At 41.5% G+C, this 144,179-nt stretch overlaps 3 protein-coding genes across 4 annotated transcripts; 2 read left to right on the plus strand and 1 right to left on the minus strand.

Annotated features, from left to right (window-relative positions):
* The first annotated feature begins 17,277 nt into the window (after positions 1–17,277).
* Positions 17,278–72,800, plus strand: opn7b (opsin 7, group member b). The gene is made up of 6 exons (XM_070968735.1): positions 17,278–17,740; positions 61,802–61,889; positions 61,995–62,157; positions 63,675–63,802; positions 71,698–72,032; positions 72,127–72,800. Exons 2-6 carry the CDS (start codon positions 61,802–61,804, stop codon positions 72,616–72,618), a joined length of 1,206 nt encoding a protein of 401 aa, XP_070824836.1. The 5' UTR covers positions 17,278–17,740; the 3' UTR covers positions 72,619–72,800.
* Positions 72,801–110,909: 38,109 nt separating this feature from the next.
* On the minus strand, positions 110,910–118,759 carry spata2 (spermatogenesis associated 2). The gene is made up of 3 exons (XM_070967961.1): positions 118,624–118,759; positions 116,773–117,609; positions 110,910–116,163 (listed from the first exon to the last, which is right to left on the minus strand). Exons 2-3 carry the CDS (start codon positions 117,115–117,117, stop codon positions 114,814–114,816), a joined length of 1,695 nt encoding a protein of 564 aa, XP_070824062.1. The 5' UTR covers positions 117,118–117,609; positions 118,624–118,759; the 3' UTR covers positions 110,910–114,813.
* On the plus strand, positions 118,722–124,663 carry rnf114 (ring finger protein 114). 2 transcript variants are annotated; one of them, XM_070967963.1, is made up of 7 exons: positions 118,722–118,811; positions 119,083–119,314; positions 120,073–120,223; positions 120,493–120,599; positions 121,409–121,523; positions 121,645–121,752; positions 121,855–124,663. In XM_070967963.1, the coding sequence occupies exons 2-7, from the start codon at positions 119,178–119,180 to the stop codon at positions 121,918–121,920; spliced, it is 684 nt and encodes a 227-aa protein (XP_070824064.1). In that variant the 5' UTR covers positions 118,722–118,811; positions 119,083–119,177; the 3' UTR covers positions 121,921–124,663. The 2 variants fall into 2 exon arrangements, with proteins under 2 accessions (XP_070824064.1, XP_070824065.1); XM_070967964.1 differs by having other exon boundaries at positions 118,736–118,817.
* Positions 124,664–144,179: the final 19,516 nt, after the last annotated feature.

Consider the following 144,179-nt stretch of genomic DNA (forward strand, 5'->3'; position numbering starts at 1 on the left):
TGAGGGGACTCAAAGATGACCACAGAGGCATTTGACCCAAAGCCAGCTGTTCATTTGTGAATAGAAACAGCTAATCAGAGGCTCGACCAGGAACTGGGAGGTGTATCTCCATCATCTACCATGCAGGAAGCGGAAGAAGAGGACAGTGAGGAAGATTGTGTTTATTAAGACCATGCTATGTATGGGATAAGTACACTGTGCTGAAAACCCTGATTTAAGTGTTGTTATTTATTACCTTTAAAGAGGCACACAAACTGTAAAACTGTTTATAGATCTTTAGAAAGCTTTACTTTTTAAATGTTTATTATTTAGTATCTTAGGCGTTACAAATGCTTTAGTGCTTACAAATGAAACTGAACTGCTTTTGCCAAATGACAGCTTTCTTTCTTTGAGCCATTGCTCCTTGCTCATTTTATTGGACAGACCACACACAAATCATCGTATTCTATTGATACAGAGGAATCCTAAATACATCAATAAATGATCCTTGCAGCAAGTGTGAGTGGGCAGCAATGTCTTGGTTGTCCCTGGGGGTTGCATGCTTGTCCAGTGACCTTTCATTGGCTGGGAAGGCCGGAGAGTTGAGGAACACATTCATCAAACATCTCACCATGACCCCTGGTCAGCTGGCTCACAGCTGCACTGCTCACTTCTGCTCATTTATACTTTTCTGCCTCACACACTCACGCACTCCTAAACGTGAACCCACATAATGGTATGGCACGGCCAGCCAAGTACATCTGGAACAGCACTCAAGTAACGATCCATCAGTGAGCCTTTCAGAGAGGAGAAGGGAGGGCTAGCACGAGTGAAAAGAGAGAGAGGCTGAAAATAATGTAAGACGGTTCACCTGATGTTAACCCATGCACATCCAGATGAAAAACTTCAGAACCCCTGAACCATGAACCATTGGTGATATGCCCATTTTTGTTGTCCTAATCAAGATGTAAATTACTGTTACAACGGACGCCTTGAACATTTTAACATTAAAACACTCCCTCTCCGTCTCTCTCTGGTCTTATACAGACAGTTAACAGCACCACGTCAAAAACACAGCTTCATTAATTACCTCAGTGTCATCACTGCATTGGTGCTGCGATGTGCAGCGTGCAGAGGTCTCTGGCCAAATAATGCAAGGTACTTTTGCCCCAAGGCAGTATTATTTGACAGTGCACTGCATTTACCAACCAAATATGCGCAAGCCCACATTCCTGTAGTCCTGTGGTTTACCTTGCAATTGTGGTGCGAAGGAAAATATAATTATCGTTGCCATGATAATTCTGCTGTGTACTGTTATAACTACTGTGCAGCATTTTGGTGTTTGACAAGCCATCATACTGGTATTACTCAAAATTGACATCCTACATTGTTTGATTTAATACAGTGCTATTTTTAGCTTCTCGATTATAGCCTGAAATGCGTTCAGCGCGAAAGGATGATAAAGATGTGGTCTCCAGTGCTGTTATATCTCCTGTGTGACTCATCAAGGAATATAAGTAATATATATGTTAATATTAAAATGTGAGCAGCGGTAATGCAACTCGCACCAAACATTAGATAACCAGTTCCATCATATGCACAGTGATGAAGCAGCCCCACAAGACTCACAACCATCGATCAGCAAGCAGTCCTTCTCCTGTCACAGTCCTGTCTGAGTTTTTGTTGTCTGTTTGCACTGTTTCCCCTTTGTGTTCTGCCTGCCCTGAATCAGCCTCATTAGCCCTGTCCTGCTCCCAGTGTTTTCCTCAGCCAATCAGCTCCTTTCCCATTCTCCTGTTTCATTAACTCATTCTCCCCACCTGAGCTTCTCCACCCATCTCTGCATCTCATTCCCTCATAAATTTAGTTTGTATTTCAGTCCAGTTTTCAGTTTAGTCTTTGTCTGCGTTTACCTGTTCCTGTGTCTTAGCTTTTATTTTCAATAAATAGTTCTGCTTTTGATCCTGTCTGCCTGCCGTTTCCATTTGGCTCTCTGTGCAGCAGTTGCTCATCACATCAAAACTGACTCCCAGCGTGAAGTGAAAAGAAAGCTATGACAAAAAGTTCTCAAAAACTCTCCAGCTCTTCACTGACCATCTAACAACCCGCTGTTGAAACTGCTGTTAATATGTCCCTATTATAACCTGTAAAGTCTATGACGTGTTGGTTTCAAATGGCACATGTCGTTGTGTGTCGGCTGAAGAAAATGACCCCACATATATGTCCTTCATGGAATGGAAATGACCATGATTTTATTGTGGCTAACGCATGCTGATCCTATGAACCGGCTGCTAACTCCACTTAGGTATGATGATTAAGGCAGTGGAGGAGGCGGAATTGATTAACCTTTCCTCAAATATGTGGGATTGCTAAGATGTGGTGGTCATGTAACAAGGAAGACAGCAGCGCAGTACGCATGCATTGACGTGTGGCCTGGGGCCAAGGCCATGAAGAGTTGCTTGGAAAGCAACTTTCTCTCCAGAGAGGTAGCGCTTACAGACTACATGCAGTGGCCATAACATTCTCGTCCTTCTGATAGTCAAGGCTCAGAGGTAACCCACAACAGGGAACAATGCCACGGGGAGACACGATTGGAAGAAAAATAGCTGAGAGAAATCACCTTTTTAGACCACTAGAGCAGGTATTGTTTTCAGGAGGCAAGTATAATTTGTTATTCCTATTAATTAACATTTTATCCCTTTGACAAGGTGTGTTTCAATCTGCTCTCCGTTCTAGCTCATAAGGCTGAGAGCAGGAAAAAGTGGCAGTACATGGGCTTGGTTCTCTTTGATTTGATTTGAAGTCCTCCAAAATTCAATGAAAAAATACATTTTTTGGTTGTTGTCCTCTACAATGACACATGCTTCTTCTGATCTAGCACTGTTATTGACAGGAGGACATCACTGTTTCAAAAAGGCTACGATTAAGTGGTTAAAAAATGGTTATGTTTAGACAAAAAAAAAAAAGGTTAAGGTTAGGGAAATATCAAGGTTTTGGTTAGAATAAATAACTGGTTGAGGTCAAGGAAATATCAGAAGTTCTTTTAAAAAATAGGTCTTATTACCTGTTGGTAACATGGGTTTTGAACTGCAGTATCTTATCAAGTTTTTGTGGAGGCGTCCACCCACTGCAACCTCTTCCCTCTGCAGACAGTCACTTTTTAATAACGTCACCTGACCTCCTCCTTTACTCCCAGCAGACAAGAGTTATAGCTACCGCTAACGACAGTTAGGTTGCAAAGCAGGCACTTGTTATGTCACCATGGTGAGGCTCACAATGCAACTCCCAACCTGTAAAGAGTTTGAACCCTCAATACTGAGACAACCAACTTCTTAAAATAAGCTATTATGTAAATAGCTTGCTCATATATGACTGAGAAGGGTTAATTTAACACATGAAAAAAAAATTGTCATTGTGAGAAGTTAGACAACAGAGCTGTGACAAAATGCTGTAGAATGGAAAAAAGAAAAAGCAACCTTGCACCGTATTTACTTTTATCCAAAATGGAGAAACAGCAACAGCAGAAACAACAGAAACAGCCCCACAAAATGCACTCTGCACCAACGTCCCGCCTGTGGCAAGAACTATCCATAGTGATAGAGGTACCATAGAGAATGAATGGAAAAATGAACAGAAAAAGCTAAGCAAGACAAGCTCGAATTTCGAATTTCCTACCATGGAAGAGGGCCCTTAACTGTTTCTGGGCCTGCTGTACGATCGATATCTATGCTGGTGGTGACCCATTTTTCAACTGTTCACACATACATATCATCTTTGCTCAAAGTGGGGCTGACAGAAAGGAAATAGTAGCTTGTCCTAAAACATGTCCACCACACAGAATGTGGAGAAAAGAGGCTGCACAGCTTCAGTGTTTCAGGATGATGCCACAGTAGAGAAGCAATGCGGGATCATCATCCTTCACCGTGGAAAGTAGGAATAACACCGACAGAGGGGGGCAGGAGGGTCGCTCAGTCGTAGAATGCAATCAATGAAGGTCAATGAAGAATAAAAGCCCTTTCCTTCCAATGAGATCAAGGCAAGAGCAAGGTCATCACAGAACAGGTGACCAGGCTATCCTGTCACCTGCTGTCACTGAAGAAGAATGGATTAGATACAGGATATAATCACTGCTCTCGGGTTAGTCCGTCATAGAGCTGAACAGGTTTGTGTCCTCTTTTCAGACTTTCAATGCACAAACCATTAAATAAAGATGAGGGTCAAAGCCTGCAGAGCCTAGCAGGTGATACTGGTGAGACTGCTGGAGACCTAGTTTAGATTTAGAGACAAAGAAAAGGTTGGGGTGAAAAGGAGAGAGAAGGGAGAGAGAGGAAAATGACCGTGAAGCCCAAAACATACCCAACACCCCATACAATGTATTCAAAGAATCGGTAGCAAGAGAGGGAGGTGGTTTGTCTAATGCAGTAAGGCACAAGAGGACAAGTTGAGGGTGTAGGACTAACAACACTTCCACTTCTTAGGTGTCTATGGTGTCATTTTGATTTCCCAGCACAGAAAATGTTTCTTTTTCCTCTCCTCTGTTTGTCGTAAGAAATTTCATGCTTGCCCATTCCTATCCAAGTCTGCATCCTGATCAGGAGGATGGTTGAAGCAACACTTTCTGAGCATATTTGTCTTCACAGTAGCACTTAGTAGCACTGTACTTTCCAGTGCCCCTAAGTAGCACTGAGACAGTATATTGAATATCTAACCGGTGCTGTAAATCCCAGATAATCTCTCTTTCACACATTATCCACAGGATCCGATTTTTTCCCTCTCTGGAGGTTTGGAGCTCAAAGGTTTAGGCAACCTTTGCAACTGCAAGGTAGGAAGAAGACATACTCCATAATATCTCAGAAACAAGCAAAGGAAAGGAAAGCAAGGAAAGAAAAGAAAAAAGCGTCTGGTCTGAGATTGTTCTTTCTAATCTTTGAGAGATCAGTCAAAAGATCTGGTCTTCTCAAGCACAATGAAAGGTGAAAATGATAACACACCGAACAGAACAAAAATGTTGAAAAAGTAAAACTGTATGACAAACATCCATTTGTCACAGGACACGGTACAAGTCCAAGACCTGTTATAACTACATGTGCCAGTTTGCACGATGATAAATCGATTTCATCTGGGGCATGACAAGTGTGAAATGCATCAGTGTTGGTCTTCCCCTTTTTCTTCTTCTTAGTATTATTATCAGCATCATCATTATTAATAGTTATTAAATTGTATTATCATTATTATTATTAGAGCTGACAATGAGTTGATTAATCCATTTGTCGATTTTTCAAGGAAAAATGCAAATATTTAATATGAATTTGTCACTTTTCTAGGTCTCACTTCATAGTAAATTAAACATTTTTAGGTGTTGGACTGTTGGCCGAACAAAGACCTTGGACGATGTCGCTTTGTGCTCTTGGATATTGTGATGACCATTTTCCGCTGTTTTCTGTTGTTTTATAGAGGAAATGATTAATCAGTTAATTGAGAAAATAATCAGCATATCAATGAATAATGAAAACAGTCATTAATTTGAGTGTTATTTTACTGCTGTGTGACTTTTATTGACCAAGAAAGAAGGACTGGGGTGATAGATAATGCCATTGCCAATACTGAATGTAATGCTTGCAGTAGGTTTAGTACGTGTTGACAAATAACTTATTTAAAGGTGAGTCATACTGGAAAAAGTTTGTTGATATTCAGTGAATTTGAAATTCAGAGAGCGTCTCCTCACAGTCCACTGACAGTCCGTTCTGTGTGTGCGCTGAAAGAAAATCTGTTTTTTACAGCTCTGGTTCTGTAAATGGGAAGTGAAAATAGTGGCTCAAATTGAACCACACAACACTTTTCCAGCCAATCAGCAACAGGTAGTGCTCATCCTCATGGGAGGGAGAGGGAAGGGAAATGTGGCATGCTAACATATAATCACACTGTGGAGAAGGAGAGACGGTAATATCAATAATCTTTCTCTAGACTGACTCAACAACCTGGGTTGATTAAATGTTCTGCTATCAACCATGGCGAAGACATAACGATGTTAAAGTAAAGTAATTCTGAGTAATATTATTCATATTCTATGGAAAAACTTGAACATCTTGACACATACAGTCCTTATTTGCACTACAGTACAAGGCTGCAGTTGCAAATTCATGTTGGGGGAGAAAGGGTAATATTCCACAGTAAAACTCACTTTCAACTTTTCTCTCTCCTTGCACAGTCACAACATAACATCCAAGTTACATAACAATGTTTACTCACCTGTCTGAGGGGCATTCAGGTTGCTTGAAGACATCATAAACAGTGCACTCCACTTCCTGCATCTTTCTTTGGTCCTAATGGGGAGAATAACTAATCCAGTCAGACTCCTTTGACTCATACAGTCCTGCTTTTGTGTCTATATTGAAAAGTTGCAACAACCAGACACTCTATGCTCACTACTGCGGCTCTACTTTTATACAGTAGCTTTCTGCACATGCATTAGACTAGATCAGGAGGTGCATGTCTGATGTCTATGCTGGTGGTAGCTGGAAGACATTCATGACAGCACAGAGCTATTGCACCACACAAAGAGAAAGTAAGTACGAAGTCATTCTGTGTCACCAGCACCTCCACATGTATCACTGTAGCATTGTGATGTTTCATGAGCAATTCAACCAGTGGTAACGCATGAGAGAAGGGAAATATAATATTATCATGTCATTCTCAAATAATACAGTATATTATATATGATCATATCTACTTTCTAGTCTTTCTACAAAGAGCACAGCTGTGGGGATCTCAAGTTTCCCTTCCTTTTTCCCTTTTGTGTCTTGTGTTTCCCCTCTCCCTCTGTCTCCTGTCCGTCACTCTTGTGTCTAGCTAGTGTGAGTGTGTTTCTCAGCAGGATGTGGCTGACAGGTTGAGCTTGGCCTCCTCCTCCCCTGAGCTCAGCTGCACTCAGTCATTCAATCAAGACTCACCTGCCGCCACAGTATGTAAGCGCTGGCTCTCCACTCGTGCTGCTGAGTGGTAATGACTGAGACCCCTGCAAATATGCCTAAGTATATATTTTTCTCCTTTTTTTATCGCATGCTTGCCTGATTCCTGACCCTTGTTTTTGTAGACGCTCACGTGCTTTGCACTCGCCTGTCTCCATCTATGCCCTGCCCGCGTCTTTGCAAAGGACTGGATCTACCTCAACCAAAAAAAGGCACAGACACATTAATGTGCTGCAACTTAAATAAAAGAGCGATTTAGGAGAGATAAGTGATGTAATGGTGTGTAATGGTGTGACATATAAATCTAAGAATTTACTTGATTTAATGTCCCTGTATGCAGGCTGAGCACGGGATTGTTCTGCATTCCTGGAGGCTCATCGAACAGCGACCTGGGAGGGACAAACAGTATTTACATTGTGTTGTCATGCAGGCGTGCCTTTACTATTGTTTGGATAGCACATCCTATTATCTATGCAAACACAATCCTCAAGGCAACAAAAGACACCAGAGAGCAGTGAAGACAAACACACAGCTACCGGTGGAGGAAGTACTGAGGTCCTTTACTCATGAGAAAGTCCCAATGCATTCATACAAAAATGTGTACTCCTACTTAAGTAAGAAATATTATTAGCAAAATGTACTGAAACTATCATTTGTAAAAGTACTGGCTTTGCAGAAAAATGGTCCCTGTACCTGATGTATTATTATATATGACAGACAAATTATAGTTGTGGCAGTACTAGTACATTATATCCAGTGAGCCAGTTGAGTTCAGTTCAGGAAACCCTTCTTTGGTTGAACTGTTCATAGACATCTAGTACGCGACAAGGTTCCCCAACCAGACACTGTTTGTTCTATGAGGGGTCGCAAGCCAAAATGGTTGGGAACCACAGGAATAATTTTTACCACTGGGTAAACATTTGGGTAAACAAAGCAATGCAAACTCTGAGCCCCATTTTAGGATATTGTACGTTTCTGTGGGTTCACTATAAATGGGATTCTTGGTCTTGGACTTTGAGTAATGCCAGCTCAGTAACAGATAATTATTACTGCCTCTATTTTTCTTCCTCCTGGCTTCTGTGCTTCACTAACTCTATCTTGAACTTTTCCAGTGTTGTTTATCCCTCATTTACCACAGGGCAAAACAATATTTATCTCTGTCCTTGTTCATTTTACCTTAATATTTAGGTTCAGAGTGAAAAAGATAGATGTGCAGAAATAGAGAGATGGGATTAAAAGGGCGGGTGAAACGAAAGAGGTTGAGCGAGCAAAAGCAAGGCAGCAAGAGGGCCAACTAACAATAACTGATGAGTTGAACCCTCAGTTGTGTGTTCCTCTCACTATGGGGTCACAGATACAGATAAATAGCGGGCTGTCACTCTGAGTAATCACTTGGGGGTGGCTCTGTTGTCCATCTGGAGCCTACTTGCTGAGCTACCAAACACTGAATGAGTATAGGACAAAAACAGCAACAAAGAAAAGAAGTCTGCTGCATACTGGAACTTGCAAGCTCCAAAAGTGTTTTTGCAAAACGTTACATTAATAAAAACTTGGAAACTTGCCAATTATAGAGTGCGGACAGCCTCTTGCTGTTCAAGAGTATTGACATTCACAGCAATACAGCTACAGTTTGTAGAATCTGGTGTTGGAGCTGAAATTTCACTACTTGCCAGATTGTCGCTGCTCTGTCAGTCTCACTGGAATCTAATCATTTTATTTAAGCTTGGCACAATCATTCGGCCAGTTAATTAATTAAAGGGTTTGAGCCAGAGCACGCCATTGCCACATTGGTCCCTTTATGACATCGGATGTCCTGTCACATCAACCTCCCTGTGTCCAGTCCACATTCTCTGTTATGCTTTTGTCTCATCAATATCTCAGTCACGCTTAGTTAGCGCAGCAGCCAAAATGAGACTGAGAGCTGTCAAAAGGATCAGTGTAGACAATATCTGAAGGTGTAGGATTTGACATGTAGGCTTGCCCAAATTTTTAATTGTCATGGTCATAAATCATCTGCCCCTCCACCACCCCACTCTCTTCTCGTACTATTTTCATATACATACTTGGCGATGGCATCTACCATTACACATTGACATGTGTCAATTGGGTTCTGCTCTATATAGCAGAGTTCTGTGCTGCTGCTGCTGCTGCTTGCATTCGCTGGGGAGTACAGACAGGAGTGGAGCCTATTCTGCCAATGTGTAACAATGTCTATAATAAATTGTTTTATATCATCTGACAAACAGTAAGTGTCGACAGACATGGAGAAGACTTAATATGCTCAATGGAAAGCAAGTATATTATATCAAAAGGTAGGGAAACTGATTAAATGTTGACGGTGTAGAGAGAGATATGTAGCTGCCAGAGGAGCAGCCGGCAGCAGCAGAAAGAGCAGTGCTGTGATGAGAAGGAGTGCCATACTGTTTAGAAATGATGAATTGACCCCTGGTAGGGCTAATCCATATCTCAGAGACCACAGACATGGAACTCATAGAAAAGATGAAGAGTGGAAAGAGATTCTGAGCCTACATGGACCTCAGATGTGTGGAAAGGCATAACGCTGGGTTATGTGGAATCCTTTATTACTCATTTTGTTGTCTGATTTGACTGAATCTCTAAACGTTATGGCTGGAAAAAATAGGATAAATTCATTCCTTTTTTCAATGAAATGATCTTTGTGTGTCACTGACCCACAGCATTTTCCACAGCACAGTGTCTATTCAAGGTTATTACTGAAGGATCAGTGAGTTCTAGACCAATCAATAACCCTAATCTGGGATGTAATCAAGTGAAAGTGTCCTCAAGAGTGAGGAAAAACTTAGCCTTAAGTTTCAAGCATTGCAATACAAGTTGACCATGAAATGAAGCAGGACAAATCAGCTGCCTCATCTATATCACAAGTAATAATGACTGAAATAGTGCAGGTCAAACTGAAGGGAATGACAGGCAGATACAGTAAGAGTTATGACCTTGCTGTCAACAGCAATTTTATGGAATTGCAAGATTGTAATACAGATAGCAACCAAACTGTCCAGAGACTCCGGAGTCAGGAGTCACAGACAAATACAAATGCACAGCATCGGGACCATCGAGGTGTTTGGGAAACCTGGCCACATCTCAGTCAACCTGGAAGAAAGCTAACAAGTTGGCAGTCAGGAAATTCTGCTAATTAATTCAGAATAAGAAAGACAGTTGGTCAAATTTAATCAAACAGGTAGAGAGAGAGAAATAATATATTTAGAGACAAAAAGAAAGCATTGTGGTTGATTAAAAAGAAAGGAACTGGGGAGGAAAGGCAGTAGACCAAGGTGGGCCAGACACATGGGCCAGAGACTGAAGGTGCTAGGGGACAGAGAAGGAAAGAGGCATCAAAGCAGACACTTAGCAAAGAGGCTGTGGAAGAGTCGCCTAATTAAGAGCTAGCAACATGAGGAATAAGAAACAGAGAGACTAGCTTGAGACACAGACAATCTGTGAGGCAGAGAAAAGGAACGAGAGAGTGACTGAGGAGCAGAGAGGTTACATAATGAGAAAACAGGGTGACAAACCAGCTGGGAAACGGAGTCCACTGGCTTGCTGACTGCAGAGGCTGCAGGGTGGGGGATTTAATGTGTGGCGGGGGGGCGACTTGTGGAGCTCTCAGTGGAAGAAGTTAATAGAAAGAGATGAAACGTGGTGGCAGAGGCATCACATCAAGGACAAAATAATATATGAAGTAAACATCAGATATTTCCATCATGTTTTCCACAAGGTTTTCAATTGTTTCAAATTTGACAGGGGCTCTTTTGGTTGCATCATCTCATTGCATGCTGTTCTCTGCAAGATTAGTGACACCTGACAAGAACTATACAGTTATGAATCGCTTGTCTCTCCTAATAGGCTCCTTAATTTATGTTTGGTTGGTTTGTGATAGGGTGGCACGGTGCACAGCAGGTTGTGCGCGTGCCTCACAGCAAGAAGGTCGCCGGTTTGATCCCCGGGTCGGGCAGGGCCTTTCATGTTCTTCCCGTGCTTGCGTTGGTTCTCTCCGGGCACTCCAGCTTCCTCCCACAAGACCAAAAACATGCTCATTAGATTAATTGGTGACTGTAAGATTGCCCTTAGGTGTGAGTGTGAGCGTGAATGTTTGTATGTCTATATATGTTGCCCTGCGATCGACCAGCGACCGGTCCAGGGTGTACCCCGCCTCTCGCCCGTTGACAGCTGGAATAGGCTCCAGCCCCCCCCCCCCCCCCCGCAACCCCGAAAGGGATAGTCGGGTATAGAAAATGGATGGATGGATGGTTTGTGATAGTGAAAAAGAATCGTAATCTCACACCTTTTTGCTTCTGCGACAGACCACCGGAGTGCAGATCATTTCTTATCATGTTGTTCCTGTAAAACTTGCTCCTGAGCACATGAAAGGACTGCAGCAGAGGGTCAAAGTCTCCACTTACCTTTAACTCGAGGTGGTCTCAGGCAAACCTCTGAGTCACACATGCAAAGCCTATTATGATCACCCCATCTCAGCAGCAAACACTATTTCATTTTATTGCTATCTGAAAATATGCTTACAGTCCATTATTTTCTCATCAATTGAACACATTGACCCATAAACATATTGACCCCCTCACAACACGCTGCTCTATAAGCCAGAACATTTGACTTTTGAGCTGTTTCCCTCTATGAAGAGCTCAATACGAGTGTTGCTCTTTTGCAGCACCTGCAGCTTTATTCACTGCCAAAGTTTCACTTCGGCTGGAACTTGATAACCTACACAACTGACAAAACTTTTAAGCTCCTAAATTGGAATTTTTAAAAAAAAAAACATGATTGCTGGAACATATCAAACCGCTGCAAGGTAGAAAAAAAGTTTGAATTCAAAAACGTCACCTGTAATTTTCCCTCTGAGAATTGCTCTGGTGGCTCATTGATAAACAGAAGTCTGGAGATGTGGTGCCTGTTGGAGTAAAGCTTAACAACTTGAGAAACCTCTCCAAACAAATATCCCAAGTGTCTTCAGTAACTTTTTATGATATACTCAGAAACACTGGAAGATGAAGAAGGGGGGTCATCTTGAATAAGTGAGGCTTGAAAGATGGTGTGAACATCAGCACAAATGAAGAAGACCCCGGCAGTTCGAACAAATGACATGAGATATGAGATGCTGCCAGGAGGGGCAGAGGAGGGAGGAGTAATAAGTAGAGCAAGCAAGCAGCAGAGGACGTAATGCAGTTTTCTCAGCCTGAGGGGCAAAAAAATTTCACGTGTGCAGCAGGCGTGAAAAATGAAACATGGTCAATAGAACAGGGTCCAATGAAATAAAGACAATAGGAGAAGATTAAAGGCAGCCAGCTGCAAAAGTGTGATTTATCGCCAACACATACAGTTCAAGATAGATGCACTTTCACAGAATATGTTCGGCACAAATAAAATACAAAACCATGTGAGTCTCTTTCTCACCGTTTACCTACAGTGGTGTAACCTGACCACCTTTCCATGTTAAAAGCTGTTAAACAATGGAGACAATGACAATGTAAACTTAATATGGCCTTAGGGCTTGCATGGATGATGGAATTTATGTGAGATGAGACAGCACATACTTCATGGGGTTGTCTTTCAGAGCTCATACCGCCAAGCAAGATATACAGTATGTGTGCATGGATTTAGTCGATAAGTATGAAGGACAATAATAACAAAATAATAAAAACAGGAACCTTCTCTGTTGTGTTCAGTGGTGCATGAATTAGTTGTTAGTGAGTGTATTTGTTCATACAAGAGCCTTTTCCCTTCACTGTACTCCGTGTTTACTGCAGCTCAAGGTCATTGTTATCGCTTTGTGAAGTTATAAAACTCAATTAGTCATTAATCACTTTGTTTCAGTTGGCTGAGCAGATAAGCCGCTTCTGTGGGATTTGACTCAAACTGACACTCAAACTCATCACTGTGTGTGTAATGCGTGGAGAAAATCAAATCTTGATTTCAAGTTGATGGGAAAGCTCAATTCTGTCATGCACAAAAGAGTTTTCAAGCATCTGATGGATGCAAGCCAGTCAATCTGTTTTATCACTGCAATGAAATCAAGTGTTCAGAACCTGTTCAGATCTTGCCGAGGCTTCCCTTTCAAATTTTAACACATCAGGGTCTGCGGTCATGCTAAATGCATGCAGATCCTTGGTGATGACTGGCTCGTGGTTCTGTGGGAACCTAAACGAATCACTTCATTTTCAGCCCACTTCCCAGACACACTGATTGAAAAGCAATGCACTACAGTGTCGGAGATGGCAACTCATGCATGAACGAGACCTTGCGCAAGTCGGTCATTCACACATAAAACTGTTGTGGACAGTGGGGACAGGAAAAGATTGCATGGGTCAACACGTGGGGCCAGCTGGAGCCGTTCCGTTCCTCTTGTTTGCCATTGTTTTAACGAAACTGCCTGTTAAAGCTGAATTAAAATCTGATCTTCTCTTGCTTTCACAGTCAGCTTGCTCTCCTGATAGTTTTCTGTCCTATTTTGTCCAGTTTTGCCCATTTTGCCTTAGCATCACAAAGTTTTATAGCATTCTGTTTCCCCGCTATTGCTTGTTACTTGTTAGAAATCAGTTTGCCTGTTGCCAACCTGTGTATAACCTGCTGCCAACCTCTTATGTCCTGCCTCAGGCCTTTGGATTAGTCTGCTTGCCTGTTGCCCACCGTTCCTATTTTTGTTTTTGTGACTATTGTTACAAGTACACTGCCTAAGCCTTCTTGCTGAGACGCGTGTCAGGCTCCTGCTGAGCTGTGGCAGTTCCTGCTGTCTGTTAGATGAAAGTAAGGAATTTAAGAGAGGATCAAAACATGCAGCAGGGACTCTACCACTGAAAGGTGAGCATAGTGAACTGGTTCATTTTGCAGCATGCACACTCTACTGTCTATGTTGAACTGCATAAAAGTACCTGAGTGACTGATGGCTGCATGAATAATGAAATGATAGAGGACACTTTTCCATATGCAGTACATACGTACATGGTCATTTTAAAAAGGATCCAAGTGTGACAATAAATGAAACAAGCTTAGATCCATCAGAATGTGCAGATATGTGCTCATTCCGTGTGGTCTCACATGTGTCAGTGTAAGAGCCATTTGTGGTGTCTGATAACCTCCTCTTGACAACATCATAGGAAGTGCACCTGTGTGTGTCTTATTTAATCCCTGCTGGACCAGCTACAAGAGAAACGACGAAGATTGATTAGTTACAGTCAAACGTGTACCGCAATGTGACTCTCCTCTCTTTTTTTCTCCTCAACAAAACAGTTCTGACTTCCTCTATTCCCGTGAGACTTTTCTTTTTTTCCCCAGGCTTTCATGAAATAAAACACACTGTCCTGGCCCACGTATCAAAAGGGCTGCTTTCCAAAACTCAAGAATAAGATAAAGAGAGACAGCGAGAGAGACAAAGAGAAAGACAGAATGAGGAATGTGATACATGCATGAGTGAGTTGATGATGAAGGTGGTGGTTATGCATTCTAACTATAGATCTCTGAATGCAGACAGAGCCCTTTATAGGCATCCTATAGGCTTTGTGGTTGATTGTACCCTGAGAGACTGAGATAACCATACAAGTCCTGGGTGTATGTACTGTACATTATTAGCTTAAATAGCTCATGATGTCATACAGTCAGAAATAACTGAAACTTTGAGGTATGCCACTCAGCTGCCATGTGTAAAATAAAGTGGTACCTACAGTATGGAACTAAACTAAATCAACAAAACTCCGGGAAGTGCAGATAGTGGTTGAGCGTTTATGTTAAAAGCAATTTTTAGGTTGTACTCCCTGTACACTCCCTGTCATCAACTTTGACAATAAGAAATATGAGTCCAAATCGTAGTTTTGATTCTGATGAACTTGAAAATACATATTCATGCGCACAGGATCGACCACAGTCTTAATTTTTGAGCTTACTGTTCATCGAAGAGACTAGGAACAGGCAAGAACAATGAGTTATTATGGCCTGGGTTATGCTTTGAAGAGAATCAGTCCTCTCTGTTCACCTGCACAGAAGCTAACTGTTCCTTTCACTTTCAGGAAAACCGTGGACTTGCAGGCAGGGTAGCCTGCACAAACTCTACAGTTTGCCCTGACAAAAAAGTCTGAAATGCAAAACTAAAGCAAAAAAGACTGACTTCAGTCTAATGTATGATGAATGTCAAGACCTACTACTACCTACTGTAGTACTGCACAATAGGTTGTGGAGAAACCTAGTGCCTTCTTGCATAATGCTTTTTCCGTGCATTGCTCAGATTCTTGCTTTTGGTCTGAATATCTGCTTATATGGTGTGCAAAACATTTGAATTCACAAAGTAACTCCTCTCTGTGTGTCCTCGTCACACCTAAGAAGTGCTTTCAGGAGTACTGTATCTTAAAATACGTGTGTGTCTGCATGTGTCATCATTTGTCCATTTGGTCTATGTGTGTTTACATACAGTTTGTGAAACGATCACTTCAAACTCACCACTGTGCTCACACAGAGCCATGAGACAGAGCAGAGATGCCCAGAGGGGAATGAGAGGATGGTGGATTCCTCTTCAATGTGCTAAAAGGCACACAACAATGTCAGAACTCCTGTTAAGTAGCATACATGATTTTCAGTGAACATCAAACTGTGCCAGTTTAAAGCAGCACATTAGAAGAAATTTAGGACTAAGTTGATGACTCCTCTTCAGTAGGTTTGAACAGAGCAAATTTAAGCTGATCAACTTAAAAGTTTTGATTGTGAAAAATAAGATGTGCCAAATTTACTAGGCAATCAACATTTGGGCAAAAATAAGGATCGGATCGGACTCAGAATTGGCTGATACCTGTATTTAAAGACCTGGATTGAAGTTGAGGCCACAGAAACTTATTCAAGACATTCCTAATAAATGACATGGGTGGCCGAAATGCAAATTTGCATTTTGCATTAAAAAATAGATGTAAATATAGCCAGATTAAACACTTCATATATCAAAATGTATTGGCAAGATTAGTCTATAAAAATGACCTTTGTGTCCCCATGTCAGTAAAGCATCAGACGGAATTATGCATTGTTCTTGTATCGTACTTTTTTTGTCCTTGAGCTGTCTTGCACATAGATTTGTATGAGATGCTGGAGCCAGGTGCTGAGCAGCTGTCTGTCCGTTCACCAAGTGCATTTACTCCTGTTTACTGCAGATTCAGGTACGCATCAAGGTATCCCGCCCAAGACTGAGCAGATGGTGCTGTGGAACAGAAAGGAGGGACACTAAGGCAGTGCAGAAAGACAGATGAATGGATGAATGGATGAATGAAATGGATCACGAGCTTTACAAAAATCCTCCATAAAATTCATTCATTTGCAAAAAAAGTAAACATCATTCTTGAAATGAATGAACTGGTTTGATTGATATGACCTTGTGTGAAAAAAGAAAAACATGATAAAAAAAAAAAGGAAATACAAAGACAGATTTTTTATTTTTTTTTGCAAATGAACCATTTTCCTTTGTCTGCACCTTTGGTCACAATGTAGATATATGTTCAGTTTTAATCTGCATATTTGTATTTATTGGAGTATAAAGTTTAAAACTACCCATACAGCATATATGAATTGCATTCTTTAAGGTCACATATGCATCCATTTCCTTTAGGAAATGAAGCCTGATGTGAAGTCTTTTGTTGCTGTTTTCTTTATGAATTATGCTTGCAGTGGATCATCCAGCATGTTGTGGAATTGCACTTGAACGGACTCGAGAGCGAGGGTACACACATTGTGTGCCTTTGCTGGTGGCAAAAAACTGCGCTCGCAAGCGAAGATTAACCATGACATTTTGCCTCCATTTGCACTTCAAAGCCATACTCGTGCCCCAGTCTCAACCCCACCCTGCAGAACTTTGTACATTCAGATATCCATTTTGTATCATGTCATTATCCCTTTGTCTATTGAATGTTATCTTTCTGTCTTGCTCTTTCCCGCTTCAGTGTTTCTATCTTTCTAGTGCAACAAAATGCTTATTGGGGGTCCACTGAGCATTTTAAAGCAACATGAAATACAGTTAAGACAATGCATGAGTTTGTGTCCAGGGATTGAGGTAAAAATGTGAGAATAAAAGCTCTGTCAAACAGGCAATTGAAAGATAAGTCTACAAGTCTACCAGTCGACTGGTTGAGATATTAAACCCCTTTGAAAGATGTTCTGCATGCAGGGAACTATAATGATAGCATGCTGTGTGAAGACAAAAAAAAAGAAAAAGAAAGAAAGCTGGCAGTGGTGTGTGTGCAAAAGAGTGTGTGAGGGGAGGGAGGGAGAGACACACACACAGAGAGAAAGAGAGAGAGAGAGAGAGAGAGAGAGAGAGAGAGAGAGAGAGAGAGAGAGAGAGAGAGAGAGAGAGAGAGCAGGAGAGAGAGAGATGCAGCGTGGAGAATGCATGTGTGTACAAGAAAGACATTTAAGTGGAGAGAGAGAGAGCAGAGCAACAGAGAGGGGACTGTGGGAGCTGCAGGCTGATAGAGAGAGAAGGAGAGAGCAGAGACCAGCAGCACGTCTGCCTCTATCTGTCGCCTCTCGGATCTCCCTGAGCACAGCTGTCGGGCTGCTTCCGACTGCGAGTGATTCCTCTCGCTCAGAGCCTGTGTGAGGGAGTGCCTGAGTGTGTCGCGCACACCAGAGTGTCCCAGTGGCTGCGCATAAGTGTGTGTGTTCAGCTGCTCTGGTTATGGTGCTGCAACGCATGAGTGAAGGTTTGACCGGCTTCGCTCTGGACTTGACTCAACACCCATGATCCACAGCCATCTCTGGCATACCCTCTCATTAAGGTAAGCAGAAAAAAGAGGTTAGGCTGACTGTGCTGTCCTGTGACTTGTGTTTTTACCCCCAGTGAAAGTTTTATCATGCAAGCATGTGTAGTTAATTGAGCAAAAGCTGGATGTAGAGCACAGTAGATCACATTGCATTTGTCCCAGGCTCTTGTTTCATTGTTTGTTGTGCCTGGTCTGACCTCGTTTATGTCCAAATAGACTTGCCTATATCAAGTGATGACCCCTATGCTATCTCTCCCTGGCTCTTGTGTCCATGTTACTTATTGCACATTATGCCTTTGCCTCAAAGTGATACAGCTGCAAAATGCAGTTGGCTGATTATTTTCATGTGGCTTCAACAGACTGTGGTTTTGAGTTTGTATTCGTCTGCAAGATGTTGACTGTGAGCCTGTAAGACTGTGTTGCACAGTTAAGTTTATTGAGTGAATGATACTTGGAATTTGTCATGTGGGCTGCATTAACCATGGCATAATGTTTTTATTCACAACAAAGACATTAGACAGGCATTCATTGTACGCTAAGTATATGTATAATATTACCTATAGATGTGGTGAGTCATCATAGAAAGTGCTGTTAAATCATGTACAATGTTTGAAATGTAATTTGCCGGCAACAAAGTGGTTCTCTGCCCCATGTGTGACTTGCTATTGCCTGTCATTCCTCCACTTAAAGGAGGGTGGAGGATGCATTGAATGTGCTTGTCTCATAAAACACAAATAGGGATAATCAAATGTTTCCTTCAGCCTCAGGCATTACTAAATACACTTCCCTTTGAAATGTGGACCATAACCATCTGAAGCGCTCTCTGCTGCTGTGTCTTTGCTGCACGCTCACACTCATTATACTGTATGTACGGTACATTCTTTACCATGGTAACTTGACATGCACATTGAGCTTCTTCATTGGCATTAACATGCTATTCAAATGGCATTTAACTGGAATTTAACAGCTTCTGAGCATTTGGGTGATTTTTCAGTCATTCTACGGATAATCATGTTACAAATACACTGATTGATTAGCTGACTGAATTGACACCTGACCTGAATAGATGTTAATTTGATTTAAGCATGGTATTTATTGCACAAACCACTGATTCAGATTTGATTGCCTTCAAGGCTCTAATTTAATCACATCCAGAATAAATATTTATACAACAAACGCAGCGCTCAAGCTTTAATGAAAACAAACAATTCAGGCTCACTAATCAAACCACTTGCTTGATTTTAATTTTGAGAGTTGCAGCATGAGTGACACAACTGGAGTTGCCTGAGGTGTTACACAAGACCATCTTTTGTCTTGACCCGTCTGTGCCACTGTTTTTTAGCCTTTTGTAATACTTGCTGGCTATATCTTATCTGATTCTTGTGGAGAGCGTGCAATTTACATGGCCCCACTAGGTTGAGGACCAGCTTTCAAACATCCTGTGATACTACACTTGTCATGCCAGCCCTAATAATAAGCAATCCACATCTAATATCCAAGATGAGAGACCGAGCTTTGTTAAACACTACCGCCAGCACTGCTGGAGGAAATCGGTAATGCCCGCTGCTCTCTGCCAAATTTACATGATGCTCAAGAGGACCACAGAAAGCCAATCAAAATCTGACCTCAGAACCCTGTAATCAAGTGAGTAAAGACTGCGCTGAGTAAAACAATGTTGTGAATCACAAAGCCATAAAAAATGTCACGTATTGTACAGTGCTCTTCTGTATGTTCTGTGCCTTTATTAGATTGTTTGCAGTAGAAAAAACAGAAATGTGGGATAAGAAATAGGGACTGACATGGAACCACAGTCCTTGCAAAGCTGAACTGGCCAAGAGGCAATTTTTCATATTTCTAGCTCAGGACTGGATTAAACAAATTGTGTTCTAGTCTAGAAAGTGTCAATGAATCAATGATCACTATTATTTTTATATTAAATAGGCCAAATTATTAATGAATTAATTGAGACAACATCAGGTTAATTGAAGTAATCATCACTTTGGGCTCTGGTCAATTGTGATTTTTTTTTTTTTTTGGATTGATGATTAGTTGTCCCCCTGCAGCATCATGAAAGTACACTTCCATGTGTCCTGTATATTTGGTGTATGAATGCATGTGGATGTCATATATCTGTCACACTGTGTGGAGGTGTTATTGTTAGCAGCAGTTTTTCTCATCAGTGTGGGAGGGACGGCATTTGGCAGTGTGTATGAAAGGCTGAGTCCACAATTAATAAGGTTTATGGAGCAGATGAAGGAGAACTCCCATGTATCTTTGAGTGAGGAAGGTGATGCTTTGTAAGACTCAGTTGTGCGTGGTCTTCGGTGGTTACATCATATCTGAGCTGTGCTGTTCCAGATAATACCAGTTTCCTTTCTTTGCTCCTCTCTAATGCTTGCTGTCATGTGTAATAAGGGGGCAAAAGGATAAACCACTGCATATTGTAGGGACAAATTAAGTCAATCTACATATGTGAGATATGCTACCACGCCAGAACAACAGTGACTGGTCATTGTTAAGAGGCCGAGCAGAGCATGCACTCTTAAGTGTGAAGATGCACTCAAACACACACTCGGAAAACGCCTTCTTACTGTCATCTTTCTACGCAGACATGAATGAGAGAGGTTGTTAACGTAGTGGGTAGGATTGTATAATGAGTGTTCATTATAGTTTCAGTGTGGGTAGATGTAGTCACACATGTTCTTGTCACCTCCATGAACAACTTGTTTTATAACACCACGCAGAGAGGGTTGTCCATCCGTTGACTTACGAAACAAACCACACCTCTGACTGCGAATCTGGGTCAGTTTACTCTCATTCATTTCATTCACTGTACCTGACATGATGTCCTTCACCTGAGTGCCAGCTTATCTCACTTTCTGTGAGACACCTGAAAGAGAGAGTGGAGGGAGGGGTAACTCTTCAACTTGACAAGAAACCAAAAAGCTTTTTTATTGAGACATCCACCTCACCAGCTACTTTTAGTTGCTAGATTTTGTGCGGTACAGTTTGATGTACGAGGAACGACAGAACATTTCTGTGACACTTGCTTTTGCTATTGTCATGCTCAAGAAATACAGAATTCAACCCAAACGCAGACAGTCGAGGCAGCAGGTTGATTTCAGCGGTTTAACGAAAAGCTCACAGGCAGGTACTGGAAGGCAGGCTGGTTGACAGGTAAATAGGTAGATGCAGGTGTGGGGAAACATTCAGGAAACAAAAGCACAATGCAACAAAAGAGACTAGAAGGAACTGACAGAGGAGCAAAGTATCTTGGCTGGTATATGCAGGGAGGGTTGACTTGACAACGAGGTGTAGGTGAGAAGCGGGCCTGGGGGAAACAAATGTGGTTGGAGAGGAGGGATAGGGAGACTGAGACACTTCTTTAGTACTTTGGCAAACAGATGCTGCTGTGTATTACTAAAGACTGACATATAAAACAATCAACAATCCAAGTGCAACAGTGGAAATTCTTGCATGGACAGCCTGAGTTAATGGCAGAGCAAACACGTCATGCTTGGACGTGAACAGAATTGCAGGACAATAATCGAAACCCTAATGATTTGATAAGACCCACATTTCCACATGGACCATAGTCACTTTACCTCACGGTAGAGCTGCAACTGAAATGCAGATCATTTTGACTCTGGATGGACTCTGATGGTTTGGCAGAAGCCAAGCTGTCCCCTAATTGTTGACTGGAAAGGCTTTTTTCCTTGAGATGTTTACAATGTTTTGTGCATCACTTTATATTGTGCATATGTGTGTGTGTTTCCACAAAAGTGTACTGCAACTTCAGCTGCACGGGTTCAGATCATGTTGCATGGCTTCAAGAGCTGTTAGGAGTTCAGCGTGAGATATGGTAGAACTGATCATTTGAAGAGAGAAACATTCTTGTTCCCAAGCAAAAGAGAATGTTAAATTAACGAGAAAACAAGTGAGAGCTCTTGTTTCGAGGACAGGAGCTTGTTATCTCTCTTCTGCCAAGTTGGAGCCAAATACTGCCTGTTCTTTGCAAAAACACTGTGCTATAAAAGTATCGTAATATGCAATGTGGAATGTGATAGCTGGTCCAGAATTGATGATATTTCCCTCAAGAAGATTATTATCTACCTATGAATTGTCTGAGATACAGCTGGATGTAGCGATATGTTTGGCTTTCAAATGCCTGGAGATATGCACATGCGTTTACAGGAATGCTTTTGCTCTTGTGGTTTGCACAAATAATTACAAGCACATTAAGCATCATGACTTTTTTGTGGTTCTGCTCTTATTTCTCTCTGACAATAGACAATTCAGTTTTTAAAATAAAACTAATTCACTTTATGCCAACCGTTTTTTGATTGTTGCATAATGGAACAAAGTCTGCCAGCAAGGAAACATTTCCTAGCTGTAATCTTTACTGCTTTGTACTATTAAATATAATTAAGAGCAGGGTAGAAAAATGCATACAGTGTAAGTGACAGAGGGCCAAAACACAGGCCAACTGAACTTTATATAACTTTATAAGTGCACACATTCAGACGAACAACTAATTACTGACTGCAGACACAGAATGGTGTTTTGATGATTGAGGAGATATATGCTCAAAATACCACAGCGATACAAGTGTGATGAAGCAACCGAGACGGTATCCGAGGACAAAACCTGAAAGCAGCACCTAAAAGAGGTAGAATTTATTTAATTATTGGTAAGAACTTAGAGGTGGCACTTGATAAGTTTAGCTCAGGTTGGTGGTGAGAAAAGCATTTCTCACATTCTCATGGAGATGGTTTCCTGGCAGTGGCGTCGGTGCAGAGTGGCGGCTTGGGGATTGCGGGAGATGGTGGCAGAGAAGCAGATGGAGAGATTGGAAAACTTTACACTGGTCCAACTCCAAGAGACTGTGAGAGTTTGGTGGTTTTAGAGCCATCACCTCTAATGGCAGAGTTGATTCAACTTTGTGATAAGTTTGGAGGCTGCAGTTTGTGTGTTTCTATTATTTATCTATGCCATTTATGTCAGCGAGGGTAGGCTAAAGAAGAAGAAGAAGAAGAAGAAGAAGAAGAAGAAATCCCTTTATTGTCACAGCACACAGAGTTACAGGAGACTGCACGCACCATGCAAGTGAAATTCGTTCTCTGCTTTTGACCCACCCTGGAATGTCGTTCCTCCGCGGCAGACCAGGAGCGGTGGGCTGCCAGCCGACCGGCGCCCGGGGACCCAGTTTCCTTCTGTCACCATTGGTCAGGTGGTGATCTTCTTGCATGTTTTTAGTGGGGGTATTTTTATGGAGGATACCCCAGGTGAACACGGGGAGAACATGCAAACTCCACACAGAAAGGCCCCTTTTGTCCTCAAGCAGCAGCCACCAAAGGCATGGTGGAGGACACGCCCCCAGCGCCCACAGTGGGATTTGAACCGGGACCTTCTAGCTGTGAGGCGACAGTGTTACCGCTTGTTCCACGGTGCCAAGAGAAAAACCTATATTACAATGCTGTCATACTATAATAAACTAGTTTTAGCCATGCCTACCTTATAGAACAGCAACTAATAGATTATATTTCTGCACTACGTGTGGTGTTTGGATTGCACACTTTGAGGAAAATGTGCACACTCAATGCTACTGTCACTAAAGTAGGTCCATTAAAAGTCTTTGCTGTCCTTGAAGTGTTATCAAAGGGCTTCTCTTGAGGTGTTCTCTCCTGCAGGGGGATTTAAAGCCTTTCACTGCTAAACCAGGACTCAGCGGCAGCGTGAACATCTTTAGGGAGAAGCAGGAGTTATCTGAGAGCTTGCATAACCCTTGTTACCTATGCAATGTGTTTTTCCGCTGTTTGCTCTTTATGGGTATCATTTTTTGCTCCTTGAGTTTATGCACAGTTTGGCAGGTGAATTATGCACACCAAAGGGTCACATGCAGTAAATATAGTCCTATTGCTAAGACGGCTGAATTGTGCTTTGGTGAGTCGGGTGGAAATTGATAAGAAAGAAATGGGGGTTTATTATGCAGATGTCAGGGTCAGGAGATGGCATTTCGTGATGTGGACAGGTGCTGTGATGGGAACCCACGGATTCAGCAGCTATCTCATTAATTTACAACCTTCTGCTCCCACAGGTGTGTTAGGTCCTCTAAAGACTGGCTCACTTTGCTGTGTATGAGATTGTTTTCTGTGATTTGTGAATTCAGAGGCTAGGATTGATTAAGCTGGAGATGCATATTCAGAATCAAGCCGGGTAAGTAACAGATCACATAAATTCAAAATAAAATTGCTAAATAAGGTTATAGATTGCATTAGTTAAGAGCAACTTAATCGTCCCCTGCACGAGGTTTTTTAGTTGGATTAAGATTTCATAAAGAGCACTTTTTAAAACGCTCTTTGTCTGTGATTGGGAGACCGTAGGTGTCCTCACATTTAAAGAGAGAAGTCATTATGGTTTCCTTTTTATCAGAAAGTTTTATCTCTAGTGTTCCAGGGTTGGCTGGTACCAAGCATCTTATACCTCTATAAATCAACAGGAGTCACAGGACAAGGCCTTGGGGGTACCTTGAAGTGCACAAAGCGTTCTTTATTAGTGAAGAATAATGTTTTAACTTCCAGTCTTCACTGTCTCTTTGATCATATAAAGCCATCTGACTGAAAGACAGCAAAGGATCTGTGTTTGACAAAGGAGCCTTTACGTTGGAAAATCAATTTGTCCTTTATGTGGAGAAGAAAGAAGTACTGTTTCATTCACAGTCTCGTCATTTCAAATCCTCAGGTATGCCTTGGCCATACCCCTACCCGTGCTCTTTTGCGTCTCATGAAAGGACATGAGAGCAAGCACACAAAGAAACCATTAATGATTTGTTTTCCTGCTCAGCCATCAGTCTGCGGTCAGGAGAGGACGGGTCAGAGGTTTTTCCCCTGCAGTGGCGTATCCTTTGTTATATATCATCTTACTCTGTGACTTCAGCAGCTTGATTATATGTTATTATGTTAATATTTGCTATTCTGCCTATACAGTTAGCACAAGTCAATTTTTAATAGCCCTTGATGTTTTCTGTACATAACCTGTATCTGGAGTTTGTTTGAATATTAAGTATAAATCAGGGTATTGGGCTGCACGGTGGCGCAGCAGGTAGTGCGCGTGCCTCACAGCAAGAAGGTTGCAGGTTCGATTCCCGGGTCGGGCCTTTCTGTGTGAAGCTTGCATGTTCTTCCCGTGCATGCGTGGGTTCTCTCCGGGTACTCCGGCTTCCTCCCACAGACCAAAAACATGCTGTGTGTGAATGGTTGTGTGTATGTGCCCTGCAATCGGCTGGCAACCGGTCCAGGGTGTACCCCGCCTCTCGCCCATCGACAGCAGAGATAGGCTCCGGCCCCCCCGCGACCTCAAAAGGGATAAGCGGCATAGAAAATGGATGGATGGATGGAATCAGGGTATTGTCCTGGAGGTTACTCTATAGATTTTCTGGAAAAATGGGGAGATGGGTTGGAAATTTCCATGGCTTTCACTCCATATAGAAGTTAATGCTCCATTTCACATATGTCACAAATCCCTCTAGATCGCTCTGCCATGCATTCATTCATTCACCCTGTTACAAACTCTCCTGTCATTGCAGACCCGGCCAGACCCTCCTACCCTCACTTAACCCCCGTAACCCCCCAGTTTCATCACCTCACCTGCTCCACTTCACTCACTCACCTGCTCCCCATTCCCTCTGATTACCTCAGTGGTATTAACTCTGTCCAGGCCCACTTGCACTGGTCCTCTGCCAGACTGCCTTTTTCATTTTTAGAAGCATTCCAGCTGTCAGTGTTTCCTGTTTGCCTGATCCTGATCCTGCCTGCCTGAACCCCGGACACTCGCCTAGCTACGTTCATTTACCTGGTTTTGACATTTTGACTGCTTGTTTTGGATTAAAGATTTTGTACTTTTCTGGTAACCTGTGCTGCTTTGTGTGGCGCTCGTGGGTTTCTGTTTGTTCTGAAACAACATTAGAGGTTAAAGACGCTCTCACAGCTGCTTAAGAAAAATCTGATTGCCATTCCTAAAAGACACACAGTCCAAACATGACTGTAAGTCACACAATGAACACAACAAATTTTACAACTATAGACTGTCGTCCACTTATCAGAAGGTTGGTGGTTCGATCCCTGGCCTCTGTAGTCTACATGCCAAAGTATCCTTGGGCAAGACACTGAACCTCAAATTGCTCCCGATGCTGTGCGATCATTATGTGTGTGAATGGATAATGATTGTAATGTCTGTGTGTGTGAATGGGTGAATGCAGGCTTGTGTTGTAAAAGCATTTTGAGTGGTCATCAGACTAGAAAAGCGCTTTATAAATACAGTCCAGTTCCCATTTAAGATTATGTCCTGATTAAATACCACATTTTACAGCCTTTTTATTTTTCTGGCACAATATGAGAGATCGACTAATTGAGAAGATAATTTCTGTGAAACAATGCAAATCTACAATTTGTGAAATTATTTTACACTGTTTATCTAAATCTTTTGCCGGCACAGCTGCAGTAATGCTGCTCACGCTCACTCTCTGTGTTTCGGTGGGTGTGAGGTTAATTTCCAGCCAGCTGACAGAGAGCTGAGATCACATTGTCAACAGCTGTGACCATAGCCATCGCCAGCACTAAATGGTCTGTGGAAGAAAAACAAAGAATAATTTCGCATTAATTTCGCCACCTGCTTTGTCTCCTAACTGCAAATTTACCTTATGTTGAATGAACTACTTACAGCCAGTTTCAGTGTTTCCATTAATGCCAGCATAGCAACTCATGGCAGCAATTTGCATGCTTCTTCAATTTCCCACATGCCGAATGGGGATGTGAGGATACCACATGCTCTCACTAAGGGCAAGGGCTAACAACTCTCTCCGATAAGGGCAATTGTATATTACCATAATCACCCACCACCTCACCCACTCCAATTACAGCTCTGACTCTCAGCCTAAAGCTCATGACTGGGCTCGCATTTGTCTTAATTCCTCAGGCTTCAATTTCAAGTCTCATTTGTATTTTCTTTCACCACCACACATCCAACCCCCTTTCCCTGCATGATATTTAGCAGCTTGTCATATGTCACGGTTGCATATAAAGCAAAATGGATGCAAAGTGAGTGTTGAAGTCTGATGCGTGCCGCAGTATTGACACTGTCAGCAGGGGCAGGATGTTTGTGTATTCTGCTAAATGTTGCAGTATGAAAATCTTGGTTTAGACTGAAGGTTTAAATCTGCATCCACATTACTAACACTAGTATGACATAATTAATTAGTCTTGGGTTCGTTAAATCCTGCCACGTTAAATCAGGTCTAATCAGATTCAAACTGAATTGACATCTTTGCAAATGCGTATGCAAACAAAACTCTAGCCTCCCCTCATCACCCCCCTCAACGCTCGCACAACAAATGTACACACAGCGAGAATGCTGTTATGTAATTAAAAGAGGTTCAGATGAACTCAAGGAAAAGCATAAGAGAATCCACATGGGCCTGAAAATCAGAAACCGGCAGTGTTCAAGCATCCCTTCAAATGCTTGTTGTGACAAGCTGATATTGGTTTCACTGAACAGCCTGTTTAAAAATAAAAGTGTGACTCCGACAGTAAGCCCCGGCCCAGCAGCTGCTTTCTTCATGACTCGCCGGAGTGTTACGTGTGTGTGTCTATGCGACGCTGTTTTCCTTTCAGTAGACGACGCAAATCTGTGTAATGGGCTGGTTGTGGCGTGGTCCTGCGAGTAATGTTGTCATGCTACCCTGGGTTCTGCCTAATTTTAGTCAACACACTAAGCTATCTGGGCTCCCATATCCACGCCTGCCTCATTGGAATGTCACGTTAAAAAACACCCTGAGATGTGTCTGTGAAAATAACACTTTAACAGCATGTAGTGAAACCTCTCTGAACCCATACTACGTTTAGAGTATACAGGGAATTGTATAATATGTTAGCAAATGGGAAGCTGAACAATTGTTTAATGATGTTACGCAGAGATTGGGTGATTTGCCTCAAAGCTGAATGGAGCCTTTGACTCTGACAGGGACATCTGCCATTTACATTACCCTGAAGGGAAATATGATTAGGCATCTGTACAGTATATGTGTGTGTATTAATACCCACGTGTGATCAACTGTGAGCATGGTCATTTCCCCAGGGTAGATATATCCTGAATGACAAGCAGCCAAATGTCAGCTATCCTTATCCTCATGTACTGTGTGCATTATGTATAAGGCTGTCACTCGCAGCTTAGACTGTAAGAACATCATGAACTCGCTCTTACACACTGGCACCACACAAATAGACACACAGACACACATCTACACACTAAATTCCACTGGCAAAGGCACAGCCATCAACTTCATACGTACAACTTCTTTAAATAAGAAGCGCCTCGGCACAGACCGTGCCATGTTAAGGCTTACCAAACTATTACTGTAAAAGTGTCATGTAGCTGTAAATGTGATTCTGTATTAATATTAAAATATGCTTACAATCTCCACAGGTGTGACTTGTCATCATTTAACCAGGCTTTGGCACTTATTCAGCACATGTGACAAAGTAATGCTGACTTGTCACCGATTGTGACCAATTATCACATCTTTCACAGCTGGAGCATGCAGAGTGTTGTCTCATGAACATTTTCCTACGTGTCATCTTACACATCTTGTTGTCTCCTCTCACTGTGCTATGAAGCACTTTAGGTCACCGGATATGTGTTTGAATTTTTTTTTTTTTTTTTCTGTCTGATGTGCACACATACAAACACACACTTACATAAATACACAGCATCTTCTACCAGGATGACATATCAAAATCCCTTTATGTGGAGTACATATTAAAAGAAAATCCCCAGTAGAAGTACTAAATAGAAGCTATGTAATGACTCTGCAGTCCTCCTCAGCTCCACAGAGCATTTTAACATCATTCAGCTCATTGTTTTGGTGTTGGTTCAGTCTCACTACTCTCATCAACCTTGTTTTCGGCTGCAGCAGGCAGCTGTTTCCACTTAACACTACCCCTGCAGGACCAAACAGCAGACAGACAAGGGCAGCGACAAGCAGGTGATCAGAGTCAAGTATTTAGCTGCTAAAAAGCCAAATATTTGCCCTAGGAGTTGGTGTAGACCAAAACAGAATTAAAAGACTGAATATTGGACTTTTATTTGTTAATTGGGTAGAGACAAGACTCCAAATGAATGCTAAAGTTGTTTACCACATCAATTATAAGGGGACAATATGTCAAAGTGCTTGCAGCCTGTTGTGCTGCTCTCAGAGTAGTGGAAAAAAAAACTGAAATAACACGGCCTTAAACACATTTTCATGACTTTGTTGAGGGTGAATTTTTGCATTTGGTATTTTTCCCCCCCTCATTTGTTCTTTGTCATTGCTGCAATCCTGTGCCACTGTGATGATTGTGTAACTGCTTCCCCATCAGCATTACAGCAGATGCTTTGCCATCATCAAAGTACAGTAACTCTAATTCAAAGTTGCATCAATGGCAACAAAGTCATTTAGTCAAGATCCATTCTCCTTCATAATCCTCCCCCGGTCCATTCAAGCATCACAGAGAGGCCATTAATGAAAACATATTTGGAAGATCAAACATACGTAACCAAGAATACCTTCGTCCATTCACACACATTTAAATGAAAACCGGATACGGCAAACTCCCACGCCATGTTTTATGCACACACAACCTCTGATCTCATTAACTTCGAAATGCCTCATTTAGACATCTCTGTGGATTTTGGTTTGAAGTCAGCAGAAAAGGCTGCATCACTTGCTGTCTCTTCTTCTCATATCTTACATGACTTTCTTTGTCTGGTGAAAAGATTACATCACAGCCTCTCTTTGAGTTACTCCCCCTCTGGCCCTCTGCCTCACATGTCTGTCTGACACAGTTCCTAAGCGTCACCCACCAGCCCCACCCTCACAACACCTACGATTATGCCATTTTTCCAGATCTGAGGATGTTACTGTCTAATGAGGGACTGTATCAAAGAAGTGCAGCAAAAAGGAGGCACATCAACTGTATTTTGAATCTGGAAAAGAGGAGAAGATGTGTCTGAAGGATGGAAAGCAAGATGAGTATTTCTGGCAGGAAAATGCAAGGAGATAAAGTGCCGGGAAAGAGTGCTCATGTTTGATGAAAGAAGAGTAGTTAAAAGCCTAAATGGCACATTGAAGGATTAAGCCACAGGTGCCTTCAGTATGGTGAGATCATACATCACCAACCAAGTTACAGTGAATTATTGTGAGGTCAGTTCTGAGGGCAACAGGAATGAATTTTAATGCTCAGGAAAGCACAATAAATGTCATTACTGAAAGCGCTTGCAGGAACCTATTAAAATGCAGAACTTTATGGAAGCACTAAAACCTACACAGAGAAGTTCAAACTCTGTTGTTCGCTGCTCACCACTCCCAATTCTAAAACAGGAAATAGAGCGTAAAAGTGTTGCAAGGCTATGCTAAAATAAACACAGTATTATGAGGAGTAGAGTGGTTGTTTATGTAGTCTCTTCACTTTTGACCCCACTTGTGAATATTATGAATATGAAGATATCTGTGGCCTGATGGTTACTCTGTCCTACTGTGCTGCTTGGAAACTGGTTTGTTTATGAAATCTCAAAATATGGGATAGCCTGGGCCTCTTTCATTTCCGTCTGTCATCACAGTCATGTAGAAAATACAGTGAGGGAGAAACAGTTCACTGCACACTGCTAGCATATACGAAAACATGTAACAAAGTAATAGGATACTGATTCTTTAGCCATGTTAACAGGTCTGTTGGTGGCACTGTTGGTATGTCCGTCCACCACTTTGGTTCAGACTGAAAAATTGCAATAATTATTAGATGGAGTGACATGAAAATTTTTCCACATATTGATGGTCACCAGAGGATGAACCTTCCTGACTTTGGTAACTTTTCCTCTTTAGCGCCACCATGAGGTTGACATTTGTGTATATGAACATAAAAACTCTTAACTTTAGATTATTTTAGGATGAATTACAATAACCTTGGTGATCCCCTGACTTTTCATTTAGTATCATTATCAATCCCCTTGTATCCAATATTTTCTCTTTGCAGCTAAAACTAACCACATTCCCACCAGCCTCAGCTGTACTTAATGTTTTGGGCACGACTGTAGCCTCTAAGTTACAGTTTGTGTACATGTTTGTCTATTGGTGTTTGGATTGAATACATTTTTCATTTTGTTCCTATGGTATTGTTGTGTTTTTTTGTATTGCTGTTGCAGTGGGATATACAGGGGAATAGAGGTCATCGCTTAGAACACCTAAAGTTCAGATTAAAATGGGATTGTAAATAAATGTTTAATGCAAAACAACAGTGTGGCTACTATTGAAAATAGACAGTACAGGTGGGGGTGAAAGTTGCAAGGGCAGATTCAAGAGGCATATGTTGATTAGATGCAGATGATGAATGAAGCACTGAAGAGGTGCAGAGGAGCTTGAGAGTGCAATAAGCAAAATAGAGACAAGGGACAGAGTGTCCTTCAGAAAATTGCCTGGTGAGTGAAGTGTCACAAAGTGACGAAGACAGATTGAGACAGCAGAGAGAAGAACGTAGACAGATTTGGTTACGAAACATAATTGCATAAGCAACAGATTGAAGTACAGAGTCTTAGTTTACATCGCATAGCACTATTATGTAAAGTGGCTGGGGGAGTGTATGTATTGAATGTAATAATTGTTTTTTTTTTCTCAAGGAGTATTGGTAGTACTCATTTACATTTAGAAAAAACTGCCTCTTAATATAGGAGGGAAAGGGAGGAAGAAAGGCTAAAAGATGAATGAAAATAGTCATCTATTTCAGACACACTCTTATATCAGTTATCATGTGAAAAGCTTGCAATTCCAGTTTGCTGAGGTTTAGGTTTGAACTAGCTGTCTGTGGTCGGAAAAAGAAAATTGATCACCCTGTGGCACTGGACAGATTATGAGATGATGGGTCCCTTAGCAGAGATGCCTTCAAGCCCTATTCAGCCTTCCATTACCTCCATCTCTGGCGCACAGGCACTTTTCTGATTTCCAGAACCCATACCGCATAGCATCAATACCAGCCCTTAAATGAATTTGTCCTAAACATCCCACATAAAACGTGGCAGGATAAACAATCCCTTCGAAGGAGTCATGATGGCTTCTTTCTTGTGACAACCTTAGAGTCCGTGTTTGAGCTATTCCTTTAGCTTTTCAGGCCTTCACACCCTTCTGTGAGCAGCATACCTCCAGCCTATTGGTCAGTCCGCCACTTTGGTCCAAACTGAAATATCTCAACAACTGCAGGATGGATAGCCATGAAAACTTAAACAAACACTCATGGTCCCCAGAGGACAAATACTGACTACTAACATTTAGCCCTTAGCACTGCTGTGTCTTAGTACAGTCTGACACAGCCGCTAGCATGGCAGTAGACTGTTAGTGTTGTTTAACGACCTGTGATGCTAATCTCTGTTATTGCACTCTGTTATCTGTGTATGTATTTTGAATCCTCTCCAGTCAATGAGTGTGAGGGGAGCACTTGGTTGGCGGTTTTTCTCTCATGATGGCAGACAGAAAAGTCCCTTCCCACACTTCTCTGAAGTGGAAATGCTTTGAAACTCTCCCTCAATAGAAAATAACAATTTCATTTAACACAACACCCTGATAGCATTCACATGCAATCTGCTGTTTGTGTCCAGCTCTGGTGCTACTGGTGACTCTAGTCTGTTTGTTGTCATCCAGTGGCTGCAGGGTGGTATGTGGCTGCATGGGACAATTATAGGCTGAAGGGAAAAATTGTTTCCTAAAGTGATTGTTCTTCAGTGACAGGATCAACACTGCTGTGCTAAAGCTAATTTTAGTACATGCAACTGCATGCCTAGGGGGGCGGAGTAATGCTTCATTTGGCCTAATTGATAAAAAAGTTGTCGTTGTCGTTGTCGTTGTCGTTGTTGTTGTTGTTGTTTTGCTGCAGTGCCATTTTCTTTAAAGGTTTCCCTTGCAGGGTCAAAAAAGACACTTAATGGTGGGCCATGGGCCAAAAGCACTTATTGTATTGTATTGTTAAGATGCTGGTACTAGGATCCCAAGTTCCCTTAATTCACTGACTTCCTGCACAAACAGTCACTCTGCCTGCCATGCTCAGATCGTGAAAAATAATTAATAATCAGGGAGCCTAAATATTTAAAGAGCATTTTCACCTCACAAAAATAAAATGGCATAAACTGCAACTTCTATTACAGTTGTGTTTCGCTCATAACATCTGGCAGGCCAAATCAAACCTCATGTTGAGAAACTTTTGCCTGCCATCCCACTTTGGACAACTGTCTATACTCTCTTTTCTAATGTGTTCCTTCCACCTTTCACAGTTAATTCAGTTACTGCTGTCAGTTTAAGAATTGATCCAGAACCCATCTGTCTATCAGCGCCAACCAGTACCAGCACAGAAAAGCCAATGAATGAACACTCGGGCTGATATCTTAAATGTAGTCTGGCTTGCAGAGAAATTGACACCCTGTTGAGAAAAGGCCCTTTCTCTTTATCAGGACCAGCCGACAGCTACAGATTGTGTGCTAGAAAACAGAAGACTGAAATTAAGAGTGGAACATCTGCAAACATTTTGTTAGAGTTGTTTCACCTCCATTCTGTTTGGATCTAAATTAAAATTAGTGGTCAAGTGAGTGAGCATTGGCATCCTGCCACCACTTTGTGGAATCTCTCCTGGAGGTTTTTAGCATGCACGTGTTTGTCTACTCACAATCCATCACAGCAGTCCATCGAACAGGCATCACAAATAAATTAGGTGTGGCCTGTTGTGGGGAAAAAAAAACCAATAATGATGAGCACAATGCAATCCTTTGTCTTTTTTCTGTGCACATCTGAGAAAATTAGGTTGGTGAATAACGTCACAAACATGTGTTTCGCTCTGCAGCACATGGATCATGTAGCTGTCCCATTCAATCTTATTCCAGACTCACCCACGCTCGAACTGCAGTGGCCAAACAATGACCTGCAATGCTGGGGACCACCCACTCGACAAACGCAGGATGATACTGGATGACACTGAGTTTCAGTTGCATACATGCCAATGTTATATTTCTTTAGGTCTAACACATGTATGGATTTTGTGTGTATATTGTGTTTACTAGGCGATTTGGCTGACTTGGGTGACATCAGATATAATAATATCCACATGTACTGTTCCAGCTACAGTGTGGATTAAAATTTAGCCGACAAAGACTACCAAGTTAAGTGCAAATAAACTAAAGCTAAGGTATGGTTAGGGTTAGGGATGCATCCAGCCAATTTTTCCTGTCCCAGTGTTGATTTTGACACCTTTACATTTCACAAAATGGGTGAATGATGATGAAGTTGTATTTGGTATGATGATCACATGTAATTTGGAAAAGATCTAAAATTGGTTCAACAACATATATTTTTAGAAAATTGGCCATATGTTCTTTTGCTTAGTCTGAGCCCAAAGCTCTCATTTTCATGCACAATTTCCTTTGAATTTCTGGTGATGCTAGCAGCGTGGCTCTGGGAATGGCAATGTTCTACTGTCAGTCAGAGTACCACTTGAGTCCAGAGTGCTAAAGTAACACGGTCAGCATTATACCATTAAAACATTAACATTGTCAGCGCATTGATATGAGCATTTAGCTCAAGTACAGCCACAAGCTTTACTGTAAATTCTGAAATCATTGTACTCAGGCACTTTATAGTTCTTTCACAGGATGTTGGACACTTCTCCAACCAAACCTTCAATTAGACACAAGTAAAAATATTACATCCTATAATCCTGGACATGTACTACAATCCAGTGCTCTTGCCACATCTTCCTTTCAATGAGAAATTGAGAATTAATGTAGATTAAAATAACAGAAGCATTCACACCATGTGACACAATACAGTTCATCAGACTCTTAACTGCAGACCTGAAATGATCTTGAGGAACACCACAGGGATAAACTCTAAGTAGTTTAGAGTTCTTGACCACATGCTCACTACAACAGCTGGGATATTTATTAAAATAGTCAGCCAACACAAAAGTAATAATTACAGTTAGCTTGTTTTTTGATCCAGAAGATTGAGCACAAGAGCTCATTAGCACACTCAAACATCTGAACTGAAAGGCGAAAAAGGCTCACGTAGCTCAATTACTTATTATTTTCTCCACATTATAGAGCTTGGTGCTGTCATAGACATGATCAGCATCAAGGAAAAATGTGAAGGGTGAAAAGAAAAAGTTATGGCAGTCTTAAACGTGAGGCCTTTTTTTTCACGGCCTTTATGACAGAATCAATAGAAGAAATAAAAGGTTATAGTTTAATTGAAAAGCTGTCCATGTAAACTTTATTTAAAAGTTTGTAGTTTCATTCTTTACAGAGCACAATGGCTGTCGTCAACATGTCATGGGACTTGAATTAATCCCATTTAGAATGGATTCCAATAGAAACCAGTTTACATAGAAACATACACATACATGTTACGCATACATCTTGTACCAACCCTGCAGTATAATCTGCTCCTCAGTTGTCCATCTATTCAGTTATTATTTTGCCAAAATATGGCTTAATATGCTACTTCCATCTATGCTACCATTTATGGTGGCTGCATGCATGCTGTGTGTGCAACAACAAGCAGCATTTGATGTATAACCTCAGGTACAGACATTCATGATTCCTAAAATATGTATTGGTATGTATTGGTCATCTTCTGACTTTTCTTCTGGCATCATCATCAGGCCAACTTAACTCCTCTTCTTAGTTACTTTTTATTTGTCAAATACATTGTTTTTTGCCCAAATACCTGCAAAACTAATGGAATTTGCAAAAGTCTCAGCTAAAGTTAGTGTCTTCTGTAGAAATCAAGTGAAAGCATACTGACATGATAAACTTAGATGATAGATGTATGCCTGTGAATATTCTCATTCATCCAGGTCATTGTAAGCTTCAGGGCATTCAATCGTTCGCAACTGGACTTTGTCAGTTTGTCTTAGAAGACGTTTCGCCTCTCATCCGAGCAGGCTTCATCGGTTCATGCGCACCAGACTAGATGATAGATGTAGTAAATCCTATTTACATCATCACTGTGAGCATGTTAGCTTTAATATCAGAGATAAAGAGATGATCATAGTCACTAGCATGGCCGTTAACTTTTTGTCTCCCTAACTAACATCTATGTTTTCACCTAAATTGGTACGATTTCAGCCCGAATTAAAGTGACTACTGCCCCGCCTATCATGATGAAACCCAATGTGCTTTTAGACTTCTTTTTACTGTCTGTTGCAACACCTTTCTGCAAACTAATTATCCATTAAGCATAATTGCAGTGTTCGACTGAAATCCTTAAGACTCAACAGGCTAGCAATAAATTAAATTATACATTAAAAAGTGCCAGTACATTCCAAAATAATAGCTGCCATGATTCTTTTTACCACATTTAAATAAAAAATATGAAGGTGCAATTAGTATGTAAAATTAGCATTATTGTGCCTGTGCAACTATTTCATAAGCATTAACACTGATATTTTAATTTAATGGTATCTGTAAATTGAGAGGGGATGAAAGCTTCTTGTGGAGAAAGCATCTTTGCATCCCAGGGTGGAACAGTAACAACTACTGAACTAAATGACAGGGTGGATCATCTGATTAAAATAGCAATAATAAAACAGAAAGAAGGGAAAGAACTTTTTTAATGTCCTCACTTTGTCATTAGCTGACTGAAATGTCATAGATGTTTTCAGTATTTTCCTTTGGCTGAACTCATTTGACACTCAATACAAAGCTGGTACTGTAACGTTAAGTTTATGTGTAAGAAAGGACTCACAGTGGAGTTGTATTCCATATTTCTAGGGCTTGTTTCAATTCCTAGATGGACTTTCTGCTTACAACGTATTTCTCTCTGTTTAACCCAGCCTCTTTTTTCTCATGTTTATATTTATTTGTGACTAAATGTTGTAGGAATAAGGTATTTCAGTATCATACTGAATACTGCACATCCTTAAATGGGCAGTGTTACGTTCAAGCAGGCCATTTCTTACATGTGTAAGTCTGACAAATCATCCTTAATGAGGAACAACAAGGTAGTAAACCACACTTAACTTGTGCTTATGTTACACTACATGGCTTTGATAACGCTTGGGGAAAGGTTATTTAAAACTGCAAAAGTTAAACACAAATAAGCAACATAAGCAAGACAACAAGCTGTCTCTTAATCATTTGCTTTGAACTGCCTAAACATAAACATAATAACATGAATCAGGCTTTAGTTCCCAAAAGTAGATATTATAGACTAAACAAATTAAATATGTATGTTGTCATAGTTCAACAATTTGGGAAATATGTTTATTTGCTTCCTTCCAAGAGTTAAAGGTGAAGATCAATACCACTCACTTATATATGGTCAGGTGGAGTCAGCTGCTAATTAGATTATCTTAGCATAAAGACTGAAGAGGGTGGGAAAACGGCTAGCCTGGCTCCAAGTAATGATAAATCTGCCCAACAGCAACTCTAAAAGTCACCAGTTAACACTTTATTTTAACTTGAAGTTTTCGAACTAGTTCTTTAATCAAAGAAATATGGGGATACTTGCAGCATCCAGGCCATAGCAAGATGTAATTAAACTGTTTAAAGCTGTACTAATGTCCTGCTGCTTCAGAAGGTTTAAATGGTTATGATGTGAGTCAAACAGCTTGTTTATGATGGTCAGACAAAAGTCTCATACAAGACTCTGCGTCTTATATGAAAGCATTTATGTGATGAGTTTGTTTTCTCCATGGCATTAATGGGTTCAGCAGTTCACAGTTAAAAGAGGAACAAAAGCCCCACTGTGTATTGTTTTTTATTCTATCTCGATGATATCCTCGTGCAGAGCAGCAGACTACACTACCTAAATACTTGATTCATTGTGCTCTCCATGAGCTTAGTAGATCTGAATTGTTTTATTTCTATCAAAAAAAACAGAGGAAAAGACCCCCGGCCTCGCTTGGGGTTGCAGTAGTAATGTTTACACTCTTTCACAGATTAATCAATTGTGTTGGTAACTCAGCTTTTGCTCATTTTCTGTTCATTCCTTTGAAACCATAAATGTCAAAGCCACAGTCACCACATTGAGAAAAAGAAGTCAAAGGAACCTTCAGTAGAAGATGCTGTATTTACAAAGGGGCATATTGTTGAGAGTAATAACAAATGGTCTACCACAAGTTGTACCCTCTTAGCAGGGACGTACTGACTATCTGGCATACCAGGCATTTGCCCGGTGGGCCGACGTGCTATTTGGGCCAACAGTCGGCCAGCCCAATCACATCGTTAAACACCCTTTCGCTTTGGCTCTGCGGTGTTATGCATTCGGCAAAAAAAAAAAAAGAAAAAGAAAAAGAAAGTCAGCGCAAGAGTTTGTTCGTAAACACCGACCGCCCCTCGACACACGCAGTTCTGCGGCCCATAGGTTATTTTCTTCACTGACACGAGACGGGGCTCATCTCGCCCAATCATATCATGAAACACTTGCCCTCTTTTACGTCGGTAACGTAATATGTAAGCTGGACTGCTTTCAGAACACTTGTAATGAGTAAAGCAACCCAACCCCTTGGTAAATCTAACAATGATAAAACGTCAATAACATATTTTTGGCTAATGTTCTATGGCCAGGTTAGTTTGTATTCTAGTTAGTTTGTAATACCTGTATAGTATACCTGCATACGTATAAGTATTTTTAAGACATTGTGTATATAGCCCTCTCCCTCATTCATGTGTCATCATCCCTCTTAAGTTTGCAGTTTCTACACTGCTATTTTTATCTTGAAGATTTGCCACTAATTAAATCTCTCTCTCTTTTTCTCTCTCAAACATACACACACAGAGTTCAGAGTTCATTCAGGAGTTCAGCTACATTCATCCTTTTGAACTGGGTCAGTTCACAATTTATTGAATACTACTCTTGGAAGAGTTAGCATCTGATCCATCATTTCTCATCTCTATTCTTTCTTTTTTCTTCGTCCCTGAAACACATAGGTACACCCGATAGGATGAATTCTGCTTAAAGATCCATCACTGTGATGCAGTGGTGGAGTGTACTTTTTTGTAGTGTTAATAAATTTGACTTTTTGGAAGTATTTAATGTGTCCACTGATTCCTGTTAACTCATTGCATGGTTTAAGGTACGTGGTTTTAAAGAGTTGCACAGTTGGTATACACATTCAAAAGACCGAAAAGGTGTGCGTTATCAAATGTGGTGGTCCAGTCTGGTCCAAAATGCCAGGGCAGATTTCTTGTCCAAGTCCACCCCGCCTCTTAGTTAGTTACACAGGTTGAGTGAATTTTGTTTTCGATGGTTTTTTGAGTGACATACTGAAAACTGCAAAACTTTCTTCTAGCATTTGCTTACTTCCTCAGACAAGTGGGAAAGCAGCAGCAGGAGTGGTGGGCTGCCAGCCGCCAGCCAACGCGGTGCCCACGCACAGACCCATCCTCTTTCGTCACCGTTGGTCAGGCGGTGATCTTCTTGCATGTTTTTAGTGGGGGTTATTTAAAGAGGAAACCCCGGGTAAACATGGGGAGAGCATGCAAACTCCACACAGAAAGGCCCCTTTTTTCCTCGAGCAGCAGGCACCGAAGACATGGAGGACACGCCACCAGCGCCCACAGCGGGATTCAAACCGGGGACCTTCTAGCTGTGAGGCATTAGGTTGGGTCCTTGATCAGTGGTAGCATATGTGGCTCCAGAGACAACAACCTTGAGAGCTAAGTGTGATTGAATGGGTAAGAGTGACATCAGCAGAGATTGAGCAATAGTCCTCTCAATGTGCCTCCTGGGACTTGTATTTTCTGTAACACAAAATACAGTTTCTGAGTGACTGACAGCTCGTCCTGATATAAAGGATTTTTTTCGTTTTATGAACACGGGTCACATGCTTTGACTGTAATGTGTGTGTGAGAGAGAGAGTGTGTATTGCAAATGCTCCATGTCTTGCTTCTTTATAGGTGGGTCTGAACAAATGCAATCTGAAAGCTTTCTTTATCTGAAGTGTACTGCTTGGTGATACGAGGTGCCTTTTGAGCAGAAAAAATGTTGGAGTGTGATTGTAAAGGACCAGTGTAGTGTGTTAAATAAAATTATAATATGAATCAATAATAACAGGCCACCACTCACTTAAACAATGATGCAGTCCCAGAAAGGGCTTTTTGCTTAAAATGCCAGTATTTAAGATACCATTTTACATTTATCAGGTGAACAGTGAAGGGTTGAATTCAAGCACTAACCCCCACAGCTAGCTGTTACCATGGCATATGAAGAAGGCACATTAGGGGCTGTGTCACATGAGGTTCATGACCTCAAGGCTTGCCAAAGAGATACGAGCAGAGAATTGGAAGATGCGTTTCCACATCTCTGAACACAAGATGGTGGGGAGCAGCGCTGAGTTGTACCACTGCTATCTGCATCTGTGTGTGAATGCCTGTAAAGGTGCGTGGATGTATGTGTGTGGGGGTTAGTAAAAGAGAGAGAGGGGGGGGGGGGGGGGGGTGCTCATAGCAAAGCAAAAAGGATCTTAACGGCAGCATAATGACACAATAACCGTCTTTTTATCATAAAGTAACCTGCCGTGTGAGCTCAGCTCAGGATTCATCAGCTGTAGCGCAGGTCTTTTAACTTAGCTCATCCTACCGCCTTTACCACAGTAGAAGAAAACACACTCTAACACAAAACAAAGCCCAACAGCAAAGGAAACACAATCAATGTCCAATGTTAAGCTCACCGAAGCAAGCAGCAAGTACAATGATTGCAGTATCTCAAACAGTAACAACAGGACTTTTAAAGTAACACACTATCATTAAACAAAAGCCTGTTACTTGAGATCACTTCAGGAGTGATTGACGTGTTTCAATCCAACTGGCATTTCTTCGAGCTCAGGCGATGGCAGGGCCGTTGTGTCACTTCTTGGGAGGTTCAGTGGCAGGCTGGTCATCGTAGGCAGCGGGGGAAACAGCTGAGAGTTAACTTAATTGGACGAAAATGGTTAATCCATGTCTTGTGAAGGTAAAGCGAAATGGCCAGATAGGCAAACAGCCAATCTATTTCACGATCAGAATGTGTTCAGTGAACACAAACAGTCTATTGTTCATCCAGCAAAAAGACTGTTGCCTAGGCTAGTTAAGACACAAATGCTTGATCAGGAACAATACACCTTTTGAGGTGGGGATTCCCGTCCCATGGCGATTCCACTGATTTCCCATCCAATGGGAAACCGGGATTTGGATTCAAGCCAAATCTGATATTCAGGTGTGATTTGCAAAGCCTGACTGGATTTTGGCATTATTTCTTTGTCATGAGTCCTTTATCAGGCGTAATTGTTGCATGTGGGCCTATGTTCAGGCTTTTGCTTTCACATGCAGGCCTCATCCATGTTCATCCGTGATTTGAAGTCCCAACAGTGGGCTCTGTGGAAGAAGACCTGCTCACTCTGTGCAGCTAATTCTCAGGTAATGACAATACTACAATTCTGATTTCCATGTACTTATATACTAATGAAAACATACTGAGGAATATTACAAATATTATTAGAAATATTTCTATCATTTTCTGCCATATTATTAAAGGATTCCCTAAGTCTTACACATTGGTCCTTTAAGACAAGAAATTCTGCACATAGTCTACCCAGATGAGGAGCATAATAACTTTAATTTAATGCATTTGATGAGTTCAACTGTAACAAGCCGCTTACTCCAAATGCTCAAGGTCCTTATTAGGACCTATTAAATTAACCAGATTATTGTATGAATCGAAGTGTAACTGGAAGATTCTTAATATACTGACCGAAGGTAGTCAGCTAGATCATTTCTCTAAAGAGGAGTCAGCACCACTCAGCTAAATGATCTTTGGCTAAATACAGACAACAGCTACAGATTAACTAGAGAACTGCCAAACTGTGACACCCTTGCCATTTATTAGCTACAGGTGACCTAAACTGCCACTGGTGATGTCATTTTAACTAGCGAAAGTTAACAGTTTAAAAAAATGTCAAAAAAAAAAAAACATATACTATACAACCAGTGGAGTTGCCCAATGCTGGCCATTAGAGAGAATGCAGGTTTAACCACACTTCACTTTTCAGAGCCAGAGACTACGTCCACCTCTTTTATACTGTACAGTGTATGTACATTAAAATTAAAATAGAAAGTTTTTTTGCTTGCATAAAGGACTGAAGAGAGATAAAAGAAAGAGTTTGATAAGAAATGTATTAGTGTCAGAGGTTATGGGCATTTTGCCAACCTTTCAAATGCATCCAGAAGGGGATTGGCTATCAGGACTCATCATCAGGAATCATCCACTTCCGATTCATTCAACAGTAAATCGAGTCATGAAGCTTTGAAGTGATGGTGACCAGGGACAGTCTGACATAATCTGTTCTATGTGCTGGCAGCAGGCGACACACCCAGACAAAAACGCATACGCAGCCCCGAAAACTGAACCATCACCGATGGTTAGAATCACACCTCTATCATCCCCATGTTGTGTGTTGATGCTCTCCCTCCTTCACACACTCCGTTCAATTGCTCTGAATAAAACATTACCTGAGACTTCTTTCAACCTCAGTTGCCACTGCTTGTTTTCCTTCCATGCAACGGCTTCATGGCAGAGATCTGAAATCCTGAATCCCAAAACCCCTTCAACAAAGCAAAGCACGAAAGCACAGGCATATGCAACATCTCAGCACACATAGATAGATAGATAGATAGATAGATAGATAGATAGATAGATAGATAGATAGATAGATAGATAGATAGATAGATAGATAGATAGATAGATAGATAGATAGATAGATAGATAGATAGCAGTGTATGTAACAAAGTATGATGATGATAATCATCGAAAACTATTTCACATCGAGAGCAAAGATAGATGTTTTGGATTTAACCTTGAATTTAAAGTGCCATTTTGTTAATACCGCGCTCTAAATAAAGTTGCATTGGCTCCGCTGTAGCTTTTTCATTTAGCTAAATAATCTAAAATTGATTTAAAAGAGCATCTTGAGTTAATCTGACAACCAGTGTGTGTGTGTGTGTGTGTGTGTGTGTGTGTGTGTGTGGTACAGTTAGTCCATTTGTGGTTCAGAAGTGAGTACATCAGAGTACAGCTTAAAAAATTAATATGAGTATTCAAAGACATTATGTATTACATTGGATTATGTGGCTCCTGGCTACAGATCACGGTGTAACAATTTTATTTTATCTTATTTATTTTTGGCTCAGTTGTAACAGTGAGCTGTGTCTGTGTAACATCTTAAAAACTCACCTGTGACCTTTAGCCATGCTAGCTGCATAGATCTAGGCAGTGTTGGTCCAGACTTAAAAAGCTCAATTGCTACTTGATGGATGGAAAATGAATGTTTGTGCAAAAATGCATGTTCCCCATGAATCTGACTGGCGTTGATGATCCTCCAGCTTTTCTTCGCATGCCACCGGCACCAGAGGAAACTTGTAGTTAAAAACCTTGAAAACAATTAGATGGATTACCATGACATTTTGAGATTCATATCACCCTCAGGAGGGCGGGAGTCGAACCCGGGACCTTCTGTCACCTTACAGCTAGAGGGTCCCGGGTTCGATTCCCACCTGGGCTGCTGTGGGCGCTGAGGGCGTGTCCTCCACCATGCCTTCGGTGCCTGCTGCCCCTTATCTCGAGGAAAGAGGGCCTTTCTGTGTGGAGTTTGCATGTTCTCCCTGTGTTCACCTTGGGGGTATCCTCCATAAAAAATGAAACCCCCCTCTAAAAAACATACATGAAGATCACCACCTGACCAATGGTGACGAAGAAGAAACTTGGTTCCCGGGCGCCGGTCGGCTGGCAGCCCAACAGTCCTGGTCTGCCGCAGAGGAAGGACGGACCAGGATGGGTTAAAAGCGGAAGAAGAATTTCACCAAGCATGGCGTGTGTGTGCATGTTGTGTATAGTGTGACTAATCCTACTGACTTTGGTGTTCCCCTGACTTTCAATCAAGCTGTTGTCTTATGATGCCCCAGTAACAGTAGATGTGATTCAGTGAATGTGGAGAAAAAGAAGGGAATGTAAATTGTGCAAAATGGATTTTTTGTTGTGCACATAATGGAGACATGAAGAGAAGTGCAGGTTTGGCGCATAAAATGTGATGCAATGGAAAATACTGCAAAGCATAAGACAGGACTCTAATGTGTACAAAGCATTTCAAATATAACATGACAGCCCATCCTTTCACTGCCATCACAAAACAATACAAAAACATACAAATGCAGTACACGTATTCATGCACTTTTGCACATAGCCTCACTGGAGCCGAGACAAGACTTTCAAAGAATTAGAAGAAGAGGCCGCGTACAGTAGGAGGAAAACAGTTACCAGAAGGAAGAAGAAAAGAGAAAGATGAAGAGTGAATGGAGAATGGCACATATATTGTATGTATGGTAAAGTAAATTATCCTCATTTTCTTAAAGCTGACAGGCTTGGTGCAGCACTGAAGTTGTGGGCTCTCCTCTGAGCCAGCAAACAGAGACCCGTGCTTGGAGCAGGGGGTGGCCGGGGGCACAACCTGTACTGCTAATGTACTATCTGATAAGATGATGTCTTAAACCTGCATCACGCAGTATTTATGATATTAACATCAAACAACTCCATGTGATCAGCCCTTCCACATGAAACCACAGACAGCCGATTAAAGATGCTCTGAGTGTACGCTCTCTACGCAGCAGTAAACAGGTTGAATTAATTCATTGAATTACCCCAGCAGAAGCGCTTTTACTTTGTGTGACAGGCTGCGAAAGAATGCATACAAGGGGCGAGGAACTTAATCTTGGAATTAATGTAAAGTGAATGTACCACTCACAGTGGGCGTAATTGGAGACAACATAGCTGCAGGCAATAGAGAACAAATTTAAAACTGTTGTTTTACTGCTGTGAGTTACGCAGAGAAATTATGTTAAGTTAAAGTCTGAATGCGTGGAGGTTGGGGGCAACACGTTTTAGGCACAAATGAAAAAAATACTAGGTGAAAGACTTTTAATGAGCATGAGAGCACTAGTGCCACTTGACCAATATCCCTTTGCTCCTTTTCATATTTTAAAGTACGACCACGCATTTTTGTCGACTTTGTATATTCAGTAGATAACGGGTATGACTCTTTGAAAATGAATTCTAATGTTAGTGTATGGGATATGAGACAAATGCCCACTTATGCGCTGGCATACTGCACTTAGAGCAATTGAGAGACAAACAAAGTTTTAAACAAGAGATTAAATGCTCCTAAGTGCAGAGTGAGTGATCATTGTTCTATATGGTTGTGAGGGTCAGCCAAGTCTTTAGAGAGAGAGTCAGGATGAGGAGACACTTGCTTTTAATGACATGACATTAAGGTGTCTTCTTATACCTCAAAATATCACTTCTATTTCATCTTTTCTCCCATTAAGTCTGCTGCAGTTTCAGTGCCTGGTTAAAGACTCAAGGCTCAAGACTTAGATGTAAGAGTTAGGCTGGAATTAGGTTTAGGTTAAGATTAGGGTAAGTGTTAGGGTAAAAGGTTTAGTTGTGATGGTTAAGGTTAGGGTAAGGGGCTAAGGAATGCATTAAATCAATGTCCTAACAAAGATAGAAGTACAAGTGTGTCTTCTTGTGTTGCCAAACTCAAACGGTATTATGGCCACTTTCTAAAATTAAAAGTCACCATTTGAATAATAATCTGGCAGGAGATTCAGTTGATTGATAAAGCAAAAAAGAATAAAATTGCTACTTTGTAAATACCAAGAACGGGAAACATTCTGAACAGCATACACAAACATCATGACAGCAATCCAGCAGCCTAATGACACAACCAACAATAAATCGGTTACTGTAATTAATTAGCAGTGTTTAAGAGAACATTGATACCAGCTGTTTTGGTCATCAATAATGCTGAAAAAATGAGAAAAAAAAACGTTTGTACTATTGTAAGATGTATTTTTAAGTTTTGGACTGTTAGTAGGACAAAACAAGCCACCCATTTTTCACTGTTTTCTTTCACAGACCAAGCAGTGCATGGAGTACTCAAGAAAACAGGAAATTAGTCAAACATTAAAATAATTATTTGTTGCCCACAACTGCAGTAAAATGAATTATCACCACATTATTCTCTCCACCGAGAGTCACTGAGTAGTGACACGCCTCATTTGTCTGTCACTCTATTTCTGTACATCATTCAGATACTGCACTCATGAACAAAAACTTAAGATGCCACAGCCAAAACACATCAGGCCCTGTATTATATGTGTGTGTGTATGTCTCTGTGTGTATTTGGACATTGAATGGACATTTTTACTCTGTATTAAATTGATCAATATCCTTCTGCTGCTTTATTTGATGAAGAGCAAGAGACCTCTAGTACAATGAATTTCTTCATATTGCCTAGAAGCTTCGCAGCTGGTTTGTAGGAAATAGTATGCCCTGGAGTCGTCCACGTAAGGCCCCGTCTGTGGTGACCCGGGGATTTTTTTTGTCTTGACGGAGCTGCATCATTACAAACAAGGTATTAATTTCACCCTGACGAGGATGTCTCTCTCTCCTGGTCCCTCTAGGATCAAGATAATCAGCCACAGAAAATTTCGATTTACATTTGAAACATTTAAAATGCATTCAATATCTATTCCACACGTGTTCCATTCATATTAACATGCATGTGATGAAATATAATCATGTTAGTTTAGGTTATCATAGTTAATTTACCAGCAGCATATGGAGGGCTCAAAGAAATCTGAAGGTACTTTTGAAGGAGAAAGAAAGAAAGAAAGAAAGAAAGAAAGAAAGAAAGAAAGAAAGAAAGAAAGAAAGAAAGAAAGAAAGAAAGAGACAGTACATGGCATATAAAACATAAAAATTCATCGCATAAGTAAGCAAATAAGTTTCTGCACGTAAATCTATTTAATACCACTGGCATAATAGAAAGTATTGAGGTTTAAGGCATGCTGTGACTGCTGTGTTATTAGCAGTATATGAGCAAAAGACAGTAAACACATTCACAGTGAAAAGAGCATGACAAGGAATAAAAAGCCCCCTCAGGGCAAGCTGGCTCTGACAAGGGATCATGCTCACATATCTCATTAGTAATGAGACATGGTCCTAATTGCCAGTACGTCATTCTTTTCATGTTTTCATGCCAAATTGTGAATGGAAAATGATAGATACATCGATTATACTTGGCCTCAGGAGGTGATGACTGGTGACTAAGTCTTTTCTTTAAAAATACTGCAAACATACTGTCTGACTGTGTGAGTGAACATCTCTCTCTCTGCTCTTCGAGGTCCTGCTCCTGTCACCTGACGTTGCTCTGTGATGTCTAACTTTTGAACTTGCCATCTAATCTTGCCTTGACATGCTGCTACGTCAGTGTTGTTTACATACTGTCAGTAGTGAAACCCACTTCCAGAAAGCTTTGTTTTCACTGAGGGCTCAGCTTTCCAGTTAAGAGAATAAGAGCCCGGCCTGGACCACACACCAGAAACAGCAGCACAAACAAGCTGTCTTAACCTTCTTGTCTTTCTTTCTCTTCTCACTGACTCTTTCTCCCTTTCTTTTCTTCTCTATGTGGGGCAACCAAGAAGATCACCGACATCAGTGATAGCTGCAGACATGCTGCATTTTAATTCCCCACGCCCACCCTGTTTAGTGATTATCGCTGGTTCAACAGCTGCTCTTTACTGGCTTTGTGGATACACATTGTGTACATGCATTCATGCATGCATATCATAGCAATTTGCTGATGTAATTTTATTGTGGTAAGTAAAGGATTAGTGGATATAAAACAGTGTGCCCCAAACAAACACTCAGGTTTGGCTTTGCGCACCACAGACCAGCATCGGAGCTGTTAAGCCCATCAGAGATTTCGTGACCATATTCTGTACATCCTGCTGTAGGGATTGTGAAATAAGTCTGAGGCCATCACAATCCAGATTCCAGAAAGGTTGGGATGCTATGTAAAATGTGAATAATTGAATGTAATCATTTGTAAACAAACAGTGTTTACTGACAAAGGTTTTATGGAGTGTTCCTGAGCCCATGTAGTAATATCCTTTCTACAATCATGTGTTCACAAAGTGGTGAACCTCGCTCCATCCTCGCTTGTGAACAACTGAGCCTTTCCAGGATGCCCCTTTCATACCCAATCATGATACTATCACCTGTTACCAATCAACCTGTTTACCTGTGGACTTTCCCTGTCTTTTGTTGCTCCTGTCCCAACTTATTTGAAACGTGTTGCTGCGTCAAATTCAGAATAAGCACATAAAATGAAACTGATGTGGTACAACATTAAATATACTGTCTTTGTATTGTTTTCTTTATGTCTTACACAGCATCTTAATCTTTTGGTATCCACGTTGTACATCAGAAACAAAATGCTGAGACTAAAAACAGTGGAGGTTTCTTTATTTCAGAGCCAGTTAGTTGAACATGAACCCTCAGCTGCAGTTTCTCTACTCGAAACTTAATGTTTGACAAGAGCAATGGGAGAATTTGAGGGGTACAAAAAGCTTTCAAGTACATTCGAATAAATGGCAGCTCTCAGGATAGAGGTCGCCATGAGAGGCAAGAAGGACTTGAGACTAAAGTCAGTGAGACAGACAGGCGGAGCAGTGAGCAATATAGCTTTGATTTAACTTTAAATAATACATCATGCACTTAGATAGCACTGTAATTCCATTTATCTGTATTGTAATTCTATCACAACAATTTCTGTTTATTCTGCACATAGCGTGACCACACAGTCTGGACATTGTATGTGCTCTTGTTCCTCGTCTGTTGCTCTTAAGAGGTTTCTCCCTTTTTTCCCCTGAGCAGAATCCAGAGTCTGAGGTTAGAGGGCGCTGTGTGTTGTTCAGATCGTGAGCCCTTTGAGACAAATGTGTGGCTATATTTCTGTGCTATATAAATTGAATTGGCTCGACTTGGATGAAAAACAAAATTAAAAAGGTCTATCTGGTTTGGTGACTTGCACCTCTCCTGACATGCCAACAGCGGTCAACTTCACTCCAGTTAAAGGTATTTCCCTTCAGTCATGTTTTAATTCATTTTAAAATACTCTGCTTGAAATAATTATATGAGTCTGATACGATTTTTTCCACGCGAATAAGTGGAAAAATTATTAATTCTTCATATGTGAATATGTAAATCACGTCACACACCACACTTATCACATGTTTATGGTTTTGAGAGGTGGACTCAGCATTCACATTACCTGTTCGTTGAGTGACCAACAACACAATGAAATTAATTATACAATTTATCCCACTGATACAGCACACATGGTGTACATAACAGTGCTTGTTTGTGCCAACACATATCTCTGAACCCTTCTCTGTCTGCCAGGTGTCCTGCAGTTTACAGTCTCACAGTGATAGAAGGATAAATAAATTGACCAAGGCTGGCACAGAGCCAGAAACACGCACATTAATACAATACACTGTATCCCTGCAATGCAATATACCCTCACAAATGTGCATTTAAAGTTCCAATATCATCTGCTATAAGTAGTTTAACCTTTGTTACTGTCAGCCCTGTAAGATCTGAGCAAACCTCAGCAAGAAAGTATGGAGTCGAGCTCTTGTATTAGATGGGTGCATGTTTTACATGTTCATGTCACAACTTGAGTCTTCTGCCCCCACTATGTGATGTGATGTCTGTGCACAGCTATGCAGCGGTCTAAACACACTTCTAATAAAGGCTGAGGACAGGATTTGGCCTTTGAAGATTATACAGGGGGCAACTGCAAAAGTGTGGAAACATATAGCAAAATGGGCGGGACCCTGGGTACTTTTAAATGTAATGGCGCCGTTACTTGTACCTGTATAGCTTAATATTTATGACCTGCGCTCTCTTATTTCAAAACTAAAATAGCTGGCTGTACCTCCAATTTAAGTCAAGATTATAAATAAAACATATACCTCTTACAAAATTTTTTTATTCTCGAACGGAAATGAGGCAATTACAAAACTAATTATTTCTTTCTAAAAACACAAAATTATCTTAATACCTCTCACAGACTTTAAATCTCCTTTAAACTCAACCTGCTACTTCTAATTAACCTCTAACAAATAAACCTCATTGGTATACTGTGGGCCAACACTCACACACACGCACACACACACTCAGCAATACCAACATATAATCATGCATCCATGAACCATTGTCTATACCCGCCTATCCCTTTCTGGGGTTGCGGGGGGCTGCAGCCTATCCCAGCTGTCAACGGGCGAGAGGTGGGGTGTGGAGGCCTAAAAACTGTAATGGCCACTTCAATTGTTTACCCAGGCATAAATAAAAATGCACTTGTAATGTAATCGGTACTCACACTAATGTGTGATTACATTACAGTAGATGAGTAGAGTAGATGAAAGGAAAACTAGGCAACTGGCAGCAGGTGGAGCAGGGACGCCAAAGAAAACAGCAGCAGGTGGTGCTTCCTCAACACAGAAAAACTTTGTCACTGAACATAATCCAGGCAGCATTTATGTTTCTCTCAAAGCACATTTGGCAAAACAAATCAGTTGTAAATGAGTGTAAATTCTAGGAGACAGAGATACAGGAAGATAGCAAGCATCAAGTTCCCATAAGAGGAGCAATACAGTAATTAATCAAGTAAGCACATGCGTAGAGACCACAAGAGTAAAAGTAAAAAGAGAAAGATACATCACAGTTAGCCCAACGATGTTCGCAGCAGCATCATTGCTAATAGGTGTAGCAAGAGAATTTTCAACTGAAAATTTTGCTGTGCGAGAGTCATTCAGATCATCAGCCTCCTATAAAGAACTACCGCAGCTACAGGTGGTTTAGATGTGACGACAAGAGCGAAGATGCTGCTAAAGTATCAGTTATATCAGAGCTGGACGGTGTTTCTTCACTGAAAGCAGATCACTGCAGAATTTTCTCAATGGAAAACATGTTTTCATTTTTCACCTGACTGCCCTGGAAAGAGTTTCTCTCTCCTACTGAGTCATATGGTTGGTTGATCTGATTGGTTGAAGTTATCCCATGGTTCATTAGTGATGGGCAAAGCAGTTCTCTTAAGGGTACTGAATCACTAGCACCTATTCATGAGAAAGATTGGTTCAAAAGATTTCCTCCCCGAAACGTTCAGTGCCGGAGCTCCAACTGCGTCATCCCACTCATTGAACTGAAACACGACTGAATGTTAAATTCAGCTCGCTAACTAGTGAGCTGACAACTGAAAATTTGAATAAGATGTCTGTGAAGACTCTCAGTCATGCAGGTCACGGTTACCCCAGGAGGGTTGAATCAAGGGCAACTGGTCTTGGCTGTAGAAACTAACTGGTTGGTGGGGAGTCCAAGATATTTAACCTCTATTGGGTCATTATCAAAGAAGGCTTCACTTTCAGGAGGGGAGTGAAGGGGGCTGTTTACGTAAACATAGAGAAACCATCCCTCAACAGAGAGGATCTATGACACCGCTTATCCTCCACCTGCTGTCTTTTTATCGCTCAATAAATGCCGGTCACATAGCTGGCCACACTCAAGAGGTTAAAGACTTGGGCTGGAGGGGATGAAGTCAAAAGTCCAAATTATCTAATAACACAATAATATTATTTTTTATATTAGATGATGTATATCTATAGATTTTTTTTTTTTCAATCTTGACTCTATTGCTGATCTTCAGTAATTAATCAGATAAACCAAAAACACACGTTTGCAGCACTGAGAGCAACATGCACAGAATCTGAACAGGCAAGTTTTCAGGCAAATTTGAGGATTCGCTACAAGTACGTTAATAAGGGGACCAGGATAGAGACAGACAGAAGAAGAATTTCCTGAAGTCGTCATTTCTGCTTTGATGTTTGTGATCATGGTAACAAGATGTGACTTGATATTTCTGGAGCTGTCAAAGCATTTTTTGAGACACAACCAAATTTCTCTTGTTGTTGTTGTTGAGTCTTCTCATCTGTGGCAGATTTATTTGTTTCTCATCTCTTTTCTCTGTGTGTGGGTCTTTCAGTATATGATAAGATTCATGTTTGAGGCTGCTGTTTATCAAACACCTGCTTCTTGTTTGTGACAAATGCTGCTATGGCGGCTGATTGGAAAACTGCCCATAAAATTGAAATGTTTACCCTCCTCCACATACCATGCAGCTACCATATTACCATATTTAAATGAAACACAGGAAATGAATCGTATGGGTATTTATTATGGCACTCCTCAAAGCTGCGGTGAAGAGAGAGGCTGGAATAAAGAGAGCGTGAAAGAGCAAATGGGAAGGATTAGGTAGGGACATATAAGGCAGCGTAGAAGATGACAAATGGAGGAGGATGAATGTTTGTTGTCCTTTAGCCACAAACTCTTTAGCACACATGACGGAGTCCTGAATGATGTCGCCTGAGCCTTGGTTTTCTGAAAACTTTTCAAAGGGAATAATCAAAAACTTTTACTCATTCCTCTGAGTAATGAAGCCCAAGTGCAACCTGTTTGTTTTGAAACACATATCTTTGTCAGTCTGACTGTCACAAAGACAAATCCTCCTCTGAGATATGGAAATGCCTGAGGCTGGTGTTTGCAGCGGGCAGTAGCATGACTTGAGGTGAACAGATGGCAGAATGAGGGATGAGTGACTACTAGAGTCACCCCTTAACATTAAAGACAGCGTAAAAGCACCCAGAGAGAATGTCAATGTTGGAGCATTGTGCTGTTTGAGAGGCGTTTTTCAAAGGCGAGTTCAATGTATAAATGATGGAGGGGGTGACTGCAACTCGTAATTTGCAGAAACCTGGGCAAATGTATGGATTAAGGGGTAGATGTTGGCTAAATGGGTGAATGACTAGAAGATGGAGAGGAGTGTTTGGGAGAGAGATAAATGAAGGGAAGACAGAGTTACATCCAGTTAGATACACGTTGTCATGTGTGCTGCAGAATGTGTCACTGTATATGCCATTCATGCTTCTAAATAAAAGCCACAGAGAATTTCTATTTTAAATAATATGAAATATTGCGTTGTTGTGTTGTTGCATGTTAATTTAAGGCTTTAAATGAAACGCACCCCCAGAAACAGCATTGGCCAGTGTTTCATGGCTCTGAGATCACATGCACATGTTACATAATCGCTATCATCTCCATCTTCGTTAATGAGGACAGACAGAAACCACAGTGATACCCTGCTCCTGTCTTCAATAATATAAGACCCATTTCAACTTGTCGTTTTCGACATGTTCCGCCTCCAAGGCAAGGTTTGATTTTGCTCCGCTGGTATTGATGAGATTGACAGGCAGCCTCTTTTCTTGAGGTGAACTATAGAAGGCATGTCAGCAATAGATAAATATCAAAGGGAACAGATGATTGTCAGGTTATCTTCCAGGATTTATCTGAGCTTTTAAGTGATTCCAGAAAACTGGTGATTTCCTTGTTTCTTTCCTCAGTTTTTCTGTTGAATATGCACAAGGAAAAGAAAATCTGCCATGGCCATACTACACTGACCCTGTAAAATCTTGCTTTGCTCAGAATTATTGAATGTCGACCCCTTTTCACTTCATAAATACACAGACTTCTTTACCATAGTAACTAATTCTGTATGTTGGATACTGTAAGGAAGACAAACAAATTAGCATTATCAGAAAACACAAATTTTCCTTTTTATGTGTTTCAAGAGGCAACACAGGAAACTAAATGTCGCTGGTGCAATTAAACAAATATTCAAAAATAAAAAAAAATAAAGCAGATAAACTGGCACTACTTAAGTGAGAATATGTGTGTCAGTGTTGTTTTTGGGACGTGGGCACTTGGTTGGCATTTGGAGTAAAGTATTTCAAAGTAAATCATTAAATAGCTGAAGAAATTTTGAATGGCCGGAACAATCTGAAGCCGTTTGATCTAATAACGTTTCTGGGAAAAAAAAAAAAGTTATAGTTATATATATTAAAATGTTCCGATGTTGATTAAATGACACATTCAAATAACATCTGTAAGATTCTGAATTTGACACACTTTATTCTGGACAAGCAGCTTGATCCCAATACTGAAGGTCCTAGATCAAAACAATAACGTTGATAAGATTAATTTATTGATATGATATGAATAAAAACTAACTGGGAGAACGTGTCTCCTGAAATTCACGTGTCACAGTCAGCTGTAGAAAAGATGGAGCTGTTAAAAGCAAGTAGCACAGAAACTGTTTCCAGGAGACACTAAAACATGATGTGCACAGCTGGGACACGTTTGTTGTTGCCATGGTTAAAATAGTAAATGCTAATAGTGGGACAACAAGCCTGTCCTGGCTATGTGCATTTTTTTAAGCTACGAGTGTTCCACCTAGACAACGACTGAGCTGTGATTTGCTAGTAACACACTGCTCTGACTGGCTTAGACAGCCTGTCTTGCAGAAAGCTTGAAGGAGGCAGGTAACCTTCTGGTGTCAGAAGAGGAGAGGGCAAGGACCCTGCTGAGGCAGAAAGCCTTTCTGGTGACACAGGTGACTGGAAGAGAATTTTAGCTGTGAGACATGAAAGACGTGGTGATTTCTTAAACTGGGCGGCAGTTTTAGCTTTATGGCAGTAGGGTTGATAATGGATTCTACGATGAATGAAATCTAAAAACTGAGGAGACAGTTTCTCTGCATCAGTCTTTAGAGGAATATTCTTGGAAGAGAGACAAACTTTCTGACCTCCTGCAGTGGTGAGTGGCGAACCATTTATTCTCTTCTGCTGATCGCAGTAAGGCAGCTCCAGCCTTCTTCCAGATCCTCTGACAGCGGTGGAGGTGGAGCTGAACAGAGGTGATCAATATCTCTTCTTCAGGTTCTTCAGGCACCCTAAGGATGCCTTGAAGGGAGAGAGACCTGTAGCAAAACTGGTAAGGGAGTGGTGAGCATACTCCACCCATGGGAGATGAGTAGATCAGGAAGTGGGATTAGAGGCAGCGCCTTAGGGACCATAGTTTCCGGGTCCTGATTGCTTCTTTCAGACTGGCCATTGGTTTGGGCATGGAAACCTGAGGATAGACTCACTGACGCCACCAGTGGTGCAGTGCCAGGTCCAGGTCTTCACAGCCAGCAGTTGTCTGTCACTGACGTCATAGTTCCTCTCTGTGATTTGACAAGCTTGTTCCTTGGTTTATTTTCAGTGTCCACTGGAAACAGCCTCCATTTTTATCTGTGCTGTTTAGCAGTTTTTCTGTATTTGATGGTGATTTCTTTACATGCAGCTTTATTCCCAGCTGCTGTGTGTGTTGTCAAATTGGCGAAGATGATTCCTCAGTTGTGATTTGTCTCAATGTATGTGTTTTGTTGAAATGCAGTGTGTTGAACTCTCGGGGCCACTTCAAGAGGCAGATACATTCAGATGTATATAGTTCTCTGCAAATGGCAATATGGCATACTCCGCTCTCACAGCAGGTCAAATAATATGAGGAAATGAGAAGAGAGAAAAGCAAAGTTTGTCTTAAAAACAAGATTAAAATGGGAGGGGGGGCAGATGAATGAATACCCTCAGGGAGAACATGGAGGAAAGATGAAAACATGAGACAGTGGGTCTAAAAGCATTTTCAATTTGCCTCCTTTCGTTCCCTCGCTCACCAAGGAGCTACTTGCAGGAAGTGACAAGAGGAGCAGAGTTGAGAAATGAAAGGAGGGAGCCATAATGGAGGCCATTTGGGGCAGTTTATATTTCACTTCATCAAAAATGGACACGTTATTGATGAAGTAGCGTTGTCAGAACTGATCTACACCGAGCCTGAAATTTGACTCACAGCCAACACAGCACATTCAACTGCTGCCGCTAACTGACAGCGTGACCAGTTAGAAACTAGCACCGCCTGTGTCGCTTTCTGTGAGTTATAAAATTCATTATGCTCATATTTTTGAGTTTCTGACTCCGCTGCTGTCTTTTTAAATTCATCCAGTGATGTGCTGTCCACAGTGAGCTCATGTCACCACTGAAATAACTTACTGTGAAGGGTACTAGCTGTGTATCCCACTGCGAAGAAGTCCCCAGGACTGACAACCCTTGTCTTTCCGACAGGGCTGCAAAAACATGCATCAGCATTCTAGGTGATGGAGTAAAGGATGAGTAATGAGTTTTGGTCGTGGAAGGCTGAGAGACACAAAACTGAAGAAAAATGAAAAAGGGTGAGAGAGAAAGTAGGAGAGGGGGAAAGGGATTCTCAGTCATCTTTATCTTGCTCATCAGTAATATCTGGGGGAAACAAGATAATCACTCATGTCCTGTTTACATAATCATGCTTATTTATTATAATTGGCTCCTATCTGGCTCATTTCTTTGGATCCAGACTCTGCTCAGCTCTTGAAGATGCATCCCTTGCTGTTTGTTTCAGTTCTGTTTTTTGCTCATTTGTCTCTCTAGAACTGTGAAAGAAAATCATTTGCCTAATTTCTGCGCTCCCCTGTCACAGTGTACACAGCGAGAAGCAATCAGGCTCAGTTGCACTTCTAAATAAGCTGTGGACTGGGTGATTTGGAGGGTCATGTGTGTTCACCCCTCCAGAGGGCTGGATCTTACCTCACGCACAGTTGGGGTGACTGTAGATTTTGACTCATTATTTATGAGTCCAAGCAGACTCATAATGGCTCTGGAGCTGCCCAGCTCTGAGTAAACAGAGTAACTTGAGTGTATTTGTGCGTGAGTTTGCATTTTCAGGTCACACCTCTCTGATGTCATTTGACTCATTTTGCTTCATCCAACATTGAAAAGTGATTCCAGGCCTTTATTGCATCACAGCTGGAATAATGTAACACCTGGACTCATGCGGCTGTTCGGCTTTATCAAAATCTGACACACACAATCTGACACACACACTTTTGAACTGATTTTAAAGTTTCATGGATGGTATGCTTGCTTGTCTTTTATAGTTTCTTTTTTATTCTCTCTACTTGTAGTAATTATTATTGTTTTTACTGTACATATGTAGTAGACACTTACAGATCTTCTTATACTCATAAAATCATAGATACTTCTTTCTATTTCTGTCATTCTCCATCATACTGCACATAGGCCAGAAATACTGCATACACAATAAGTGGTGATATAACAAATATCTTAATAGACCACTTCCTTACAGTATATAACCTGAACTGGTCTCAGATGACAAATTTAAATGTGGACCCGACATTGTATTGTAAATATTTTGGACAGTATATAAATATGATTGACCACTATTCAGCAGCAGACAGCTAAACGGACTTTCATGGGGATTACCCTCCTTTTAATTCCGAGCTATAATGGATACTATCAGTTATTGTTCCTGCTGGCTGCATTCAGTCATTTGTTACCTGGTAACATATTCCACCGTGCCTGCTGCATACCGGGTAGTATCAGATAACGCTTGTGCTTATGAAATGAATAAGAAGCATGCAATGATCAATTACAGCTTTTTATTTAGGAGCGTTTCTACCATCTGGGTGAATGATGCCTTGTGGAAATGAATCGGATGATTGGCATTACAGCATTTAATCACACACACAGCCTCTCAGTTGACTATAGCAGAAAAACTACACCTAAGTGAAAAATTCATAAATGAGATTGTGTCAAAATTTGTGCCAGTATAAAGAAACTGGATGGGTCAGAGACAGTTTTCTCCTTTTTGTGGACAATAATGTGCTTTATTCCCTTCAGGTAGCAGTACACTCAGATAAATGTTACTGTATGGTCTCCTCTGAAATAAGATTTATGATTGGTTGTTGTGTAACTTAAGTTTCAAAAACAACTTACCCAAATCTTTTTTTTTTTTTTAAACCAACCAGCCCAATTATTTTTGTAAACACCTGCTGCTAAAGATTGCAATTCCCAACCCAGAGCGCTGTAAATGAAAATGTGTTTGCTAGTTTTGTTCCGTTGTTGCTGTCTGTCATTAAAAAATGTGCTCCACATAAACACTGCAGTGGAGGATGTGAAAATAAGGGACGCAGCTGCTTTTGGTGTGATAGAAGAAGATCAATCTGACAGCGAAGGTGGTGTCAGGTTGGAGTCTGTGAGGGAAACACAGACACTGTAGTATTCGAGACTCATGGGAGGAGTGTATGTGTAAATATAACTACACTAAGCTGTTTCCCAAATATGTTGAGGAGAAAACACACTATCGCTCGTACCCCGCTCTCTCAATCACTTTGAATTTCACAAGGGTATTGAATGATAAATGTTTTCAGTATCACTGAATAGTCCCATTTGTTTTATGGGTAATCTCCATCATCCTGCTCTCAATCCTGTTCTTGTGACAGTTTCATTTATAGGATTTCTCCCATCCTTCACTTGTCCTCTCACATTTGTTCCAGCCTCTCATTCCTCTAGAACAGTCTCCACTTCTTTCTCTATCCTTGACGTTTTTGCCCTCTCTTCCTATTTCCACTGTATGTGTGTGCATAAGTCCATGTGTGTAGAGACTCCAAGTTCCGTTTGTATGACAGCAAGGCTTAAGTAGTCACAGACGTCCTCTACAATGATTAGTCTAAATTCCACCATTCAGCTCAGGGCTGACAGTCACTTTCTGACTTTCACTCACTCTGAAGAGCATATTTTTCCTCCATGTCAGTCTGATGGAGGTTAGCAAAGGTCCTTCCCTCTTACTCTGCCTCCCTCCTCTGCCTCTGTCTCATTTTCAGTCTTGACTTCATCCTCCAGACAGACTGTTAATCCAGTCTTGCCCCTTGTGCCCCTGACAGTGCTAAGAGAGCATACAGTGGGAGAGGAAGTGGGCAGTGATGTAAATAACTAGACAGGCACGCAGACACAGTACCATCTGAAGGTGCACTAGGAGTCTGTTTTTGACATATGCTTCTCTAAGATTCTGTAATATCACTGCTGCCACCGTGATGAAATCCCTGCCTCTCCCAAACGTCAATTTTTCAGGAATTAAATTGGAACTCCACTGATTTTACACATCAGGGCCTGTTTACATATGTTTGGGAGTCCTGCTGCATATGTGAAAAAAAGTTGTATGAAGCCTTGTGTGGGTCCAGAGGGAGCATGGCAAAGTCTGATAAACTGCCTCAAGTAATTACTAGTGGGCAGCTGTGGCTCAGGAGGTAGAGCACTCGATCCCTGGCCCCTGCAGTCAACCTGCTGAAGTATCCTTGGGCAGTTGCTCCCGGTGCTGTGCCATCAGTGTGTGAGAGTGCATGAGTGGTTACTGCTCCTGATGCGCAGGTGGTACCTTGCATGGTAGCCTCTGTCACCATTGTGTGAAGGGGCGAGTGCTGACTTGTGTCGCAAAGCATTTTGAGCGGACAGTCAGACTAGAAGAAGAAATGTACATGTACACACTACATGCACACGCCATGCTTCCCGCGCAATGGTCAACACGGGGAGAACAAGCAAACTCCACACAGAAAGGCCCCTTTTTCCTCGAGCAGCAGGCACTGAAGACATGGTGGAGGACACGCCACCAGCGCCCACAGCGGGATTCGAACCGGGGACCTTCTAGCTGTGAGGCAACAGTGTTACCACTTGTGCCACCGTGTGACTACAAAAGAGATATATAAATGCCTTTATCGTTTACTTGAATCAGCATCGGTTGGGCCTGAAGGCTACAATAACGTGACAAAAGACTGGGGATGTGGAGTTAGAGAGAAGTGAGGTTTTTAGACGTCATTGCAATTGTTTGAAATGGTTTTCTAAGCCCAGCGCTGTGCTGGACTAGGCTCATGTTTCAAGCTAAGAACTGTCATGAAAGGAAAAGAGATGTAATAAGATAATGTTCAGGTCACACAGCGTGTCAATATATATTTAATATGTATGTATTAAAAAATGTGGAAAAACATTTGGAAGTTATTCTGTAGGAGGAATCCAGGAAGTTTACTGACGAATGTGCATGGAGATATTTTCCACATATTTGTGCCCAAAGGCACAATAGATTGGCATTGGCTGCTGCAGGGCTGATCACTGCTGTGGGTGGTTTTTATCCAGTTTTAAAACAGACTTCCCCACAGTCCAACCGTGAGGCTAAGTGTGAATAAAAATGTTTAGAGTCATTAAGCCGTATAAAAAGCTTGCAGGAAATCCACCTTGGGTTCCAACTACACTCCAGTTGCTCTGATCAGCATATAAAGTGATGTCCAAAAGTGCAGTATCAAGAACTCATCTCCACTGTATCTTTGGGAACTTGAATTTTACATTCACAGAAAGATGGGAAAAAGTGAAAATAAAGTTTTATGTTAATTTTAAAATATATGAGATGTCCTTGTGGAGCGACTGACATACTGAAAGGGCAACAAACTTGTGTGTGTAAAGGAAACTAAGAGGATAAGAAGAGGCTTCCTACAGCTCACCATGGGGACTGTGAGATTGCAGGCTGACAAGTTGGATGAACTTGCAGCCTACACAAGTCATCAGGAGTACTGGAAGTGCAGCACATTTTTGCTTTATGATCACATTGCTTAACAGGAATATACAAAACTTCTCTGTACAGAAGCAGTACATAGAAGAACAAGACAAAAGGAGTTCACACTCACCAATGTGAAGACAACCTTGTGAATTGTTCATTCGCGAACTATTTCTTATTCTTATCTTAATCTGGTTTACTTAAAGCAAATTTTGCTTCGACATATACTTCTACATATTACTTCTACATATATAATACTTTTAATAACACCTCTCAGAACCTCCACGATAGTCATAGAGGACTTCATTCATGTGTCATCCTCACTATTTACAAATTCAAAAACATTTACGTATATGTAAATTAATATTTTTTTCACATAGTTGTCTCTTGGGACATGTGCATAATTGTGCATAATGGTATGCTGGTGTATTCATCTGATATATCTGGCATATAATCTGATGTCTTCATCCATTTGTGGATCTTACCTGTGTACTCATTGTCTGGTGAGACATCTTAAACTGAGCTCAGGGTTTTGTAAAGCGTCGACATGTCCCATCTGTCACCAGGCCTCAGCCTCTCCGAACATCTGTGGGAACATTTGAAAAACAGCACAGTAGGGATTTCTGGCAAAACTTCATCTACTTGCATGGAGAAGGGAAAAAGCCTGAAGAGATCAAAACTCCAGCAACACTTTTAGTATAGAGCAACTTTACAAAGTCTAATGCATTTTGGCTCATGACAAATGATGTGTCTGACAACAGATAATCAAGCTGCATGTTTGTTGTCATATTTGATGTAAGTTGTTTTTGATAAATGATAAAACAAAGTAACTTTTCGTAATTGACTTTTACGCTCCACCATAATAGATGCATGTATGAAACCCCCTGACCTGTAAACACACATATGCACAAGTGCTTGCATGCACATGCGCAAAGACAGGCACGAACTTGGATTTTTCCCACAAACCTTTGCAGGATTTTGTCTGCTTACAAGCTGTGCTACATGCACCAAGGCCACATAAAATTGTAATAGAAAGTCCACACAGAATAATTTTGGAATAATTTCCTCACCTCTGGTTCTCTTTGAAGATAATCTCCTGAATTTATGGTAATATGGATTTATCCAGGAGAAGCTCAACTCTTAACCCCAGGTGATTTAACTTGTCTCTTCCCTTTGTTGGCTCCCTCTAATCTGTAAGTACAGGTGAAGGCATTGAGTAAATAGAAAGGCTATGAATACATTTTCATGTTATCTCCACCCATGAAGTCTTTTGAAAAGACTGCCTCAGCAACTTGCTGTGGCCACAGAGAATACAGTATTGGCATCAGTTCATGCTGCATATGCAAATACTCACCAAGGTTTCCAAGTGAGACTGACATGAGGGATTGGATTTGTACATGGAAGCAGCCTCTTTTACTTGATGAATGCAACTGTGTGCAGGCACAAAGACAGCGGAGGTGTAATAGCATACAGATGTGAAGCACAATAGGGTTTCTGAGACTGTGTGAATCTCCTTTGACCTCCTATTCAAAAACAGAGACTGGAGAAGTGAGACGAAGCTGTGTTTATTATTGCAACTTGGCTTTAGGGCATCATAACAGAAGCTGTGGTCTGATCCACAAGTCACTCTGTGTTTTCTCCCATCTGAGGTATGGGGGATGTAAATTTGTCAGACAGTTGTTTTGCTTGTTTTATTAAATTGCCTCAAGGTGAGAAGCACAGGTTAAAAGATTGTTTCCTCTTTCTTTCCCCCGTCTGTTTTTCCATTTTAGATGGGAAATGCCTCCGAAACATTTCTGCTTGTGTCCAGAATATCGAAAGATAATGACTTCCTCATGGGAACTGTCTACACCATTTTTGGTAAGTGATGTGATTTTTTTTTTATCCTCAGTTTACAGCCTTTATCTGTATGAATGTGTCTTCAAATCCAACAGCCCTTACATGTCCTGCCACTCTGTCCCCCAGGTGTGTTGTCAGTGCTAGGCAATGGGATCCTGCTGTTCGTGGCCTACAGAAAGAAGTCCTCCCTGAAGCCGGCAGAGTTCTTTGTGGTTAACTTGGCCATCAGTGATCTGAGCATGACCATAACCCTGTTCCCACTGGCTATCCCCTCAGCCTATGCTCACATGTGAGTGACAATTCAAGTTTCCACCATTTCTTTCTCCTTTCATCTATTTTGTCATCCTTACATTCTATATATTCCTGAGGGATGAGGGAAGAAGAGACGAGCACAGAGTGAAAAGTGGGGAATGGTTAGAGAAGCAGGGCTGTGCTGCAGCTGCCATCATGAACACCAAAGTCACACCCTCATTGGAGACGAACATGTAAACCGACTCAACAAGAGTCAAACTAAATGATTCTGTTTTTAGATAAAAGCAAATAATGAAATACATTTACTGAGGACTTTGTATTGCTCCACCAGAATAACAATAGAAATGTGGGGAGGTGGAGGGGTCTTTCAGACAGCCTCTTATGGACTTCAAATTTCCAGAGATATACGATAACACATGATGGTGTAATTTTCACAGCAGACAGAATGACATGTCCCTCTCATTTTACAAAATCGTTTTGACCAGCCTGTTGTTGACTCGTCTGTGAACCGGTAGTTTATAGTAGGCTCTTAGAGGCTTTTCAGTAAAAAAAAAAAAAAAAAAAGAAGCTACGTGCTGCAGCCTCAAATGACTAAAATTGCCGCTGAACAGCTAAACATTGAGTTGAAATTCACTATAAAGCTTTGTACAGCTGAGGTGAGCAGCAGATTTGGGTGATAATTCTCTTCTATTTCACATTGTTATTTGATATATTGTTATTATAAAAACATTGAATACAGCTGCTTTAAGCTTTAAAAGCAGCAGCAGGTGATTTGTGGACGTTTTTTCTCTGGGTTTCATCTCTCAGGCTTCATAAAGCGTGCCCCACCTCGTAGATGAAGGTTGCTGAGGCAGCCATCGGTCAGCAGGACTGAAGAAAAGTGCTTCCACTTTCTCTGTTGCAGCAATAATGTCACACTAAAAAGGGACAAGTACTGACTGAACATCCATCAAAAAGCACAGCAAAGACAGTGGTATTTGTAGTAAAGATGCAAATACAATAATCTCTACACAGCTACACCAATGAAACTGAGTATAAATTTAAGAAGGTTTAGTGCAATAAAAATCTGTTAGTATTTAGTAGATTGATGTAAATGTTTATAGATAGAGGGAAATGCAGTCACTTTGTTACCTAATTTCATTGTGTTCCCACAGTTCTGACACCTATCTCAGTATTTCTAAGGTCCTGATGACAACTCTATGGAAGAGCTTAATGTCTCCATTACATAGTATAAAAAAATGCAATGGCAAAATGGTTGATGAAACGTTGCCATACATGGCAGCTGGTCTCTCTTATCTCCCCTGATTCATCTGCCCTTCCCTGCTTGCTGTCCGGATCCCCTGAGCAGCTGATAGCTGTCACATGTGCCATGATTGGGCCATTGTACAGTGTGACCTAGAGGATGGCCAGAAAGTGTGCGTACCTGTTTCACCAACAGGGTGTGAATTATGTAATTCATCAGAGGGATTTTGCAGAGAAATCCTGGCTTAGTGTCAAGCTGTCAGTAACAAATCATTTACAAAGAAGTTCCCTTCTGTTTCTCTCTCCGTTCAGGTGGCTGTTTCATAAGGTGACCTGTACTGTCTATGCCTTCTGTGGTGTTTTGTTTGGCCTGTGCAGTCTGACCAACCTCACTGTGCTCTCCTGTGTCTGCTGGCTCAAGGTCTGCTGCCCAAACTATGGTAAGACAACAAGCCTTTGTACTTCATAATTATGTGTATGCATATAAAAAACACTGGAATTTATTAACGTCTCCTTGATATTCATTTATTGGTCTTGATTCGCTAGAAGGCTGGCTTCACCCATATTGATCAACTCAATGTTAAAACTGGATTTTTGCTCTGCCCCTGAAGGCAAAAATCTTGACTCTGAAGAGAGAAATATTAATGTAGTGAGGCCAGCAAGTCAAGGGCTTACAACAAAGTAAAAGTGGCCATGCTGCAGTAATGTTCAAGGCCATGTTTTTACCTCTTTAATCAGCAGCATATGTAAATAAGGACATGTTTGCAAGGACTTTAATGTACTCCCTTTAATGTGTTCTCCTGTAGGGTGTTACATTTGTAAAACTCACAGACCATCCAATTATTGGAATTTCATGATTCCCTGCCTGCATGTGTTGGCTACAGCCTTACTGTCAGTGTTTACTAATGATCTAAATGTGTGTTTTATGGAGTAGAAAGACACTTACAAGAAAACAGCGTCGATTTCTTTAGTTTCGTGACAGCCATGAATAACCCATTGTTGTAATGCGTACAGACTAAAGACTGCAAGTTCAGCAACTTTTTCAAAGTGATATAGGTGAAGCGAATGGAGCAAATTTCATGGTCAGCTTCTTAACTAAAAACTAACAGTATCTTTACAAATCTCAAAAGCTTCATGGATGCATTTACACTTTAATGTATTCAAAGTCAATCTGATGCACCCAGGATACATGAAGTATGGAAGTGTAAATGGGGTCTCTGTGAACTGTGCTGAACTTAATTAACAGTGATAAACGCTGTATGACAAATTAATCCCAATGTAATGCTCACTTGATGTCTTTTTTCAGAGCTGGAGTTCAGTTTTTACTGGAGATGGAAATGTTGATGTGAGGTCTGATTGATCAGGGTTAACCCTTGCATACTTTTTGGGTCAAATTTGACCCCTTTTGACATTTGACAGCAGTAAAAACACAATAGATGTAATTCTTTTAGCCTGGAATTTAAAGATTTCCCTAATGTGAGCCAACATTTATGAAAATCAAAATGTTTTGTGTCCATTAAAGCTGTTGTGGGTCAAATTTGACCACTATCTATTGGAATGGATTTTAGATCCACCAGCAGCAAATGGTGGTTCAGTGTGGAGAGTGTGAAACATATGCCCTGACTGTGTTTATTTTTTATGGGACTGTAGTGAATAGGCATGTAGTTTACAAACTTAGCTAAATTCAATGCTTAATTTACCTTTTTGATGACATACACCTGCCCTGCACTTTGCCTTTGAAAGTGTCTGCACTCTGCTCTGTGCCTGACCTCGAAGTGAGGAAAGAGCAAATTTCTTATCATCAGAGGGCAGCTTAACTCAGACGCCAACCTGAACAACAAGTCCAACAGCAGCTGCTGAGCATGATTCACAACAGGTCCATCTCCATGACAACAGAGACACTCCATCCACTGACCAAGACCGTGTGATATATAATGACTTACAAGCAAAGCTTAGTAATTGTAGGTGGAATGTTAATTATTTGCATTTGATAATTAGCAGCAGTCATGACTGACTGTGATAATGTCAAAGCAACACCAGACAACTAACATGGCTCCAAGGAGGCCAAATCAAATGTGCCCAAAATGCAGATACGCTACAGTAGTTCACAAAACTACACAATTATCCAGAGAAGCCATCTCAAAAATCATAACAACTCATGTCAAACACGGGCAAACAGGACCCAGACACAAGCTGATATATGACATCAACTGTAGATTACATTCCATGGAGTGTTTTTCTTATCTTGTGTTTATGTATCTAGTATAGATAACATATAGAGTTATGTTATCTACAAACATTCACACCTATCCTGTAGATATTAATGTTTTAGGATAGAGTACATGGCAACTAGCAGTCAAATCCAGTCAAGATTTTAGTGTTATCGTGCAAATTAATTCTGATGTTATTCAAGGGCTTTAAGAGGGTCAGATAATTATTGACAATTAGGATTGCTTTCTGATTTAGATTAAACTTATGTAACCCTCTCTTCTCTCTTTCTGTCTCTCTGTCTGCAAGTCTTACTCCCACAAATTACCAAACTGATGGAGGTCTTGCCCCGTGAAACAAAGCTTTTTTTATCAGGCAGCACAGACAGCTGTGACATGTCCATCCTAAGGTCAGAGTAAGAGAGGTCGGAGTAGTTACATATAAGTGAAATACTGCCGCTGCATTGATCTAAAACACAGCTCTGAGAGAAGGGAAAGTAAGGTGGGCTTGTTTGTAATGCTTACGGACAATTTGCTCAAAGACACAAACCGTTCTCGCTTATGGCCATAACTTCTGTTATCAGGCTCTCCAGTTCACGTTTCTCTTTTTTCAAGACTCATCAGTCACTCCGAATTAAAAGCATCTTTTTTTCTTTCTGTGAAAATCATTTGTCACAGGCATCACTTAGCCATAATTCATAAACCATAATTAATTTAGAATTTAGATTTAGATTAAATATGCAATGCATGTAAAATGGTATCACTTGGCAGAAACTGCACATAATTTAATTTCACCAGGAAACGACATTGTCATTCTTCATGTCCATACTCCGCATATTATGAATGGATGCACATTTGTATGTTGCGGCACAGATTCTTCACTCCAGGAATCTGCATCCTGGCGTGCAGAATCCAGGGATGTTCCCATTTATATGCCTCATACAGTCACACTACACACTGCAGGGGAACACAGAACAGAGCCAGTGTGACACATACTGCGTCAGTGGGATTTATTACGCGTGATACGTAAGGTAAAAGATGCATGGACAAAGTATAGAAACTATCATAGGAAAAGAGAACAAAAGAAGGCAGATTTGGTGGAGAAAGAAATCAGCACAAGAGTGCAGATGTAGCAGAAGGCACAAGAAAAGTCACGGTGGGAGCCTGAATGAGTTACAGGACACACAGCAGGAAACTGTATAGATCTCATGGACAGCGAGTATTGATTACAAGTACATGCACCAGCTTGCAGCTTCCAAATAGAATTAGAAGTCTATTCCAGACTCACATAGGTTCAATGATTGCTGCTAATAGACACTATATAATTGAAGTCAAGGCTGTGTTTTTAAAGGGCTCCTGTCTGATTACCAGAGGAACAGTCTATAATACAGAGTGTAAAACCCCAGAGACTACAAGCCTCACAAATAAAACTGTTTGAAATGCAAATGAGCATAAATAATTACGCCTCTATGAGACTTCCCTGCAAGGAACCTTGTACAAACGCAGTTTACAGACACACTGTTACACCACGCTGTCCTCTTGTTTATACAACCCAGCAGACAGATCCTAGAGTCAAAGACACAAAGACACACACACACACACATATCAATCAACAGGGACACATAGCGTCATTTATGCAATTTAATTTAATTGGAGTGCCGCCTGCAGTTTTCAGAGCAACCCACGCCACCCATTGCCAAGAAACACAGGAGATGGAGTTTATGCTGGCTTGAGTGTTTCCCATTATCCAGCATTGTTTTATGGGTATTGTGGAGATGTAAAGAGGGGGTGCTTTACATGCTCAATTGAAAGCTTGAAGTGGGATACAGACATGGCAAAACAAAAGCAATCACAACTTGATATCAAGTGTGTAGAAGAAAAGGCAAAAACAAACCTACATACCAAATAGATGCTCTCAAAAACACAATTTATTAAGTACAGTATCGATCGTTCAACATTGATATTCTTACTTACATCTTTGAATATTATCTGATGATGACATGAAGTAGAAACATCATCATTGCAACTAATAAATCGTCCTTTTGGTATCATCTATTTAGTATAAGGGCGCCTTTAACAGGCAGCACTACAAGTAGCACCAAAGGGAAAAAAGCAGAAGTAGAATTACTCAACTCTCTTTTCTGTGGTGAATACTTGAGCCTTGTTTACATGTCTGTTGTTAATTTGTTGAACAGTTAGCTCCAGGCAAGCAGCTTTTGCCATGACAACACTTCACTGGCTGAAAAACCTGAATGTTATGACCAGTTTATAGATGGTTAGAAAGAGAAAACTGGGATAAATTAACATTCGGTGTTTTGTAGGAAATGCTCAATCATGTTCGTTAAATGTAAAAATGCGAATATACACACAAAGACAACCGCAACAAGGGAACCAAAAAGCAGACTCTCACTGCCTGGAGGTGGCAAACACATTAAAATTACCACAAATACTACTTTCTGTATAACGGGACATTACAATGTCAACACCCAAAGGCAAAATTGCTGCTGCTACTACTTTCTTTGTGTAACTGGAGCTCATCGTCATGTGAATAATCGGACTGGAAATGACCAAACAATTTCTCTGTGTGAAGAATCTGCAATGTCAAACATGAATGGGTGGGTTTATGAGGAGGGTATAAGCCAGCTCAGAGGATCAGGTTACTGGAGGGATGGAGAGTGAAAACCATGATAATATTTATGGACTGCTGCTGACACAAGATTCAGTTTCCATGTGTTGAGTTGTTATGGAGACTGTCTGTCACATTAAATTCAACATGGGCTATCGTATCAGTTATCAAAGGACAATAAACTCGGACTGAATTGGATTTGATGTATGCATGAATTTTGAGACTCACTGAAATAAGAATTGGAAATGCTCATGTTTTCTGTGTTAAAAGATATCCTAGTGAGATTGTTGTTTAAAGCACAGTCTGAGAAGGATTTCCATTCCAAGGTAATACACTTTTTAGGATTTGCCCATCTGATTAGAGCTGTAAAACAAGATCTCCAGAGACTTGAAATCTTAGATCTACTAGACTGGCTTCCTTACTGATGGGCAGGGTTAAATTTGGTGCAAAGGTCAGGGACAGGCATGACTGTACACGTGAAAATAATTCAGGCCTCATTGTTGCTGCTCAAATGTCCTTCAGAAAGGCTCTAAAGAACATGCTCCAAACCAAGGAACTGAACATACAAGAGATGGGGCATTAAGGAGATGGATGAGAGTGATGGGAAGTGCTTCTTCCTCTCTCCTTTGAATTATTTCTTTGTCACAGCCGGTGCACCTGCTAACAGACTAATTAGACCTCACTCGGTGATCTAAAAGCACATGGATCTGGTGCTGCCTGTTTGGTTTAAGCCACTGATGGCTGCTGATCAACTTGTGGATGCTGGATCGAAGTCCATCAAACAAAAGGCTGAGCGTGGATGAGTCAAACACATCCTCAATAAGAGGACTATTGTCATTATAATCACAAGAGGGAGGAGGGATATGAACAGCAGAGAATAAAGAGGGAGCCGGGGAATTGCTTTACAGTTAAAGAGGACTGACTTGACAACAGCATCAATGTGGGATGTTTGTCCTGATGTTAACTGGTATTGACTGTGAAAATTTATGCCTACTAGGCACGACTGAGCTTCAATAGATCGCAATCAGATCGCATCTTGCGCGATATATGGCAGTATTTTACATGGTATGTACAGTTGACACGGTGGACTAAAAGGTAAAAGCTGGTGTCATTTCCATTTAATGATAATTCAAGGACTGACTGGTTTCTACCAGCACCATAAGGACTAAATTTATTACTAATACTCAATCCGACAAAAAAATAAGCTATAAAATTATTTAGACAATGAATAAGAAAATAAAACACCTCTAAATTCATCTTCAACGATGCACCGGTGCAGTGCACTGGATTGGTATCTGGGTTTATTACTGTGAAGTTGTAAATCTCAGTCCTGTTTAAACCGTGGCTGTTATCAATGAGACAAAAATAATGCTGGATTGCACACACATTACATGGAGGTAATCTGAAACCAACACGAGAATGGCGTAGTCCACCACTCACAATGAAAACTACTAAACAGACAAGTAATTGCTGAAGGTAAATATATCAAAATTGCTAAATCAGGAAAAATGCCCACCGTGAATCATTTCAAAAACTGAGGTTGATTAAATGATCATAACCTTAAGCAGATCAAATATTGGCCATGTAGAGTAAATAATGTTTTCTTTTTCTTTTTTAATCCACTACCAGCTACTTTTATTCAATCACAGTGGGCCTCCAACGCAGTTTTCTGTGCCACGGCAGTCATGGCCTCATGTTACCTTATGAATTGATGATGAATAAACAAAGGGAGAGCCGGTACTGTATAAAGGTATAATAAAGTTGGCTGCATACCAATTTGAAATGTAAGGGATGTTTGAGCTTCTGTTTGAGTTCAGCTCTGTGAAAAAAACCTGACGTCGTACCCTCCACTCGGATAGCTGGAGAGTTGGATCGGTGAAGGGATGCTTCACATCAGATAAAAGCCATCTGTAATGGCTAACCAGCCCCCTTGCAGTTCAGCGAGTGCCACAGGGCTTAATCACCAACCCCCACCCTCAGCTTGAACTGTAAGAGGGGCTGACATTCAGCTGAAGAGTCTGCTGTATCAAGGCTCCCCCTGTTCTCCTCAGTGATTCCACACTGAAGAAGCCCTTGTCTAAATTAATTACAGTCGACAGTCCATGGCGAGGGCTGTTTCAGTGTTTCCCATGGGTCCGCTTATTCACACTCTGGCACACGAGTGTCATGACAAGCGAGTGCTCCACCACGTATCATGCTGACAGAAATGCATCATAAATGCAGTGCACTCACATTTAATAAGTTCATTTTAAATCAGGATTAAAACACAAAACTGATCACAGAAATTAGACTGTAGAAACATTACATTAGCTATTGACTGTAGGAGTTCATGTGCTACATCATCAGTTAGGGAAGTGGTGAATGGGATTAGCTAGAATAAGTTAAAAGGTTATTATAAATATTAGAACATTGTGACATTGCTTCCTTCATTCTGGTTATGTATGTTTTAATTACTACATAGTCTATTAATTTCTTATATACATATTTCTATACATATTTACAGAATAATACATATTGCAAGTCAACTCCAGCAATCGACGAATTAGCAAATCAATTGCATTGCAAGACATTGCTGGTCTCCTATATCTACAGCATAGGCACTAATGGCTAGTTTTATGAATTATTTATCTATGGATGTGCAAGTGCAGCCCTGGTGCAATTACAATGGGCTCGAGGTAAGTTCATCTGTAAGTTGAATTTGAAAAATAGTGGAGGGAAATGATGATACTGTAATTATGTCCATTTCAATAAAGGTTTCAGATGCATGATCACTTAGAGCAAAAATCACATATTATAATCCTCACATATTTTCTCTGTTCAGATCCCTGTAATGATAATATCTCCTAATACGAGGTCTTGTGTGCACAGTGCTCAGACTAGAGAATGTAGCTTCTCAAATGTTTATTATTATTATTATTAATAATAATAATAATAATAATAATAATAATAATGTTAATAATAATAATAATAATAATAATAATAATAATAATAATAATAATAATCACACAATTTGGCCTCTAAGTAAACATTCTGCACAGCTACTCTTCATATACGCAGAATAATGGTCATGTTTGGGTCCCTGGCATTATGAATATCTAATTTGACACTGTACAGTGTATTCCTGTGGGCCGTGTGACCTCTTATCTGAACATCATTGAGATCAAAATGTGCATTGGCTGAAGCACAGGGACAAAAGGAATTCATCTTTTGATCAACATTGCCTGTGGAAGAGGGATTCATCCTTCTTGTCAAACTTACCTATCTAGACAAGTTGTAAAGTTATTCATCACTTACTGGACGATATTTGACTTCCTCCTCTTTCAGTCCTCTTGACTCATTGCCTGTTATCAGCATGAGGTACCCAGACTTAATATGCTTTAGTAGCATATTGTTGCTATTCTGTTATTTCCGTATCCTTCCTCTTTGCCTTCATGTGTCAGTCATCACTCTCCCAACTCTCCCTTCTCTGCCTCGGTCTCTAACCTGCTGTGCTCTTCCTCAGGTAACAAGTTCTCCTACTGCCACGCCTGCGTGCTTGTTGCTGGGGTCTGGTGCTACGCTGGAGTTTTTGCTGTAGGTCCCCTGTCAGGCTGGGGAGAGTACGGGCCCGAGCCTTATGGTACTGCATGCTGCATCAATTGGCACGCTCCCAGCCAGAGCTCTGCAGCTATGAGCTACATCATCTGCCTCTTCTTCTTCTGCTACATCGTGCCCTGCACTGTCATCTTCCTGTCCTATACATTCATCCTGCTGACCGTCCGGGGCTCCCGTCAGGCTGTGCAGCAACACATGTCCCCGCAGAACAAGATCACCAATGCACATGCACTTATCGTTAAGGTAAATGCATACAATCACTTTGCAAGATACTACATCAGCAAATTCAGTTTTTACATGACAAATGTATTTTGGATGTTGTTGTGTCTCTTTTCAGCTGTCTGTGGCAGTTTGTATCGGTTTCCTGACAGCATGGAGTCCATATGCCATTGTGTCCATGTGGGCAGCATTTGGTAACCCCGCAACTGTACCACCTATGGCTTTTGCTCTGGCAGCTATCTTTGCCAAGTCCTCCACCCTTTACAACCCGATTGTGTACTTGGTCTTCAAGCCCAACTTCCGCAAATTCCTGTGTCGGGATGTGGCTCAATGCAGAAGTACACTCTGTGGATGTCTCTGTCAGCACAGCTCTGCACAGAAGGGAAATTGCATACAACCCCATCACAAAGAGGAGTGCAACTCCACAAGGTTGTCAAATGGGCTACCAGAGAACCACGGGACCTGCAGACACTGTCCTTGCCCTGAAACAGTCACTGGGACCAGAGAAGACTGCAGCCCACAGCAGACTGCCAGGATACTTAAAGGATCGCTACACAGTGAGGTGGCTGTCAGTCAGCTGTCCAATGAGTTACAGAGCGACTTCCTCTAGAGGAACAAACACAGCCAAACAGTGAGAAGGTGAAAAAAGAATGAAGGTTGAAAGACAATGATTGCACATAATGGAAAAGAGGAAAAAGAAAAAAGATAAAGATTGACAGAAGGAAAAAAATATCAAAGGTAAAAGTTTAAAAACTAAGAACTTGTCTCATGCCTCAAATATGTGATACTGCCAAAAAAGAAAAGAAAAAAAAAGAGAAAAGACCACAATGTTAGAAGCCAAATGGAGGACAAGCAAGCCAAACAGATGGCATGCACCCACAGATGTGTACATCAATATGTCATCAGGTCAAATTAACCCATGTCAATAACTATCTGATCACCTTGACTGATCAATATTGAGCAGACCACACTGAGACTCCATGGAGTCACGATGCAAATCAATTCAAGCTGGATTTAGAGGGAGGAGCTGATATTGAAACTTTTACTCCCTAAACTACTTTTCATGTGTCTATTATGAGTACTGTATTTGATGGTGTGTCTGATTTGATAGATATTTATTATGCATGCCTAAAATTGAAGGGCCACGGGGTTCCTGTTGTTATTTAATAGAAAAATGGCTCCTCATTGGTGAGGATGTATTAATATTTCAAAGCCCCAATTGATTTAATTACAGTATGTCAGCCTCTACATTTGTCTACTTTAACTAGGCCTACTGGGAGGCTACACTGAGAGAAAGACTTGGCTTAGTGAGCTCATTGTTACATATAAAAATGAACATAGACTTACTATAATTTACCCAGGGGCTGTTGTATTGATTTCTCTCAAGAGAGGAGATACCTCTGTCAATTTTGTGTAATCAACTGTGTCCAGGACAGAAAGAATGACTTAAAACAGCCAAATCTATAACACTCAATAAGTTCTATTCTCTCTCAATATACTCTACATGGACTCCTCTAGACAACAATAGGCTCGTCGTGTGAAATAAGCGACAAATTTCGAATTGTAAAAAAAAAAAACGTATATTGCATTGGAACACATGCTGGACAATACTTGTATTTAAAAGTCAGTATTTTGTACAAATGAAATACACAATGAAGATTCTGAACAGACTTATTATCTGATGTTAATGAAAGGTCGTGTTAATTTTTGACCAAAATATTCGATTTATCTAGAACAAGGTTGTAGTTATGTGGCTGTCATTGGACATGCGTTAACATATGTGTTTATAAAACAGAGAGCTGGCTCTTGTAGCTGATCACATGCAATCAGGGACCTATCTCATCTTAAAAATGAGTCCTGCAGCAGTTTAAAGTTAAAAATTAATTCTATTAATTCTTTACAATTTGGGACTTATTTTCATAGTTTTGGCCATGATTTCTCTCAGTTATAACACAAATGTGCTCATCAAAGTAATTGCTGAGATCACAGCATGACAGGTTACGAGCAAAAAGTCAGACATGGCAAGTAAGGAGCTGGCAGAAAAGAAAATTTGTAAACAAGGCAATGATTTAGATTATCTGAACCACTTAACTGTAAACCAAAAGTTCACCCAGAAACTGTGTGTGTGCACAATTATGGCAAATACGGTCAATCAACGTTGGCAGGAAGCCTGTATGTAAAATATGATGGATGTTTACAAAGGACGAAGATTATTTTCCAGGAACTGGGGCTTTATTTAAAACCAGTACAAAGTCAAGACTGCATCCTTTGTCAGACTGCTCTTAAGCAATGCTGTCGTATTCCCAGATTTCATTAATTAACTTTGGTCAGTATGTTAGTAACACTGACAGGAAATTATGAAAATAAGGCCCAAAATGTAATAGACTGATATGATCTTTTAAAGTGGTCAGATAACCTTTGGTGAAGTCCGTGTGTGTGTGTGTGTGTGTGTGTGTGTGTGTGTGTGTGTGTGTGTGCAAAAGCAAAAGAAAGAAAAAAAAGGTTTATTTATATGGTATGAGTGCGTGTGTTTTTCTAACGTGCCTCTCTAAGTGTGCAGCTCTTGAGAGAAGCTAACAGAGTATCAGCAAATTCTTTTGGGTCTGACGCACTAACAATAACAACAAAAGAACACTAAAATGGGCATATTAAACATGTTCCTCAAGCCATGAAAACAAAGAGAGGAGAAATAAACTTTATGTCTGTGCATAGTGCTCTTCTTGACTCCTGGAAAAGAGAGAGCCTGTTGTTCAGAAAAAGCCTTTGTAACATGAGAGACAGAAGGCTTTGCCTCAGCACCTGCCAACATTATTCCAATAAACAATGCCCTGTGAGCATATTTGAGCTTAACTGCAGGCTTTGTCCAATGAGCAGTTTTCTACTTTTCCCCTGGTGGCATAGGTCATCAAATTAAGACCTGCCATGGACAAGATTAATTAGATCTGCAACTGTGCGTGTTGTGGTTCACTGGTGTGACTTTCATGTCATGATTCCTTTTTTTTTTCTTAACCATGGTGAGAGGGAACATTGCAGTTCTGTGCAGTTTTCATAGAATACCCGACGATAGAAGCAGTTCACTTTGTCATGAAATGATTTGCTCTAAGTGATGCAAAGCAATCATGTCAGCAGGTGTGTTGCATTCTGCTCTGAGATTTAATAGTGACTGCCTCTCAAAGACTAATACTAATATACTAAACCACCAATGCCACCTGAGCAAACAGCCCACTTGCACTTTTCACACAACACTAGCCCTCTGTTTTTCTCCTTTCGGAGCTTAAGCCATGTTCAGACCAACATCAGCGGTGCATGATAAAATGCAGCACACCCATTCATTTTAATGAGGTCACTACATTGGCGGAGAGGGCTCTAGCAAAAAACACAGTGTCATCTGGCAAAACATTTGAACGTGGCTCAGCTTTTGCCATAATGCAGCAACAGTCTATATTAGCAAATCAAATATGTGCAAGTACACATTTCAGGTAACCTGAATGGGTCATTTCTACTGCTCACCTCTTTGAGATTGAGGATAAAATGATTGCTGTTTGGATAACTTTACTGCATTGTAAAATCCTATTTCATACTGTGCAGTGTTTAGCTGTCTGATAAGCCTTCAAACTCATGGATCTACTCTTAAACCGGTTTTGATGGATCATTTTTTTCAACGCTATCATCAGACGAGAACATCAACACTAAGCCATTCTGAAAAAACACTGGTTGCCATGTTTTTGTCATTGTTAAGTTAATTAAAGGTAAATTGAAATTCTTTCTTTCTACAATATCTTGGCACTTCTGTATGATTAAGGTTAGGGAAAGACTGTGGTTATAGCAAACAAGCTGTGTTTACAGAACAGTTACCATCAGGTGCAGAATTGTCCAATACTGGACTGGTACTTCTTCATGTCTCCAGTACATGAAGCCACACGCCATCATCAGTGCATCTCACTGCATTTTTTTACTGTAGTGAACACAATGTGACATCTGTTTCACACTCTGAATTTGGGATCTCCCCTCCAAACCTTTAATTAACACCAGTCTGGAGCGTAATTATTCCAAACTTCTCATGGTTATTCTAAAACACAGACAAGATCATAAGTGTGAAGCAAGGTTTGATTAACTGTGGTTAGCTGTGACGTAAGGTCAAGGAAAGCCCAGGCTTTTTGCCGCCTGAGTCAGTTTCAGTCCTCAGCTTACACATGTACATGTGAAAGCCAGACTGCTGTAAAAAAGAAGCACTGTTTGCAAAAACAAACAGGCCTTTCCACTGATGGTTGATGATTCTGATGACAGTGTTTGAGACAATATCATCATCTGTTTTTCATCTATGTAGCTAACAACTATTGCATACAACTGCATGGATGTACAGGGTAGCAGTTCATTACTGTTTCTTGTTCTATAACCTCCAGGATGAACACATGGGTTGCACTTTAAGTAGCCTACTAACTGTTTATGATACAATTGTTTCCCTGGAAAAACTACACGATTGTACAGACTCCGATGTGTGAAAGATGTTGCTGGTTTCATGTTGACTGTATAAGGTTTTGGAGAAAAAGGGTGTCAAAGCTGAAGGATCAGTGAAGGATTTTTCTGCACGTCACGCTGGAACCAAAGGTTACAGTCACCTTTACACTCATTGTCCAAGCCAAAATGTCTGGACACTTGTATTTTTATACCAATATGCAGGTTACCATTAAAAGAATATACATATCAAAGACTTGGCTTCCAGTCCTGTGCTGGACGGGCTTTGTTCGGCCCATACACTTCGAGGACGCACGAAGCAGGATACATAACTGAACATAACTGTGAAAATCTGATTCTGATGTCTCTTTTTTCTATTCTGTTCTACTCAAGGAACATATACTGCAAGTACCTGGGTGTATATTCTTCATTATATGCCAATCCCACGCGGGTCATTTCCACTGACTTTACTCATTCAAACAATGTGCATATATTTATCAGATGTCAGGGATTTCATGTAGATATTGCTTTGCATGTATGTATAGAATATGTGTATGTACAGATTTCAAGTTAAATTCATATATTATCATGGATATCTGTCTAAGTCTGTGAATAAGATGATGGAGATATGCAGTGTCTTGAAATGGGGGTTTCATTTTTATGTTATTTCAGCTTCTGAGTGGTGGCTTTGAAAGTGTTTTCATAAATGTTTCCTATTATGAGGCTTTAGTGGAAAACAGCTTCCTGGTCTGTGGTTTCTCTCCCCACAGCTGGAATCCATTTTCTTTTAGCTCCTTTAATGGCAAGGTGAGAAATGGATCAACTCAGCTGAACTTATGGCCTAGCAAGATCACTAATGTTGCACTGCATTATACATTAGCCATGACAGCCGATCCTTGTTCATAAAGCTCCATTTCCCACCATGGTGCTGTTGGGTTTCATAGAGGCACAATAATCCAAGTGGGAAATTTTAATCTATATGGTCTTTTTGTATATGCAGCTTCTATGAAGGTGACTGTTTCTACCTCCAGATTAATCATGGAATGTATTTGTGGCGCTTGTGAATTGGAGATGTGCAGCATTTAATAATAAGAACGTGTCTGATGTGCTTACAGTGGCTTGGATAGGCAGTTTACTGCAAGTGATCTTAATTACAGAGAAATGAAAGTGCTGATATGTCGGGTAGTGGGCATGAAACAGCTCAAGCTGAATGCAATTATCTTTTGCCCTTGCGTTAAGAAATCCTCTGCTGTCATCAGTACAGTGGAAGGCATCAACACTTTTGTTAAACATGCTCATCATCTTCACTTTCTGAATCTTACCTGTCAAGAAGCAGCCTGGAAACATGACAAAGACTCACTTAATCCCATTTGAGACATGAGACTGAATCAGCAGAAATTCCATATACAGCATTTATAATGGTTTCTAATGCACTTGCTGAACTCTCCAAGCCTACACTAGGTCTGAACGATTTGATAAATCCTATAAATACAGCTCTCTATATGTCTGTGCTAATCCGCTGCAAATAAAGTTAAATGCGATCAGGGGGATGGAAATAGAAACTGAATCTTCTGACTGCAGCTGGAGAACGAAGTCTTTGTATGAATCCCTATTTTCCCTTTGTCTTCTAAAAAAGGGGGAAAAAAAAAACATATCCTCAGGAGATTTGCAATTTTGGACTGCACTGTATTACGCTGGCGTATGTAAATACAAATACACACGCAGACCAGAGGTTTTGCAGCCCCCCATTTTCTAAGACACAAACAAGGCTGAATGTGATGTGTTGTACATATGTATATGTATGTTAATATATGGAAACAAGTCTTTCTATCTATCTATATAGCTTCTGAAATATTATTACCGTATTGAAATTATTATCATTGTTGTCAGTGAAGTTTCAGATGCATTGTGAAAAATGTTTACATCTTTTGGTATGTTTTCTCTCTCTCTCTCTCTCTCTCTCTCTCTCTCTCTCTCTCTCTCTCTCTCTCTCTCTCTCTTTTTTTTTTTTGAGGATTGTATGAAAAGTGTTAAATACATCTATCCAAGGACATGCAGTGTGTTCTTGGGTAAAATGGAATGATAAATAAATACAATTCAGGATTACATGAATGAGACTATCACTGCTTTATGTTTCCTTTCCCTTTAATTTCCCATTAATTGTTTCTAACAGTTACAGTCGAGCATGAAGAAACAGCATGGCTTCATTCAGCTCCAACCTCCTCAAAGCGGCTAAATGGCTTTGCTTGATGAGAGTTACTGAAAAGTAGAAGATAACTGCTTCATGTGGCTGATCACATTTGTTCTCAGTTGGCATGCCATTTCACACATGGCCACCATAAGTACCGTAACACCTTAACACACAACTACAAATCCAGCTGTTCATGACAAGCCATCCAAAAATGTCAACCTTGTGGCAGCACAAGAGCAAAAGTCTGAAGGCTTCATCCTCTGGGGGACCAAATATGTAAACAATTTCAATGCAATTCAAATTCAAAAATCACTGAAGGGGTAAAATATCCAGTTTAAGTTCCCAGACGAATAAAGGTTTTCTGGAACAAGCAGGAAACCGCTGGAGCTGAGCGGCGATGCCAGAACAGAAATGCCTTGAAGGGGTTTGTTCTGTGTATCAAATTGTAAATCAAATTCAGTTCAGCCAAAACTTATTGCATCTTACTGCTAATCATTTAATGACCAACAGATTATATTCTAAGAGATTTCACTGGTTTTATCGTTGGATCCTCTAAAGAGCAGTGAGCGCAGTGAGAGCTGGAGTAGACACACTGCTGTGTTGATAAGTATAGATTGAAGGCAGATGTGCAGCCTGGGCAGGTGAGATGAATGAGCTGTAATCAGGAAAGGGCCTGAGAGTGCCAGGAAGGAAGACACACACGCACATGTGCACACACGTGCACACACACACACACAGGAAAACCGTCACAGGGGAAGAGGGAAACACAAGGGGTGTAACTGGAAGTGCGGCTGTAGTCGTGACACCAACTTTGCTCTTTAACAAGAAGTCAGCATGTTTGGATCTCAGTAGCTGAATTCACTTCATCAAAGAAGTGTCAAGTTTGTTTTAAGACAATAGTCAGATGTCCACCTTCGCATTAATACAGGTTTTACTTGCTGTATCATTATCTGTACGTATTTTATCATTCCTCGTGTTTGTTCTGGCTGTTAAGATCCCCTCCTAATGTCTGTGTAACTAATAGGGAACAAAATCCACAGAGAGTTGGATCTTATTAGCTTGATCAGTTGGATATCTTCCAAAGTTACAGCCTAGAGTAAAAATCCCTCTTTGTATTTCCCCAGACAGTGTGTTTTTTGTTCAGCGGTGGTGGAGGGATGGTGATACAGACGAGGAATTTTGCACTAAACCAACTTTAAGTTTGCCACATAACCACTTTATTGGTCTAATCTATACTGTTGAAGCCTCGTATTAGCTTCAGATTAACTTTGGAATGTGTTCAGTTTTTTTTCACAGAACAAGGCCTGTGGATTTTGTCCCCCATCGCATGCTGTACACTTTTAATGGCCAGTATGGAGAGGAGGACAAGTAAGCCTGACCCATGTTTTAAGACTGGCTTGAAAAATTGTCATGTTCAATTATACAGATAAGTATTGATGTGGGGGTCAACCTTTGACAGCCATCTGATGCGGTTGCCACTTGCTTGTCTCACCTACGTAATCCCCCTGTGCCCCCCCCACGATGGGACCTGCATTTTCCACAAGTATGGCGAGTCCCCACAACGTGACTGTGTAAACATAGTTATGTTTCCACAACGTGAGTAATACATGGGCACACATACACACACCCACACCCTCATCGACACACGAACACACACACACACACTGTGTCTTCCTGGGATCTCTTAGCAGGCTGTCATGGCTTTTTAGCTCTAATTGGTTTTGTCACACTGTTCTGCATCTCCAAAACAAGACTATTGATTGAGATTCATGGGTGTTTTCTGCTGCTGGGGAAAGCCGACTGTTACAAACCAACCTGCACTCCACACAGCTGCTTTACCACCTTAGCTTTATGCACATGCATGCATATTGAGTGAAAACAGGTCATACATTGCAAAATGTAAATGAAAAACTAATATGATTCCCATTTTGTTCCATTATGTGGCTGAATCAGTCAATATTATATTATGTAATAAGCTTTATTTCAATATGACCTTAAATTATATACTCAGTTCTAATCTTAATCTTTAATCCTGTTTTAACAACATCTCTGACCTTGAATCAACTGAGGAGGGAAACCTTGTTTTTCCACTTCATTCACTGAACACATAGTAAGAAAAAATATCTGCTGCTGTTTCTGCTTTTCCTGCTCCCTTTGCCCTTGCACACCTGGCCCATTGCATTAACCCGCAGATTCAGGTGTAGTCGAGAGCACTTACACTATATGCAAACAGATGGACATGATCTGGCTGCCTCACCTTAACAAGATGTCCCTGCTGAACACCATCTGCCAAAACATGAATGCTCTGCCAAGTCTGCAGTAGAGCAGGTTTTCAGGATTGGGAGGTATGCGGCGATGTAAGCTGGACCGCAGCAGCGAAGCATAAATTTATACCAATCATGAATTAGTGTGATTGACATGTGAGCTGTACTGTTGTGTCATCTAATGTTTATGCCTCATTTATCAACTGTAAAATGCAATCGACAATCGGGTTTTTTTAGGGTATGTGAAATTTACAAGAAATGACAATAATTCTGTAATTAACTGACCTTCTCTAATTCAGCAACAAGGAAGTGCTTTGACTCTGTTTCACTGCATTTTATCTTCTGTCCACACCAGAACTAGGAGCATATTTCACAGAGTAGATTAACATCTGCTGCTGTGATCATCGTCTGCCTCCATTTTAGCAAATATTTGACCAGGTTTTGTGTAACATAATGAGTGAAGGACTGCCGGAAAATGTCAGCGCAAATTAGATCAGGCCTCCCACACAAAGCCGGGCACAGCTGGTTATTCTGATATTATAGTTAGGATGTGCTATTTGTGCTTTTCATTCTCATTAGACTCATTAGTTCCCTATTAAACACAGTCATGTATCATGTAATGAAATAATTATCCCAAATTATGTTATCGATATAATATATATTTAAATCATGATTCCAGACCAGCAAATTAAAAATCATCTGGTCCAGTGATTGTTTGTGAAATAATGTAAGTAACCTGTATAGCATCATAGAAAAATCAACTGCAACACAAAGTAAGTTAGATGAGGTATTTTTAAGCTAGCTAATGCTTTGTAACTAGTGCTGTCAGGTGATTAAAAAAATTAATCTAATTAGTTACAGGATTTGTAATTAATTAATCTAATTAATCGCATTTTAATCTCATATCTGCTAAAAGTCCCCAAATAAAGAATTTGAATTCTAGGACATTACAATTCACTGACATTCACATTACAGCTGGTGAATTCTTTTCATCACTGTAGTTCTCGATGGTAGCTGGAAATTAGAGTCAGATGACGCTATCTGAAACGCCTCTTTTAGGCCCTCGTCTTCCACGATTAAATCGGCCTGCAATCAGCAGCAACCCACTTTGCGAATGAGTTTGTCAATTTTTCTGTCGTGGTTTTGCTCATTTGTTTTCCTAACTCAGCAAGTGTGGGTTGGCGGAGTGAGCTCACGGTCGCACTAGCGGCACTAGCAGCAACTACTGTACATGTTTAGCGTTTAAATGATAATTCAGGCTGGAGCTGCTGCGGTGAGAGGAAAATTCTTTTTTACACAAGGTACAAATCACTGCGTTCTTGTTAATAGTCCCGTCTTTGTTCTTTTTACAAATAAACTTGCCGTTCAAAGGTCCAAGTAGGCTTGCCTCGCTCTCCGGTGTCACATCCATGTCTGTTGTCACCCTGCTTTTGACTAGTGGCGCAGGTAATATGCGACCTGCCACCGCAGCCTACGGGTCACTCAAAGGGCCAAATTTAAAATGCTTGCGCATGGACTTGCCACTCATGATTAATTGCGTTAATTTTTATAGCGCGTTAATTTGCAGCGTAATTAATTAATCTAATTAACGCGTTAAACTGACAGCCCTATTTGTAACATTACTTTTTTAAGTTTTGTAGCTTTAACTCTGAGCCATATATCGTCTTTTTAATCAGATAAATGTGGCGTATGTGATGTTGTCAGGCCATGTGACCTCCTCGAAAATGCCGACGTGTATTACCAACTTTATGTGTAAACCGATCAGGACCGCCAGCAACAGCAACCATTAAATAAGAGACAAAACTGGAAAAGGAACAAACAAACAAACAAACAAACAAGTTAAACAACAAAATGCACTGTTTGTAACTGCCGTTCAGAACAACACAAGTTCTTTCTGACACGTCTTCCGAACATTCAGCAAGCGAACAAACTCTGAAAACTGACATATCGGTTAGCCTACATGCTAACCCACGGAGTAGGTTTGGACACCATTAGAAAATACAGAAACAATCTGATTACAAGATTAAGGCACAAAGGCAGCTTGCTTAAGTTTATGGAACAATCAAACATCCATCCCGACCTCGCCCCTCTGTGGACTGAGTGCTTACAACAACGCATGACTCTGTGCAGCAGTCATAATTCCTACAGCCACCATGGTTTATGGTTTAAATGTCATCATTGCACGTTTGTTGAGGAGTCTTTGTTGTTACGACAGCATCTGCCAGCATTAAAGCCAGCACTGTAACAGCTTGAGAAGCACGCTCATCCCATTGTCCAATGCTCGCATTGTCAGCATATCTGATTGGCTGCTTACGATTTGCATTTCCAATTTATAAAATAGTTAATAAGGTTTTGGTAGCAGTGATGTTCATGTTTAATACACATTCACATTTAAATCACTAAGACATCACAGCTTGTAATATTTTTCACGGTTTCATGGCTTGTCCTTTATTTTTCTTGTTACAGTGGCTCTCTACTACTTTGCCTAATTTGTTTATCATGTAGCCCGCATTCTGTCTGTCCCTGGACCTACTTCCACTTCTTATAATGGAAAAATATTTCTGCCGGGACCTATGCCAGGCATTTATTGCTCATAGGCAGACTCCCTGAAAACAAATAATTAATTTAGAATGACTGCCTTCACTCCCACAGTATGCATGTTATATTGAACCAAATTGCACTACATTGCCAGTAGAAATAATTTCATTTTTGAACATTAAGATCCAATCTATCATACATGAATGTGTCATCCACTAAGACAGGATATGAGCATAATGTGATTCTCTGGCTGGCAGAGTATTGAATTACAACCACATCACGACACAGTGGCTAATTCCAGATGTACTGTGTGCACACAAAGTAAAGGTCTGCCACTGTTGAAGCCCTAATGAAAATACATTTTCTTTTTGATACAGTTCCAGCAAAAACATGATCAAATTTAGAACTGTAAAACAAGACAGTGGCTTTTGATATCAAGAAGAGGACAAACACTGTAACACTGTGAAATCCTATTGAGGATTCACTCCTGAAGAGAATGTCATATCATTTTATTTCTTCATTCAGTCCTCTGAATATCATCCAGGACCGGCAGATCTCATGTTATCACACCTGTCATGAGGAGACCCAGAATAATTTGCTCCTTTTTTAAAATATTCCAAGCCATACTGCTGCTGATATCAAACCAAACAAAGAGCCTGTTACACCATGAAAACATCACATTTAGGCTGGAGTCTTACTGAGCTCTCCATATTCTCTATTATTTCATTTTAATATGTTGGTATATTTCAAGAATACTGTTATACAGGTCCAAAACCTGTAACTCTGAATGTTTCAGTAAGCTGCTAATGCTTTGAAGAATATGTGTAACTGTCATTCAAAATGCACTGAACTTATTATGTGTGCTTAATCTTACCCTCAGGGGTGTTTTTCTGGACTTTTCTTGCCCCTGAAATGCAAAGGAAAATACAGTATGCTTTGAAATGAAATAATGTTTTCCCACCAGACCAAAGCTGCACCAGACTTTTCAAATCAGTCCACGCCTTCACTTGCTTATACAAAGATAAAACAAGAATAATGAATGATGTAATGATAACTAATGATGATGATGGATGTACTGACTAACTATCACAGTTGAAACGTTTGGAAAATGGCCGGTTGTCATGTAAAGCATGTGTGGTTTATACTACATGGGTTAAAACACCAGCGTGGTCCTTTAAATTTTAGAGAGTGAAAGTTTATTATAAATTTTAAGTGAATCAGTGTAGAGCTACAGCTGTGATAACAACCCAGTGCTTAAGGCAGTCAAGCAAAATTGTTCTGTGAACTGTGTCAAAGGCTGAATCATTGTCTGAGAGGACAGAAGAGTTCCCTGCATCAACTGCTGGAGGAAGATTATTGCTGATTTTAAGATCAGTAATTAATTAAAGGCCCTGTAATTAGTGCACAGCGGCTTCAATGTCAGGTTTTTAAGGCCAAGGCTTGTTAATAGATAATGAGTAAAGGCATGACGTTGTTCATAGATGAAACTGGTAGACAAGATATGTAGCAATATACATTAAAAACTTCTGCAAGCTTCTTTTTTTTTTTTTTTTTTGAGATAATAAGGAGATCAAAAAAGGGGAATCAAACTGTTAGCATTTTGTGAAGCATCAAATGTCACACATTCCCGACATTTAACAGGGGAGCTCTTTAAAGAGGTGATGCTGGTGGTGTATGCCCAAGATTGATAAGTTATAAATGGGTTATTCATTATATAAAATGAATCTTAATTTTTCACACCTTCACGGATGGTAACTGCCGCACATTTAGCCTCCGAGCTATTATTTTTCACACAGCTTTCAGTATTGTTCCCTGATCTGGTGCGCCTCCAGTTTCACTCTGACAAACATATCACACAGTGCCCATTTGGTAGTGAAAATAACACATGCCAAAACATTCTGAACTTAAGTTTAAAGGCATTTATTTTAGGATATTTTGCATCATTTTCTGGTTGAACCCCGTTGTCTTACAGTTCTTTAATGACTTGACGTTAGCGGTGCAAACCTCCTTTCAGTGTAAACTGCTGAAAATGACTGCTTGAAACAACTTTCAGTGTAGACTCTGATTGGTTTCATTCTTGCTACAAATAGTCTGTCAACTGTCTGCTCGGCCATCAGAAATAATTGAGTTGTAATGCAGATAATTGTGGCCATTGTCCCTCAAATCTCTCTGTATGATTCATAAAGCGTATTATGTCTTGTTCTTTTCTTGGATGTCATGATATTAATTCTTTATTTTTATAGGTAGCTGATGTAGAGATCTCCTGGTCAAGAGTCAATTTTGGCCAAAATCTGACTTCTAGCCGTTTCTGTCTTACTTCATGTTGTTCATCTGAATCTGTTTCCTTTTTTTTTTTTTTTTTTGCCACCCTCAATTCTGCACAACCCAGCTACTGCTCATAATGAACAATGACACTAATATATCATGTGATTTCAATTATTGAGGGGGAAAAGTAAATAAAGTGTGGTACGTCTGACCACATGACAAGGCATTATTGGAGGAAAACACTCCTCTTTTTCTAATTTCTATGCATAATTAATTGAGTATATTTAGGCCACCAAAAGACTAGCTTTGTGTACTTATGAGCAAAAACAATCCTGTCCTTCAGGCTGGATAAGTGCAGCGAATTAAATGAGACAGACGGGTGGTTATTAGAGTTTGACGAGCAAAGGTTTATTTAATACCAAAGGTTTATTTAATAGGGGCATTCTTCCAGAAGGTTGATTCAAATTAGAAAGCGTTAGCTGATATGATTACTGCAGAACATAAAATGTATAAATGTTAACTGATGTGAAAGATAAAGTCATCAATGATTTGATGATAACCTGACTTCTTCTGAGAGTTTGTCCATATTATAGTGAATCACTATTGAAGCTAGAAGCTGTGAGAGGCTGTAAGTTGGCACAGTGGTGCTTTGAGCTAAATGCTACTTAACATTTACCATAATCATCATCTATTTTAGCTTGTTTGTTTGCTCATTGGCACTAAACACAAAGTATAGCTGAGGCTCATTAGTTTTGCAGATATTTAAAACAAACATGTTGGATAAACTAAAATCTTGACCTGCTGGTGTTGCCATGGGAAAAGTCACCAAACTCATTAAGATGTATCCTCTGGAAACAAGTGTGATGGCAGTCCATCAATCATTAAATAGCTGTCATTTCAATGTGGAACAAAGTGGTGGACCAATCAAACAACACTGCAATCTATGGAGCTACGCTGCTAGCATGGCTAAAAATAGTTTGACACTGTTACATTATCAGTGGTTTCGGTTGTAAAAGAACTTTTCAAGAATGCTTTTCCCTGAAGCAAAACGTATAAAATAAAATCTATTCGGTACAGTATTTAATGTCTCATAATGTCACATCAATGCTGGTGCAGCTACTGATTCATAGTTATTCAAATGGGGGAAAAAAATCAATTTGTAGACATGTGGATTTAATGTGGGCTGCACGGTGGCACAGCAGGTAGTGCGCGTGCCTCACAGCAATTTTCGATTGCTGGTTCGATTCCCGGGTCGGGCAATTCTGTGTGGAGTTTGCATGTTCTTCCCATGCATGTGTGGGTTCTCTCCGGGTACTCCGGCTTCCTCCCACAGACCAAAAACATGCTCATTAGATTAATTGGTGACTGTAAAATTGCCCCTAGGTGTGAGTGTGAATGGTTGTGTGTTTGTGCCCTATCTGCCCGATCTACTGGCGATCGCAGGGCCATCGCCCTTACACACCAGTCCAGGGTGTACCCCGCCCGTTGACGGCTGGGATAGGCTCCAGCACCCCCCGCAACCCCGAAAGGGATACGCGGAATAGAAAATGGATGGATGGATGGATTTAATGTGTTGGACCTCAGCACAAAACTAATTACATTTCCGGGTGCAGCTCGGATTCATGACTCTACTTTGGAGAGTTCATATTTTTGAGCTGTGCTGGCGTTAAAATTTTGCTCTCTTTTGTAAGAAACTTCATGTCTCTCCATTACCTTAAACAGCACAACCCACCAACACACTGCACTGATGTGCCACAAGGATGCTTTCAGTCTGAATCCCCGCCAAGGCCACAAAAGTTTCTTCTTCTTCTTTTACTTTTCTCTCACGTGTTAGATGCATGAACAGCAAGATTTTATCTCCAGTTCTAATGTTTTTACTTTTAATGTACTGTGTTTATGGACCATTTCAGCCTTGAATACACGTGTAAGCCAAGGCAGTTCAGTCTTATGTTTGTTGATACCAGGTGCATACAGAGACACTCAAAGAAACTGGATGGAGACGGTAGTTTTTCGCTTGTCTTGCCTGAGGCAGAAATAAGAGTGAAAGCTTGTGACTCTGTCAATGACTAATCACATTTTATATTTCGCTGACCTTGAACACTCAGCTGACATTCCTCATGGTGGATTTAATACATACGAATTTAACTGGATTAAACATTCAGGCCTCAGGAACATCTTAAAATAGAGACTCGAACAGACACTAACAGATGTGTGTGTGTGTGTGTGTGTGTGTGTGTGTGTGTGTGTGTGTGTGTGTGTGTGTGTGTGTGTGTGTGTGTGTGTGTGTGTGTGGAGTCTTAAGAGGTAAGAGTCTGTGATTTAGGACAGTACTATTAATATTTACTAAACATTAAAAAAGGGTTCATGTCAGAATGAACTGTCTATGGATTATGTAAATGCAAGGAGAGATTCAGATTCAGATTCTGCTGTCACACTCTTATTCTCCTGATAAACCACCTTCCCTGTCAGAGTATTTTCTTATTCCACGTTCACCCTTTCGCACAGTTTTCCTTTTATTGAAACTTTCTTGTACCATACAGTACTTCCTAGACTGAGGCAAAACCTGTTGATATTGCTTGCATCGGCATCATTTTCACTGAGGCTGTATCCATCTAGAAGTGCATCGTGTCATCTCTCCTCTCTCTGAACTTTGCTTTCAACATTTGGCTCACAGACGCTTCACTGTTTCTGTCAGTGTACACCCAAAACTGTTGGATGTTTCCTCATGTTAGTATTCAGTGTGTTCTTAAGATTTGCTTACCTACAAGCCAATGTCCTCTGTGTATTTACTTTGACTGGTTTAAAAGCATTCCTTTTGTTTGTCTATTCAACATAGCTACCACATATAACTTTTTGATAATTTAAGATTAGCATGCAGTTATTCCCAATTCACAGTGTTAGCAACAATTCATTCAGGAATAATACCTCCTTAAACATGCCCTGGAAGTCACCCTGCACACTTTCCTGTTAGCTTTAAACTCTACAAGTTCATTCTTGTTGTCATCAAATCTCAACCCGACATGCTCACCTTTAGCCAAGCATCTGTGAGCTGTGAATTTCTAAAAATGCTCTCGCTCTCTGCTGTCATTCAGCTGCAAGTCAGCACCGTGATGCTCGTGTGACTCACCTCCATCCCTCCACCACATCAACTGTGAATGCCTGGCCTTCTCCAGTCAAACCCTCCCAACAGAACTCGTTACAATCTCCAGCTCCATTCTCTTCACCACCAGTGTTTCAGCTCCGGGGGAGTTTCCTTCACATTGGAAGCGCATAATCCATCCAACATCTTACCCACAGTGCTTCCTGCCAGGTTCTAAGCGCCAAAATCTATTTCTTCTGTTCACAATAAATTAAATTTTACTTCAAAAATTCTCATTCTCCTTTGTTCCTCTTATAAGTCTCTCCTGGTTTAAGTACAGTTTTTCAGTGACTTCAGTGAAGTAGATCACAAATATCTTGCCAGTTTGATGGACACTCCTGCCAGAAACCTGATTAAAAACACTGTAGCAATAGTGTCAATCCACATAAACCTGTACCACCTCAGGCTTCGACCATTTTAAGTACAACGTTGTACCCCTTTTGAAGGTCTTGCACAACAGGCACAATAACATTATCAGCTGTTCCTGGCTCTTTAACTTCTACTTCTTCTGATGCACAAACACAAATGTACCCTGTAGTTTTTTAAAACTCCATGTAGTTTGCTTCATTTTCTTATTGTCTCCTCAGTAATTTCGATTTGGTAATTTGGAAATAAATCACAGCAGATTTATAGAGTTACAAAACTCATTACCCCAGACTTCCAGCTTTATAGCTCAGTAATGGTCACACTATACCCCATAATATCATAAGAGGTACCCAGTCTTTTAAATTATTTATGGTCGCTTCTCTTTGAGTTCCCTCCAAATGCCGGACTGTTGCTCATAAATGTAAGTCATACTGTGCTTGGTAAGAACAGAGTAGGTACCTTGTGGTTAAAAAATACCTACAATATATGTATCCGTCAAATAAAATTCACTGTAAATTGAGAGGAACAACACTGTGAGTTGTGGGCCATGATCCTGAGCACTGCCATGCTTGTGTTCCGGCTTTGGATTTACACTGGGGCGTATCAATATCTACAGACCTGCTGACTAAGACAGACCTAGACAAGAGGTCTGTAGATATTGATTCATACTGTGGTACATCAGTATCTACAGACCCATTGTCTCTCTTAGTCTGTGTGCTCACCTTCTCATTGTGTTGTATTCTTCTTCTTACACAGCCTTCTTATGAAAGCCACGTAAACGCATTCATATCTTCCCTGGTGTGTCCCTCCAGGATGTCTACTTTGGCAGAAGTGATGTTCTGTATTTCCCAAAATGCCATCTCACATTCCCCCAAGAATCGGCCTGGATTTGCTGTGCATGTAGGAAGGAGAGACTAATAGAGGCAACAAAAACATTCACAACAGTCAAAGTGGGATCTTTTTCCAGTCAAACAGCAGAAATAAAAAACCATCATGGATCACTGCAGTGAAGACATTACTATCTCTGCTTCTTACACAATGCAGTTCTCCCACAGTGAAAATCCAAATCATGAGCCTTCTTTGACTCCTAGCAACTGCTACAAAACCTGACGCATAAAGTTATTAAACTCAAATGCAACTGCACCAGAAAGATGTTGACATGATGTGATGTGTAAATAATGAGGTACAGGAATAAGAGGACTGCACAAAATCAATTTTTGCCCAGAAAGTGTGATCAGCTCAGATCCTTGTTATTGTGTTATTGGAGCAGACACTGGGACATTTGTTCATTGATTTATTGTCCACTGGTCACTAGAGACAGACATGCCCAAGCATGCTCTGATAACCTCACACATCTAAGGCTAACTTTCTTAGATTTGTACAGTTGACTGAAGCGCGGAATACATATTTGTGCATGTTAAATACAATTTATTCACAATAAAGAAATTTACCATTATGTTACAGGGAGAAGGCATTGGCCTTGTGTATGAGCACTTTTCAGAAAACTGTATTGTATGCTGTCAGAACATGTTCCTCATGTCCCATTGTTAGAAACATTTCCGTTAGTTCATGTCTCAGCTGAAAGTTAACATTTACACAGGGTTATAAAATCAGTCTGAACTTGGTCTAAAATACAAACTGTCAAGTTTGCAAGTGGCAGTGTGGGAAGTGTTTTAGCTTTACCCATTATAGAACCAAAAGTCAGGATATTACAGCCTCTGCTGCATCGATTATGACCATGTTTTTTAAATCTGTCTCTAACAAGCAACCCTGTTTACTAAAATATATAGTCTGCAGCATAATCTGCAGCAGCAAATATACTTTGAAGGAAATGTAATGCTACCCAGATAAATAATGAGGAAACGTCGCTAAATGTCGATACTGAACTCAACAAATGTCCTATATGCTTTCCTAAAATATCCACTCACAGTGAGTGAACAGCATTACTCAGCACTAATGTTTAAGGATTCAGAAATATCACAGTCTTGTTTTGTACAGAAATGTAGCACAGTGACTTGAAGCATGAGACACATTGCGTTTACTGTATTTGCGCTTGAACTGAAACCACAATTCTCCCCAAACCTTAACAAAAGTGTTTTTGTTTCCTAACCGCACACAAGACCGACACGGGGCTGCTGTTAAAGTGCACAGAGCAGAAGTTTGCCTCCAGGTTGTTTTTTTTTGCCACAGAGCCTCTCTAACACGTGGTCAGTGATGTGAAAGGGTCTATTTAAACCTTTAACCCAAACCATGACATTTTCCTAAACCTCACCAAGTAGTCCTGTTACCTAAAACTCAACAAACTGCATCTGAAAACTGAAAATGTTTGTGTGTTTGTGCCTTGTGCTCCCAAAGACAACTGGACTTGATTCAAGGAGACATTTCTCCTCTCATCCAACAGGCTTCTTCAGATCTGACTGGTGGGAAGTCTCAGGCATTTGTCCTCTTGCAGGATCATAGCTCCACCCAGCTATCATGCAAGTCTTTAGGGTCACATGAGTCACGGTGTTGATGGCTCATTAGGTGTTGATGGGTGAGAATGGATGGGTCTTTGACCCACCTGCCCATCATGTGACTCAGTAGGGTCACATGAGTCCTGGTGTGAATGGCTGTTAAGCTGCCTGGGAAGAGATCTAAGGACTGCATTGTAAGTTGCCGATAAGTGGTGTCTTCTACCACCTCCTGTTCAGTGATGTCCCCAGTCCTTGAGATGTAGGTGGGCTGCTGAGTCTTGAGGTGTTGGCTCCCCTGCGTCTTTTAGAACCAGAAGCAAGTCCAGTTGCCTTTGGAAGCACTCAGACTCACAACTGCTGCTTGTGAACGCGATCAACTCAGCAATTACATTTCCAATCACAACACAGTATTGTAGAAATATAATTTGTTGGAGACAAGCCCCTAAACTATATGGTAGTACAATACTGAATCACTGGAGTTGTCTTTTAAGGTGGGTTTTCTATGTAAAATATGCATGAATCTTTGCAGTAGCAGTAATGCTTTCTCACATTTTATTGTGTTAGTTCATTTTTCACCCTCTCCAAATGCAGTTTCACTTGATTTCCTGCTATTAAACACTGCTATCTCTCCCATGCATTTCTATATATATGATGAGAATAAAAAGATTTTCTTGTACTGCTGTCACTTCCTACTTGATAAAAATAAAACCAGCAGGAAACATAGTTTACAATTCTGTGATTTCTCATCTATTATAGAGAATCTTAACGTGTCCACACATCGAATACTGAAACAAATTAGGCTATTGTACAGTTCTTTACACATGGTTACAAGTTAATATTAAAAGAATAAACTTAGATTAACCTTCCACATTGATTGCCCTTTCTATAAAGTGTGACAACAAAATAGTTCAAGCTATGCTGCAGTCATTGTGAAAGCTGAGGTCAAATTCCTTTAATTGGAAATCAATACTCCCTACAGCGTGTCTCTCAGGCAGTGGGTCCTTCTGGCCCACTTTCTTCCACAAACAGCAAAGCCACTCACAGTTTATCAAAGATCTGTGTGGGATACAAGCTGAATTTTAATAATCTTAGATGGAGAATGAGATAGGATGAAGGTTCGTTAGCTCGATTCTTTTGTTGGAAGCCTGAGAACGGTCTGGAGAAATCTTCAGTTCACAGTCAAAGTATTTATTGAGGTCACATATAAAGCAATGCAGTGCTGGTCTCAGACTGACAGAGTTCCCACAGGATCTCTGCTAGAATGAGCCCAGATTTCAGGCAAAAGTTCACATTTATCTTCTTGGGTTTGACCAAACCCCGTACAATAAACAGACACACGTTACAGAGTGTAATTGGCTGGTTTTCAAGTGGTGGACATACCATGCTTTGTTCGTGCCTTATCCTTGACATGTAATAAACAGTGTGTGTGTGTGTGTGTGTGTGTGTGTGTGTGTGTGTGTGTGTGTGTGTGTGTGTGTGTGTGTGTTGTTTAGGCATGTATCTAAATGCAACAGACGTCACTAACAGACAAGAGAAGAGAAAAGTGTCATCTGGCCTTCTGTTTTCAAAACAGGCTCTCTCCAGTCATGTTATCTAACAACTCTACGCTATGAAGGATATTCGTTCCAGAACATACAAGTGCAATAAATATCATGGGATGAGCACACATGAGATCACTTTAAAGGATGAAACTGTTACAGGTTCATTAAACAATTCTGACAGAACGCTTTGGTGTCAAAGGTTTTTTGTGGCAGAGTTAGCCAGATTTAGAAACTGAAGATATAAATCTGTTTAATTGAACTCGCTCCACTTTTTTTTCATTCCAAATGATGTGTGTGAATGTGTGAAAGCCTGGCATAGTGTATGATCACATGTCAACTTATAACTTGTCTTTGCACATTTTGTCTGGGAAGGATTATTTCAAGTTGGGAAAATGTGTCAAAGAGTATGAATTTGAAATTTAGACCTGTGCAGTAGAGTTGGACCATTGTGCTCTCTTGATGGCACAGGAGAATAATGGCTGAACATTTCATACTGAGGCAAACCAGCCTGCATTGATTCACGAATGTTGCCATGTATTCATCAGATCAGGGATCAGGAGTCAGTCACTGAGCTGTTTGTCCTGCAAATAATAATGCAATTTAGCTAAATTGACAAAGCAGGCTGTATTTGTATGCTGGAGCACAGCACAAACATGTTTTCTTAACAAAACATTCAGTGAAAATGCATCATTGGTTGAGATCGCTGTTGCAAAGGTAAAACAATTCTCGGATCTTACACTGCTATGTTGAAGGTTTGGTAAGGTTTAGCGACAAAACAGCAAAGATCAGGGTTTGGGTGAAGAAGTGCACACATCATTTTTATTACAGCTGCTCCAGGCCTTTGTCACTTGCACATATTGTTTTTTGGGGGGGATTTCCTGAAACGACGTATGCTCTCATTTTCTTGGGAGGATATTAGTTTCTCATGAGGAGCAGTGAGGTTTATCTTGCGCTGAAGTTGCACGTGGGAAGCCATTTTCACGTCAAACAATTTGCTACTGAAGGTGTCCTCCAGAAAGGTTTCCTCCAGCCAGGACGTCCCTCTAACCACAGGAAGGTTATGGGCTCAGACTCAGATTCTGATTCAATCTGGAACTGAAGCACTCACATAAGATGTCAGGGGAAGGTTTGACAGTGGCTCTAATATCTCTGTGACAATGCCACAGGTGAAATGCATTCCGCCTCCAGGTAAATTCCTCCACAGTGGCGACAAAGTGCGGCCAAGGGCAACAAACGCATGGTAAAATGATGTACGTGTCTGGCAGCTGTCGGTGCCGTCATGCCTGAACTGGCGTAGTTGTGCAGCCGTGATGCTTCCTGCTGCGGCATGACATTGACACACTTGTAATAGGTTTTCCACCAGCATTGTCAGCTGATCCAAGCACTCCTCTACTTCCTCTTCCTGCGTGTGATAAGCAGGGTCGAGAGACAGCAAGTGAGCTGACCTTACATCTGGTTGTCAATCGACAGCTCGTAATGAGTGAGATTTTTGTCTGCAAAATATTTTGGACGATTTCTCTGTGTTCACACACTCCACATTAGTCCGAGCTAATGCATTCTAACCTGGCATGAAAGAAGCAAACTCAAAATGCTCTACCTGTGGAGGGAGTGAATTAAGAACCCTCCAGATTTAAAGTTGCACCTCACATTTTTTATATAATGTGGTATGAGACAAAAGATCCTGTGGTCAGAGATGCTCTCACGACTCAGCACCTTGTCAGACAGAAAAAAAGACTGCGGCAAAATAGAGTGGAGACTCGGACACCCGTTGGGCACCTTGGACACACAGTTCAAACAGTTGCATAGAGACCTTGAGACAATTAAAAGTTGTCTCCCCTCTCTACATCTCTGACCTGTTTTCAGGCTCAGTCCTTTCGCAAGAGCCAGACTCCGTACATTATCCGCTCTGACATCATGAGGATACTCGCAGGTAAGTTTGGGTCAAGTAGTCTCCAGAAGCTCTGGACCAGGGCTTTTCAGAACCTGACTCTGTCTGACCCTGTCTGGAAATGTGAATATTTTTGTCTATATGTGCACATGTTCTAAACGCAGGGCAAAGATCTGTATATAATTGGATAGAGGAGAGTGTTGGTGTTCCAGGACTATGGGAACCTTGTGGATGAGACTTCCTGAGCCTTAGTAATGTTTGAAAAAGAAAGTGCTGCTATTTTGGGGATAATCATATCCTGCATTTTAATACTACGGTTGCCATTATTCGGGGACTTTGGGGGTGTAAACAGGAATACTTGTTTACATTTTCGCAAATTAGCACATTAAAAGTTTGCTGATTTAGCTATTAGCAGTTCCTGTGTGCAGTGAACCCATGAATGGACAGACAACTATCACTGGATAATTTTGACTCTGAAGAAAATGTAAAAATGTGGCGATTCTTGGGAAAGTTCTGAAATTATAAGGAGCATCTTTTTGTTGCAATGGACATCAGAGATAATGCTCAGACATTAAAAGTATGTGCCTCATGTTTGTGTATTCTGTGTGAGCTGTGACTCAGAGAAGGGGGAAGATTTATGGTGAAAATCAAAAGACCAGACTACAGTAACTAACCTGTTGTTTTCAGAACACCAGCAAGCATCTGTCCTTTTCACCTCATGCAGAATCTTTGCATCATGTCCCTCTCTGTGTGGCCCCGTGGGCAGCTGCGCCTCACAGCTTGAAAACCTCTGGAAGACCAAAGTCTGTGTCACACACAAACACGCACACGTGTTGATTAGTCTTTCGCCTGTTTTGGAATGTTTTTTTGTCATTTCAACCTTCCAGTCATATATCTGATGTTTGATGAGCTGCGTATGATACATTTAGCAGCCTATGGGTATTTTCCTCACATGTACAGAAGCTCTGCTTGTATCTCAGGGAGTGCAGATGAGATGTTAATGTAGCACAGTTTTTGCTTGATTGTGTGGGAATATCATACAACAAGACAACAAGCATCCTGCCAAATGATGCCCTGATACAAGTCCCAATTAGTGGGATAGTGTTTCGCACTGTATGAATACCTCAGTTTTACATAACTTTGTGTGTGTGTGTGTGTGTGTGTGTGTGCGTGTGTGTGTGTGTGTGTGTGTGTGTGTGTGTGTGGCCATTGCTGACCCTGCATCTTTCCTCACATCCACGTGTTGCCACACTTCATCATCCCTTCTGTTACTGTAACAGCACCATATGTCTCTCTCTCTTTCTGTCTGTCCCCATCTCGTTTCACCCCACAGTCCCAACATCCATGCATCCATGCTGACTCATAACCCATAATACTACTAAATCTCTCAATTACCTACTTTCACTGAGGACATTTACGTGCATCGTCGTTTACCAGTTATGAGTCACATCCTGTTTATCCTCATATATCAGATGTGACATCTACAGTACATGGAATTTAGTGTAAGCTAGTTATATATCATATTTCCAGGTTCCTGATCAGTGCCTTTGACTCCTCGACATCTCCACTAACCTCAATGATTTTTGTGCTGACTGAATTGAATCTTAACAGTTCAGCATAACTCTGTTTGATATACAGTTGCGTGAATACTGCAGCATTAACTACAGTGCAGTGCAGTAACTGCAGGGTTTGCAGTTTGATCCCCCTGTCCACATGTCAAAGTGGCCTCAGCAACCAGTCGTGCTTTGCAATGGTCATCATCGGTGAGAGTGAGAGGCAAATTGTGACACATGTTTGGCAGAAGCACTTAATGAATGCAGTCTATTTTTCATCAGCTACTGAAGTCAAGCATAACAAGAGGCACTGATATTTTATCAAGCTTTCACTCTCTGGCTCTCTGAGCGTAGGTGGGTGTCACAGTGGCAAAAAATTTTAGGCACAACTAAGCCCTTAATGCAAGAGCTTTAAGGGTTTAGTTGTGCATTCCTTTACAAGAAACATACATTTTTAGTGTCTGCATGTCAGAAGCTCGTGAGGGATCATCATCTGCTTACACCACTGTTGGCCTTAATAATGTGCGCAACCATTTTTGTCCTCCAATACACGCACGGCTACAAGAACTGGAAAGGAGAATCACAGATTGCTCACTGGGGAGAATAAGGAGGAAAAGAAAAGGCAGTATATCAAATCAATAACATACTTGTGCAGACATGTAACATTTAAAACCGAAGATGTGGCGCCCACAGCGGGAATCAAACCCAGGACCTTCTAGCTGTGAGGCGACAGTGTTACCACCTGTTCCACCGTGCGACCCAGGTTGGCATGAAGGCATGAACTGAAACCTCAGGCTTTAATTCAGCAGTCAGCTGAGTTGAATAACGAAAAAACTCATGAAAAGGACATTTTGCAACATCATGATGACAGTCTTGTACTATTCAGTGAAATCACAATGTATTTTAGTCATATGCACCATCATTTCAAAGGCATCCATTCTTGTAAGCTAATTCAAATAACAGCAAGTAATCCAGAGGAAAGCAGCTTGTAATTATATGTCCCATTGGCTATTCAAGTCTTTATGTTCTGTGATATCGTCATCTCCATTCATCAGCACATCTTTCATTTATCCTCATTCCTATGTCCTGAGGTTGAGTACAATACATCAAACGCTTCTCCTAACACCAAATTAGGTGAGGAGTTATGATGCAAAAACGATGATAAAAGCCGCCAGACGGATGTTTCTCCATAAGACATGGCTGCCATCTGCCTGCTTTCATACAGTCTGGAGCAACCAGCCTCTCAATTTTATATGACAGTGAACTGATAAGGCCTCCAGCTGTCATACGACCTATAGCTTATCTCCCGTATAGGGACATACTTTCCACCCCAGGCTGCTATACATTCAGCATGGTGGTGGACCAGTTCCTGGTCCTAATCTCTCTTCTCACTCATCACGCTACTGCTTATCTTGACTTTTTGTAGGTCTTTCCCAATCAATCCTCTACTTATATTCTCAAGGACTTGGAGCAATGTTTTTACAGGTGGGGCATTCATTTTAGTTGTATAATGCATGGGGGCACATGCATGCAATACACCTTTCTTGCCTCCAGGTTCATGCTGTTACTCTGATTGACAGTTGGTGGTAGCGCACAAAGATGTGGAGCAATATGCCAAAAGAGGTAATGAAGAAGAAGACAGCAAACCAGCAAACATAGACGTAAACACTGCATATAAAACATTCAACTAAACTGACCTTGCAAATGTTTTATAAGGAAAAAAATGCACTCAACATTTTGTAAGACCTCAACAATGACTGTAAACATAACCTGAAGGGTAAGAGTGGACTTCAGCCTTTAGTCATTTAAAAGAGGCACTGATGTCTCAGATCGTGCCATACACCAATGAGTAGTATCATAGTATATGAAACTAGGTTTTGTTTTGCTTGGAGAATAGCCTTTTCACATCTTTTACATGTCACAGTAGGAAAAGGACAGGTGTAAAAAACGAAATTAAAAATCACTGAAAACAGTTTCAGGCTCCCAGTATTGTGCCTACTGGCTTACTGTCACACAGTCGTGGCTTACTGGGACACTTGAATGGAACAGAGCTGTTATGAGTGTTGTCAATAACACCTGTGCTTTTGCTTGCTGTGACAAGTCAAAATGTCTGCTGGGAAAACCTCCTCTGTTACTCTGTGTGTGTGCGTGTGTGTGTGTAAATAAACTGCCGCTCCAGTACTCTGCATTGCTAAAGGTCTTGTGCTGCATCCTCCCTCCAATCACCTGTAAGTTATTTGTCCAGAGTGATTCCTACACCTCATTACACCACGTTCGCCTGCATTGTTCTGGCTGAACACGAGCAGCAGTCACACAAGACTGCCTCTGCGCTGACGGGCCAATAGCGAAGCCAAGGTGAGTCTCTCTAACTTTCCGGTGAAGGAATACAGGTCTGTTCCACCAAGCGCCACATCGGCACGGCCGCTGATTGACAGCCACAAAGCCTCACTGCCACTGTCGTCAGTAAACGCCGCTCCACTGAGACTGCTCCAACTTAACTTCATCCTTTTACTCGATTAAATCTTGAGCAGAGGAAAGGGACAGAACAAGACCATCTGGGACTGAAGAAAAGATCAGAATAAAATTATCTTGTAATAAATAAATGAAAACACTGAGACTAACATTGGGAACGATTTCCTTTTCCATCTTTGTTTTGCAGTTACAGCAGCTGTTAAGTCCAGCAGTCAGTTAAAATGAGATAGACTAGAGACAAACTGCATGCTTTAGAGGGACCTAGTCACTTATATAGAGTGAAACGACAAGAAAAAACTGTAATAAGTAATACAAAAAAATAACTTATTGATCAGAACATACTTTTCACTGTGTCCCTGAAGCTATGGCTATGAGTCAGGCCAGCACAGACGCTCTGCTACCTTTGACTGATTGTGTGTTTGTGTCTGGACTGTTAATTATTGCTTTTCCTGCCTGTGCCCAAACCAGAACAGCCATGTCTGACTTATTGATGATGTTATCCTCCTGGAAGTATTTCAAAAGCAACCGTACAGTGCATGTATCTGGGTGTGTGCTTCTGAATGCAGTTTCATGTGTACACAAGACTGCAAACACTCGGCACAGAGCAAGTTGTTGAATGAAATGCAAAGCTGGTAGTGGTATAAAACTGTCACAACCAACAAGGGAGCGGCCACGTGAAGAATTAAAAATAAACAAAGCAGGATGTGAGCACTGAAGACCATCTGCTGTCTCACATTTTACAAAAGTTCACCAAGACAGCTGCAAACTACTCCAAACGAAAAGGGCTGTTTGCTCAGAAAGATTGTGAAAGATTCATCTGCAGTATCACAGGACTATTATTATTTTAAAGGTTTTTTATTATAATTTCTGGTTCATCACTTTGTCATAAAAACATGAACTGGGAAGGTCGAACTTACAGATGGTTGACAAAGGAAAGAACAATGTGAAGCGTCTCGGTAAGGTGTTGGGACACCACAAGCCTCCAGAAAAACTTGACATCCTCCAGGTCTCTGCATCTCTGGTGGAGGGATGAACAAAGACTTTTCCTCCTGTGGTGCTTTGACGATGGTGATGGAGAGCGCTGCAGAACATATCGGACCAAAATCTACCAAAAGCGTTCAAATGTTGGGATCTGTGGAGGCCATAGTACATGTTTCACAGCACTTTTATACTTTGGAAACTTTGGCAGCATCTGTCTTTGTCATGGCTCTCCACTCTTTTTGTGTCATTTGTTACATGAATGCGTCTTTTGATATTAAGTGACATATATAATGGCCGAGCAGCAGACTTTTACTCTCGAAAAAGTCTGAGCCACAGCATAACAAATGACAAGGTTTAGCAGGGGGAGTGAAGAGAAATCACACTTTATTTGATGTGTTCTTATTTAAACGAATCCAGTGAGTGTGAGATTCAGATTTTAATAAAATTCTGGACTAGTCACTGGTCAGGAATAACCTGTACTCAGGTTAGTTTTTCTTCTTTAATGGCAGCTGTTGAGTGAATTATAGACTTTGACCCTCCAGACAGCTGCAGGAATTTCAAATATTTACTACTCATACTCATAAAGTTAACTGCTACAGATGTATTTAACTAGATGTTTGCCATGAACAGTGAAGTATGCAGAGGAAGTTTAGGACAGATACATCATACTCTCAGGGTCACAATGGCTTATGTATTTTCATGCTCTATGACTCAGCTATAAATCCAGCTGCAGTCACAGCCACAGGGTCTCTCTCTCTCTCCTCCTTCCTCTCCTTCTGCTTTTCTCACCCAACCACTCCATATCCTGCCTACCCTCAATCTCTCACTCACTCTGCCTATCTCCTCCTCTCCCTGTCTGGGCCTCTTCCGCTGTCGCTCCTTGTCTCCCTCGCTGTCGACACATCTGTCCGTCCCTCACTCCATTTCTGTGAATCACTCGGCCCTTTCAGCTCCCCTGCTGACTGCCTCCATCGATCTTCATCTCCTCCCTGTTCCCCGTCTCCCAGTTCTTTCTCGTTTTCCAGCATATTCCTCAAATTCCTTTTCCTCTCTGTTGCATCACTGCACTTTATCCGTCTCATCATTTCTCATCACTTCATTTTATCAGCGACTGTCTCCCATTGGCTCATCACCCCTCAAGGGAGCCAGCTCTCCCTCTCTCTCTCTCCCTCCCTCATAAACACATACAGACAGGTACACACATGAACACGCACTCGCTGTAGTGTTCACACACACTGATTCTTTAACACTGCCAGGCTTCACAATCCTCAGAAGTGTGTGTGTCCTCAGAAGGGAGCGCTAACATATAACATGTATGCTATCCCACAGCACTTACATAACACACATCTTATATAAAATCTTTTTTTTTTTCCTTTTTTTAATTCATTACTGTAATCAGTGTAGTGTTTATATGATCAAAAGCGCTTCTCTTGCCTGTGCCACTGCAAGGGGAAGCTCAGTTGAATGTGAATGCCACACTAATTATATGTGTCAATTTCCTGCTAAAACTGCATGCTACATATGCTCCACCACTTCGTTATGTATGATACATGAATGCAAATTCCTTTCACTGAGCTCAGGAGGAGACCGAACAAGATTTATAGAGATATAAATCCTCATGTCATCCACATAACATATATACTGTATATTCTCACACACTGCCAAAACCAGACAGAGGTTTCATTACACCAGCACCGTGTGTCTTTTTCTTCTCTACATCTGAAAATCAAACCCGCTTCAACTCCTGAAACCAAGTGAAATATGCTGCTTGTGTTCATGCAACATATCTTATGTTAATCGTATTTTCTCTTTCAGTAGTTCGGTGCCTTAGACATCAGCAGAGAGCTGTGTGGTGCTGAGGTAAATGAACAGCAATGGGCAGATCAAACAGACAGGGAGATCAATATTTAAGCAAAAATGATTTAAAAAGGAGGCCAAGACCGCCTGCGTGAGCTTGTTTCTATGTGTGTGTGTGTGTTTACATGTGTGCGTGCTTTTCTGTCTTTACAGCATAAAGTTCTTTCATTCTTATTAGGGTTCTTATAGGGTCATCGTTTCTGCTTTGAACAGCTTTTTCCCATAAAGTTTAGTCAGTTTAAAGCGTCAGTTTTTACCCAGGTTTTATGTCCATATGCCTGAAGTGATTATGTTTCCTGCTGCATGGTTAACAAGGGAACAAACAAGGGAATCTCCTAGTAACAGAAAGTGAAGGCAAAGTGGAAATGCAAATGAGCTGCCGATGATGCAGCAGAGTGAAAAAGCAATGGTAATACAGAATTGTTGGAATCTTAAGATCACCTCTTCATCTTTTTTTGGAGCCATTTTTTCAAATGAAACTTCTGTTTTATGTCCAAAATAATGGCTGATAAATGATTTCTTAAAAAAAAATGTTATAAATAATAATAATACGCAACACCTTTTTCAGCTGTGTGAGAGATGCAACAAAAGTATTACAGAGCATCGAAGCCCTGCTGGCAGCGTGGGAGATGTAAAAGTGTGATGGAGTCAGTGTGGCAATAGTTGTTATCTGTCAATATGAGTACAGGTTGATTTACAAATCTTTCATCATAATCATTCAAAATATTACCATAAAACAGTTCTGGGCTGTAAAACAAATATTGTTTTACTATCCATATATACAAATCCATCCATCCATCCATTTTCTATACCGTCTATCCCTTTCGAGGTTGCGGGGGGTGCTGGAGCCTATCCCAGCTGTCAGCAGGCAAGAGGCGGGGTACACCCTGAACCGGTCGCCAGTCGATCGCAGGGCACAAACAAACAAACATTCACATTCACATCTAGGGGTAATTTTACAGTCACCAATTAACCTAATGAGCATGTTTTTGGTCTGTGGGAGAAAGCCAGAGTACCCACGCATGCACGGGAAGAACATGCAAACTTCACACAGAAAGGCCCGACCCCGGAATCGAACCGGCAACCTTATTGCTGTGAGGCACGCGCACTACCTGCGTGCAGCCCATACATACAAATACCACAGAAAATATAAGAAATCAAACCATAATTCAATCTATTTGCATGTAAAGTGATTTTATTCAAATTGGTCTCTGTGCCCGGCGCCAAATGTCTATGTACACCTCTAAATCACTGAAAATATTAATGAGTCACACTCTTAATGACTCAATGTATTTCAAAAGGCTTTTTATGGTCTCCAGACATAAATAATATACTGTGTGAAAGCCCAACATCAGCACTTTCAAATGGTTTTCTCAGCGTGTCTCTACATGATACATAGATAAAGTTGTGTTACTGTAAATAAAACATGTTTTTCACCAATGAGCAGACAGTAAGACCAAAGGAGCACATCATTATAAAGCTTGATCTGGACACAGTATGTGACCATACTTGACTTGACTACTTTCCAATCACCTTTTGCATCCATAATTAGTGACAGAATAGTATTACAATGTTCATTTTAATCTGTGGGAAACACTGTTCAGAAATTTGAATGTATATCCTGCAAATAATGATTAAATATTGGTTCAATGCAAAGGTTTTACTTCTTTAGTTAAAAAAACAAAAACTCAAAATCAAACTAAAACACAAGGACACTAAAGTCAAGTGAAAAACACTTATTATACTATGACAAGGTTAACCGTTTGGAAGATTAAAAGTTTTCAGCTTATTTTAACCAAGTTTTTTCTTAAATGCTTTATTTCCTACCTGATAAACACAGCTTGTACAGACCCCATAACAAGCGCTTATGATGTGCTTTGATTCATCTCTCAATAGCCTTTGATTTGGTTGTGCTTGCTTTCCTGGTAAACAGACAGACACAGACATCTCTTCTCTCTCTGGCAACATCACTCTGTCCATTTCTATTCCACTCTAGGCTGTAGTGGGGTAAGCAGAGCGGGCAACTAAATTAAAAAATAGTCCGACCCCATTCCAGAAGGATTATTTTCTCATTTTGTCCACGTTCGTGGGTTGGCGTGCATTTCAAACTCAGTGAATCTGACAGTGTATTAGAGTAAGTCGACGTTTGAATCCAAGTGGCAAATAGCAGTGTGACACTGAGATGTCGCAACTTCATGACTTGGCACTGCAGGGCATTTTCACCAAGAGGCAGAGCAGGTGATTTGTCGATAACAATTACACAGCATTGTTTAATTCTGGTGTCAAGAATCAGGAAGCTGCAAGATGCTTATTCTTTGACCATCTGCCACTGATGCACACATTAATAGTTATTTTACATGCCTGAGCTCAGAGGTGTTATTAAAAGATCCAGACAACAGCACACACAAAATGGACAAACAATAAATTACTGGTGATGAAAAGAAAGCATGGCACCATCTCAATACGGTGGGCAGAGAGCCTAGGAAACAACACTGCATACGTGCAGATACCATCACCTTTGCCAAAGAGCTGAACCAACTGTCCAGTAGGTTTGACAAAGACACTGGACAATGTACTGCAGGCTTGCTAAGATAAGGCCACACAAAGGGCCAGGCCCAGATAGTCTCAGAGGAAAAGCCATTGCAGGGTGAATTTATCAACTAAAGGTGTTTTTACAAGATTATTCCAGGGTCTGCCTGATGGACATGTTGTGCCATTCTCATAGAAGAGGTCCACAATCATTCCAGTGCCGAAAAAGAGTGTCCCCTCCTCACTCAGTGACTTCACTCCCATCTTAACAGCATCTTATGCAAGCGTATATGGAAAGAGTTACAGTGGGGCACCTGTCAGCTCGCCAGCTAGACAGCCTCCAATTTCGCTGTAAAGCACAGATGTACTTAGGATGCTCTTCATTAAATTAACTTTTTAAACTGGATAACAATGGACACCTTACAGTGTGGATCAAAGACTTTTTATCTGACTGTCCCCTATCGACTCTGCAGACACCTATCTGTTTGATGAAATCATTTTGAAAACCGGCGTGCCCCAAGGTTGCGTTTTATCTCCTGCACTTTTTTTCTATGTATATAAATGAGATGCCGATCGATGACAGCATCTTTGGTCTTTTGAAGTATGCAGATGCCATGGCAATGTTCAAGGATCATGATGAACGAGAGACTTCATGCATTAATCACACCAACAATCTAGTAACATGGTGTTTTGCTTTTAAATGCTAAGAAAAAGGAACTCATTCACATTACGGGCGGGCAACCGATGTGTCAGTCAATTACGATTGAGGGCTAAGCTGTACAGATGGTAGGTAGTTTATTTATTTAGTATTTAGGAATGATTTTAGACACTGACTTCAATTTTAATGAACAGTAATTTTTAAGAAGGCAGTAAATAAAATAGAAGGATTTTGATTCTGATTAATAGTTAAGGAGCCATCACACTCTCTGTTCCATGAATTTGAAAAACTCCCTTCAGGAAGTTGATACACATTCAGCAACTTTTTTTTAATTGTTGTATTTTCAGTGATTTTATGCATTCTATGTAGAATAAGGCTAAAAACAAAGACAGCGCATAACATCTTTATTTTTAGCCTAACTCTATCTAACTTTTATTATCATCATATACATATTATTAATTATTCTCCATCTTATTTTACATGATTTTTTATTTAATTTGTATCCCTGTTTTCATGTTCATTGTATGTCCTCTCTATGTGAAGCACTCACTTTATGCATGTGATTTCTTTGTCGTTAAGCACTTTAAGCTGCAATTCCTGTATGAAAGGCGCTATCATTACTGTTATTAGTAGTAAGTGATTTTTTTGAACAGTCAATAACAGACTGATGACTAATTTCTTCTCAGGGTCATGGAAGAGCACTCCACCACCCTACACAATGCAGAGGCACCATTTCTTATTTCATAGTATACACAGTGACACTTCGTTACTGTCCTTTTTTCTCTTTTCTTCACTCACTAGTGCCTCAAAGCTACATCACATCGCATACAAATATGACTGTCATGTTCACAATATATACAACATATTACTTGCCAGGGTGAATGAGTGTTTTCACTAAAAACACATGACGTGTTTCAACTTTTAGGTTTGTGCTGCAGGCTGCTGAGATGAATAAAAAAATAAAAGACAGCTATCACATCTCATCTCACATGTTTTATTCACCATGAGTGTCTGGTATTTGTTTCTCGCCTTTCAAAGCCACACAAAAACATTAGAAAGAGAATGAATATATTTATTCCATGGCAGGAGAGAGACACCTTTCTATTTTATCTGCTAGCTCTGCACACGCCTCTGTACAACTCATTGCCGCTGACCTCGAGAGGACCGAGTTTCTGTTGGAAAACTGTCTCTGTTCTGTGGAACCAATGATGTGTCAGACGTTTTTTGGCAGTAACAATGGTCCAGGGCTGTTTTATAATTGTTGGTGCGTGAATGAAAGGAGACTTTGTGGAAGATGCGATAAGAAAAATGTCATGGCTGCGTCGCTCTCACAGTCAGACTGCTTCCTTCGAAGCTCGAAGTGGATCTTCGAAGTGGATTTATTCAAATCAGGGCCGGATGTCAAGAATCATCTTTGTCAGAACTTGTCCTCGCTTCTCTGTGTCTGGTGACCTTTATGACATGTACAAATACAAATACAGTTAATGTCATGACTTTCACTGCACATACAAGTGGAGCTGGAAATCATTTCAAGACATTGGATGATTATCGAGTAAAACGCTTTCCGAAGGCTTCCGCTTCTGTGATTAAAATAGAGCCTAGGAGCACATTTTCTCTGTGTCATACAGGAAAGTACAGTTTGTATTATTTTGAACACTGGAAATTAAGCTTCATTTTGATGCCTTATTCCTAAAACTACAGTAGAAGTAAGGAATCTCTGCACCAGTCTTGATGGTAAACTCAGTTTTCCAGAGACGCTTTTATAACCTGCAGAACAGACTTGTATGGATGGTGTACTGTGGGCTTAGCTCCAGCCCATTTAGTTTTTGCAGGGACTGCAAAGAAAGACCACTCCACCTGCCTTCTAATCACTGTTTCCAGTGCGCAGTAGATTTGAGTTCTCTTGGCTTGTCTATAAAGCACTGAATGACCTCCACGATTTATGATAGACATGCTTCAACTCTATGAGTCACCCAGAGCTCTCAGATCATCTGGTGATGGTCTCCTTGTTGAGTCAAATCAAATTCTGGTGAACCTGCCTTTAGTATTTATGCTCCTTGTAGCTGAATGGCCTTCTTGAGGTGTGCTCAGACTCTTTTAAACGCAAACCTGAAATTTTATTTTCTGGTGCCTTTCAATAATGAACATTAGTCACTGAACAGTTCGAGTGTTTGTACCTGTTGTGGCCACGCAACCTTGAATGGATCTCCCTCCAATGACTCCTTTAGTTTTGGCATGTTTTTCGCTCTTTTCTAACTTTAATATAAAGACTACCGAGTTTCCCCTTGTGTATTAAATATGCCAGGTGTTAAATGTGTGACCAGTGTTAGAATCATTGCGCAGGCTCAGATTAAGACCGTGCTCAAATCAAGACAACGAGGTACTGTAAAGGCAAAACCTGCTGGACTGTCAAGGTTGTGTGTGGGTGGCATAAAGACAAGCAGCTTGATGTTTACCTCAACTCCAGGAGGAGGTAAAGTCTGCAATTTACCTTGGCTTACATTTCTAAGAAAACTTTTTGCCTCCAGTGACACTCATCATACCATGTTCATCTACCATATTAGTGTTACTTTAAAAAGTATAGAATTTTACAACACATCAGTGTTATTCGGAAAAACTGTGATAATATTTTGTGAAACTGTAATAAAACATTTGCTCAAAACTGTCCAAAAAACAGTTTTTCATTCCTTTAAGGGTCATTGTAACTGACAATGTTTTTATTATAATTGTGCGATTCCGTTCCAGTGAAACCGTGATACTTTTGGAGATATTAATCGCACCATGAAAATCTACCACACGCACAACGAGTGTTGCCAGTTGTTCATGACTGTTGAACAAAATCTAAAAGAAAAGTATAAAAAAGCTCACTTACCGATGATGAGGCTTTGTAATGGCATGGACATCAGCTGGATGCTTCAAAGTTAATGGGAAGGGGAAAATAATGACATCTGTAATTAGAAATCAAAACACACACACACACATTAGCTCCAGGCAATTCTATAGTGTGTAGCAGAATATTTATGACACTGGGCAAAGACATCTTCTTGTGTTTGCCTTGAGAAGATAAGGGCTGGAGTAAGCACAGATAATAGCGGGTCAAGTGCTTTCCCCTGAATCTATACAGAATGTGTGTGCACAGTCATGTATTTTTTGAGTCCCGGTTATTGAACACACTCCAAATCGAATAGAGGACACGAGACACGTGACAATTAATGCAATTACTTACTGAGAGTCAAATTGAGTATGCATTAAATGAACGTATGTGTTAATCAACCGCCAAGATAACAAATCGTGTGCAGAGCAAGGAGCACACGGGGGGGGGGGTGAGAGAGACCTTCAAGTGGCAGATAAGGGGAGAGACAATCAGGAATTCTCTTCTGACATGCAATTAACCAGTAACAAAAGCCTTACACTCACACACACACAGTTCTCTGCCTTCCATCTATAACAATTAGCTCTCCAGGTACCACTCATCTCATTCACTCAAGATTTGTGTCGAACTACGCAGGTGTGTGTGCATCGGTGCACGAATTACTTTGGGATGTGGGATGTCATTGCACGTGTGTGGAACTCTGGTAAATACATAATACACAGTGCAGCGAATGTGTTGTTACCCCGTTTGGGAGTGACATGCTTTCAGAATCTAAATGCACTCCATTAAAGGCTGTGCTCACCTGCCTCGGCTAATGATCAGTCGCCGTGGGGAGCAAATGGTGGAAGTTCTGTACTCGCCTCTCTTCCATGAGAGCATTAATTAAGATGGCATTTCATGTGACTGCCGGTGGTGGTGGAGGCGAAGCAGTGTGCCATCAGTCATCATCTTTCTCTCCTCTTCTGTTCTTTTCTCAGTATGTCTTCGGCGCCCTCGAGGCTGTTAGTCAGCACAGTTCTGACATGGCCCAGTGGAGGGGATGGTGCAGGGTGCAGGGGCCGCCACTCACTCAGCATTTCAGTCACTACAGAGGTCCCACTGATGTCCATCTCTATTCCCCTATTTGTGGATAACCACCAGAGCTGCTATCATTAGTTTGTTGGAGGGAGGCTCTGGACCAGAAACTGATCCTACCCAATATGGAAGCTTATTTAGACTAGTGATAGGCGCCAGACTCCAGCTCTCATTTGTTAAAGCACTGTGAGCCAAAACAAACATCGGCTGGTTTATCCGAAGCAGGTGTCCATTCCAAATGGATCCTGTTGCGGTCACTGGTGGAATGTAGCAAAGTACGTTTAGTCAAGTGCTGTACTTACATCAAAATTCAAGTTACCTGTATTTTACTTGAGTATTTCCATTTCATGCAACGTCATACCTCTGCTACATTTATCTGATTTTACAGTTTTTCATACCTGTCCTGTCCAGTGATAAACCAAAGGATTATGTGTTCCTTTAAGGGCTGAGAAAATTCTGCTTCCTCTTAAATTAAATAAACTATTTCAAAACCCTCCTGGATTATCTGGAAAATGCTTTGTCACAAAGCTGAAAACAGGGCCTGTTTTTCTGAGCTCATTAAAAGCTGACTTTTTAGAGATACGTGTTTCTCACAGGACAATGACACTACAAACATATGATCTTAAAGAATATGATGCATTGCTCAACATTAAACATCTACAGCAGTGTAATGCAACAAACACATGAATGCAGCAGTGATATTAATCTAAGAACCTCAGATATAACAATAAAACACTGACAGGGACCATTTTACTGCACAATGAGTACTTTTGATATTTTAAGTACATATTACTGATAATACTTATATATCTTTACTTAACTAGGGTTCTGGATGCAGCACTTTTACTTGAGTAAATACTGCTTGTAGTTGATGAATACTATATGAGGTAACAGCTTTATCATCAATTCAAATATTCATGTATAAACTCAGATTCATCACCCTTAAATAGTTTCCTTGCAGAGATCGTTCTACTGTTTGGTTTTCTCTGTCTTTGCAGTTGTTAAAGTCATTTGTTAGACTACATTTGAGCCAACAACATTCATTTAATCAGACTCTTTCCCCTCTCTGACTGCCCGACTGTCTGACTTGGGTCATATAGTTTTATTGCAGCAAAATGTGACTTCAAGACTTTCATCTTCTCCTCATAGAAAATACTGCAAGCAAAACGACTGACTTGGCTAATCTTTGCAGGGAAAGAGGCTTCTGGTTTGTCTTTTTGAACTGTGCCTTTGTCAGTGTTAGTGGAGGTGGGAAACAGTGACGAAAACATGATATATTAGACTAGTAGAGCACACACTCAAACCTGTCTCCATCAAAAATGATCAAACCCATTCAGCTGCTCATTAATACTGATATAATTCTGCACATAGCTGTGGAATTGAATCCAGTTAAATGTATATTTTGAGCTAAAAAGTAAGTACCTTTAGCAAAGGGATTAGTGCGTTTCATGCAGCCTCAGTGCTTCTATTTCTGGGTATTTATCACCATCTGCTGGTCATACAGGAAAAAACCAACGCCTGCAGAACTGGGCAGTCTGGTCAGAGGGGAAATACAAATTGAAATACAAAGATCAAACTGGCAGCCTGGAAGTTAGGGGAAATAAGTTGTGATATGTACAAAAATTACAGCAGGTGAATGGATGATGCTCTTCACTAGTTTTTAAAATAAGCACACAAACAAACAAATGTACCAACAGTGGTTCAAACAGACTGAATTCTGTGTACACGTTTCATTCAACAGTTCAATAACACTCCAAGTTTCAATCACCCAAAAACTCAAGGCAGAAAACTTTTTTTTTCAGAATTTTATTCTTTAAATTATTTTATAAAATCTCATTTACGTTTCAATATATATTCATTTTTTTTCACCGATTAACAATTTTGGCTATTTTCCCTTTCCACCCCCATGTATGCCCACATATTGATCGTAAGGTCCATACCCCTTCACATAGACATTGTGCAATGATCCTCAGTGCCAAGGTGGAAGGGGGGAGGAGAGGGGGGAGACAGCGGGTGAGGGTACATGTAGGTTTGAGGGAGGGGAGGTATGGGTTTGGGCCTTGTACAGAGCATGCCTAGAAGGGTTGGGGGAACAGGGAATGGTAAAGGGGCTGGCTAACTACACCACCACTGTTCACATCAGTAAGATAACCACACAGAGAGGTAAAGGGAGCAGTGACTTCCACAATGACTTGAGTGTGTCTGGTGTGGGTTAAACCAATCATGTTCAAATGGCTCAATGTATTCCATGACACAAAATAAAAATAGCTCTTTTGTTTTTGTCAACATCAGTAACTCATATCCACTGATGAATGTTAAGTAAGCTCCACATCAGATATTTATTCACCGAGTCAGTTGTTCACTAAACGAATACAACAGTGCCCACAGACTTAGCAGCAGCCCTGAAGACTGTTTAGCCCTTTGTAGTGACCTACACAAACAATCAGTCCACTGATCCCGGCCAAATCCACGTCCCACGGTGTGCGAGCAGGTATCTATGTTGATGATTCTCTTTCTCGGCTTCTTAAAAAGGCCAACATCTACAGACACAAGGCCAAACTTTAGCAAACCCACAGGTTTATGTTACATGAACTGTACATCCGGGCAAGCAACAGGATTTTGTTTTCTATTCCAATAAGATATTTGTTCTTCATTTGGCAATATGATCACTCTTGCAACATGGCTCAATACTTCTCAAAGTCATCTTTGTTGCTGGTATGATTTGTGATGAACAGCCTTGAGCAACTGAAATATATCTATGATAAATATTCAAACTATTTAGAAAGGCTTCATTAGATGAAAACAAAACAATTGCACACCTCCCCTAAGGTCACTGAAGACTTTTGCGATACCAAAGTTAGCTATTGTTGACCCAAGACCACCTCTCAAAGAACTCTCAAGCTACATCCAAATGGTATCAGAACATCCCGTCTTTATGTTGTTTGACATGATTAAGACACAAAACAGAAAACCCAGTTTTAAAGGGAAGGAATGAACAGAAGTGTGAGATCAGACATCGCTCACGCTAAACCTGTGCGTTTAGGTCAAATCTGTCAGCAAAAGAAATGTATGTGAAATTTGACTTCCAGGCAAAACACGGTCATTACAGACATTAACCCCTGTAAGCACAAAGTATATATATTGGCCTACAGTGTGAGAGTTGCTGCATAATTCTGTTAGTATGCATGGTTCAATATGCTCTGTCTTAGTCACCCTGCGAGGAGGTTAATCCATCCTTGTGTGTATTTTTCAATTACTCCAAAATCTTTCCTTACTACTGTGTCACAGAACAAACTATGAATTTTATCCGAGTGGCCTGGAGAAGCCATTTTAATGTTTAACCTACAGGCTGGTAAAACACAAAACAATGTAAATGACACTAAACACTGAAAATGTTAAATACGATAAGACAGCTGAATGAGCTTAAGGCATTTGGAGGTTATTCCTGACAGAACATAAAAGCTACAGTTGCCTAAATGGCCTGTCAGAATAACTTTTTTCGTTTTTCATGAAATGTGATTTAAAATTAGCCCTAACAGCAATATACTGCTTTAATTATCCTGGTACATGGAGAATCATCGCCTGATCACCAGAGGTACCCTCAAAATTTACGATACTAAGTTCATGTTCATGTTAGCAGAGTTTATTTACAGGTGACAGCCACAGCTCTTTGAAGTATATCAACAAATGTGTTAAATGAAATTTCCACAGCACTTGGCAGTGGCTTGCTTGAGGAAACTCATGCTAACCTCACATGCCAAATCACCCCAAATCAAGGGGCTTGGAGAGGGCTTTCAGGGTCTTAAAATATGTAATATGTACACAGGGGGCCACAATGTGAAGGGAAAGTCACTGTGCTGAACAGTCAGGTGGAAACACCAGCACAAATCCCTGCAATATATAGTGCAATAACCATGTGATAAATACTACCTTTGTAAAGCTAAAATGTTAGAGGTTATTAACTCTGTCAGAGAGGTGCTGATTCAACTCCGTGGTCGTTTTTGCACCCATCGTCTGTGGCGGTCTTGTACTGAACTTCTTCTGTCTTTTGTCAAGAGGAAAAAACAGTCACAACTTACAGTAAAAGGAAATCAGTACAGGACCCCAAAGCACAAACTCAAAAATGACCATCGACCAAAATCAGCAGTTTCAACCAAATTTAGGTTTAAACTTCTCAAAGGTAGTATTTGTAACGCGGCTAATGTAATGAATTGGATTACAATTCACAAGTGTTCGTGTTTTTGAGTCCACTCCCTGTATATGCTGAAACGGTAAACAGCTACAAGACAAAAAACCTTGTGCTATGTTATTCAGATGACACATGCCAGGATTACATCACAAAATAAATAGCCTCTGCTAACCTTCAAAAGTGACAGAATCAGCTGATTGTAGGAGGATGTTTTCTTTTCAGCCAAAACATGAGCTGCAAATTAGAAAGGAATAGTGGGATAAGTAGAGGATTCCTTTGAATTTCAGGGCTAGTTTGAAACCACAAGCTGAAGCCATTTGAGGTAGACAGAAACCGTGTCAGAGTTTACACTTTCATACTGTCTAAAACCAATCAATAGGCTCACACACTGTCAAAGAACCGTTATCACTTGATTTGAGGCCCAGCGTGAGACTTCCTGTGACGCCACCTGAGACTGACAGGGAACCACTGATCTGGTAAGGGTGCACTACAATATCATTGACCATGGTGGCTTAAGGAGTGTAATGAAAGGGGGTGGGGGGCTTGGAACTGACACAACTCGACAGGCTATTTACCAGAAAGAAGTCACCACCACACAACTTCAATGTCTCAAGTCGACAGCAGCATTTAAACCTCGGTCATATAACCAGAAACAATTGAGGGTTAATTTACAAGGCATAATCTTTTAAATAGAATATATGGCATCTGACCATTGTCTCAATATTTCCCTTTGAGATATCTCCCACCCCGCTCCCGCAGACGTAAGTGTACACCCCAAAAATCCCAATGACAGACCTCATGCCCATTTAACAGTCTCACATTGTTCTAGAGAATAGAGATTAAAAATATATACTATTGACTTATTGACTTCCAGTGTATGTTTTCTCCGTTTTCCCTACTATTTTTCAAGTTTAAAAAGATCTCCTTTGTCACAATGCAAGCTCAGAGGTCTTTTCTACACACACATACACACACACACACTCTCATACATACACACACATACACTCTCACACATACATATATACTGTATATGTATATATATATATATATTTATATATTAGAGGATTTTTTTAGCTGAGAAGATAGGCAAAGTATATATGTTCATTTGGACGGAATTCATTCAAAATGAGAAGGAATTAAACTCTCTTTTCTCCTGTTTCCCTTTTGAGGAGGACAAAATTTGAGGAATTTGGGAAGCGCTACAACATCACATGACTACTCAAGAGCAGGTAGCAAGGGAAAAGGAAGAAGAAATAGATAAAGGCCTGAACTTGTACAAGGCAGAGAGATGGGCAGACGATATGGCTCTCTGTGGCATGTGCATTCCAGGGCCCTACTGATAGTAAGAGAAAATGTACAAAGTTCAAGAGGGTTCGAGAGAGAGAAAAGACCATCAGATAAAGGGGAAGAGAGTGAATGAGTTGTTTAAATGGGAACAGAGCTAAAGCAATAGTGCAAGACTACGCAGCAGGTCAAGAGAGGGAACTAGAAGGGAGAAATAATTATTCTGTCTGCCGGACTCATCGGTACACCAGGTGAGATATGGTGCCAGATTTGAAGTTGAGCTGATGGTTGGGCACAAAGCTGTGCTGCGGATTCTTTCGCGTGCATATATCTTTTGCATACAAGCCCATGCACGAGTCACATGACACCTTAGAGCAGTTCACACAGGTGTGTGATGCACCTGGCTTGTTGCAAAACCCGCATCGCGATCCCCCCATGCTTATTCGCTCACTGCTGCCTCCCTTTGGCGTTGTCAAGGCAACAGACTTGCTTGGAAAGAGCTTAGTGGACATGAGGGGTTTCTCCACCATCTGGGGGTGAGGGTGGGGGTGAGAGTGTGAGTGGGTCAGTGTGAGGGGATGCGGATGGAGATGGGAGTGAGTATTAGAGTAGACAGAGAGCTTTTCCTTGACAGGAATATATCCATCAAGGGGCCGTGGGGATTTGGGATGGTAGTCCTGGAGGCCACAGCAAGGGGAGGGGTCCACATCATGGCAGGCAGAACAGAGGATCATGTCACACCTCTGGCAGGAGGCCATAGAGGAGCAGCCCAGCCCACAGCCCTGACACTTCACACTACCATGCCCTTTGAGGAGCCACCCATCCCTCGCCTCCCGTGGCTCTCTGGATGGAGGTCGAGAGGGGGTCTGCCTTCCTCCCGTCCCAGCACCACCCCTCTCTGTGTACAAGTCAATCTCATCCAAAGAGGACAGGTGGTAGGATGTGTAAGCATCAGCCGGCGGAGGTGACTGAATTGGGAAGAAATCCGCTATTGGGCTATAGGAAGGTGGAGCTGCCACAGAGAAAAGAGATGCTGAGGTGCTGGGCCTGATGATCTCATCCTTCATATCCTCCTCAGCATCCACAAACAGAGGCTCCTTCCTCAGACTCAACGAGGCCTTCAAGACAGGCTTGCTAACTGCTGGGTGCCAGTGACCAGCCCCATCTGTAACATCCACAGACTTAGATGGTCGGCTACCCCGTCTCAGGTGGTGGGCATGAGGTCTCTCTATATCCAGCGGTCGCACAGACAGCCGAGCCATATCTGCCCCAAGGCTGTCGCGTCTGCGGAGCGCCTCAGCACAGCCAGCAGCATCATCTCTGCAACCTCTGCGGAGTTCCAGGGCCTCCAGCTCTGAGGCTGAACCACGGGCCAAAGCCACAACCTCTCCCAGAAGGCGACACTCCGCCTGGGCCAGGAAGAGCTCAAAAGCCAACTGGCGGAGATGATTTGCGCCTCCTGGATGCTCCTGCAGGTGGAACTGCGAATCATGGTCACAAGCGTAGCCAATGGTGCGCATTAGAGATCGGAGTTCAGCATCAGAAATGGCAGACTGCAGATGGTACACGTATGGGCCAGTGAACGTCTAAAAGAGAAATGGGTTAATCAGCATTAGTGTCAGTCAATTAAAACTGCTCAATACAATAAAACTAATTAATAAAAGGTCATTTGCAGACGACACATCATCACCATGAATCTGTGAAAGTTTTGCACTGCCTCTGAACATATTAGCCTTTAAAGATCAAGTCTTTGTGATCAGTGCACAGCCACTACAATTGAGTGAAGATGTGAAAAAAGCTAGTTTCCACCTAGAGGTTGTAAAGGATATTAATGTATACCAAAAACAGCTGGTGCACCTTTGAAGTGAGAATTCATAATGGGATAATCTGTATATATATTTCTGTCTGCACACGTCACTTGTTTTTTTGTTAAACCAAAAACTTACACAAACTGAATTAGAAGAGCGAAAATCCCAATGCATATTACTGTATATTTCAACTATTCACTCTGTCATTTTGAAACTGTTTATAAAGAGACTGGGACATTTATATGGTGAATATACACCCCTGAGAAAAGTAACATCTGAAGATGATGGCTAAGGCTGTTATAAGCAACATTTTAAGAACTAAATATTTGGTTTATGTCAATTTCAAGTGAGAATAATATGACAACCTCTAGAATAAACTAAGTTCACCTTTATGCATCTGAATTCCTTTTTCCAGGGGAAGAGCAAGAGGTTTGTGCAGATGGTTTCCAGCGTGTGGAAGGCTCTCTCCAGGCTCTTGAGGTTGCCCCCTCTCTGGCAGCGGAGAGAATTCTCCACCACTTCATAGAAACGCACCATGCGGAAACGTTGTCCCGGATCTGGCTGGTAGGCTCCTAGCAGAGCTGTGGCTGTGGAGAGTAGGGCCTCGCTGTCCTTGTGTCTCCCTTTGTCCCCCTCAGGCGCAGTTCCAATACATGTGTATTCCTCCTCCAGACGCCTCTCCAGTGCCGTCACATACCTCCGAAACAGGTCCTCTTTTAATTTGGCATCCATTATCGACAGCAGACTATCAGTCAGCTGTTATACTTTTCTGAGAGAGCCTCACCCCTTTTAGCATACTCTGCACCAGGATGCCACATTCAGGCACCATTTTTGGTCACCATAATTCAGTGTACACGCTGGCACACACTCAACGTTAATAACGTTTTGGAGAGGTGGAAGAGGAATGAGACTTTGTGTCCAATCAGCAGCACATCCTTTAAACAAGAGATGCAGTTGTCTGGTGCTTTCAGTTGGCGTAGCTAGGCTGCAGCCTGTAGGGATGCCTTCTTACAGGCATCTCTGGTACTGGCTCAATGCCTGACTTGTTACCAGACAAACAGGCCTATGTCATCCAAGATGAGGTCAGGAGGAGCTTTTTCTTCACGCTCTGTTATTGCAGGGTTGTATCTATTCCATTCCTTGGTTTCAGCGTGTGCAGAGTTCAAGGTCACTCATCTTGAAGACACAATCATGATCATGTGATTCTTCTGAGCCGTCCCCAAGCTGTAATGACACCAGAGAGCTTTAGAAAAATGGAAACGTCTCATCCCAACACACGAATAAAGAAGTAAACATGGGCCACATTTCTTCCTATTGACTCAATCATTGTCAATCCAATCCAAGAGAAAATGCATTTGTAATAATAATCTCAAAGAGCATCTTAAGTATAATGGTTCAGGTAGGAGAGATGGTGTATAGGGATCACTATTTTTGAGAAACAGTGTCTATGCTCTGAGTGGGTTGATGAGGATGCAACGTGTGGGCTATTTAATATCGATCGTACAGCTAATAGTTTGGACTGATAGGATTTTTGATGTATATATAGGAATCACGTTGTACATAACCAGGATCGGGACTCAAATTCCTTTTGTCTTGCGCTCGTGTTTGCGCCAGTTAATATGTACACTGGCGATACAACATACGTGTAAGCCATGATAGCCTGCACTTTGCTTTAGTTGGCTAAAATTAAGCACGCAATATTAGACAAACGGATATTTGGACATGTGTAAACCTAAAATTTGGTACGTAGGTTTATGCCCCTCGCTCCCAGGCGAGCTGGCCGGCTATTCCAGTTACCTCACACATCAACCTTCGTGAGCTAGCAAGCAGCATGCCTTAGCTAACACCACCATGCATTACTGTTGCGCATCAACTGCAACAGAACCACTCCGTCACGTCTTATGTTGATATTATGAAAGACGCTCTGAGGACAGCTTGTACGTTAATTCTTCATGAATCTCACACCCGACAAAACCCGATGCTGTCACTGGCATGGCCCCCCAACTGAGTACAAGCTAAGCAGTGAACGCCCATTTCAGCGCAGCTGGCTAGCTAACAATTGCTTAAGCTAACAGGGCGGTCCATTGCTACCTACAAATCTTTGGCGAATTTGGAGACCGTTATCTAAACATATACCGTTATTGTGGCCAAAATCTTGTACAGTCAAGTCTAATTCTGCTATGGCTAAAATATCACACCAGGTTTCTAGCCAGAAACATCACAACCAGCACATCTTACCTTTAACAAGTGCTAGCCGTGGCTAGCTACGCCTCCTCAGCTGTTGGAAATTCCCATCGTCACACCGCGCATGCGCTCAGTTCTGACAGTTCATCAGCATCACGGAGCCCACGTGCCTGTTTGAAAGACGGAGCCGGAGGAGGAGGACGAGATGTGGAGCCCACGAGCTACATCACTATCCGTGACCAGTATGTGTGAGTTAAATGAACATAGTCTTTTTCGGAAAACAAAAATATGGACTCAGGCGTGCAGCTTGTTAGTCCTTAAGCGGTACGTTTGTGCGCATAGGAAATATTTTTCTTTAGCTGCAATTGCACAATAGAGTTTAACATTCATAGGACAACAGTAACGTTCGGACATTCTCACTTTATAGACAAAAGTTGATTCATCGCGAACAGTTAAATGGCTGTTTGCTGTTTTTACACAATGTGCTGAAAACATCGTTTGTTGTACTTCCAGCGATAACTCCGCCCTCGTGCATAAAAAGCGAACCAGAAGCGGGTGACGTCGTCAGCGGAACGGTTGGTGGGGGATTGACTCAGTGAAGAAAAGAAATGGCGATGCTCGGAGGGTTTAGCGCTGCACAGCACAAGAAAAACGTCTCTGACGGGAGCAGCGATGTGTCGGAATTCGTCTGTCCAGTTTGCCTGGAAATTTTCGAGAGTCCCGTAACAACGCAATGCGGCCATACGTGAGTATTTTGCCTTTTTTTCGATCGCCCTCCCCTCAACCCACGTCTGTCACCAGCGATTCAATGGTAGGAGGTGAAAATAACGGGGGAAATGCTTGTTTTTAGACATGTCGTGCCACTAGAGTCACAAAGCATCGACTATGTCCGTGTGTGCATTTGTTGTGACCCTGAAATTGTCTTTTGTTCACTTAAATATTTGGCAAAAGCAACGTCAGCTTGCTAAATCAGTTTCAGTTTTGTTTACATCAAAGCGGAGGCCTCACCTGGGAGTTGTAGTTTAGATATCTATTGCTTGGACACAGCAAGCCACTTAAAAGGACTACAAGTCCCTGCGCCCTCTTGAGGTGGGGACTTTCCATCAGATTTACAGGAAGCTTTATCTTGGAGTGAGGGATCTTGAAGCAAATGACAAAATATAGTGTTTTTTAATGTCAGCTTATAGAATGTAGGAATACTCCTTTACTTCTGGTCATGAGAGGCCAAATCAAAACTGATTGCGGTTTGAGTGACTTTTCCAAGGAGGGATGAATTGAGGGCAACTGGACTCGGTTGTAAAAACCTGAAAACATTTTGCCTGTCAGCCAAGGGGCTCCTTCAGGTCCAGGTGTTTCACCTCTGTGGGGTCATTGTCACAGCCATTGAACCCACTTGAGTCATTTGTGCTCCTGGCTTTGTGTTCATCGATCTTTCAGTTACTTGCTGCCCAGATCTCGTTAATCTTTTTTTTTTTTTTTTTTTTCTCACCTGTCTCTTGTCAGGTTCTGCCAGAGTTGTTTGCAGGAGTGTTTGCGCCCACAGAAGCCTGTTTGTGCTGTATGTCGGGCTGGGCTGGGCCACTGGACTAAAGCTGCTGAACTTGAGGCCCTCATCCAATCATCTGTGGCATCTTGCAAGGGATGTGGAGCTCAGGTATGTCTTATGACAAAAGCGAACATAAGGCATCTGAATGGCCTTGGCTGGTTTGTTGTGAACTGGATTTGAATCACTTCCGTGCACAAGTTATCCACTGGGGCTGAAGATATTCATAAGTACATATGCATTAACTTGATCTGATACAGTCTGAACTTCAGTCTTCATACTCAGACGGTGGCACAATTTGAAATGCAAACATATGGAAACAGTTGTATCATTTTGTTTGTGCACTAGCAGTTACTGGTGTGTGTTTCCTCACTACTCAGGTTGGCCTTTCTCAGATGAGAAGCCACACAGCTGCCTGTTCAAAATACCAAGAGTACATTGAGGAGGGAGTGAGGACCACTGCACAGAGCCAGCCTGCCATCATCAGGTGAAATAGGGGGGCGATAAGACAAAAACAGAGCTGTGTCCAAAGTTACTCTCTTGTTAACTCATTCACGATTACCTACATAAGGAAACTTTAAACCGGTTCTTCAAACAAGAACTTTGTGTGCTCCATTTAAACCACCTGCATAGCTTGTTGCTAGATTTGACTTCCTAGTTGTCTTATCATATCCCACCCTTTGTAAACAAAATAATCAACCTGCAAGAAAGTAGCTCTGCAGTGCAAAAGACGAGAGGAATGGATTGTTTGGGTGAAACCTTTTAACAATGACCTTCATTTAGACCCCATAACAACCTTTTAGAGTTGATAGGAGATGATTGGCCTGCATTTGGTCAAACACTTGTTTTTCATTAGCTTGACTGAATTGCAAGGGTTTTTTTTTCCACTTTGTCAATTAAAGAATTAGAGATGTTAACAGTGGAGCACACACACTTTAAAGGGATAGGGGATGAACTCATTGACTGTTGTGATTACCTGTAGCTAAATTGGCCAAAGCAACAATAGTGACACCCAGGTTGTAAGAAGTGGAATCACTTTTGATACTGTGATAATGATGTTGATTTTTAATGACTATTTGTACTTTCTGGAGGTGATTACAAACAAGAAAAGGTTGAGAAATAGTAATTTGTAATGTGGATATGATGACTCATCAGATAGTGTGGACTTTTATAATGGAATTAATTTCGCCCAGTTAGAATAATTTTACCGAAGTTGCACTTAGGGTGTAACTGCATTTGCTCAAATACAGAATCATTAGTGTGACGCATTTTGTTGTTTCTGTTTTTTTCCCACAGCCCAGTGCCAAATCGCTATACCTTCACCTGCCCATACTGCAACTGCCAGAACCTCGATCAGGACGGCCTAGTGGAACACTGCACTACCCATCATGCTCGAGATGCACGCCAAGTGGTAGGAAATCCCCACTGCCCCAAGAGTCGCTCTTTAAAAAAGCCTCCGCACATTGTTTGGATTTAGCTAGGGGTTAATTTCTTCATAGATGCTTTATTGCTTTCGCTTTGTTTCTGTCCAGGTGTGTCCCATCTGTGCCTCAATGCCTTGGGGGGACCCTAACTATAGGAGTGCAGACTTTTTCCAGCACCTGAAAATCAGACACACCTTCTCTTATGATACCTTTGTTGTAAGTTGAGACTCTAAACACTATCTGGAGTTTCTTTTTTACGATGTTAATGATCAGTGAATTCACCGGTTCTGTTCTCTCTTTACGCCCATGTCTTTGCAGGATTACTCCACAGATGAGCACACAATGATCCAGGAGGCTCTACAGCGCTCCCTTTTGGATAACTGAAGTGTGAAAAACAATCCACCAGAGGAGCAGAGATGGTGATGTGAATACAGAACGACACAATGTATCATCATTCATCTATCATGGGGATGGTGGTACTGTATTATTATGGATAATCAGTTTCACAGGGAATTGGTCTTGTTATTACAAATCTATAGGTTTATTATTCAGAAAATAAATGACAATATGGTTAAAAAAGCATATTGTACTGTCTGATTTAGGAGTGATACTGTGTTTCTGGTGTGATTATCTCTTATCCTCCCCCCAGTTGAGTCTGTAGGCTTGATAGTTTGTTGAATATCTATTAAACTATGTTTGTTAAATCGTTTCTTTCATTGATGACATGGTGTCATGCAGCCAAAAACTTCCAAAGTTGTAATTAAAATTTCCCTGTTGTCAATACTTGATGTTATAAAAGGGTTTGACCACTAGGTGGCTAACTATTGCCAGCAAACGAGAAACTTCACTCAATGAAGTTGTCAAGTAATTTTACCAATAATATATAATAATCAAGTCAAGAGTGACTGCATGTTTTCCCTCAAAAGAGGAGGTGGGGGGTTGTTTTTATTTTGGAGTTTAGTAGCAGATGGAAGCTGTCTTTTTTATGCTGTTTCTGGTGTGTGTGTGTGTGTGTGTGTGTGTGTGTGTGTGTGTGTGTGTGTGTGTGTGTGTGTGTGTGTGTGTGTGTGTGTGTGTGTGTGTGTGTGTGTGTGTGTGTGTGTGTGTGTGTGTGTGTGTGTTTATTTCTGTTCTCAGAGATCTACTGGAAAGAATAAATAATATGAGGGTCAAACAAAGCCAGAGAGGGCTGTTTGCTTTATTGTAATGTTTCTCCCTTATGTCTTTGTGCCTGCTGGTAGATCTTGTTTCTGACTTCCAAAACTCATAGGGCTAAAAGTTCATCCAGTGTACCAAAAGATGCAAGTAGTGTGTCATAATCTGTCAATTCTGTGATTTTTTTTTTTTGGTTTTGTTTCGTTTGTGAGAATTTAATTGCATGTCTATGACCACAGGGGGGCAGTAGAGTTCCACCATCCTGTGGTCATTCATGTCAGCCACTGGCCCTCTCCAGCCTCCTGGCTTTGTTGCAAGACATAATTCAACACAGATTTCATTCTATAAATGTACTCCACTCAATGTGTTGTTCTCCAGCTTAGCTTTTTAACTGGGGTTTGTTCAAATGCAGCATACAAAAATGTCACTGATCTGTAGAAACTGAGGTTTTATGGGGGTTATTTGTTCTAGTTTTTACAGAATAACCACAACTTTGCTTTTAGAGGGGTGATGATGTGACATGACTTAAGATTTTAAATGTAACTTAATGTTGTGTGTTTTTTCATGCCCAGCATCACCATTCATCACAAAAAAAATCCAGTTTTGCTGCCTTTCATATTTCTTAACATCACTGCCAACAGTTATGAAAAAGAAAATCAAGTTATTATTTGCATGCTTCCAAAACTGACAGCATGTGGAGTAACAAGGAAATTCAGCTTGATTTCTGCTGGATGTTTTTATTTTAATTCTTAAAATGTGGATTGTGTTGATCTCTTATTCTACATCAGTGTTGTTTTCCACTGACGTGTAATTGTCACAAATCAACCACATACAGTCGTGCAGATCTTCGCACACAGAGTCTCATTGCATTTGTCTTCTATCAACAGGTAAATGAAACTGAATACACCCAGATCAAGTAGCTCTAGAGCACAACCTTAATGCCTTTTCACATAGTCTTTGGTGCCACTTAGCCCTAGATGTTCGTTTTTCTCTCCAGTAAAATGTGTAATAATTTTGTATATGTGTCTCATGTATAATGACCTTTTTTTTCTTTCTCAATATCTCTCTCATTCTCTTGTCAGCCCTACTGTTAGTGGGTGCTAAATCCTGACAAATTAAAGGTCTTTAATTATTTAAACCCTGGCCCCAGAAATCAGGCGCAGTGATTTATACCTGTGTGTATGAGACGTGTGGGGGAAGAAACAACACTCGCTGCTTTGATGGATGACCACAGTGAGTGTGTGTGTGTGTGTGTGTGTGTGAGAGAGAGAGCGAGGACAGTTAAAAGGAAGGTAATGTGCAGGGTGCATCCATCGAAACTCTAGATGGCTCAGTTTTCATAATCAGGCAAGGGGCAAAAAAGCATGTGAAAGTAAAAGGAACTAATTGGAATATATTAAATAAGCCAACCTTTCTACAAACCTTTGTTCATATATTAGATATCAGGGCAGTCAGTGTCATACCAACAATGATCTTGCATTGTGTTTTTGCATGTATTTGTGTCTGTGCTAAGTTTATGATGAAACTTAGGCCCTTCGGTGTACATTGTCCACAGGGAGAGAAACCCTCTCATCTCTATTCTTTCCTTTGTGTGCTTCTTGTATCTGTAATTACTGTAGCTAAATGATATTACAATTTCTCACCTAGCTCTACGGAAATCTCACCCAGCAAACTTCTTGATGTAGTCCCCCCTTTCTTCTCTTTTCTTTTTTTATTCCCCCCACTCCCCGATCAGGTTTTTGCTCCTGGCAGATAGAGGAGAGACGTTAGCTGTGAGAGAACTAACGAGATACTCGAGTGCTTCTGGGCAGGAAGGAAGTCGAGCCGAAAAACATGGCAGAGAGAAGTCTTTCTTGTCTGTTTGGTGGCGGAGCTAAAAAGGGAGAGGGGGGCCAAGGTGGGGAATAGGAAAAGGAAGAAAGAGAGGAAAAAGGGAAGAGAAGTGAACACATTGAATAAAAATTTCATAAAGTTCAGCGTGTGGTTTCTTTGATGCGAGCAATAGATAGTGTGTGCAGTCTGCAGGCTCTGTGGAGGCAGCAATTAATGCTACATGTACCCACAGGCGCACTGTGAGAGGCGTGGGGACAATGGCTTGTTTTAGAAGTGTGTCGCACCATCACTCTACCCTAGACACCCTTTCACCAGCCTTTGTGTTCTTTCAATGTATCGTAAACCTCCTCTTCCACCTCTTGAAGCTCAGCATCCCGAACACGCAGGTTTGTGCCCCTCGGTCGCTGTCTGAACTGATTACCACCAAGATGTTTAAACGGTCACAGGTGAACGCACCAAAAGTCCAATCTATATTCTTGTAATATTGTTGAAATTGCACACTTTTGAGTGGCGGCATCTGACTGGGGGAAAGGAGGGACTAAGTATACAGGGCCTTCATGTGAGGAAGGCCCACATTGATGCTAAGTATGAAGGGACCCATTAAAAATGCCCATGTACAGGCCCCAGAGTTTTGTGCTACACCCCTGCCTTTGAGTCACAAGTCAGGGTCCGGCATAACCTACGCCCTTAGAAAAGAGAAGGCTGTCCAAAACCAGTGACCAGGTCCAATGAGATGGTCCTCCTCCTGGTTTATTTCACAGTCATCTCAAGTGTTTGGTCAGGAGACAGAAGTGGCGCCTATTAAAGTCAGTCAGGTAGGAGTCAGGACTGACTCGCATCTATCACCTGGCGCTTCGAACACAAAAAGAACGAGAGTGTATCTGATATTAAAAATAGTTGTGTAAAATTCTGTGTGATACACAGACAAGGTGACAAGAGATAGGAACTCCTCAAATGCCTGGAAAGTTCCTTCTCTTGGTCTATCTCGCTCTAGTTTTGCTGAGGCAGGTATCTGTGATGAGGTGTGGGGCGTGTGAGGAGAGCGCTGGGAGTTTGTTCACAGTAAAATTCCTCAAAGTCAGGAGAAACAGGAAGAGCGGGAATCCTGCCGCCCGGGCGCTGCAGCTTGGGCAGGTCGGTCCTCTCAAATGTTTGAACAGAAAGTGCCAGTGGGCTTCCCCAACATCAATACTGGTTCTACACCAACTCCTCTTCCGCTTTTAAACTCTTAACAACCGACCCCCTACCTCAGCCAGACGCACACACTTGCTAGCCTAAGAGCAACAAAGCTTAACTTTGATTTAATTATGCCTGCAACCAACTTGGCCCTGCATCAGCTGAAGTGAAACTTCCACATCTTGTGTGTGCGTGCATCTATTTTTGTGCCCCATAAAACCTGACTCCTGCCAATATTATGCCAGAGGTGCTCAGTCCTGCAAGGATAACACAGTTTAACTTTGCTGTTGTCTCTAAAAGCATCATGTCGACTTCATCACTGTAAATATTAGAGGAGAAGAATCATTATTTGATCTGTTCTGTGTAAATCCAAGCAAGGGACTCTGAATTCGTGTTGGAGCGACTGTATGTGGCTGCTGCAAAAAATCTAAACTCCTCACACCACTTTTCGCCTCCAAAACCTTGGAAAGTTCTCAGAATCACTGTTTCTGCAGAAATATTCTCCTGGAAGTGAAAATGAATATGAAACACATTGATATAACTATCAGGGGAATTGCTAATCATTGCTTCCTCATTTATTTATTTATTTGAAATCCTCACAGCCATTGTACTAATATTTGAAAGTTAAGCCCTCTAAGGTGTAAACGAAGGGGTGGGGGGGCAAGGTCCCTGGTGTCTGTGTGTGTGTGTGTGTGTGTGTGTGTGTGTGTGTGCGCGCGCGCCTGCGTCACAATGGAACAGCAAGCCAAGTGAGGCGAATGGATCTAAATTTTACTCCCCCCTCTGTGTACCCCTGTAGACCAACTAAGATGTGTGTGGAAGAGAGCGAGGCCCAGGGCTATTATTCTCCCATTAATTTTTCCATTTGAAATCAAACCTCAGCGGGCGGGCGTGAGGGAATCAGAGGAGGGGGAGAGGACTAGAATGGGGATAACCTCATCGGGGTGAGGGGGGACAAATGTTGGTTGTAGCAGCATTAATGTCCAATAGGGGAGGCAATTTCACTTTCACAGGATTTCTCGCTATTTGTCTCCCTTGTTTGAGTCGTTTTCTAGCTGCGCAGGTATGAGAGCAGATGAGGAGAGTCGTGCATTTTCTGCTTTGACTGGTCAAAGAAACCCTGATGCTTTTGTCTGCCCATCTACAGATACAAGTACAATGCACTCATATCTGCACAGGCCTGTAAATGTCTTCATCCTCAATGTCTTTCCACTGCAAAAAAACTTTCAACACATCCAAGACATCTTACATGGCTATATTCCTCAGCTGCACACATACATCTGACAAGACCTGTGAACCCTCATTCCTCCAGCCTACCTACCCACGCAAAACACACACCTCCTCTGCCTCACACGTCGAGCCTCCAATCCCTCCACCCTGTTTTCCCCCCGTCTCACTTTGAAAAAGCGCCAGTGCTTGCTAATCTGTCAATCAGATGTTGTCCTGTTGTGGCGATGATGGGGGTCCGTGACAGTGGGCCATACACCTCCAGCGGCTCGCAGCTCGATGATTAACCAAGCAGGTAGTGAGTCAAACTGCTGACAGCAGAAACACACTGACAGCTGATTTGGAAGACAATGGTCCCACTCCCTCTACTTAACTTGTCACAGGCAGTCAAAGCACCTTCTCCATTAACTTCTGTAACATCTGGAGAGATGGAGGGAAATACTCATTTTCTACATGGCACTCATAGATATTTGGACATGTTCACATAGGCACAAATAATTACCACACATCTGATCAGGAGCTTGAGAAAGCTCACTCTGAGATGCTCTGATTTATGGCCTCAGTGTTTCATTAGAGGTCCGTCAGAGCTTGAAAGTGAATAACGGGATTATGGCGTTATTAAAGTACTGCAAGTCCTTGTTGCAGTTGTGATAGTTCTGTGAATGGCTTCCCGGAAACGTCATGAGATCCTTTAACTGTTCATCCAGAAGTGAAGGCTGCGCAGTTCTGTGTCAGAAAACCCAACGTCGCCTTGTCTCTCAGATTAATAGTCCAACACTTCCCAATTATTAACCGCCCCTGCAGTGTACCATTCATATTCCAAACTGTTTACCTCCCTCTACTTCCTGTGCTTTGTGCTCCGTGTCTTTACAGGAGGGAATGGACGACGCAGGCAGATCTGTCAATCAAACAGCAGCCCCCAACCACCAGTGGCTGCCCATAGACAGCCGTCCATACACCTCCACCGGCTCCGGTCCCTCCTCAGCTCAATGAGTAACTAACCTACAGGTATTGAATTAAACTGCTGACAAGCACATGGAGGGGTGGGAAGATGGGGGCTGTGTAGGTGGATGGATAGAAAGATAGAAAGGGAGAGGAGTATGGGGAGGACAATAGCATCATTTTATATAGCCCACCTTGGTGACGTAACCTTTAACTTTGGAAAGGAAGATGGGCCTCTTCCCTGTCTGTCCAGCTTTACGTGTCCCTCCTCCCCCCTCTTCCTTTTCTCCTTCTCTCTCTCTAAGTGGCATCCTTTGATGGGCTGTCCCTCTCTCTCATCTTGTCTTCTTAGACAGATGAGTCCTGTCAGCGCTGCCATCACTGCCCGGCTAAACATTAATGACTCTCTTGCCTGACAAGTGTTGGCGGGGCAGAGGAGAGGTGAAAGTGGGACGCCTCTGGACAAAACCAGGGATGAAAAGGCGAAGTGATGGCTTTATCTGCTTGACAGATTCTCTTTTGTCTCTCTGAACTTGCGTATATGTATGTGTGCCATCAGCAGATTCTTGGCTTGACGTGACGGTTTTATTGGCCTGTTTTTCCTCCCCTCTGAGGAGATGGACCTCTTTGTATTCCCATTGCCCCTCATCCTTCCTACTGGCATTTCTGACATTCCTTCAAGTGTCTGTGCAAGTGTGTGCGTATGCAAGCTTGTGTGTTTTTGCCACTACCCATTCGTAGGTCCACGTGTGTTTCCTCCATATCCTCACGTGTGTTTCTTAGAGAGAGCATCCTGGACTTTGATGTTGGCAACAGTGATGGTGGTGACGGTAGGTCACAGGGAAGAGTCATCCCAGAGGAATGGGTAGTGTGAGGAGAAGAGGATGGAGAGGAGGGGGGGAGCTGAATGGAGGCAAAGACGCCTGCTGGTGGAGTCTGCGAGCCAGTTTAGTAATACACGACTTCATGTCACATTACGTTTTCTCCGATGTGATAAATTTGCCCTTCAGAATAGTTCTTCCCTCTATTACTTCTCCATGGTTCTTCTGCATTTGTCCTTCCCGCTGCGGTTTCTTTTTCCGCCCTCTCACTGGTCTCTGTCTCCCTCTCACTCTCCGTGTTGTAACTCAGGCCTATGGCCTCTTTCCCCATCCCTCTTTTGAATTATTAACTCCCCAGCTCAGGGGAGTGAATGGGTACTGCTGAGTAGACACAGCACAGAGCTTCACATTGCCCACATTTCGGAAGTCTGTCCATTTAAGGGGATTACATTGCTGGTCCCATCAGCCCCCCATCACATCCGAGCGTATAAACCTGTGCAGTTTGTTATCATACGCAGCTGATAGTTGGACAGCGAGACAACCAGCCGAGTGGTTATGCCTCCCTGCCAGCATTCCTTTACTGTAGAGCTGCGGGCCTCCTGTGGTGAAGCCGCCCACTCTCCTGGCTTACCTCTCCCCAGGCAGCCTCTATCTCCTCTGGGTTCCCGGAGCAATGATTAACCCTGGTTCTGATCAATGCTTCTGCTGACTCTAATACATCACTGGAGCCTTGCAGCTGCCATGTAAAGGAAGCGTCAACTCTGCGCTGCTCATGACAGAGCATACACACTCCATCACTTAAATCAAGCCACGCACGCACGCACACACACGCAAACACACAGAGTGGTCAAAATAATGGGAACACCTGACAATACCATGCAATCCAGTGTGACAGTCCTGCAATAAATACTACTGCTGTAAAGTTTTTGAATGTCAGTTTTTGTTGAAACCATCAGAGAAGTTTTTATCAGTTTCTCATGTGGGGCAGCATTTGATTTTAATAAAATATTCAAGTGCTTCTGCATTTTGTTCACCTTCTGCATGTGTGTAGTACATTGTGTGTTGTTGCAAAAGAAAGTAAATAATTCAGAATAGAGTTAAACAAAGTGTGTCATGCAAAGTATAATTTTAATAATTATTAAAATATAAAATAATTATTTTAGGCAATGTGGCTCAGCTGAATCTGGCGTTCTGCACAAGTATTTTACTAAGAGGCGTGTTTTTTGTGTGTCAGCAGTTTTCGCCCAGGAACATAAAGAGAGGTGAAGAGAATGAGATAAACATAGACACAGAAGAACAAAATAAAAGGAGGAACGAAGAGAAAGATTGGCATCGCTCATCACCCAGTGGTGCTTTACCTCGACAGCAGGGGGAAGCCCTGATTTCCTGAAGATGACAGGAAGCACAATAGCAGAGTGTTCTGTCAGCACATCCTACTCACAGAGCCAGGTTAATGATTCTGTAGCCACAGCTGAGCTGGAGAGAGGGATGAGCGGAGGGAGGAACAGAGAGGGAAAAGAGGTGGAGGGGGTTGGCATTCTGCTACACTAAGGCCGTCATTACAGTGGCATTAGGAATGATGGTGTGTTTTTGTCATTTTAATTACCTTTAATCTGATCTCTTCATACTCGGGCCATTCGTTAATGAGGCAGAACAAAAACTACATGTCAGACACGTTTAGCATGCATCCACGCTATCCGTCATACAGCTAACATGGCAGAGGAGGCATCGCGAGGAAGCCCCTGGACTTCAATGAGGGTTCTGCATTTCAGCAGAAAAGAGTAAAGAAGATGGTGGAGAACTATGCTGTACTTTCTCTAGTGTAATAAAATCTAGATAAATAAACAGTTTGCAAATAAATAAATACAGCAGGGTGATTACATTTGATATCAAATGACAATGCAGCTCCCTTGAACTCTTAACCTTGGATGTTTTTATTGGCATACAGTAAACAGAACAGGAGATTCTAGAGACATCAGGATAAACTGTTGGAGTCAAGAGGGTCGGGGGGGCTGGGAGTACCTCCTCCCCTCGTCTCCATACCAGGACTCGGTTAAAGTATTAACCAACTGCTGCTTAACAATATTGCTGACTGGTGTGTGGAAACGGGGGATCAAAGTTATCATGTAGAGGAGAAAGGCGCCTTTCACTGGGCCCATACAGCCTGTCCACTCCATCTTGCCAGCCCATTCAGAGCAGCTATCCAGAGCAGCACTCAAGACACTCCCATCCTCCCACTCCTCACCTCCCTCATTCTACTCTCATTTTTTATTCCTCATCCTTTATTTTAACACTTCCTCATCCTACTTTTCCACACTCATCATTCCTCAAAATATTAAATAAATATTTATTTCCACTAGAAATGCTTCTGCCTCCATCCCACCCCTCACTTCTGTACATCCATCTCTCCATCTGTCACCTGACAGAGTAATCACATCCACATTTGATAAGGCTGGTTAGGTGGGTCATAAAAAGTTTATGCTTGTGATGCCAGAGTCTCATTTATTATCCCTGCTAATGTAGCAGTTGGAAGTGGGAGGGGGGGGAGGAGACAGAAAGAGTGCAAGAGGTTGAGAGAGAGAGGCCATCACATTAAGGGATCATTACTCCTCTATAGGCTCTGTCCCTAGCTTCAGATAAGTCCTCTTTATTCTTTATGGCTTGATGAAGCCAGTGCTCTCTGTATTTAAGTGTTCCACAGCCACTAAGAGTTCAAGATGCTTATGGCACAGGACGTAGTTACTGTTCTCTAACCACAGAACCATTGGCTTAAGCTCTAATGCGAGTATCTATTTCCCTTACATTTACTTCACCAGTAAATGTGAAAATGTGCCGGCTTTTAATTGACATTGTTTAGTGCTGCATGCTAACGAAATTTCAAGGCAGGTTTTCACAAGTGCAGTGTATTAAAGGTGATATTCACTATTTCTCTTGCTGTCAACAAATCCAATGGACATGCAAAAAAACAACAATCAGTTGATCCTTGTAGCAAGTGTTGCTGGTGTAGCAAGGCCTGATATATCTTATTCCTCTGTGCACCTCCACTGATGTCCAGAGTTTTTTTGTTTTTTTTTTTAAAAACATATTCAAGAGTCACACTACCAAACCGGGTGCTATGTTCTGTCATCACACTCAACATGGGCCATGTCGTTTTAGTTTTAGTTTTAGCAAATCTCACTAGTGCATTAATCCATAATAAATGAAATATTTACTGCGGCTTGAGTAACATTTGCTAAAAACCACAGTGCCCAGCTGTTGTTATTTCACTTTTCTTTTGAATTAAAGTATTTATTTTTAGAGAATTAGGTGCTAAGTAGTAGCCAAAGGGCTAAGAGTTAAGTGCAACTGAATGAAGTCAGAAAAAAGTCAAAAATTAAGTAGTGGTATGAACGGAATATCACCAAATTTATGCTTTAAGGATTAATAAACTTGCTCTAATGTGGAAAAACTGTTTTGTTTATGATGCATTGCTTCTATGTGCTACAACATTGAAACAATAGAAATGTGTGGTGTTGTTTAAAAAAAGAAAGAACATGATGTGAACGTGCAGATGGGACGGCGAGGGAGTATGGGCCTGTATGAGTGTGTTAGCGTTGGGGGGAGGCTACCCAGAGGCATAGATAGTGATAGATTGGCCTGGGAGAACTGTGATGCAGATCCACTCATCAAGATTGATGTTCTGCCATTCTGCTTTAAGTGCAATTAAATTGGCCCCTGTGTTAAAAAGCCCGGCCGATAACATGGCTGAGGCTGAGATTACGCTACATTTCCCTTGCGCTTTCCTCCACCTGCATCGCTGCCACAGCCACTCAGAGATTTACTTTACATTCTCAGCCTCCATTGGACGGGAACTTTCCCGGCATCCTGACCTGCTCGTCATCCCTGATTTACAACTTTTTTTTTTTCTTTTTCTTTTTCCACATAGCCCGCAAAGTAGTTTTTAAATCAATGCCCCCTAAAAGTTTTTAATCACTTTCTGGTTGTTGTCTTACCACAGAATTGATGACTTGTACATTAGTGCATGTTTAATGTGTAATAATGCACAGTGATTACTGAAAGGAAGGAAGTTTAATGTCTGCATGAACAATTCCTACATAACTCATCTCTGGCGGCCAAGTTGACAAGCTTGTCTGTTTAGTCCTAAAGCAGTACTCTTAAGTAAGGACAAGGTCATCAGGAGATACAGCACTGCTTGTTTTCACTTCTGCTGCATGGAGACACTGTTTGCAAACAGTCTTGATCAAACCGTTTCTGTGTATAACACCCTGGAAAATCACTCTCGCTTGTCCAGCGGCAGGCACACCTCATAATGTACTCAATTTTCTGCTAAATGGAAATATTTGCAATAATTCAAATTGAATGTCGATCACAGTCCAATCCATCTCTCTCTCTGTCTCAGTCTCCATTCTGCCACGGGCCTCGCCCACCTCTGTCAGTGTCAAGTTGTTAACCCCGTGTCAACAGTGGCGCAGGGCGTATTTGGACCCGGTTGATGGATGGGTCTTGGTGGACTTGTCCCACGCAAACATATTCTCAGAGTCAGCTGAGAGAGGTGCAGCGCGTGTGTGTCAACCCCTCCACCCACGCACACATGCATATACACACGTCCATCCGTGATCAAGCCCCCAGACTTGAGCGGTATGGTGCCCCTCTCATTCACCTACTGACACCCAGTGTCTCCAGTTTAGACCCACATGGGTGGAGCTCTGACCTCACTGTCACTGCATGAAGGAAAACAGATGCAAGATTTTTTTTTTTTCCTGCAAATGGTAAATTTGACCCATGTCCACACATTTCTGTGTGAGGGCTTGACATCATGTTCCCTTAACAAACCAGTAAAATTAACTTTGCCAGCTCACCCCAAGGGAAACATGTACTAATCAAGGGGAGGACCATTACAAATTGGCATGATTTTCTTTCTTTCATCATTGTCTTGATCAGTTTTTGATATTTCACTCTTCAGATATTAAAGCCATTATCCGTGTTTCATTTTTTGTCTTAAAAAAAGTGTTTCATTACTTTGACATACAGTTTTTGTATTAAGATTCAAATGCTGAATATTAGTTCCTTTGTTGGTGCTGTTAATGAATAATAAAAAAAAATTACAGCGACCTCAAAAACATTATTGAATTGACTTCATAAGGCCAAATAATTAGCATGAATATAAAATAAATTTATTTCAAAAATATATAGATTGCATACAATCAGTGCAAAAACTTTAGAAGACAGCGCTCTATCTTCTTAGTGGAACTGTTTTATTTGCTCTCAAAGCCCCATTGTATTTATTTTTTACATGACATCAGTTTGATGTATCTTTTTCTTATAATCAAGACAGAAAAAAAAACAAAAAAAAAACAGCAGCAACATTACAACACCCTGTGCAAGTGAACACATGGTTTGGGGCAGAGATGGCATCAGCACATGACTGATCACTCATCAATATCACGGGTTCATCCAGCACCATTAGTCATCTGCACTGCGTCCTGTCACTCCACACAGCTGCTCGCCGTCTCTCTCCTCCACCTCTCATTTTTCTCTTTCTGCCCAAATTTCTCTGTTCTTTTTATACTCCTCACCAAACACGCCTGGCTTCTGAGGCATTCCTGTCAGGGTTTATGGGGGCTGGGGGTGAAAATAGGTTGAATGAAAAGGAAAAGAGGAGAGTGCCGTGGCTCATATGTGGGCGGGTGGGTTTAGTTATGCCATGTGTTCTCTTTCTGCTTTTTGGAGACGGGAGGGGGGCTGTCATAATGTGTTGCGTTGTCCACTCTGGCTTAGAGGGTCAGATTAACAAGGAGTCCGGGTCCCTCTTTGCAGTGGTCCCCTCGTAGGGCACAATGACAGGGGCGATCCATCACTTCTGTCCCTAACAGGGTGGGGGTCAGTGGGGGTGGACTGGGCCCAGCTCTGGCTGGCTGATGGAGGGTTGCAGAGAACAGGATGGGGCTGGTTAAACTTTAACCAGCTCTCTTCCTACACACTGAAGACCACATTCAGCCACCATTCTCTGCTGTGGGAGAGTCTGATGTTTCGTCAACCCAAGATCCATGACCCGCCGCCCACTGAGACCCCCTCTCGCCCACTCATGGCCCCGCGCCCACCTGCCTCCATATGGATCACTGCGGCAGAGCGGCAAACTCTTGGCCGTAGCGTGGGAAGAAAGTGACTCTCCATCTGTACATAGAGCAAGTGGCTATATTAACCCAGCCCTCTGCACGCGCCATACAGCCCCCTGATATACTAACCATGACTTCATATCCAAAACTGTCTCGCCTCTGTTAGTCTGCGGCACTGTCATATCCAGCATCGACACATTTTCACAGCAGATCAATAGCAGTAGCATTATTGTGATTGTAGAGCGGTAAGTCCCGGGGCACACCATGGTTACGCCATGAAAAATGATGGCTGGCCTTTTGATAGTCATTTAATACACAGTTGCACACTTTGATAGAATTTGGCAAAAGCCTCTCCCCGGTGAGTTAACAATGCGTACTGAAAATCATATTTCCATGGCGGCCCATTCAATCTTATCCCCCTGTTCCAGGAAAAACTGCAGTGACAAATGGGATGTGAGCACACTTTGGGTGGCTGTGGGTCACATCAGGTGCAGAGCAGGTTGGAGGTGTTAACCCAATGTGTTCCTGTTCACTGGTCCAATCATCTTCATTGATTGAGCCAATGATTGAGAGGGTCTTACCTTTCTTTATGATGCCAGCAGGAGGACATGAATGCTGAAGAAATGGGATAAACCACAAAGGAAAATGGGAAATGCAGGAAAAATACCCAGCAATAACTTAAAGCTCTGTTTATGTGCATTTTTATACATACTGTTCTATATATTGTATCACAGAGCACATTAACAGACTGACTGCTTAAGTTATAGGATAAAACAAGGAGGAGAAACAGGTTAGCCTGATTCTCTGCCATTTTATATATTTGTGCATCGAGAGAGGAATTCATGTGTCAGCCTGATGTAATTAGATGCTCGGCCCTACATGCACACTTAATAATGCAGCAATTTCTGCCCATTTGACATGGGGAGAGTGAGGGAGTGACACTGAGGGGAAATGGTGAGGGCAAGACATTTGGAGCGTGGTTGAGTGAGGAAGGAGTAGATGGTTTAAAAAACGAGAGAGCAGGGGCAGAGGAATAAGGTGCTGCTGGATGGCGGAGAGAAGAGGGGAGAGGTTTGAAGTGGGAAGGGGGGGAGTTGAGGAGCTGTCCATTTGTACAAACCTAAGAATCTGTCATGTGTCGGGTCGTGTTTTCTTCGCTGCGGCGTTGAGGTGGTTTTGACAGCCAGGACTTTCTCTCCTTCATCCATGCTGCAAATGACATTACGGAAATTGTGTTTGTGGCGTTGCCTAGGCCAGGGACTCCTGGGAAACTGAGGGGGTCGTGAGGGGTCAGGTAGAAAGAGAGAGAGAGGGAAAACATGAGAGGGAGAAACCAAGACAGAATAAACAACAGACTCGTTTTAAGCCTCAGAAAACTTAATTGGAACATAGTGAACCTGAAAATAACAAAATAGCTAAAATACTGATAATAATGCTAATTATTTAGATAAAACCAACATGTGACAATATTTGAATTATTCCAAGATACACGTGCCATAATGTGGTTGTAATTTGTTTAAAGATCAACAAAGCTCACTTGGACTGGAATGTGTAGGGATTACTCCTTGCAGCATATATACAGGGCTGTGTGTAAAGATTTGCTACTTCAAGTCTCTTTGGGCATGCTCAGACTCCTAAATATTTCAGCAGAAGAAATGAACTGCTCTCTCAGGGGGGCAATCCTGTGCCTGATTGCCCTGGCCTGGCGTTTATAGCCTGGGTAGGTCCGGGTCGACCTGGGCCAGGCCGTGGTCCCCACCAATGCAGGTCTATACATCCCTAACCTTCACTAACAAGGACCAGGGGAGCAGCAGGACCAAAGCTCCTCCATAAAGCACAATTACAAGCTAAAGGCAGGATTTTGTGCTCTTATATGTGTGTGATTTCCCCTTTACAGCTCACAATCAATCTTTAATGAGCCATTGAATATTAACTGGATTTGTAGGAGCTGAGTGTCAACTCCCATGAGTGTAAGCTGGAGGCCCAAGGTTTAGCAGACAGTGGAGATTGAGGAAAGAGGGTAGACAAGGAGCATTTGCAAGGTGGGGGATGAGTGTTTTACATGGGGTTTATATGCAAAAAGTGGTTATAGTCAATTACAATTACAATCATTCACCATGGGAAGGACAACCAGGGTAATTGTAGTCTCAGTGCCCCCCTTGAAGGCGCTACAGTAACTGCATCACAATGGAGCAAACACCAGTGCAAGACGGATAAGGACAAAAGCAACGGGATCGCAGATTTTAGATTCTGTTGAATCCGTAAAATTACAACTCAGTCACAACAAATGTTGATTAATAACACCAACCACAACACAGCCCCTTGTCTGGTCTCTCATTCAGACCTCCACAGGCCTGGAGCCCAGCCTGGGCCCTGCAGCAGGACCAGGGTAGCTCCCTGGACTCTAACCCCCTGCCAGGCAATCTCTTTGTGGCTGCGCTGCCTGCTACTGATTAATGGACGTAGTCTTGTGATCAGAAGGCTCGGACGAGGCTGAGGTCCTGATCTCTCTGTGTCTGAGAGCTACAGATGGATCTAGCGGACTGAGACAGATTAGGCCTTGGTGCTGACCCCTATGAAGAGGCCTCTGGGGTGGAGGAGCAGGCCAGGGGGCCCGGGGATAATGGGACCCCTCTCACACCTTTTAAAAGAGAACATGTTTATGGCTACTTAGAGGAAATTGATTTGATTGTGCCAGAAACGCATGTGTGAACACCCCTGGCACTTTTATTGGCTATTTGTCTTTTAAGTCACAGCTGGAGAAATTTATGCCCACGTTGGGCTTTAGGAGAGTGGGTGTATGGCTGTGTGTGTTTGTGTGTAAGAAAGTAAATATTAATACACGCGTGTGTGTGTGCATACAGGCACATGTGCATGCCTGTGCCGTGCATGAGAGCAGGTCATGATAAGCGATGCACTGAAGGTGCACTTTAACTCGGTGTCAATCATTAAGTATCAGCCCTAATGACTAAAAGCGCATAATGGAGGCACTGGCGGAAATAAAACAACAAGATTTGTTGGGGCACATTAATTCTCTGAATTGATGTCAACAGGCAGCTACTTTCCCCCGCTTGTGTTTTCTTGCTCATGCATCTTGACTCTATTAAATGACAAATGTTTGAACATGAATTTCAGCTCATGATTTCATTGGGCCATCGAAAGAAAACAGAGTGCCTTCAGGGATTTTCCAGAATTTTCACTTTAGGAGAGAGGGATTACAAATCTATAAACTGCTGATTGATTATATGTTTCAGTTCTAAAATAGCATACAATTATCACTCGTAACAGACAAAGTACCCGCAGTCTGTGGCTGTCTTCAAACCGTACAGGTACAGGTCAGATCAGCCTTTCTCTCACCTCTCTCTATCTACACTCTGTTCTCTCCTTCACTGTTTTCTCAACCTTTTTGGGATGTAACCCTGAAAGCAAAGCCACATCAGTTTGTCACAGGTTCCAAATGCCTATTAGTTGTAAACAGATCAAACAAAGAGTCATTTTCCCTTCTTGGATGAAGGTCAGAAGAGGTAAAGATATCAAGTATTCCACAATAACAACGTAAAAGTATTAGAAAAGCATCATTTTGTAATGCTAAAATGCTGCATGAGGTCCCAGCCCACAGGCTAGAATGAATAAATTTTAATGATCTGGTAATTAAAGTTATTCATCTTTTGCTCCTGCTGTAAATCAGTCTGGAATAGAGCCAGTAGAGGCATGTTTATCTCAACATGTGAAATATTCAGCATGTAGAATAACATGATGGGCTGCTGTGGGTCTGTGTCCCCAGAGCGCATCCTATTCTTTTGTAAGCAATGTCACATCAAAGTCAGGGAGCTTGTGTGTAAAGATGAAGGGAAGACGGACTCAAAGAGTGAAGATGAAGGTGAAGGGCATGTTCGCTCTATCTGAAACAGGAGAAACAAGAAGGAGGGAGAGGGCCTTGCAGCTCAAAACAGTCTGATTTATGCAAATTGAAGAATCTTATCGATTGGTAATTGATTTACTTTGATACGTGCATTCACAGCTGTAGCGGTAATGCACTGATGTGAGGGCCCGCCACCTCGCAGTTCTTCAACATTAAGACAAATCAAATTCATCTGTCCATCCTTTCTCTCTCTGCTGCCATCCATCAGCCTCATTGCATCACTGCTGACAAAACCAGGGTGTGCGTGCATTTGGCTGCATGTTTGTGCGGGTGCATGTGTGCAAACTTGGCCCGATCATATGTAACCTCTACCTAAACCTGCATAGGGCACAGATATCTAACAGCAGATCAGCTCAAACACGAACATAATGGCGAGCCTGAACACAGATAAGCTCAGTGTAACAAACAGACAAAATAAAAGCTCAGATAGAAAGGTTATTCACTAAGTCTTTGTGATATAATGTCTTTCAGCATCTTCATTATGGATCTACTTAGTTGCCATTTATTTACATGCAGTATTGATTCTACTATCCTGCTGGTGAAAGGGTTCATAGAAGCCTGTGTTCATCTTAATGATGGAGTGTGTTTGTGTGTACGTCTGCTCACCGAAGCTCAAATCTATTTAAGCCACAGAGTGTATGTTAATGTTTGTGTGTGTGGGAGACAGAGAGAGAGAGAGTTATTTGGCCATCCCCAGGGGAACAAGGCTTCTGCTCCTCTCTCTTAGGTAATGGAAGCAATGTGTCCATAATCCCAGTGAATGACTAATAAAAGAGAGTAGCGCCTTGGGCCTGTTCCCTCTGCAATATTATGGCTGGGTATTAAACTGAGTGCCTGTGTAATACTGTCAAGTCACTGTTTTCTCAAACACATTCTGCACACACACTTTATTTATTTATTTTTCTTGCATATCTCCGTATTCGCAAATGAAATCGAAAGCGCTCTTTATGAGGGGAGATTGTTCTCATCGGTGTGAGAGCTCTTTATAAAGTCCTGGATGCGTGAATCATCACATCACCGACGTTTGGATCCATCGAGACACCTGAGGCGCTCGTGAACGTTGCCTTAATGGAAACCAAACGCTGCTTGAATACTAATAAGGCATGACACCATAACCCGCAGCCCTCCACCCGATACCCCTCTACTCTCTTTAAACGCTCTTTAATGGCCATGTTAGTGTTATACAAGACGCTCATTAGACACTTTAATTGGTTTGGCCAATGTTGACAGCAGTGTTGATTGGCCGAGCCAGACTACAGAGTTTGCATGGTGGTTTGCGGGGGGTCAGCGGTAGGGTGCTGTTGGGGACTAATGTAGTCATGCCGGTCCAAGCATCTGGGCTGATTAGGATGGTTGTTGGGGGGGGATCTCCCAAAGGCAACATGAGGTCATACTGTCCTGTTCCTATCTAGTGAGGTCTATGAAAATCAAGGCCGGGAGGGGCGGGGCAGTGTGTACTAATTAAAGGATAGAAGAGTTCTAAAATGATGGACCTCCACTTTTGTATTGATCACGGCAGTTTTGTGGGGATGATGTCAGCTTGTCTGGATCTGTTGTCATGGCTGATATCGGTGATCGGAGAGGTGCGGCATTGCTGCTTTCTGACATCATCTGTTTCCCTTGTGGCTATCAGACCAAAGTTAAAGGGGAACTCCACCGCCTTTACATGTCGAAGTCTGTTTACCGGTCGTGGGGAGAACTACTGCATATATGACAAAAAAAAAAGGTGTGTAAAGCTCTTTGTGGCTCCAGAGAGTGTCGCATGAAAATAAAAAACACCTGGGGATGTGGAGTGGGGAAGAAGTGATGTTAGCAGTGTTTTTCATATTTGTCGTTCTGGGTGCTGTCCCGGTGTTTTTGTCCATTATGAGTATTGATCATGCATTTTACTCACCACACCCATCGTAGAGATTTGGGAAACACATGGACTCCAGCAAGAATATCACCAGCAGGGTCAAGGAGCATGAGCTTCCAACCAATTTCCAATTTGAGTCTGACTGAAAGTAAACAGAGACAGTAATCTCCCTGGAAGTCTCTGTAGCTGTTGAGGAACTGCATGTCCAGGCAAGGGTAGCATTGTGGATCTGCTATAACACAAACTAAATTAAAACATTGCAAAGTCGTCAAACAGCACTGAATAGAACTGCACATAAGAAAGAGGCTTGTGTAAAAGAGCTTTATCAACTTGTTTTATGACTAAGCCTTGCTCACAAACATGTAAATGTCAGACAATCACAGGTGTAAATAATAAAAATTAATTATGGATGAATTGCATTTATCTGCTTCTGTTTCAGAGTCCTGATATTATGCATGCTGGCTAACTGTCACACTGTCACGTGGCTTAATGAGACACTTGAACAGAACAGAACAGAACAGAACAGAACAGAACAGAACAGAACAGAGCCATTGTTAATGTTATTAATAAAACCCTTGTTTTTCGTCCATTGACAAGTCAAAACTTCTGCCATGAAGAGGCCATGACCACCCAGAGTGCCTGTAAATGCAGAGTAGATGCTCTTCTGTATTGTTCTTCAGTGGACATCTGATATGCAGTTTTTACTATTCATCTTTGATCAAACTATAAAAGGCGTGAATGGAGTCCAGTCATCCCTCTGTCCACTCGCTGCACTGTCCCAGGCTGGCCCTCCTGTAATTATGATTGATTTGGGTCTGGGACATATATTGCTTGGCGGGCCTATTCTGACTGTACTTCATCACCAGCCATGGCTAAATGCTTTAAAGGCATTGATTTGCCTGAATTACAACACGGCATCAGACCTCTCACCTGTCTGTGGGAGGCTGTGTGTGTGTGTGTGTGTATGTGTGTGTGTGTGTGAGTTAGTGAATGTGTAACAGAGAGAGAGAGAGAGAGAGTAAAGACAGGTCTCACCTCCACATATCATAACACTCGGCTCTCCTCTCCCTTTATCCCCGTCATCCGCCCCCCCATCATCTCCGTCCCATCGATTTGCCCCATAAAAGGTGTTTAATTCAATCAAGAGGAAAGTGAGTGCCTGTTTTTCTGGGTCCCTGTCGATAGTGGTATAATCAATTAGAGTGGGCCTAGACCTCCCTCCCTCTCTCTTGCACTGGCTTGGTTTCTAAAAACTCTTGAACACTGTCTATTTCGGTTCTGCATGTCCTGGACGACTTCCTCACCATCCCCATGCACCAACACGTGTGCAGATCCATGTAGGATGTAAAATAGGATTTGAGGTTTTAATAACACATCATTGGGTATACACTGTAAAACAGTTCAAGCTGGTTCAGCTTAATAACTCAAGTTTCCCTGTTGCCTTAAAATGAACTTAACAGCTAAGGTAAGTTCACTGAATTTGAGATAACGAGTTCAGCAAAGTTAAAAAGTAGTTTATTATCAAAAGACTTCAAATCAGGTGAACCCACTGTCATATATGCACATTAAGTCACTGACAAAAGATAGAACATGGGTCGATTCTGTCTCACAGGGCTGACACAGACAGACAGATAATCATACTCACGTTCACATCTACAGGTTTTAGAGGGCTCACTGGTTAAATATGTTTTTGTCCAGAAAAACTGTGTAAAACTCTTTTTGCAGGAAGTGGAACAACCCAAGCAGTGTTCAGTTTCTGGTCTGGGGGGAGGCAGAGGGGTGGTTATTGAGGTTGCTGCATACATTGAAACACACCCTCTTGAGGCACAGTATGTGGTCAGGACAGGAAGGCAGGTCTAAGGCACAGGTTATGAGATGATGAGAGACAGGAGCGCTGAACCAAATGTGCATTTAAGCACACCATCATCTTTGATGTCAGTTACTGTATGCGTTGCTCGCTCCGTTGGGAGGTAGCGGTGGGAGGACAGGAGATGTCCGTTCTTGTCAGACGCTTTAACATCTGACAAGTACCGAGCCATAGACCTCATGGACCATCACTGACACCAAATACACGCACAATGATTGCACATGGGCACACAAACAGCAAAAGCAACCCACAGCCATGATACATAAAAACACCCCACCACATGTCGAGATCATCATGGGATGTGTTCATCAGTTATGTTGTATGATTGGCTGTGGTGTCTCTTCAGGCAGTGCAATCTTAACACCACATGCAAGTTTCTTGTTACAACAGCAGCAATGTATGATGCAGTAATGAGAAAAGTTTGTTGATTTGTTGCAATTACATGAAACATTTCAACACACTGCTGTAGATTCAACTAAATTCCTGTGTTATCTTTAATGTTGTACTATATTTGTCATAAGCTCAGGTGCTTCAAGCAAGGCATCTCTTACATTGCCTCCACACTGAGCCTCCATTTATCTAATATTTCCACACATTAAACACACATTTCTATCAGTGTGGGTGTAGCACTGTATGTTGTGGTTCTATTCACATGGGCACTAACACTCAACACACTCAAGCGCACAAACACACGACATCTAACCACTAGACAATAAAGGGAATGAAGAAATAAAAGGTCCGATTCATCAAAATCACACAAGACTCTACCACCCAGTAAATTAAACAATATTTCATAATCACTCTGACAATGAGACAAGAGACAGCAATTTGGGCTGTGAGTTCCTTCTCAGCGGAGGAGCGCGTGCAGATACACACACACACACGAACACACATAATTATCAGAGCGGACATGCTCTGGAGACCCCAGACACTCCCCTAGTACCTGCCCAATCAACTGTCCAACAACAGACACCCACCAAGCCTTCATTTATCTTGTCTGTGACTGTGTGTTTGCGCGTGTGCGTGTGTGTGTGTGTGTGTGTGTGTGTGTGTGTGTGTGTGTGTGTGTGTGTGTGTGTGTGTGTGTGTGTGTGTGTGTGTGTGTCAAGCTAATTACCACCATGAACCATCCCACACACAGACCTAACCCAGACATTGTGGCGCTGTCCAGGGACATGGGAGGTGGGTAATTAGCCTTCCATTATTACAACACACACACACACACACACACACACACACACACACACACACACACACACACACACACACACACACACACACACACACACACACACACACACACACACACACACCTCAGAGTGAGTGGAGGGGCAGGAGGAGAGTTGGGAGGCTGTGTTTCTGGACTTGTTTTGGTTTTGGTTCTACGGACACTGTAGGAGGTCAAAGTTAACACCTTTGCTTAGCAGATAACAGCTGGGTTAGCAGTGGGATGAAGCCTGTCTTGGGACAGCACTGCTTGTGCACATTTAGTAATTTGCTCTATTGTATTGTAATTGCCCAGAGTTTGGTTTCAGTTATGAGGCAATAAGTCTAAAATTTCTGTTTCTTTTGTTTTCTTGGATGTGTAACAATGTCCATACCTCTTTAGATTAAAAGATAAGTCTAAAAGTAGTCATGGCACTGTGATGTTTCTCAGGTTAGATTTTAAATATCACACACTATGAGGACCTGAAGCTCAGAGAGTCTCCTAACTTAAATCTGTTTTTTG

This window comes from Chaetodon trifascialis, chromosome 8 (assembly GCF_039877785.1).
Source record: "Chaetodon trifascialis isolate fChaTrf1 chromosome 8, fChaTrf1.hap1, whole genome shotgun sequence".
Lineage (NCBI taxonomy): Eukaryota > Metazoa > Chordata > Actinopteri > Chaetodontiformes > Chaetodontidae > Chaetodon > Chaetodon trifascialis.

Excerpts from the sequence above, each read along its gene's own strand:
- rnf114 (XM_070967963.1), top strand. The coding sequence starts at position 119,178 with ATGGCGATGCTCGGAGGGTTTAGCGCTGCACAGCACAAGAAAAACGTC. Across the intron at positions 120,224-120,492 it reads GCAAGGGATGTGGAGCTCAG|GTTGGCCTTTCTCAGATGAG; the intron begins GTATGTCTTATG and ends CTCACTACTCAG. Across the intron at positions 121,524-121,644 it reads CTCGAGATGCACGCCAAGTG|GTGTGTCCCATCTGTGCCTC; the intron begins GTAGGAAATCCC and ends GTTTCTGTCCAG.
- spata2 (XM_070967961.1), bottom strand. The coding sequence starts at position 117,117 with ATGGATGCCAAATTAAAAGAGGACCTGTTTCGGAGGTATGTGACGGCA. Across the intron at positions 116,164-116,772 it reads AGGAATTCAGATGCATAAAG|ACGTTCACTGGCCCATACGT; the intron begins GTGAACTTAGTT and ends TTTCTCTTTTAG.
- opn7b (XM_070968735.1), top strand. The coding sequence starts at position 61,802 with ATGGGAAATGCCTCCGAAACATTTCTGCTTGTGTCCAGAATATCGAAA. Across the intron at positions 61,890-61,994 it reads AACTGTCTACACCATTTTTG|GTGTGTTGTCAGTGCTAGGC; the intron begins GTAAGTGATGTG and ends TCTGTCCCCCAG. Across the intron at positions 63,803-71,697 it reads GGTCTGCTGCCCAAACTATG|GTAACAAGTTCTCCTACTGC; the intron begins GTAAGACAACAA and ends GCTCTTCCTCAG.